General features: G+C 46.4%; 1 long non-coding RNA gene across 5 annotated transcripts; it reads right to left on the bottom strand.

Annotated features, from left to right (window-relative positions):
- Positions 1-35,436: 35,436 nt before the first annotated feature.
- LOC125758186 (uncharacterized) lies at positions 35,437-108,494 on the bottom strand. Of its 5 annotated transcripts, XR_007415947.1 has the most exons (5): positions 108,422-108,494; positions 107,450-107,571; positions 105,697-105,738; positions 37,849-37,945; positions 35,437-35,531 (listed from the first exon to the last, which is right to left on the bottom strand). It is a non-coding gene; the product is annotated as an uncharacterized LOC125758186 (long non-coding RNA). The 5 variants fall into 5 exon arrangements; XR_007415945.1 differs by lacking the exon at positions 37,849-37,945 and having other exon boundaries at positions 105,599-105,738; XR_007415944.1 differs by lacking the exon at positions 105,697-105,738 and having other exon boundaries at positions 37,849-37,988.
- Positions 108,495-144,179: the final 35,685 nt, after the last annotated feature.

Genomic DNA, 144,179 nt, shown 5'->3' with positions numbered 1-144,179 from the left:
ATCTTTCTTTCACCCTCTCGCTGCTTCTTTCCCTCTCTTTCTTTCTTTCTTTCTCTTTATTTCTTTCTGTGATACTATTTGTTTGTTTATATATTCTTCATGTGTGTTTCTTTCGGTCTCTCTCTCTCTCTCTTTGTACCTCTTTGTGTCTTTATTCCTTCATTTCTCTCCCTTTCTTCCTGTCTCTCTCCTTCTCGCTATCTCTTTCACTACCTCTCATTTTCTCTTTCTTTCTCTCTCTTTTCACTTTCTCTTTCTTTCTATCTCTCTTTCAAGTGTTTCACGTGCTCTACTTCGCCGAGCAGAGTTTTCGTTTAACGCTCGCACCTGTTTAATTATAATTGTTGGGGTTTAACATCCCGAAACCACGATATGATTATGAAAGACGCCGTAGTGCAGGGCTCTGGAAATTTCGACCACCTAGGGTTCTTTAACGTGAAGATAAATCTAATTTCACAATGGTGGTGAATCGGGCTAGTTGGTTGCTCATGATCGTAAAATAACAGCGCGAAAGACCACGGACGAAAACAGAGACAAACCAGCGCTCGTTCGTCTTTGTGCGTTCGTCCGGCGCCTTTAGCGCTGGTATTTTAGGACCTAAATCTAAGTACACAGGCCTAAAGCATTTTGGCCTCCATCGAGAATGCGCCCGCCGCGACCGGGATTCCATCCCGCTACCTGCGGTTCAACGGTCGAGCACCATAACCACTAGAGCACCATGGCGTATAGGCTCGCACCTGCTGTACTCGGCAGTGGGGCTTGTCCATTTCGTGTGGCGCATACCCACCTGTAGAGTTCAGCACGACGGAACACACGTTGCTTATGGCTTAAGCAGCTTCGCTGTTAACGTCTTTTTTGACAGCTGGGTGCTACTATGTCAGCAGGCCACTGCGTCCTGAATATAAAAATCACGCCATCTCCCGCTAAAGGGGAAACTGAGGGATGCGAAGCAGCGTTTCGGCATGTAGAGCCCGCGTTTCAGAGGGGGAGTGGACAGGGAGGGGAGGGAGGTAAAGGGAGAGGGGAAGTGGAGAAGGGAGGGGCAGTGGAGAGGGGGAAAGCATGAGGGGAAGGGGTAGTGTAGAGGGTGCGAGGAAAGTGGTAGCGGGGAGGGGAAAGGGGAGGTTGAGAGAGTGAGGTGAAAGAGGAAGTGGAGAGGTGCAGGAGGTGTGTGGAGAGGGCTTGCTCATGCGCAGTAAGGGTGGTCACGCCGCACACCACCACCACCACCACCGGCTTGAACTCCGCTATAAGATGATTCACATCTAATATCATATTACGCCAGAACCGCACGCGATCGAGGCCCACCATAGTGGGGGACCCCGAAAGTCTAGCAGCCTGGAGTTTTTTCACCTGCACATAACCCTAATAACAGCATTCGTGCAATCTGCCTGTTTATTTAGGGCGGCCGGTGTGGCCGGGAATCGAACCCGTACCTTCAAGTTAACCACTGCAATGCCTCACCTACTAAGCTACTGCAGCCCGCACGTCGCAGATAACCCGTGACTATATATAGACGATATATATACATATTACCCTAATTTGCTCGTCTTTCCTTACTCAGAACACGTTATAGATTTCAAAACAGGAGAAAGTGCCTCAGATCAGGCTGGCCGACGTTTCGATAGGGGACCTATCTTTGTCAAAGGCGCCTTGTCATCCCTGGCGTGTTAGTTTTATGGGGTTAGTGATGACGTCATGTCCAGCGGCGGCGTGTCTGTTGCTGTTGGTAATTGATGCCTGGAAAGAGAGAAACTCGAAAGCAGAGGAGTAAAGCCCTTGCCACATTTCAAGAGAGTTTGCAAACACGTTCGGGTCTGCCCTGTCAGAGTTCAAGGTAGCTGCAAAGAAAGAGAAAAGAAGAGAAAAAAAAGGGGGGGGGGGGGGGCGGGTACAACCAAGCGAGAGGACGAGTGCAGCCATCACAAAGAGCTGCAGAAGGTGGTGAGGAAGGGAACTACAGGCGGGGAGAAAAAAAAAAAAGAGAAACCGGGCGGTTTACGTTTAAATGTCTGCCAAGGAGCTGCAGAAGGTGGTGGGGAAGGCAGCTACAGACGACAAAAAGGTACTCGGGCGGCGTACGTTTAAAATGCCGCCTGCCTACTTTAAGTGATATTGAAAGGGTTGCCTGAAAAGCAAGCTCCTGCTTAATGGGTGAAGTAATTGGCTGGCATATGCATCCAGTGTCGTCGGTGGCTTCCAAAAATTGGGCGCCCGTCAACTAAGAGGGTGAAGTAATTGGCTGGCATATGCATCCAGTGTCGTCGGCGGCTTCCAAAAATTGGGCGCCCGTCAACTAAGAGGGAAAAAAAAAAAAAGTTGAAAGGAACGAGGGGCGGCCGGGGGGAACAATCGGAATAAGACTCGTAGAACTTCCTGAGAAAGCGAGGGCTGTGACAATGCTGGCCAGAAGCGGCCTTTGGAGCGCGGAAAGGGGGAAGGAAACCGTGGCTCGGATTCACTAGAAAATGAAAATATTTTAAGAGAATAATATCTACACGTATGTGCACATTTTTACATGCAAGGTTAAGAGATATTAAAAAAGAATATGATAGTGTATTATGGGAGCTGGTCGGGATTTTATTTTGCGAATAGGTTAAGGTTTTTGAAAGCTGAGCGTACTTCATGTCTCTTAATATTATAGGAATCATGCTATGGCTTTTAACGATTCCAAATTACCACGAGCTAGATTTATTCCTGATGGGTGTAGGGATTGAAATTTGTGTATCAAATACGATTCCATGTATTTCCTCTCACGTGGTGACCGAAGTTGTTTGTAGAATGTAAAGTTGGCTTGATCGAAATTGTGGTCTTGTTGATTGAAGTGGCTGGCTACTGCTTTTGGTAAGTTGTGCTTTGTGTCTGCGCGGTGGCCGTTCAGTCTTACATGAATTGGTTGTCCAGTTTCGCCTATGTACTGTTTTTTACAGGTGGCACACTCAATGCAGTAGATCAGGTTGTTTGAGGTGCACGTGAAGTTCGATGTTACCTTGTGAAGGTAATCGGATGCTGTGCTTTTTACGTTGGTGGCTGGCTGTATATGTTTGCACGTAGAACATCTTGGACGCCCACAGGGTCCAGACGTTGGTGTAGTTTTTGTTGCGAGTTTTGCATGTACGAGCATATCTTTAAAATTGGCGTTGCGTCTGTAGGCAACCTTAGGCGGTTCGGGGAAGATTTTTTTAAGTTTCTGGTTGGTTGTTAGAATCGGATAGTATTTTGCGAGGATGTTGTTTATGTTCGGAAGTGCGTTGGAAAATTTTGTAGTGAGAAGAGGCGTTGTTGTTGTTGTGGTTTTAGGGCGTGGTTTGAGTGTCTCAGTGCGATCTAGTTTTAGTGCGTCCGTGTAAGCCTTATGAAGGAACGCGTTTGGATGGCTTCTGTTTGCTAGTGTTTCTTTTAGGGTAGTAAGTCTGTTTACGTAATCCTGATCCTCTACGCATATGCGACGTAACCTTGTTGCTTGGCTCCTGAAAATGCCCTGTTTACAATGTTTTGGGTGATGGCTAGTATAATCCAGGTATTGTTGCTTGTCAAATGGTTTCTTATACAGCGTAGTCTTTAATATACCATTCTCAAGATATATGGTTGTGTCAAGAAAGTTGATGCTCTCAGCTGAGGTCTCGGACGTGAACTTTATCGTTGGATGAAAGGAGTTTAGGAATGATGTAAATTTAGCTAGATTGTCCCTGCCGTGACCCCATATTATAAGTATGTCATCAATGTACCGAAGGTATGTGTGGGGTTTGTCTGCGCAGCGAGCCAGGAAGTCTGTTTCCAGAATTCCCATGAATATGTTTGCATAAGTGGGTGCGAATGGGGGTGCCCATGCTTGTTCCTTGTATTTGAAGGTAGTAATTTCTTCAAATTCAAAATAGTTGTGTGATAGTACTAGTTCGAGTAATGATAAATATACTTCAGTAGAATGCTGTACATTATGTTGATTTAAAGTTTGCTTTATTGAGGTTAGGCCCTCTGGGATCGGATATTCGTGTATAAAGCGGTAACGTCTAGTGTGACGAGGATGGCGTTTTGTGGGAGTGTGCCTTTGCTATTAATCTCTTCTATTATTCGCAGTAGGTGTGGGGTGTCCTGTACAAATGACGGGAATGTCTTCGGAATGTCACCGAGAAAGTGGTTAAGGAATTCGGAGAGGCTCTCGGTTGGGGTGTTGTTATTTGATACTATTGGGCGCCCTGGAATATTGGCAGTGTATAATTCGGTGGATGGTACTTTGTGAATTTTGGGGAGGAGGTAAAACCGCCCTGCTGCTTTGTGGTTTGGTTTCAGAAACTTGAATTCTGATGGAGTTATTAATTCATCAGCAAGGAGGGATCTAAGTGTGTTAGTGATTGTGAGTGTGTATTGTTCTGTGGATCGCTGTCTAGTTTGCGGTAGTGTTCTGGGTTATTGAGTTGTCTGTAAGCCTCGTGCTTGTACTTCTGTGTTGGCCAAATGACTATGCTTCCTCCCTTATCGGCTTCCTTGATGATAATGTCTTCGCGCGACTTGAGGTTAGAGATGATGCGACTCTCCGAATAAGTCATGTTCCTAGGCTTTTTAGATGATTTCGATTGATTAATGATTTCTGTAGTGATAGCTTTAAGATATAAGTCGAGTTCTATTGCCTGTTCTGGTTCGGGAGTCCAAGTAGACTGAGCCCTGAGCGTTGTAGTACCTGTTCTGCTCCATCGTTATCTGCAAAAAAGTGTCTAATGCTGCATTCTTCGTGAAAATTCTGTGAGGTCTCTGTGGAGTTCGATTCATCTATTGTGTTGTTGGTTGGACAAAAGTTTAGGCCCTTGCTAAGGACCCTTGTTTCCTCCAAGCTTAATGTACTTGAAATGTCTACAAACATTGGACTGCTCTATTTGTGTGATGTTAGCTGTGCTTGGTATTTCTCTGTTTGTACTGTCAGTTGTTAGCGGGGCTAGGGTGGTTGTTCGGGAGGGTGTTCCTTGATTGGAAATCATTTTCTTATTCTGCTTTTGCCTCAATTTTTTATTCTGTTTTTCTTTATATTGTTCTAGGGTCCCTTTTTTTCTTCGGTTGTTAGAATTATGTTCTCGAGTTTTTGGGAAAATTCTTCAATTTGCTCCATGCAGTGGCTCTTGAGTATATTTAAGAGAGAAAATGAAGCGTTGTCTAGTGCTGCTTGCCAGTTATCTTGATATTGGGTGGAGAGAGTACCTAACGCGGGTGTCGCTTTCAGTTTAGTCCTTGGGAATTGTGTTGTTCTTTATGCAGTGCTTGTACGTGTTGAGGGTGGCAGGTGTAGTTGGTGAGTTTTTGGGTTAGTTTTCTAGCTTGTAAAAATTCAATGCGGCGTGTATGGGGAGTAGTGATTTCAAGGGTTTGTCACTATTTGTCTTAGTGCGGGTGGATCTGCGTGTGTCCGCGCGTTCCGGTTTGGGAGCTGTTTGAACTTCTGGTTCGTTAGATTCGACGACTGTTGCGGCCTGGGTGTCCGTGTGTGGAGGTATGAGAGTGGGCGTCTGCGTGACAACTTCGGTTGCGGATTTTGTTTCGTCGGTCTCGGTTGTGTCGGGTTCCTGGTGGTAGTGTGGAGGTGGGCATGTAATTTGTGTGGAAGGTTCGGCTGTGGGCCTCATGTTGGATGTTGTTTGTGTGTAGGCTTCGGCTGTGGACCTTGCGTTGGGTGTAGTTTGTGTGGAGGCTTCGGCTGTGGTGTATGTTGCCTCCGTTTGGCTCGCAGACGAGTGTGTTTTCGGTGGTGAGTTCGTCTTTTGTTCTGTTGTTTGCGTGTGGGATGTTGCTGAGTGGGCTAGTGTGGCTCTAGTGCGTGGCGCTGTGACGGAGACAGGGATGGTGGAAGGGCCTTGTGTGGGCTGGTAAGTGACGTTGTGTTGTCCTTTAATTAGATGTTTAATGCGCTGAGCGACTGCTGCAACGCCTCGGTGGTTTAGGTGGAGGCCATCCCAGGCCAAGTGTTCGTGTGGTGAATTGTGTATTTCTGTGTGGTGGATGGCGTCTACGTTCTTGTGAAATGTGGCAAGTTAAGTATCAGTGTGTTTAGTTTGTTTCTTTCCTCAGTGTGCCTCATCAGTGCGGTTGTTTGGTGAATCAGTGGGCGGTGTTTGTTTTGTAGTCGAGGAGCCACAGTTGTCACAGTTATGTGTGTGTTCGGGCGAGCTGTCTGGATTGAGAGTATTACGTCGTTTAGTGATTCGATTGTTTCTGCTGCATTTTGACTGTGGAGGTTGTTCGTTCCGGCATTGATAATGAAGTGTGTGGTATCTGTTGGGGCGTCACATACCAGTGTTAAGATGTCGGTTGTCTGTGCGCCGCTCAAATGTCTAATGTATGGTGCTTGTCGGCCTGACGGGAAGTGTTCGTGTAGGTATTTGAATTGGCTGTCGCCTAGAATAGCTACATGCGCCAAGGACAACAAGGGGCACTTACCCTGTTCCGTCATCGTCAGCAGGCATGGAGTCCAAGATCAAGAAGGGAGCCGACGGATGGATACACGTTATAGATTTCAAAACAGGAGAAAGTGCCTCAGATCAGGCTGGCCGACGTTTCGATAGGGGACCTATCTTTGTCAAAGGCGCCTTGTCATCCCTGGCGTGTTAGTTTTATGGGGTTAGTGATGACGTCATGTCCAGCGGCGGCGTGTCTGTTGCTGTTGGTAATTGATGCCTGGAAAGAGAGAAACTCGAAAGCAGAGGAGTAAAGCCCTTGCCACATTTCAAGAGAGTTTGCAAACACGTTCGGGTCTGCCATGTCAGAGTTCAAGGTAGCTGCAAAGAAAGAAGAGAAAAAAAAAGGGGGGGGGGGTACAACCAAGCGAGAGGACGAGTGCAGCCATCACAAAGAGCTGCAGAAGGTGGTGAGGAAGGGAACTACAGGCGGGGAGGGAAAAAAAAAAAAAAAGAGAAACCGGGCGGTTTACGTTTAAATGTCCGCCAAGGAGCTGCAGAAGGTGGTGGGGAAGGCAGCTACAGACGACAAAAAGGTACTCGGGCGGCGTACGTTTAAAATGCCGCCTGCCTACTTTAAGTGATATTGAAAGGGTTGCCTGAAAAGCAAGCTCCTGCTTAATGGGTGAAGTAATTGGCTGGCATATGCATCCAGTGTCGTCGGTGGCTTCCAAAAATTGGGCGCCCGTCAACTAAGAGGGTGAAGTAATTGGCTGGCATATGCATCCAGTGTCGTCGGCGGCTTCCAAAAATTGGGCGCCCGTCAACTAAGAGGGGAAAAAAAAAAGAAGTTGAAAGGAACGAGGGGCGGCCGGGGGGGAACAATCGGAATAAGACTCGTAGAACTTCCTGAGAAAGCGAGGGCTGTGACAATGCTGGCCAGAAGCGGCCTTTGGAGCGCGGAAAGGGGGAAGGAAACCGTGGCTCGGATTCACTAGAAAATGAAAATATTTTAAGAGAATAATATCTACACGTATGTGCACATTTTTACATGCAAGGTTAAGAGATATTAAAAAAGAATATTGATAGTGTATTATGGGAGCTGGTCGGGATTTTATTTTGCGAATAGGTTAAGGTTTTTGAAAGCTGAGCGTACTTCATGTCTCTTAATATTATAGGAATCATGCTATGGCTTTTAACGATTCCAAATTACCACGAGCTAGATTTATTCCTGATGGGTGTAGGGATTGAAATTTGTGTATCAAATACGATTCCATGTATTTCCTCTCACGTGGTGACCGGAAGTTTGTTTGTAGAATGTAAAGTTTGGCTTGATCGAAATTGTGGTCTTGTTGATTGAAGTGGCTGGCTACTGCTTTTGGTAAGTTGTGCTTTGTGTCTGCGCGGTGGCCGTTCAGTCTTACATGAATTGGTTGTCCAGTTTCGCCTATGTACTGTTTTTTACAGGTGGCACACTCAATGCAGTAGATCAGGTTGTTTGAGGTGCACGTGAAGTTCGATGTTACCTTGTGAAGGTAATCGGATGCTGTGCTTTTTACGTTGGTGGCTGGCTGTATATGTTTGCACGTAGAACATCTTGGACGCCCACAGGGTCCAGACGTTGGTGTAGTTTTTGTTGCGAGTTTTGCATGCACGAGCATATCTTTAAAATTGGCGTTGCGTCTGTAGGCAACCTTAGGCGGTTCGGGGAAGATTTTTTTAAGTTTCTGGTTGGTTGTTAGAATCGGATAGTATTTTGCGAGGATGTTGTATATGTTCGGAAGTGCGTTGGAAAATTTTGTAGTGAGAAGAGGCGTTGTTGTTGTTGTGGTTTTAGGGCGTGGTTTGAGTGTCTCAGTGCGATCCAGTTTTAGTGCGTCCGTGTCAGCCTTATGAAGGAACGCGTTTGGATGGCTTCTGTTTGCTAGTGTTTCTTTTAGGGTAGTAAGTCTGTTTACGTAATCCTGATCCTCTACGCATATGCGACGTAACCTTGTTGCTTGGCTCCTGAAAATGCCCTGTTTACAATGTTTTGGGTGATGGCTAGTATAATCTAGGTATTGTTGCTTGTCAAATGGTTTCTTATACAGCGTAGTCTTTAATATACCATTCTCAAGATATATGGTTGTGTCAAGAAAGTTGATGCTCTCAGCTGAGGTCTCGGACGTGAACTTTATCGTTGGATGAAAGGAGTTTAGGAATGATGTAAATTTAGCTAGATTGTCCCTGCCGTGACCCCATATTATAAGTATGTCATCAATGTACCGAAGGTATGTGTGGGGTTTGTCTGCGCAGCGAGCCAGAAAGTCTGTTTCCAGAATTCCCATGAATATGTTTGCATAAGTGGGTGCGAATGGGGTGCCCATGCTTGTTCCTTGTATTTGAAGGTAGTAATTTTCTTCAAATTCAAAATAGTTGTGTGATAGTACTAGTTCGAGTAAAGATAAATATACTTCAGTAGAATGCTGTACATTATGTTGATTTAAAGTTTGCTTTATTGAGGTTAGGCCCTCTGGGATCGGGATATTCGTGTATAAAGCGGTAACGTCTAGTGTGACGAGGATGGCGTTTTGTGGGAGTGTGCCTTTGCTATTAATCTCTTCTATTATTCGCAGTAGGTGTGGGGTGTCCTGTACAAATGACGGGAATGTCTTCGGAATGTCACCGAGAAAGTGGTTAAGGAATTCGGAGAGGCTCTCGGTTGGGGTGTTGTTATTTGATACTATTGGGCGCCCTGGAATATTGGCAGTGTATAATTCGGTGGATGGTACTTTGTGAATTTTGGGGAGGAGGTAAAACCGCCCTGCTGCTTTGTTGTTTGGTTTGTCTGCTTGTTGTTTGGTTGTCTGCTTTGTTGTTTGTTGTTTGGACTTACTCAGAACAGAAGTACAGCTATTGCAAATTCCAGGCTGTCGCTCTTGGGAGCTTGATAAGCAACCTATCGCCATAGGCGTGCGCAGGGTTCCCCATCAGGGGGGGGCGAAGGTTCATCGCAGCGCCCCCCCCACACTACTAAGTTAATCTATGGGGCAGATTTCGCGCCCCCCCCTTTTAAGGTGATTAGGGGGGGGGCGGCCGCCCATCTCTGCCCCCCTGTGCGCACGCCTATGCCTATTGCAATGGTTGCTGCCTTTTGCGATACTACTGCCATACTGCCTTTTACTGCCATACTGCCGTACAGTCTTTTTTTTTCTTGAAATCGTAATCGACAAGACCCAAAAACACTTCATCGTGATCGCGATGAGCACCCTGCTCTTGCTGATCAGCCTCACACTGTTCGGCATACTCTTCACGCTGCTGTCCGAGGACTGTAAGTAATAAAGTCGAACCCGCATATATCGATTTATATGCGGGTTCTTAGAGGCTTTATAGAACTTTATCAGCGACATAAAATACTGGCTTCACGGCGTCGCTTTACGATAATGCAGGGAATTCGGCATCGAGGGCATAGGCGGGGCATATTTTTGCAGTTTTTATTGCCCCGTGGTTTGAGGCGGGGTGAGGTTGGGGTGATACATGCAGCAGCGGGTTCATGGGAGAAAGCATCTGATGGCAAGCGGCAGTTTCTACTCGCTCCGTGCAGCGCCCTCCTAATCTGTCCACTGGTTCTCCCAAATGCGTGCGGGAAAGACCGCTTCCGTTATAAAAAGCGAATCTCTCGTGAGAGAAGGCCAACTTCTTGGGGCGTTTCACAGAGCCCGATGTTCGGTGTACCAACTGTTTCCTGTCCCGGTTGTTTTTGCTTGATGCAGCTGTATTCTTTCCTATGCTAGAGGTTAAAGCATCGTCGTGTTTCAAATTAGTTAAAGGACAATTCGATTTATACCAGTACCCTATAGTAGGGTTTCACTGTACATCCGTACTGCTCATTTCTGCGTGCGTTCTATGAGGTGTATGCAATATTTCACTGATCTTGCGGCTTGGGATGATAAGGCCATCGCCGGCTCTGCATCTCTGCGTCGTCGGCACGTAACTATAAAGGGTGGCTGCTATTCGGTTCAAGTTAGTTTAATGTGATCAAGGTTTCCTACTGCGCGCAGGAATATTTTGAAAACGTTACATAACTACACGTTCTATACTCTGTACACGTTATTGAAATCCTCCACCAGAAACCATCACCACAATAGTGGTACTCGTGTTGATTTACTATTTCATTAACTTCGACAATGTGAACGAAATTACAGGGTTTGTCCAAAAAGTAATGGCAGCGAATATATTGAAAAACGTGCATACCTCACAACACACTTGGACCGGCTGATATGGTGGAGGGTAAGGTTAGCTGACGCACGCGCTGTAGCACTGTCGTTTGCTCCTATCTGGAGAGTAAGCAGAGACTTGTCCGTGAACCTCGATTTCATTTTCCGTGCAAGCCACAATGCAGCTCTCGTTGGATCAAAGGATTGCCATCAAGTTTTGTGTGAAACTCGGCATGTCCGGAGTGTAAACATTTCCTATGAAAAAGACCTTTGGTGATCATTGGTAGTCATAACGTCAAGCGTACCGGTGGCATAAGGCCTTTTCAGAAGGTCGTAAACAGGTCGACGATGACCCTCGACCTGGACGGCCTTCAACGACCATCACCGACGACAACGCGCCAGTCAAACGACATCGTCATCGTCATGACCCGCTTTGTGCCAGGGGTTCCCCAGCTGCCCTACTGTCGTGACATAACTCCTCCAGACTTTTTTTTTTGATAACTACTATGCAATGACTTCATTTCGGGACAGTTCACGAAGTCACATGCTTGCCACCAGGGCCTTAAAAAATATTCCGGAGGAAGCCTACCGCAACGCCTTCGATGCCTGTAAATCTCACTCGAGGCAATGTGTCATCGCAGGAGGAGCCTATATTGAAAACTTTATTTGTGTTGTACTGATGGGATCAATACATCTTTTTTAATCAACTCACTGACACTACTTATCGGACAGACCCGGTAAATACGGTAAATGTGTGCTCGTAATTAAACTGATTCTGGCGGCAAAGCGGGTAATTTATGAAGTGGTCGATGTTCACAACTATGAGCGCATCTACGCTTACTCTGAAGCAGATGGCCAATTCTAGATTAGCTCAAATTATTGCTCTCGCCGTGCCACCAGAATTATGAAGCATATGTAGCTGAGGAGGCCCTTGCGAATAACGACGTGCTTATGACACAGACGAAATTTCTACTTGTGGTTAGATTTGTCTTTTGTTTGAACTACGATCTGTATGGTCTGTATGATGTAGGTTTGCTTAAAACTTCCAGATGTGTTGTTTGTCCTGATTTCACTGTGTAGTGCATGTGTCATCAACGAACTCTCAAATGTAATTCATTACTCCACCATGTATCGGCCTTCGGCTAACAGTATAAATAAATAAATAAATAAATAAATAAATAAATAAATAAATAAATAAATATTTGCTTGTTGGCACACGATCTTAGAGAAAGCGCAGGGCGAACAAGGCCACAGGCTTTGTTCTTGGGTACTCCACTTAAGAATGACATGTGGTGCCGCAAAGGCAACTTGAAGCATAAAAAAGGAAGAACGTGGAGAAGGAAAAAAAAGGAAGCCCTGCAAAGGCACTCAATACCCCAGAATTCTTCGCCTTAGCTTACCAGAGATAAGCGGCCTTATGCAGTTTTTTGGCTGCACCCATATGCAGCCGTGCAAGAATGCCACCGACTACCACGTATATCGCCCAGTGTTTGTGCTAATGCGCCTAACCGTTATATCTACGAAGTTTTACGCATTCGCCTATCGTACCTAGTTGACAAAGACAGCGCTGAATCTGCGTATTTAAATGTTTTATAGCCTGCTGTGTTCTCTCCTCACAGTCACGCCGTTCACAACGGTAATAAGTAAGCACATGCATGTTTTTGTCTTTGTCCATAATGTTCCATCGTGTAAGTTGTCTCATGCTCCTGCGTGAATTCTCATCTAACGTACAATGAATGCAACTACGGAGAGCGTGGTTTAGTAGCACGAACAGCCGCAAGGGTTCGCTACGAGCGCTTGCCGTGTTCTTGCCACTGCGTCTGCCGATGATGCTCGGCATACGCTTAGGAATCATGCCATTACGTATAGCTTATCTGCGCATTTCCCAGTATTCTGCATTGTCAGACATTATGTTTTTATGGCACTGTACTTAACCGACCACTCTTCCTTTCCCAGATAATATGCGGCCCACGCAGTGTTTCGCGGGAGACCGACCAAGGATTTTCACATGGCTACCGCATACGGATCCTTTGAAGACGCTGGCGAAGCTTGGCACACTTTCCCGACTCGTTCCGCTTCCTGAAGCCAGAATTACTAATGCGTTGAGTGGGCCGCATACTTCTTACGAGTTGTGTGTGCTCTTTTTTGCAGGGATCATCCGAGGTGTATAGCAGAGGACAGCGTCGGGCCGCGTTCGCAAAGGCTCCCAAATACAATGGACGTCTCGTCGTGCGCGTATTAGGAGCGCATTAAAAATCGATCAGTGGTTGAAGAAATTTCGTGTTCTGTGAATAATTATTCTTACACGAAAGAATAAAAGATATAATAAAACCCACCTGACGATGGCTGTTGACTTCGAGATTAGCTCTACAGAGATGTCGCGACACGACGTAAGGGTACCGCAGAACCACTTCATCTTTGATCTGTGTACGCATGAAAAGTTAGAAAAAAGCTAGTAATTGCAAGCAAATAGGTAGTAACAGCAGCTGCTACTACCCTTCTTGGACCATGACTAACTTCTTGCTGCCTGTTTACTACCTACCTTAGCAGATATTTAAACGTTGCAACGTTTACTACCTCTTGCATACCGGTACATTTTGTTTGCACCTGTTTACTACGAATGAAAATGTCATGACTACCTGGTGTGAAGTTCGTAACTGGAGTCATCTCGAAGTATCACTTTTTATTGCAATCGAACAAAGAAAACATCAACTGTATCAAGCGGAAAACCACAATTTCGTTTCTTACAACTAAGCGACCACAATGTGTAAGCATCTTTTCCGCTATTCTGAAAGTGGAGGAGCAAAAGGTATTGAAAGGAAGGGCAAGTGCTGTGCGTGTTTTCATACGCAAGGTAAATGCGAACAAACTTACAAAAAGGGCTATAATTGGATGTAATTTTAGGAATAAGATATTACAAGAGCGGGGCGGGGGGCGGGGGCAGGGGGGCAGGGAGCATATTTGTGCTGTCATAGTCCGCGTTCCCTCTGAATACTCATTTATGGAAATGAGCACTTGTAGCAGCGGTGTGTATTTGTTTTTCAGCACATTCTTGCACTTGCACTGGCCCAGTTGGAACTACGTTGGCTCGATGTAGGTGTTACTATTGACATGCCCGAACACCAACAGGAATCCTGCTGTGAGATTATTTTACAGCAGCGCTTCTCCAAAACAAAAGGCTGGTTGGTTTCCCCTAACGTTTGGGACCTCTGGGAGGGGGGGGGGGAGTTGATAGCTCTGATATAATGAAGAAATAATTATTTCAATCGAAAAGGTATACAGGACTGGCAGTATTTACAGAATAGATAATTAAGGAAGCTCGTGACAATGCAGGTCAGGGAGCAGACTATTACGTCGCAAAATGTAAGAAGTAAAAGACCCAAAAGGGTTCAACATTCTGCACATAATTGGTACCTTTCGGTAGCAATGTAGTACTTGGTGCCTTTAGCATATAGTAACTGCATTCAGTTTTTCTTCTTTGACATACTTTTACTGGGCCTCGTTGTGGCAGTATGACGCAACATAGACTTAACCTAATGTTAAACATGCTTAAATAACAGTCCTACGCTACGTCGCCTCGCACAACTAATCAGGTTGTACGCTATATAAATATAGATACAAAAGTTCAATTATTCATACTTAAGACTTGCTGCTCACCGGCGCCAGCTGCGTTCCCCAGGGGTAGGTCTATAAATACCCCTGGAACCGCTCACTAACTATACGTGTCTCGTAGCCTTGTCGTTATGTATGTGTGTTCATCTCATCCGTCACATTCTGTGCATAATTACGCGACGTTATATTGTGATGTTGTCGCTCGAGAATTAGACCGTTATAAAAAGATTGCGGTTGTAACGTCAAGAATAGTGACATTTACTACTCTTCTCGTTATTAACAGCTGTTGCTAACAGGATAGTAACACTTTAAGTGTGTGGGCGAACCTGTGTCCGAGAAGGAAATGTCTAAAACAATTCTCCAAACAGTTCCAGAGAACAGTCGTCTTTCTCCTCGAAATCCCCGCCTGCTGTTGTACTCTTGTCTTCCTTGTGTTCTGCATGGGTCACGCGCATGCGCTATGGCCTGAATTATGCAGGCACGAACTCTCCTGTGCTTATAACAAAACGCCAGGTCTGCGCAGAAAGCGCAGCACATTCACAGCGAAAGCTGGAAGAGTGGAATTTCTAGAGCGCGTTATAGACGCGCTTGAGGCTACTGATACAAGTACTCTAGACGTACCTACTAAGCCACAAATCATTGCTTTTGTGAAGTTGGGAAGCACCCACTACGCCATTATCCGTCATTCATCGGAGAAGTCAGGTACCATCTCTAAGGCGTTATGTGCACTTCGTTGATGCGACGGCTGATAACGATGAAGAACTACGGCTGAGTCCTTTGTAATAGGTTGGAAGCTTTCAACGATCCACTAGTTACGTTATTCGCAATGTGTGACGCCTGGTCGTTATTTCACTCTCCCACCACGCTATATGACATATGTTAACGTGAGAAAGAGATAGAGAGGGAAATAACTTTATTGAGATCCTGGGGAAATGGACCATGCTGGCTTTATGGGCTCCCTTGGCAACCAATACTAGTGCAATTGCGAGGAACGTACTACGCTATAAATCATCATAATTTTGTGTAAGCAGGGAAGCCGCCACTAGGCCATTTTTCGTCATTCTGCGGAGAACCACGATACCCGCTAAACACCTGAACGGCAATATGTGCACTTTCTTCATGTTCGGCCTGATGACGATAAAGAATTATGGCAGAGCCCTTTGTAATGGGTTGGAAGTGTTCAACAACCCACAAGTTGCGGAATTCAGATTGTGTGACGCCTGGGTACAGAATTCGCGTTGTGGGACGCCTGGTTGTTAATATGTTAATGTGGTTCTTTCCCGAGATGAAGTTCGCATAGTGTCTCTTTGCAAAGCCGTTTCAAGCACCGGTATGGCTTTGAGGTGGAATGGCATGGCTCTGACGCTCCCACGCAGAATGGCCAAGTTCGAACTCGTTCCACCCTGTATATTTTTTTATTTCATTTTTTTATTTCGCGCGATAGCGCTAACGCACACCGTGGATGGCAGCGGACAACTACAGCGCAAAAAGGCCATTGTTTTGATCTCATAACAGCTTTCGCTGTAAAATCGGGTGGTCGTCTTTCACAGCTGGCCAGAGACGTTTCGTTCCCTTGCCCTTGGTGCGAACAGCGCGGAGTCGTTTTCGATACCGACTTCTTCGTCTTTTCACTTAATACCCCTCACGTACGGGCAAAACGTACAGTACTTCACACTAGGCCCATTTCGTCGCTCTGAGGACCCTTTGCAGAAAAGATGCGCCGATAACACACGGCACCGCACTAAGTTCCCTAGGTGGTTCGTGGCCTCAGCAATTAGTTGCGGCTGCTCAGATGAGCGCCACAGAAAAAGACAGTGAAATAAACGAAAAAGAGAGGCACTGGTCGTTAACTCAGCACTGCCCGAATTCAACATGGCGGCGCTAGCAACCAGATGCGGGCATGCAATGGTTGACGTCACTGTGTCGGCAGTGTAGTTTTAAGTGGGTCACGGATATTTATAACATCACGGAGGGGATTAGGCGGCACCCACGGAGTCTTCGTTGAAAGGCTGCACTGTTGAGGTCTTGCATGCTGTGTACGAAAGCTCCATTTACGTTCAAAAAATAGGTGCAGGATCTGCTTTCCCGTGAACAAACATTGCCCGGAGAGAGATACTCGTTCGTCGTGTGTCGCCGTCCATCAACGCCTTCCCGGCGTTGATGAGACACGATGAGATAACCATGTGCCGCGCGGGCTGAGAACGAAGACATCGCTCTGTTCCATGAGAAAATCACAGGTGTAGGATGCATCCATCTCTTTCGACTTCAAAATGTTCCAAAAGGCGGGTGAGTGCACGATGGTAAAAGTTCTACACCGATTTAACAAAACAATTTATACCCAAATGACATAGACGTTTCGACACCTACGCACCCTGGAAACGAAGACATGCCTCCGTTTCCATGAAAATATCGCAGGTGCAGGATGCATACGGCACCTCTTTAGACGCAGAAATGTTCCAAATATATATATTTATATGAATGCTTCCCAATGGATGCAAAAATGAAGATCTTTGAAAGAACGTTAAACAACTTTGAGAAGCATGTCGTTCGTTCATCTTCATTTTTGCATTCATTGGGAAGCTTTTTCTTGAATTCAGTCAAAGGGGCGGGGGGTCAAGGGAGCGCTGCGCTAAAGCTTAACTCCCCCCCCTCCCCTAATGGAGAATCATGCGCACGCTGATGCCTGTTCACATACATGTTCGTTTAAATAATGCTGTTGTTTCCGGAGCTCGCAATTTGGGCAGTTTTTGCGTGAGGACAAAAGGACTTGTTTCTACCACTTAGCATTTCGATAAGAGAGCAACAAGGTTTTCCGCCACAACCTCTATCCATAGGATGTTGGGGTAACTTAGCCTGTCGCCATGTTTCTGATGCCCAATAGTAAAACTTCGTAACGCGAACGCTTAATCTCACTGTACATTATTCCTGTCAATTTTGACCGAAATCGACGCATTCGTTCGTAAATAACGTGACAGGAAATCCTGCATCATCGCCATTACACGTCTTTTCTGGTTTAGCAATGTTTCGCAAAGGAAAATATTTACTAATATGCAAGAGACGTTGGTCACAGACTCAGCATTCGCCATGGCAGCCAAAGTATGCGTGGTTTCCTGCCTATCTTCGTACCAGGCGTTGATCATATTTACATACTTGTATTGTGATTTGTGGCATTAGTTGTGCTGTGGACATTTCCGCACGATTACCATTTCCTTTGTGAGAATAACAGAACTCGTGTATATATAGGATGGAATTGGCAACTTATTTTCACTGTCCAAACCAACGGAAGAGTTCGTAAGTACCCGATCAACTCACTCTCTCCAGTAAGGTCATTCCTCTCTATTTTCTTTTAGCGCAGACGGCAAGTTTGCACGTAGTCGCTGCTCCTGGGAATTAAGACTAATTATGGTTGAATATTGTCGCTATCTTTGTTTAAGCCCTTATATTCTCCAGACATAAGGATGTTTCCAGTCAGTGAATAAAGAATATATTTGCAATCTTACACTGTGTTCCCCACAACGACGACAGAGAGGTTACAAGCTTCAGCTTCAGTGTCGTATATTGCAGCCCAATGATCGAAGTACTGCGCGGAGGAACGTATATATTCAATAACACATTTCTGTCAATATGTGACAAATGCAAGTAGGTTGTAAATCTCTAGATATTATTCCTAAAGACATGAAACAGAGTGATACGATGGCACTTTTCTAAATTATTGACGCGTTGCGTCATGGTTCCAGCTTTCTAAGTTATGGATGCATTGCGTCGTGGTTCCCGTAGCTGGCACAACGGCAGCTGTAGACCACTTAAGTAGTTTAAGCTGCTGTCCTGTATGTGTTGAGATTTCGCAATATTAGAAAGAACAATATGTTGCATCGGTTCCCTTTAGAGCTCGAGAACATTTAACGACTGTCTGTCCACTATAGCTCAATAAAATATATTGTGGTGCCACAGGGTAAAAGATCCATGGATGTGAGTACCCGCGGTGCCGAGAATTTGAAAGGCTCCGTCATACCTGTCAAATTGGCAAAATATCAGCCATAATCGAAAGCACGACTAGAACCATGCGATTGCGTATATCGGCCAATAGTTAGCGCACAATGATTAGTTATTTTCATCAGCACATTCTGATGTAGGGGCACTCACATTTGATTCGGAGATGGAATTTCGGTTGTCTCATCACGAAAAATAGGGTATCTTGTTCCAAAGCGTGTGAAAGAATCTACATAAGATTACTTTTATGCCTGATTCTGGTTTCTTTTCCAATAATAGAACAGGAACATCAGCGCACATTTTCATGGGTGCCATGGCAGGACGTGCGGCAGCATTTATTCTGGTCTCTCTTGTGTTCGCTTACGGTGAGTTCAAACAATTTATAGCCTACCACAGGTAGAATTGTTTACAATCAGAAAGCCATGAAGGACTTGCAAATATTTCAAGGATGAAGCCGATTTAACTCAACTAACTTTTACGAATAACTCTTAAACGTTGTTCTTTTGGATACAAGTAATGTTCAATAGCGAGACGCCATTCAAACATGGCGGAGAATGTTGCATGCGGCAAGGTAAATACTCTTATTCCGGCGGCTCCATCGTGACAACGCAATCGTGCCTTTCTTCTGAGATTGGAAATCCAAAACTGCGAAATCTTGTATGAAACGCCAGGGGGAGTACATTCCATCGTTTATTTTTAGGTGAGAAAAGAACTGTTAAAAACGCCCCAATATTATGCCGCAAGGTCATCGATGTGTGAACGCTTACGTTTTATAAAGAGAAGATATCCAACATGAAGCCTCACATTGTGACACTTACGGGGGCCTAATTATTTTTCGTTAGGAATCGATGCTATTTTTTTATAAATACTGAAAACGGTGCAACATAATCAATATATAAAAGTAGTTAATACCACGAACTTATTGACTGATTTTCCAAGATGAGACTACCCTTGATTTACCACTTAGACTTAACTTTGCTTGTATTTAAAGTATTTAGGCTTTTTTATTTACCTTGTTTCTTCACAGGAGTCATGGTTACTCAGGCTGCGGGACCTTTCGAACAAGGAAGATCAGTGCCTGCAAGTGCTGCCATTGAAGAAGCTAGAATCGATCCAACTATGATGGACACCTTAATTGGAGGAGGCATGGGCTGAACGCTAAGGCAATGCACGAAATCGAGCAACATGAGGAGTCTGTTGCGTCCAACCCGCTGCTTTGCTATTAGATTGCACGATTTTCTTCTGGCAAGGCTAATAAATGATGTGCATCACTATGTTTTAGGTAGTTTTGTCGTTATATTATACATGCGCTTATGATATTAGCTTTTCCAATGAGGTACCCTTGCGCATATCAGCGGAAAAATCCCACAAAGTACAGGCAGTTGTTGCCACGTGGTTGCACGATTGTTTGAAGGTAACAACAAAGACGAGGCTGAAATTCATGGTAAAATAAAACGGGCCTCTTTATTTATTGTAGGCTGAACACATTTTATGTTCAATATTGTGCATAGCTGAATGATTGACCACTTCAGCAAAGGCAGCAGGATATAATATCTTGAGTAAGAATTCCTTATTGTAAAAAAATATATACAAGCGTTTCCAGCTAAATGTTAGTATTCCAAGATGACTGTGGTATGTCCTGTCTATCTCTATTTCTCTGTTTGCGCAGCACGCTGGTAATTCGAGCGCGATAGATTGCCACTACATGCCAGAAGCGTAAGTTCACGCACGTTTTGAGAACTGCCTTATATTCGTAGCAGACATGCAGCGTATAAAACGGATACTTTAGTTTGCCTGATCTGATATATGAATCAAATTGTACGCGCGTCTTCTCAATAAATAAAACGAAACATTCGCTCTAATAATGTTTGGCCTTACGAAGCTGCAAGTGTCCTTCTGGATTGTGCTGTTCACGATGGTGTTGTTCCTTTCACCAGGTGGTTTTTCACCGAGATAAAACACAGCGTTCAAATTTGTGAAATCTACATTGGTTTATTTCATTAAAACATACGTAGTTATTTGTAGTTCACGAATGGGCGGGGCAATACAGTTTCTGCCCTGATCAGCATCAGGTTCCTCAAGTCTATAGTAGAAGTTAAATTGCTGGACATTCGGATCTTTGTTTGTAGAGTCCATGGTCGCATTTGCTTCCCACTGGAGCTTGAAAATGTTGCCGAGTGCGCCATGCCCCTTCCGCAGCAATGATAAAGGAGTCAATTAACCGCTACTGCTTTGCAAGGCAGAGCTGTGCTAACACCCAATGATCGCGACGAAGCTACGCTGTTGGCGCTAGCGAGCGAAAGCGGAAACGCGGAAATCGGCACAGGGCCGAGCGATCCCACAGAGCAGCACCACGAAACTTGAACAGACACAGGCTGCTGTGTTGCCGGCGGTTCTTGCGCGCATTGGGGAACTGGAGTCTGAAAGATAGAGCGTTGCGTAGGCGTACTACGGCCACGCCCGTAGCTTTAGACCTACGTTGGCGTTGGCAGTGGTGCGAACGTCAACCGGGTGAGCGGGCGACACAGGTGGCGTGTCGGGGGTGCCTGCAAAGGTGCAGGCGGCGGCACATTACCGGCTCCTCCACTTTATTACGGAGCTCACGCTTCTGGCTGTCTGGACGCCTGCAGTCGCCGGCGCTCCGCTTAGCCCCGTAATAAAGTGGCGAGACAACGGCACGACCACGTTGGCCGCCTTCACGTCGTCTCTATCGTCTCTCGCTACATGCTAAACGTGATTCACAGTCTACGTCAACCCTGGAATGCCGACGATAGACATTAGAAATCTTATACGACACTATATGGGAGTGGAGTGGAAGAAGAGGAAGGAGTGCTGCCTGTTACAGTTGGCGATTTTAATGTTGTAGGCAAGCGCTAACAAAGGCGCTGCAATTATCCCAAGTGGTGCAGAATATACACAAACATATTACATCAACCGCTCGCTAACATCAATTGTGGATAAGGGCTTCTCTAATGTCAATTGTGGTGGCACTGTTTCTACCCTCTTCATAGTAACGTACTAAACACTACATATATACTCTTATGATTCATCAAGCTGTAGTATTTCTTTTGCTAGTCCCTGCCCGAATGCGACAAGGAACGCTAGTTAGCCTTCGTTTCGATAAAATTTTCGTCTGTGTGTAACGTAAGTGCCGACTTTACGTCGAACTGTAAGGTAGTGCTTATACGCCAGTGTAGTCGACGTACCTGCTAATCCCACAATATGTATACTAATACTGAATTTACACAAAGACGTAGATACACCTCGCAAGACACCCTTAGGTCGACGAAGTCTTCAAATCCCAACGAAAAGCACCAATTTTTTTAAAAAATAAGGCTCATACGGAAAGGTCGGCCCAAGGACATGTACGGGGCCGCAAGGCATAATCCATGGTCTCAGAGAGCAGCAATCGGCCAGAGCGGTGGATGCGTCTACCCTTCACGGCAGAAGGAACGTCTCCCCCACGCAGCGCAGAGGTTGCCCCTGGAGGCTCCCGCTCAGCCATCGCTGAGCGGGTGTCTCCAACGTGGAAGGTTATATTGCAGCGACCCTTGTCGTATTATTCCGCCTATTCTACACGTGATACGTTGAGGTTCCTGTTCCAGGACGTCGGTCAACTCTGCTTCACGTCACCTGCAAACTTTGCCTAAGATTTTCGAGTAGAGTTCGCTGATGCAAATGTATCGTCTTATGGAAACTGCAATTGCTTGCCCAGGTTAAGTGGAGCAGAAATGAAGCTTGTTAGCAGTTCACTGTCGTTTAGTTAAGCTATTCTGCCAGTTTCAGATCCCAATTTTTGTGACGCTCAGTATGCGCGACAAGCATATATTTAAAGATTCCGTTTACCCTTTTGCTGATGTTAGCTTGTGGATGATACAGAGATGTGCGCTTTTCGCGGATTCCTAGGGCGTCATGGAAATCTGTGAAGACCTTGCTGGTGAAGTACGTCGCGCAATTCCTGATCAGCTGGGCAGGGAATCCGAACATCGTGAAGGTTCCGAAAAAACAGTCCCACACTTTCTGCGAAGTCAGCTTGTGTAAAGGAAACAGCTGGACCCATTTCGTGAAATGGTCAGTCACCACAACCAGATACTGGTTTCGCCGCGGGCTCATGGAGGAGGGACCTATTACGTCACATGCAACTATTTGCCACGGTGACGTACTCTGAACTAACTGCATTGTTCCTCGTGGTAAACCACCACTTCACTGCGCCTATTGATAAACTGAACAGGAACACGCGTAGCGTAATACATTCTGTTTTATACCGGCCATGTTACAGCGTAACACAGGTTCTCGTATGTCTTCTGCCCTAAAGAATGACCAGCTAAAGCACTGTCGTGGTAGTACTTTATATCAGGTCACATGGTTGTGACGTTTAAGAACGAGGCTACGAAAACTCAAGACTCAACCAAGCTACCAAAACTGTATTTTTTCGTGAACATTGCCCAGCAAGAGGAACACTCACACCATGTGCAAGGAACACTCGCACTGCAATGATGGCGGCGAGTACGGTCGTCGGTCATCGATAATATTCTAAGAATGAAACGCCTCGCATTTTATAAATTTAGCATCATATATTTTAGCGTTACCGCAAGTACACACCAGTCCCATAAGCTCAACTACTCGTGTCAAGCACGCAATCTTATCTTGTAAGAGTTCTAGCCATTGAAGCACGCTCACAATAAGAAAAAAAAGCAAGGAGAAGTAGGCGTGTCAATGCCCCTTCAATAAAATCATCGTCCTGATGATTCAAACAAAACGCGAAAGCCAGGAAAATACATCCACATAAGGAAAAAAAGCAAGGCAAGTGACAAAATAACATTCCAGAATTTCGCTGGCGCGCGCACGATGTCCTATGAAGCGACACATGGATGACCTCATGTAGTGCCCGGCGCCAAAACGAGTCGGTAATGCTGTAATTAATGACGTCGTAGTGAAGTGTGCCATGACGTCGTAGTATCGCAATGACCTGAAGTGACCTAAAGTATCATAGAAACAGTTTTTCACTTAGGCTTTTGACAATACATCTAACCTAATACAGAAAATCATTGTCCGATTCGTCACAACATCACCTGCGCTGAACAAACCGTTTGATTTTATTATATTTCACAAACCTATAATTGAATACATGGAGCTAGAACAGCATTCACCAGCGCCAAATCTGGTGTTGGCGCGAAGGTCCTGTTTTTCTAGCAGCCATCTTCGTATATTTGATATCGCTAGTGGCACACAAGAGGGCATAAACGAATTGGCAGCAAGTATTTGGTTGGTCAAGTCCCTGGTCCGTCACCCAATAACTGCAGCCTTCGCCTGAAACAGAATTCTACAGCAAGGTTGTTCACTCGTTTTGATAAGATTACTCGAATAAATGTCTTTGTTTTGGCATTTTCAAAGCAGGATAGTTATTACATGAGTAATGTGGTAGTACATAACATGGTAGTCTTGCTAATCCCAGTGCCTATTGTAGACACACTCAGAAGTTAAGTGAGGATGTCCTGTTTCGGTGTTCCTTCCACCTGTGTATTTTTTCAGCTATCGAATTAGACAACCTTCAGAGTCCTATTTATCCATGATGTACGATTGTACTAGTGTAATTTGTAGTCGCATAGACATTCTTCCCCTTTATAGTTTTCTACTCATTACCACTTTCGGGTGACTTCAGGAAGAAAAATGCATTTACACTTTGTGTGAAACCAATATAGAAGACTAAAACAGTTTTTTGTTGTCTCTTCAAAAACGGTTTTTATAAGTAGCGATGCAGAATAATAATGCAGTGTCTCCTCTCCATCTTCCTCTCTCAACATCTACCTAAATTAAATTTAGTTACGGAGATATACGACTACAGAGCCGCAGCCAATTAAACCTTGTTCGCTCTTCTTCATATGAAAATCAATTAACCACTCTTTGGTGACAACAAACAACCCTACGATTTACTTTGTGCCACACTATCCTGATGTCGCATGTGGCTCAGTGTGGGTAGCATAGTTGCACTTGTTACGGAATAATAAATTTCTTTGAGAGTGTCAGGTGTGTAATGTCAGCGTTAAAGTTAGGTGGAGTGCCATTATTGGAATACAGCGCCTGCTGAGGTAAATTGGACGGGAGCAAATTACGAGCGTGGGAAGCACTACTAAGATCCAGAGCAGGCGTCGGGAACCTTTTGAGGGGGGAGGGGGAGTGGCACGTAGCCGACATGGCGGGGGCCGCACGGGAAAATCAGGGGGACTGTGGCAAACAGAAAAATTCGGCGAATAGGGCTAATTCACAATCATGTGCAAACCTGGAATAGAAATCATGTTTATTCTGAGCACGCGTGTCACAAGGCTGCAATATACAATCAAAGGTTACAAGCCAATATAACAAACCTTCAATGAGACTTTTGGCGCTGAACATTTGAGCCAACTGGCAAATATCTACATCAAGGTTGCTCCCCGATAGACGCAGAAAGTCGTGGATAAACCCAACGGTTAGTGCGCAATGCGTTTAATTTGCTGTTTAGCTGTTATGGGCTAGTTCCCAAACAATTAGGTCCGCGAAAAAGCGGCGTGTCGAAAGAAACTCGAGCCAGTTCATCGTCACTCTCACTCGCGTATGACGATTAGAGTAGCCCACTGAGTTTGGGGTGGGGGGAGGGAGGAGGGGGAGGAGGAGTAATTCTTGAAATAAACTTGTAGATTTTGGGATGAAGGTCCTTCCCTGGCCTAGCATTTCCACAAAGTCTTTCTCTCCCTAATTTGGGCCTCTGCAAAAAATTTTCTCTAAAGGGAACCATGTGGGGAAGCGAAGGAGCGCATGGGTCGACTTAATGTTCCTTTCATCACGGGCACCTTGCCCAATTTTAACGAGTCCTAGCATGTGGAGCACACCATGAATTCACTGTAGTTGCTGTTACTGTAACTCGTCCCGAACTCTTGTTGGAGCACGCCACGCGGGTTCATCGCGCGTCTGCACAATCTCGTTCCTCGACGCCATCACATGATTGCTGAGAGAGTGTAAGGGGGAGAGGCCACAGCGTCTTACCACGCCGCTTACACAGGCCCGAACGCATCAGCGCGTGCCAGAGTGTTCTGACAGGGATACAACGCGTTCGTTCATCGCGCGTCTCCAGACTCTCGTTCGCCTTCGCGCGAACCTCACATGATTGCTGAGAGAGTGTAAGGCGGAGAGGCCACAGCGTCTTACCCAGGCCCTTAGAAAGGCCCGAACGCGCTAGCGCGTGCCAGCACGTGGTTTTGTCTGCGTTACGCCAAGCTAGTATCGCAGCCCGGGTCCCTAAAGAGCTCTGCACGTATCTTCATCAAAGCGGTCGAAGCACAAGGCAAAGATGACTTCTCCTTGGCGCGAGCGCGTGCTCAATATGTTACAGATGGCCATGGTAGGTTTTAGAATGCGGACGGTCACCAATGGAACTACGGACAAAGCCCAGCGCAAAAGCTGCTTCGCATCTAAAAAAGAAAGTGAAGATGTTATCTGGCTAGGTGCGATGATATGGGACAAGGCCAACTGGTAGTGATCTTTCTCTGTTCCGGTCTAACCCCATTTGAGCTCAAAACTGCGGTGACTGGCATTCAAGCGGGAAGTGAAATGGGGAGGGGGGAGGAGGAATTCGCGGGGAAACATGTACAAAAACGTCCATCCGCTAGAAAGTATGCGTAGAAAATTAAAAACAAAAACCAATAGGCAGAACTAGAAGGTTGAAGACTGCAGTACGTGAGCTAAAAACCACTCATTTGTCGTGATGTAGGAAGAATGGTTTACTGGGACGCCGTTTTTTTTAGTGTGATATCCCGAATACCGTGGCGCTACATTCCACGCTGCCTGCTGTTAACAGGTTTAGTACAGCAGATGAAATATTGAGCTCACTTGCCGTAGGCAATGCAGCTATGATGAAGCACTTTGAACTGCGTGCACTGTACAGATACAACGGTCAGGTTGAACGCATCATGGCGACCTGAAACGTGGACGGAGTTTCGACAATTCAGAATTATTAGTACCTTCTTGTTCGCTCCACGCCTAGGCGAGTCATACCGTATTTATTCGAATCTAAGCCGATGTTTCTTTTTTTAGAAAAAACGGTGTGAGAAAGAGGGGGTCGGCTTAGATTGGAGTATAGATTCGAGTACAATGACTAAGTTTTTTTTTCTTGCCTTGCGAATTTAGCGGGTCGTCTTAGAATCGGGGCCGGCCTAGATTCGAGTAAATACGGTAATATAAAGCGATGAAGAAATTAAATTCCCTGCCCTTACGCACTCTTAGAAATTCATGCTAACCCCAGGGCTTCAAATAGGAAACGGGTATGCTTTGCTTACTCTATGTGCAGATAGATTAAAGATTAGGAGAGGTTGCCTGAGACAGGCCAGCCGACGTGTTATGTGGTTTAGCTGTTGACGTTGCGACGCCAACAGCTAACCCACATGAAACGTCGGCAAATCGATTTCAGGCACCTTCTCCAGATCATTTACTCGTTCTGCACTTTGTGTGTTTCCATCCGCCGGCTCCCGCTTTGACACTGAATTTGCTTGGTCTAAGGATTTTACAAATTAATGCCGAATTTTACCAAGACCAAGGAAAACCGGGAAGCATGCATTTTTTAGAAGTGACAGAGCTACGCTAAATTACGGTGTTTTAAGTGTTAAAACCAAAACACTATTGCGAAGTGTACGGGGATTGAAAGAAACACGAACAGCGCGATGCGCAGTTTTGATCGCGCTCTGACCTTGCCGGCATTAAACAGATGCTAGAATGGTTCTTGATTATATAGCGGAGTGTGTTGAATGCATCGCCCTGTGCCGAAAGGTCGCGGTTACTGTAGAGACTGATGAATGTGTACTTTCTGTGTACCCGCACAATGTACACATTTATTTTTCACGTACCAAGTTTGTTCGCGGTTCTTTTATTCCCATTACCTCAACTGATTGGAACCACCTGCTCACCTCCATTGCCCAACTGACCAATGTCACTGCTTTTAAGGCTGCTGTTGGAGGCAGTGTATACTCTTAGCAGCGTTTTTTTTTCTTGTTGTTCTCTTCATTTTGTATATATTGTACCCACTCTCTTCTGTAACGCCGTCGGGCCCTGAAGGTACTCAAATAATTAAAAATAAATAACTGCAGATCAAGCTACGAAAATGCAAGTGTACGACGGGGCATCTCGTTTCTACTGTGTCTGCGGTGCAGAAAACATAGCGACGGTACAAAGGTTCGGGGAATGCCGGAGGACGGTAGAAGACGATGTAATCACATTAAGGAGTTTTAGATCGCCGAAACTGTAATATTTATTTCTTTGTAAACTACGCATCTGGGACGCACCTGTTTTAATGTAGCCGTGAGAAGTTTGCTTCCGCAGGCTATGAAGTTTTCGGGGCGCAGGAAAAACCACATTCACATCGGCGTTCGCCCCGATTCATTGAGGTGCTGTGCGTCATGATCCAACACGAGAAGTTGTTTGCGCTTTGTGTTAACCGAGTGGTGTATATTATTCCATTAACACACACACACACACACACACACACACACATATATATATATATATATATATATATATATATATATATATATATATATATATATATATGTATATATATATATATACATATATATACATATATGTATATAAATTGTCAAGACGTTTATTAACGGGCACTCAGCGACGGCGCACGGCAGCGACAGTCAAAGCGGGGCCGACTCTCTGCACGAGGGGCGTGCTCTCAGAGAAGAGAACGACCCACTGGAAGGCGCTCGACAGGACGACCCATTCCTGAGTATATAGGAATGCTTCGCTACAATTTCCCCGGCTACGAGAAGGGAGCCGCCTGGCGACCTAGCAACTTGTCACTATGAGCGGGTCATGGTAGAGCTTCAGGCGCGCCACGTTGACAATGTCGCGCCCTCGACGGCGCATGTCCAAAGATGGGTCGGTGGGTTCGATGAGGTAGTTCACCGGGGATGTGCGTTCGACGACACGGTAGGGGCCTTCGTATTTGGGCAGTAGTTTGGAAGAGAGGCCAGGTGCAGTGGTAGGGACCGAGAGCCATACGAGCGCTCCAGGAAGGAACGTGGACGCAGAACTGGTGGTGTCACCGCGAATACTTTTCTGCCGTTCTTGGCTATTCGTAGTAAAGGTCTTGGAGAGCTCGCGACACTCCTCAGCAAGTCTGGCTGTGGCAGAAATAGGCGCACATTCAGATCGATCCGGCTTGTAGGGAAGGATTGTGTCAATGGTGTGCGACGGGTGCCTGCCATACAAGAAGAAAAATGGTGAGAAACCAGTAGTGCTCTGAGGAGCGGTATTGTAGGCGTACGTGACGAAGGGCAGAATGACATCCCAATTCGTGTGGTCGGCGGCGACGTACATCGAGAGCATGTCGCCTAGCGTGCGGTTGAAGCGTTCGGTGAGGCCATTCGTCTGCGGGTGGTAAGCAGTAGTTTTGCGGTGAACAACGTTGCACTCTTTGAGAATGGCTTCGACGACTTCCGACAAGAAGACACGGCCTCGATCACTGAGCAGCTCCTGGGGTGGACCGTGACGCAGCATGAATCGGTGGAGCAGGAAGGAGTCCACATCGCTCGCTGTAGCCGCAGGGAGGGCAGCAGTTTCAGCGTATCGCGTGAGGTGGTCTACAGCGAAGATGGCCCAGCGGTTACCAGCGGACGTCAGGGGAAGTGGCCCATATAAATCGATGCCAACGCGCCCAAACGGTCGGTCAGGGCAAGGTAGAGGTTGCAGACCTGCTGGCGACAGGTGCGTTGAAGTTTTGCGGCGCTGGCAATCGATGCAGGAGCGAACGAACTTCTCCACGTAGCGGTACATCCCTCGCCAAAAGTAACGTTGGCGAATGCGGTGGTAGGTTTTCGATACCCCAGGGTGTGCACACTGCGGATCAGAGTGGAACGACTCGCATATGTCAAAACGCAGACTGCGGGGTATTACTAGTAGCCACTGGCGGCCGTCGCCGTTGTAATTGCGTCGGTGGAGCAGAAATAAAAGTGGACGAAAAGATAGCTCTTCACATTTACCTTACATTTACTAGTAAAAACATCCCCTATACTTTCCTTGGCATCATTGTCTGTTAGTGCTCATTAATATTGTGTATAACAAAGAAAACGAGCCCTTGAAAATAACACTTCTTTCCTTCATTCATAGCGAGGGTCTCGTTCTGGCAGACTTGATGCTTTCAGGTACACTGCAAAAAATCTGGCCCCTAAACACGGACAAAGCTGAAGGTATAGCGGTGCCGAGCACTTTTCCGCGATCCGAATTAAACGATTTCTCTAAAAAGGAGTCTTCTTACGAAGTGCTTTCGTTACCACAGATAAAACAAAGCACTCCGTCACTTTGTTTGAATGAGAACACTGTTCCGTGACCAGAATAAAACAATTTCCTTCAAAGAAGGTCTTCTTAAGTACCTCCTACGTTAAGATACTAAAGAATGGTCTGCCCGTACTGTCCAATATAATACGGCCCATTTGCCTTAATGCAAAATAATGGTTTTGTACCACAACTGCACCATAAAATCCCATAGAAGCTTTGCCACCTATGCAGGTGGCAGTCTCGGTATACGCTGGCAACAAGTGAGCGGAGGTCGACCAGTGCACTAGCCACATACGTCCACGTACACGTTCGGTACGGTCTGTGGTTGTTGTTTCAAGCAGATGCTTCATGACGCATGAACCATAATTCCAATAGTTTTCCTCCACCTTCGTTCCTGAGCCAGCATCGTCGCATTGTTAAGGTCGAAGCTATAACCTGTCGTCTAGCAGTATTCAACAAGATGTCTTAAAATGCGCTCCATGGGTGGCTTTAGCAACATTCCCACTTTGTGTTCTTTGAACGTCTTTGGCATTTTCCTGCCCAATTCGCCGATGTAAGTGGTGTTGTGAACCCCACAACGTACACTGTAGAGTACCCTGCTCTAATCATCCGCAAGTGTGCGGTCTTTGGGCTTTGTGAACACATGTCCTAAGGACAAGGTATACAGAAACACCGCCGAAGATTAGAGCGGGATCATCTACGAAGTACAATGTGGGGATTGCGACACAACTTGCATAGGCGAAATGGGTTGAAGAAGGTAATCGAAGGTTAAAGAACACAAAGAGGATGTTGCGAAAACCACCCATGCAACATGTTCTAAAACGGAGCTTGTTGAACGCTGCTGAATGACAAGGCATAACTTTGACCTAATCAATTCGACGATGCTACCTCGTGTACAAAGGTCGGAGGAAAAGAAAAATCTTGGAATCATGGTTCATTCATCACGGCGCATTGGCTTGCAACAACAACAGCGGCCCTCTACGAGATGTTTACAAGGAAATGTGCGACTAATAGACTGGTCAAACTCCGCTTATATTTGGCAGCGTATACTGAGAATGTCGCCTGCATAGGTGGCAAAACTTTCATGTCATTTTGTTAATAATTGTTGTGTTAAGTCAAAGTAAACATTTTACAATCAAGGGTGGATCTTTGGCCTTGTTGGTGCGACATATGCAATCAAGCTACACATCCCGAGCTGGTAGATGTGGGGGTAGCATGCCATGTGTAGATGCACTGTACTGTGTGAACTTGCTGATGACGGAAGCATACCTGCTGCTTCATGCCAAATAAACAGTGAAGTACACTACTACATGCTTCTTTAAATGCCACTTTGGCAGATGTATTTAGGAACATAATTGTCAAAGGCGCTGCAAGCCTGCTTATGAAATTGTGTGCACGGCCCATGGACAGCTCCACTTCGCTCCTTTCTGTACGTCTGAAAAGGAAGTGAAAGAAAAGACCTAGAGCAACAGCAATGTTCAGAATTTATACACATTTAAACATTGCCATGGTGCATGTGCACATGGCCTCCCTTAGCATCACTGTTTCAGAAATCAAAAAAGCAGAAACTGTATTTTGCAGATATTTCTGGACTCGTTCTGATCATATGAAGAACAAGCAGCATGATTTCACGAAGACTTATTGCTATAGTACACAAGAATTCAGGGTTAAACACACTACATTCTAACTGCCACAGTATTTATTTACGTGCATTACCAATTCTATTCAATTATTGTCATGATGTTGAAGCAAAAGTCTTAACAGTTACAATTTTTGTACTTAATGCTGCCGAGAAGGCTGAGAGTTATGTGGGTGAAGAAATGAAGAATTGCGCATGTGTAAAATGGAATCAGCTCGCACAAGGCGAGGCAAATTGTAGACCAATGCGAAGGGCTACTGCTGCAGTGCACATATAATAAGGCTCAAGATGACAAAGATTAAAGCGTAAACGTAAAGGATGAGAATTAAATTGAGAAGCAAGGCTTGCTGTCAATAGCTCTTGAATTCTATCAGCAAACAACATGACAGTTGTATATCCTGTACATATTAACGCGACAAAAGTTGAGCCGAACATGGCGGCTTGAATGAATGTTAAACCATTGAACAAATCGTGTTGTTGGAGCCAATGTTTCAACAAATTGATGTGTCTAAGTTGTTGCAGCAACCTTGATGCAATTCGTTGCCCCTCTAAAGAGGAGTCCTCTGGTTGAATCACTAGCTCCAACAACATTTGTTGTTCAACGATTATTTCATGAGCTGTACATCTCGTTACATTCATTACAAACCTCTACTGTACCAAATGCTACTATGGCAATGATAGTGGGTGCAATACTTATGCTGCAGTGTCATAAGCAGGTGACCGGCTATTCAACTCTTTAAATATACCAGATTCATAAAGACCGCAAACCATGAGGCAAGCCCAACACAAAGAACAAGCGTAAGGAAATCGAAAGAGGTTAACTTTAATAAACGAGGTATGGAATTAGTCATCCCCATTTGAAGTATAAAAGGTGGTTTTTTAACGAACTCCTTTGCTGTTGAAAAAGATGATGCTGCTAAAAAGATCATACCTGTAGTCAAGTGATAATTTCCAGGACGAAATTTCGTGATGCTGAGAGCATGCATTAAACTTTATGCACGATAAGCGTTAGGTGCAATGTCAGAGAGGTGGAGATGATTTAATGGATAGCAAATACTAAAAATGAAAAGCTCTGAGTAACTATCGCAAGAATAAGGACGAAGTAAGGAGGGAAGCATATGATAAGCTAGTGCAATGTCTGAAGCGAGTTAATCTTGTCTTAGAGTATGCAGTCATAAAGTGAGATCCAGTAAGTAGGCGTCACATGCTCTGGTTGTTAGAGAGACATGGAAATGACGGACCACCTTTTAAATAAATGTAAAAATGTCCACCCATGTGCGTGTTGGGAACTAGCTCTCATGAAGCCCTAGGCTTAGAGAAAGCTTGATAAAGATGAACACATCCACAAGAGAAATCAGTAAAAGACAGATGGAGGATTGGTAGTGGAAAAGCAGCGAGAACAGCCAAAAACAAACTTGCAGGGTCTTTATGTACAATGCCGAAAAATAAGCTACCTATTATAAGTTTTTTTAAGGAAAGAAATTTAATTCAGGTAGGAAAGGCATTAAGCCAATTCAAAAATTGAGCTTGGCCACTTGCATGTCAATGCTTCGCTTTAAAGGGAACACACATAGCATCCATCCATCTACAGATGTGAAACTGCGTCATGCAAGATAACTTATACAAAGTTATTGCTTTGAGCAATTAGAGCAAAATATTTCAGGAGAGCACCTAACTGGGCTGCTTAGTACATGATTACAACGGGAACAAACAGCGCTGGGCACGGGACGGAAAAAAAAGGTAGACGAAGGCGACAGCACCCTCGTCTATTGTTCTTTCTTCGTCCCGTGTCCAGCGCTGTTTGTTCCCGTTTTAATGCAGAATATTTTTCCTTAATCTGAAGATGACAGTGTTTCATGGCTAAAATAGTTTACTAATTTGCATTTCAAGTTACATTTTTTCAGCCATAAGGAAACACTGCAAAATGCTGAAGTTCTAATGTTAACATTTATGAAGAGAAAGACTAATTCTTTCGTATGGAATACCGAAGGTTGATTTCTAAAGTTCAATGCCTTTGTATTTTGTGCTGTTACCTTATCATTTTCCTTAAGACGGTTGTATAGATGTTCTTGGTTTATCTTGTGTTTTGTATATGATATGCTCCTGTTTTTGCTTAGCAAGATCATTTTATGTGTAACTTATCACTGTAGCCCACTTTGCAATACTGCTTACTGGTGTCAGCAGTATTGTCAAGTAATAAATAAATAAGTAAATGGATATCCACTTTGTCATAAAACTACTATGAAAACAAAATAATCAGAAACGTTCCACCCAAACTGTAACAGTCGGAAAAATAGCTTTTGACCCATATTGCAGCTTAGCTTTTGCTATGTAGCATTCCAAACAGAAATGTCGCCAAGACATTATTGTGTGGTATACTTTGCTGGCAATTTATATTCCATTAAAAAAATATATACTGCTTGGCTGTAAGCAAGGAAAAATTTACTGAAGTGAATAATCCCTAGCCTGCACAGAGTCTCGTTCCTTGACCTTCGCTGCACAGCACATTGGCACAAGATTCACGCGGGTGCCCCTGTGCTCATATAGTGCAAGTCTAAATGTTGCAGATTTAAGCAATACTTCTGTCTGAAATACCATGCAAGAACAATGATGTGCTGTGCAGTGAAGGCAAAGCTCCAAGAAACTTCCCACAGCCTTGTTATTTTTCATTTGAAAAAATTATTTTTCGCTTGAAGATAATATTACACCTTAAAAGCTTTGTCTAAATTATCGCACGAGGAAAGCACACTATGATGTGTAGGCCACATTTTAGCTGGGATTGCTACACAGTGAAAGAGAGCCCGCAATATGGGTTCAAACACTACTTCTTCCAAGTGCCAATTTTGAAGACATTTTTGCTTCTTTTTGCCAGCAGCATTTTCAACCCTTGGTATATGCACTGAACGCATACTTTGAACATATTTCACATGAAATATTCAGTCTTTTTTACAATATACTTAAAAATGGTGCATTTTGCAATGTTTCCTCATGACTGCAAATAGCATAAATTGAAATAAAAATAAATTCGACTATCAAAGTCATGAAAGATTGGTTACTATGTTAAAGAAACAAATGTTTTGTAGTAAGAGCTCGACGCAATAACCATGTGTCAATTAATTTGCCTGACACAGCTTCATTTCTGCATGCGAAGTTTGAAAGGTCTTTGCTGCGTCATGCAATTCTTTCCCCGAAAATAACACTTGAATGACTACTTCCCACACTGAAACATAACAGCACCAGTTTTACAAAATATTGGAAATGGTCAATAAACGACCTGGCACACTGGCGTGAAATGACCCAAATAGGTACTAAAATAAAACTGTGCACTGTCAGACACTAAAATGAAGCACTAATCTGCTTGTATTGCTAAATTACTTCAAAACCCTGCTCTTGATTGCGAAAAATTTACTTTAACCTCTGACATATTTTTATCTATCTCTAGTATAATGACTCCTAACCTTCGGCACACACACAAAGGCACAAAGCATTTCATATGGTTCAATGCCTTCGAACAGTACGGAAGGTCATATGTTAAGAAATAGCGTAAAATCTGGACTAATTTTAACCAGCTATGTTTTTATAACATGCAAACATCGAGAAATACACAATAATTTAGTAACTCGCCCCCTCTAAAAGTGTTGCTGCCACAGCTCCAAATTCCATTCACGAGCTATACTGGCTAAAATATTAAAACGCAGCTGAATTTCCATCTCAATGGTGGATGCACACAAGTCTACAATAATTTAGTAACTCGCCCCCTGTAAAATTGTTGCTGTCACAGCTCCAAATTCCATTCACGAGCTATACTGGCTAAAATATTAAAACACAGCTGCATTTCCATCTCAATGGTGGATGCACACAAGTCTACACGAACAGGCATGCACTTTAGATTGACTTCACAAGCCAGATATCCGGTAATCCTGCCGTTGGAGAACGTTACCAAGTGTATGAGCTGGACTACTACATAAGCTAAAATGGATGCTTGTGTGTGTTGGTATGACAGAGCGTAAACAAAGCAGTGCAGAAGACTGAGCACACGAGCACAGCACTGTTTGTGTCTTCCTTTTTCTTGTGCTCCGTCTATTGCGTTTTTTTACACTAATGCATTAATTGTGGGAACAACTGGCTGCCGCAATTTGGTCATCTAGGTCGAACTTTTTGGGCCTTGTACCAGACTAAAGAGCTCTGTTGTGAAAGCAAAGGTGTAACAATATTGCACTACAAATCAGGGAATACAAAGCACCGTTAAGAATGTTCAGCCAAAATAAAAGGCTTCAGCAAATTGTTTAAGACACATACTCACAGGTCAATGCTCATTCACAGCTTCTACGGCAGCCCTATGATTTCTGTGCGTCCATCTGTGCGTGCCTTCCTTCCGCCTTTGGGCAAGTTCGTGTAGAATGTCTGCCAGGAAAACAAAAACATCAGAAACAAGTCGACTTTTTTTAGCATGCCTCACATAACCCAAATTAACTTTTCTCTCCCCATAAGGTAGCTGTTTAGAAAGCATCCAAACAGCCGCTGCTTTGTCTATGTATAGCTCATAACCAATTAGTAGCATCCAACACGACACCTGGTCATTGTCAAAGCATACGAGACAAGAAACTGAAACAATTATAAGCAAAGAGCAAGCGGCTATATTTCGCCATTATATCGTTTCCTAATCCAGCCCGATGCATTCATCGCTTAAATTTATTTTCACTGCTATATTGGTGTTCGCCCTAAACTTACTTTCCAAATAACTCACTAGATAACCTATTTCTATTACGCACTATATGAATACATGTTAAAAAGATGGGGCATGCAAACATGGACACAAGAGAGTCAAGACACGTAAAACGCTGAGTTCACTAACTGGAGGCTCATCACCTAATCTACCTTTACATTGTCGAGAGCGTAAATGCACGCCAAAATTCGATGAATGCAGTTTTGTACAAGCACATGAATGAAGAAATGCGTCCAATTGTCGAGGCCAGGCATATCGATAATGGCAGTGCACAAGAGAGCCAACCGTCGATTAACTAGCATAAAGAAGAAATCAAATGCTTGAGCAGTTATCTCTCACGTAGACTATCGCGCGTGCCAGATTGATAGGTATCGCCTCATGCCTGGGCATGCACAGATAAGTTTCTGTGTCTACTTTATTTTGTGCCACTGTCCACCTTTCCAGTTGGCGTTAGTGGTGTCTTGGTTTCTCTCTTGTGTCCATGTTTGCATGCCCTGCCTTTTTAACATGAATACCTACCAACCAGCTCAGCTGTCTGTTTACTAAATATGTATACAATCTAGAATTACCACTCTGTCCACTTGCTGATGTAATAATAACAATGGGGTTCTGTATGTAAACGTGAAATTAAAAGCACAGGAACCTCTAGGATTTGCACCTCCACCGAAAGTGCAACCACTCCATCAAGGATCGAACCCGCACAGTTCAGATCAGCAGCTGACCATTATAACCACTGTATTGCAGCGGGGGATGTTCACTTGGTAATGTAGGTTAATGTTAAGGATTATGCAAAGAGCTGTAGGTTGAAGAAAGACATGCAATTAAGCAAGGAGCTGCAGACATTATGCAGTTTAGATATTTCTGTAATCCAAAGGGCTGGTGCTCAGGGCATGCACCTAAGGAACTCCTGTTCATCATCTCTTTTCGAACCAAGGCTTAGCAGAATTGATGTTCCTGTCTAGATATGCCCCTGAAAACAACAGTTAAATAGCTGCAAAGTAAACACTAGAAGACAGAAAAAAATCCATCACTTGTATGATATTAAACACATCAAGATGCAAATACACCAAACACCCTGGACTGTGAAATGCATTGATTGAAAAGATGTCAGTTAAACAAAGCAGCATAGCAATGAACTTCCATGTAGCTGCCACACGGCAAAAAGCAGGTGGCTCTGGTGCCATGAAAAATCTATAATAACACTTGTTGAATATAGCAGGATGTTTTGTATGATAAATGTATAAATTACCACTCACAGAAGCTGACAAGCTATTTTAAAAATCAGCATTGCAAAAAATAAAGCAAGAACACCACATCACGTGTGAATTTACCATTCATAATTTAAGGCTAAAGGGCCCCTAAACAACCCCGGAGTCGAAAATTTGTGACAACTGCACGCTTGTACAACGTGAACATGTTGTCACATGAATTTTTTGATTAAGTGGTGTAATAATAAGAACAAACATTCCAGCTGGTTTCAGTTTCTCGCTCAGCCTGACCATCCTGAAGAGGGGCTTCCTCGGTGTGCCACTGTGCCAGAGCGATGCGGTGAGGAAGCACAGTCAAAGCACTGGCGAGATAAACCAATTCGCAACACTTGTGACAACCACAGATACTGCATCATCACAAAGACAAAATGCCGTTTCGTATTGCAGAGGACTATTCAACAGTCAGCGTTACTTAATGTTGCTCATAGGCAACATTACACCACTTTGCTAGCAAAGAGGACTGGTCAAGCGCTGAAGAGGAGGTGCGGTAATTGTATTTAGAAGTGGAGTGTCTGACATTCGCACAATGTGATTCCTGCGGCCCTCTGTACGAATTAGCGAGCTTGTTTGGAAGGTGTAAAAACAAGAAGTCGGAGCCTGCTGACTGGCCCTTTAAGAGAATGTAAATATACACTAGAAGGAAGTACACTTGTAGACATATTACTATAAGCTATAAAAAACAGGCAATTAACATGCTCAATCGATGCAGCATAGGGATGTCTCACACCTTTGCAAGAACTTTACTATGGTGGCTGCATGTTTGTGTAGGCCAGAAGCAGCAGGCACGTGGCTTCCATGAATTTGACCCGTTCGTTGAAGGGAAACTGCTGCTCACATCCTTGTAGCACTGCTTTTTGAAGATGCTTCCTGCGATAACAAAATGACCACAACACAATTATGGTCTGCAAATATCGACAGATGACCTACATTGCTGCCCTTTCTCATTAAATTCAGCTCTAGACTAAACACTGCAATAGCGGCATCCTCCTACATTACAGGGCATCATACTCCTTTCCTTGACCTGGTTTTTAGTTCAATAATTGTTTTCACCCATAACAGAATGTAGCACTAGTAAAGATTCGGTTGGGGAGGGTGCAGTCGTAAAGTGTGTATGCAAAGTAAGAATATGAAAAAAAAACAATCGCATATTTCACATGAGATATAACAATTATCATAATTCATGTAATGTCAGACACCAAGAAGTGTTTAATTGAGCAAGTTTTGACCTTAAGCTATCGCAAAACAATGAATGCCCTTTATGGAAAGTGGGATTTGAAGAGTGAACTCTGATGATGAAATTGGCTGCCTTAGCTGGCTCTGTAGCTGCAAGTGCATTGCTAAAGCCGCTTGAATGCACTTAACAAGCCTGTGCAATGGTATTGACAAATGTACAGAGAAGACAAACTCATTCGTTCTCACTTAGCTGCCATCACAGCAATACGTTGCTTCGTGTCAGGTTTCCTGGTATGCAGAATGCACGAACTTGGTGGCCGTGCCATACCACAGTAAACATGATCGACATCTGCTCCAACTGCGTAAGTAGCTGGAAAGTGCTAAATTACACAATCAGCTGTACCATGCACACATAATGTAAATTATAGAAGTGGCAACATTTCGCACCTCATAATAGCCTATGGGCATTGTACTCGTTGATGCTGCCAGCTGCATTCCCTGTTTTCATTTACAGCATGCATAGCACATGCACACAAAGCACCCAATAACTGTGGGAAGCAGAATAGATCGTCCGAGGTAATCAATAAAATTGATTGACAAGAATTCCACACATCACTCAAGCCTGTTGTTTAGCATAAGTGATGAGAATGTGCAGCCAAATGTACACAGCAAATTCAGTATTGGCCTTGAAGAATTGCAAGATAGGTTGAAGCTTTCCAGAAACAAAACGTATACAGTAAAGTCTGTCCCAGATACTGAAATCATGAAGTTATAAATTTTAAAGTGGGCCGCTATATTCTTCAGGCACCATGCATTGCATTTATGAAAACGCTAACATCCCTGTACAACAATGCATGCTGCAAGAAGTCATAAACCTTAATATTTTTGGCACAATGCCATTTCCCAGTACCACGTTTTACAGAAAGGCAACATTTTCCTTTGCAAAACTAAGCCATGTTCCCAGGCAAAATGCACTTTCCATGGTCACAAACATGGAGTACGCTCTTCTATACAGCTTAGCTGGTTTACTGGAACTAAAAGCTACGGTAACGCTGTCTTAATTGAACTGGCTAGCAAGAGCCTTCTCGCTGCTGTTTATGTGAAGTAATTTCACCTTGGTGGAACGTCACAAGACTAAGTGGCACATAATAATGAGTGCGAGAACACAGTAACAGGATGTGCAACGGCTACCAGGTATGCCCATTCGTGGAAACTGTGGGCTCTTCCCCCAAATGAACCAGTTGGAAATAACCCTTTTGCATGAATAAACTTAAGTTGGTTGCTGGCATACATAACATTGTTACTCTGCATTTTCATCTCAATTATCTAGCGCTCATTGTTTCCCTTCGACATGACTAGCTCAAAACAAGATTCTTCTTCATTAAATGGAACTTTCTACATTACCTTTACGTTGGCTACAGATGCTTCTGCCTGAATAAGCACCTCCTATAGCATACTTGCCTCAGCCACCTTCTGGACTGCATGGTCAGCACTCCACTGTTTGTTGTGGCACTGCTGTTTGCTACCTGCAGTACGTTGCAAAAAACTTCAGCATTAAAAAAAAGGTTAAGAAAAGCCGAACCAGGTGTGCCAGCAGCACCTTGCCCTTTGAGGACGGAGGAAGAGCTCTGATAAATGGCTAGTTCAAGACAAGCGTTGTTCTTCACAAGCTATTATTATGCGATGAGAGGTGGGACTTCAATACACGGACGCACATATAGTGCTAAAAGCAATTGAAAATTCAGCTGAAAGTACGGCTTGTCAAATTAGGTCAACGTGCATAAAGGATAAAAATGGGGCAAACCAACTGAACAAGATACAATGTCATGCTGCAGAAATTGCATTTTTAGCAAATCTATGTTATCTATTGCTTGAAAGATGATAAGCAATGTCCAAGAATGCTAACCTAAACGCTTTTGAGTGTCACGTTACTTAATGACAAATAAAATGCACGCCTAAAGAAAACATCCCTAAATACACTTTATTTCTCCCACTGTACCGATTCACGATTCACACGGTGGCTGATGATTATTCCTTCAGAGCTCGTGCGAACGAAATGGATGTTGAAGCTTCGGTTTCACGGCGTTACTCCAAGTAATTTGTCAAGAGACATGCATAAAACGCATGACAATGGTGAGCCTGACAAAAATGTTGTCTCCTTTCAGCAAATATTAGCGTAGAGGAGTGCGTGCAAGTGAGCTAATTACCAAAACTTTATAACCCTACCAACTACGTTCTTGACAAATGTCATGCGCGAGCACAATCCTCACAACTACAACCGCATACACTACCAACACGTTATGCGATTTTCTTCGGCGACAAGGCGTACCACAATAACAATAACTCACAATGTACGAAGCGCAACGTTCACTTACCTCTGGCAATAAAAAATACGCTGGCAGCGTACACTGCTGGATGACCGCCGGTTTTCAATGGTGCGCCAAGCGAAGAATCGCCGAGCTACCGGCCGTCTCCGAGCGTCAAGGCATTTTCCAGGGCCACAGAAGGCGTCGTCGACAAAGGATTGCGGCAAGGTGTTCCTTCTTCAAGGTGTTCCTTGAAAAAGGAACACCTTCTTCAAGGAACACCTCGAAGAAGGTGTTCTTCAAAACTATGAATCGCGTCCGTCGGTCACACCGAACAAAGCAGTCCCAGAGATTGAAGTCGCACGGTCGGCATCTGGTGACTATTTGCCTGGTACCGCGTGTAGTTGCGCTTACGTCAGTAACCACAACATACAATGCGAGGCAGCGCGTTAAAAGTCGACCGCACAAACAGAACTCGGCACGACGATCACACGAACGTAGAACTATACGGGCTAGGAAGGTCTCCTTAGTGTCGTGAGCGCGCCTGCCGGGTGGAAAGATTGCGCGATCCAGCGTGCAGACGGCGCTGCCGCTCGCTGGCGTGCTTTCTGGCGTGTGAGCCTACGCTCTGTGGAGTTTCCCGTTGAAACCAAGCTTTGTAGTTGCGGTATAAGCTCGTTGTGTAGGCCACACATGGCGCTGATAAATTGTAAAACGAAGAAAAGAAAACTCTGGCGACTATGCGGGCAGGTTAGCTTCTTCTGAACGGCACATGCTGGCGTAGAGAACAAACATGTAGGAGATTCGGGGTTTCCGTTCTAGTTGATTAACTTTCTTTTTCACGCAGTAATGTTTGAGTACAATGATTGAAATATTCATTGACAATTATAGCGGTTACATCAAGAACAAAAATAAAATGAACAGTGAATGAGACGCAAAGACAGATATTTTCGCGCAGAATGTGAGTAAACAGTGAAAGGAAAAGATAGGTGCATATAAAAAAGAAAAATAATTAATTAAAAGTAAGAATCAGCGAACAGTCAAATGAAATTTATGTACACATGAGGGACCTCTCTTGATGTTTCACGCCCACTCTTGCAGGCATACTGGATCCGTAGAAGTTCTGAATGAGCATCGACGCCTTTTCATTGCACGAGTTCTTTGGCATAACGTCATGGAACAGGTTGTCTTTTTCTTTTTAGGCATGTTGCGTTGGAGAGGCTAGAAAGATTTGCAGTCGCACGCGAGCATGCACGAACCTCTCAAGACGCAGCTCGGAATGAAATTGCAACAACCACGAAAATATCCAGGGTCGGATCTTAGAGGAACAGGGTACCGGTGCCCTTACCCCCGCCCCCCTTTAATTTTCGACGACCGTAGCGGCGGACGCTACGGGTCGTTGCGAGCGCCTGCACCCTAAAGCTTTACTGCACCCTAGAGTTACTGTAAATGTTACTCTTATGTGGCGGAGTTGCTCATCTGTTTTCGAAACGCCGCTAGCAATCGTGCACTGCAGAGAAGCTGATTCGCAGGCCGCCGCCGCTACAGCGAACCGGTTTGTACTCCCGTGCCACAGTCCCGAAAGGAGGCTTTCATAAAGGGACGCTTTTCACCAATACGAAGCAGCGCCGCATGTTCCTTGTGTGATAAGGTTTATTGGTGTAATCAAGTCGCGACGAAAGGGGATCGTACGCTGACACACAGTGCAAGGCTGGCAAACGGCGGCACAGGCTCTCGCGCAATCAGAACGCGGGTAGTTTCTCGTCCTCCTTCACAGGCGCATACTCGGTCGTGCATCTGCTCCACTACACTTGTGTCCTTGTCTATTAGGCACCGTGGAACGCCACACAGAAGCCTTCGCGGCAGGGATGTCCGAAAAGCAAATTTTAGGTTCGAAGCGAACAGTGATTACGTCGAATAATTTTGAATCGAATAGTTCGAATAGTATGTATCACACATTATATAAAAAAAAATTAGCATAAATATTGTAGAGGCCCAACTAACCTGCACAGCGTTTTTTTTTTTAATTGGAACGAGGCATGTGCGACTGTCATTCTTTTTGCTGCAAGTAAACGCTACTAAACTAAGCGCTACGCTACTAAATGCTACGTTTAGTAGCGTTTAGTAGCATCAAATAGCAGCAGAATTTCAATTTCAGTAAGATGCAAGTTATAACTGATAAAATACGTCACACTTCAAAAATTACTATACATATAACATATTATAACATATAAGCCCGTATAAGAAGCTTTTAAACTTAAAAAATGTCAGGGGCGTAGCCAAGAGGAGGGTTGGGGGTTTCAACCCCCCCCCCTCGAAATTTTTCCATTTTGCTTGCGCATATATTCACGCACACATACAAACACACGCACGAACATACATAAAGTATGGTTGAGCCCCCCCCGCGAAAAAGATTTCTGGTTACGCCCCTGAAAATGATTAATCTATGTCGGAGTAATATGTTAATTTAACCTTGAAGTGGGGCTTCGCGGCTTTGCGCAATTTTGTTGGTTAGGTGCTTTCACGGCATTGCACTTTTAGGCTGCAGTGAAACCACCTTCACAGGTGTGTTACATGCCGTCCAATATACGCCTATTCGTTCATTATGAATACTTTGAAATTTCGGAACTTTAAATTCGTGTCGAAGCGAATTCGAATACTATAATATTCCTTCGAACATTCCTAGTGCTCGAATATTCGCACATGCCTACTTCGCGGCAAACAGACGCAGACAGTCTGCCAGTATGTCAGGACGGCAACAAAATATTGCCTACCCTCGTTGCTCGCGAGGGTAACACGCACAAAACAACGAATTTAATCATTCTCGGTTGACCTGAAAAAAAGGTTAACGATTTAAACCGCTCACATAGAGAACAGTGGTAGTTGCACGCTCCCCAGGCCTTCTGTAAACGCATCGTGTCTGAAGAAAAAAAGATCACAGTTTCACCGCAAGCGCGATGCAATGAATGCGAAGGCAACAAATTGTAATGTTATACGAAGGAACGCTGGCAGCTAACTCTTTTGGATCCGATCTCACGTAACTATACAAAACGTTGGTGTAAGAGAATACGGCCGCTCCAGGCAGAGGTGCGCTTTTCGCAGTCTCTTCGCGTTGAGAGCGCGCGTAAAAGAGTATACGAGCCGTTTGCTGATGCCTTCGAGATAGCGAGCGCGCAAGTGATCGTGAACGCGCTTTTAGGATCAAAGTTCGCAGTTGCTGCTCAAGCACCCCCCCCCCCCTCGCATCCCTCCATGCTCATTCAAGACGGGCGGGGCGTTTCGTTTCTGCTTGAGCAGCATCGACGGCAGGTCTAACACGCGGGGGGATGTTATCGCATGCGCCCTCCGAGTGACGCAGATAGGCCAGCTCGTTTGATCTCTGCATCAGCCGCTATCGTCGCCGCTGCTCGCGAGCTTTGCTCACGGGTAGAACCTACGATACGCGGTGGGATGTTATCAATTTGGACTTTATACTGAACATGACGGCGACGACAAAAACCCGTCGAGAGTGCCGATATAATTGCTATCGCAAGAAAAGTATCCACGTGACGGTCTTTGGTTGGAAAATAACTTCACAGCGCAGTCAACTTTAAGACTTTTCGACTATAGGAATTTTAGGACTTTCTTTTTCTTTAGGACTCTAGAACACTCTCTCCCTAAATAAAAATAAAGCAATATGTCCGTTGGCAGTTACGAACATGTACTCCCTATTTCCATATAATGTGAGCCATCTGTAAGTTCTACGTAGATCTTGTTCGTGGATCTGAAGGAATCTCAAGGACAGTTTTTGCAGTGTAGTATGCGAGGGAATATTGGTCAGCTGCCAGGTCGTAATAAGTTCACGTGCTACGTGACGCCAACAGGCAAAAAAAGGGTGTTCCACACTCGCCGTCATGGCTACTGGCGGCGCTGACTGACGCTCCCACGTTTAAATGTACATATATACCCTATAAAGTGGACGGGGGGGGGTGGCCGCCGCGGTAGCTCAGTTGGTAGAGCATCAGACGCGTTATTCAAAGGTCGCAGGTTCGGTCCCTACCCGCGGCAAGCTATCTTTTCGGCCACTTTTCTTTCTTCACATTTACCTTACATTTACTAGTAAAAATATCCCCTATACTTTCCTTGGCATTATTGTCTGTTAGTGCTCATTATATTGTGTATAACAAAGAAAACGAGCCCTTGAAAATAACACTTCTTTCCTTCATTCATAGCGAGGGTCTCGTTCTGGCAGACTTGATGCTTTCAGGTAGTATGCGAGGGATTATTGGTCAGCTTCCAGCTCGTAATAAGTTCACGTGCTACGTGACGCCAACAGGCAAAAAAAGGTGGTTCCACACTCGCCGTCATGGCTACTGGCGGCGCTGACTGACGCTCCCACGTTTAAATGTACATATATACCCTATAAAGTGGACGGGGGGGTGGCCGCCGCGGTAGCTCAGTTGGTAGAGCATCAGACGCGTTATTCGAAGGTCGCAGGTTCGGTCCCTACCCGCGGCAAGCTATCTTTTCGTCCACTTTTCTTTCTTCACATTTACCTTACATTTACTAGTAAAAATATCCCCTATACTTTCCTTGGCATTATTGTCTGTTAGTGCTCATTAATATTGTGTATAACAAAGAAAACGAGCCCTTGAAAATAGCACTCCTTTCCTTCATTCATAGCGAGGGTCTCGTTCTGGCAGACTTGATGCTTTCAGGTACTATGCGAGGGATTATTGGTCAGCTGCTAGTTCGTAATAATTTCACGTGCTACGTGACGCCAACAGGCAAAAAAGGGTGTTCCACACTCGCCGTCATGGACTACTGGCGGCGCTGACTGACGCTCCCACGTTTAAATGTACATATTATAAAGTGGACGGGGGGATGGCCGCCGCGGTAGCTCAGTTGTTAGAGCATCGGACGCGTTATTCGAAGGTCGCAGGTTCGGTCCCTGCCCGCGGCAAGCTATCTTTTCGTCCAATTTTTTTTCTTCACATTTACCTCACATTTACTAGGAAAAACATCCCCTATGCTTTCCTTGGCATTATTGTCTGTTAGTGCTCATTATATTGTGTATAACAAAGAAAACGAGCCCTTGAAAATAACACTTCTTTCCTTCATTCATAGCGAGGGTCTCGTTCTGGCAGACTTGATGCTTTCAGGTAGTATGCGAGGGATTATTGGTCAGCTTCCAGCTCGTAATAAGTTCACGTGCTACGTGACGCCAACTGGCAAAAAAAGGTGGTTCCACACTCGCCGTCATGGCTACTGGCGGCGCTGACTGACGCTCCCACGTTTAAATGTACATATATACCCTATAAAGTGGACGGGGGGATGGCCGCCGCGGTAGCTCAGTTGGTAGAGCATCGGACGCGTTATTCGAAGGTCGCAGGTTCGGTCCCTGCCCGCGGCAAGCTATCTTTTCGTCCCATTTTCTTTCTTCACATTTACCTTACATTTACTAGTAAAAACATCCCCTATACTTTCCTTGGCAGTATTTTCTGTTAGTGCTCATATATATATATATATATATATATATATATATATATATACACTTTGACAAGCGCGTCATTGCATCCATTGGGAAGCCTGTTCTGTTTGTTGGACTCGATCAAGGATAAGAGGGAAAAAGGGGGCGTTGCGCTGAACGTTAACCTCCCTTGCCTAGGCGTTCCCCGCTCGCACGCGTTTTTCTAGCTCCTCAGTTTTTCATTTTCTCCTTTTACTTTTTGTTTAATTTTTCATCCACAGTTATGATCTCCTTACCCCCTCCTCTATCATTTTATTTACTTATCTATTCTGCTCTCCCGGGTCCAGCCCTCATAGGGGATTAAGTAGGGCGATGTAGGTCCGCCTAACTTTTTTTTTGATGGGCCTTTTTTTATATCATGATTTTTTATTACGCCCCACCAGCCGATTCCCTCCCTGTCCCTCGACACTCCTTGTGATGGACGACAACTTTCCGCCAAGCTCCCTGTCGGAAATCACCATGAGCTGTAGCTCTAGGCGCTCTCGAGCGTTTGAACTTCTTCTTCGGGAGGCAAACAACCTCCTCCGGCAAGATGACGCCAAAAAATCGCTGTCACCTCGCCGCCGTCCTCGCAAGGTTCGCAAGAGTCTTGCTCAGCCACGCAGGTACAAACGACCCGCCACTGTTGTGGCCAGGTTCCACAAACCAGGCGCCCGAACTGCCATCCAGCCCCGGCCCCTTCAACTCCACGGGCGCCATTCCCTCCACAGTCGAGAAAGACGCTGCTGCCATCTTGGCTCGTCCTCCTCCAGTCGGCCATTTTAACGCCGAGGCAGATTCCAGCGAGCAAGTCACGGTGGATCAGGAGGGTAACGACCGCATTGGCATTCCAGAGGGGAACCAGGAGGGACAATGCCCCTTGTCAAACAAGAACCCTCCCCCTCCCATCGCAGGGGGGAGCGAAGATATCACTGCCTCATCAGCTTCGTTGAATGAAGCCACACGAGCGCCCACCAGGCCCCTTTCCCCCTTTGCTGACGTCACGGAGGAAGCACAGCTGTCTCCAGGGAACCCAGCTCCCGCTCACACGTGCACAGCAAGGTCAGGCGAGCCATTGCCCAGTCTTGAGGGAAAGGAGCCCCTGAATGGCGTGCCCTCCTCCCCACTCCCTCGCGCCAGCCGCGTGCTGGGACAGCTGACGGCTGAAGAGTTTCCCGCCCTCTCCCCCACTGGGGCCCCGAGCGCTACAGAGCTTTGCGCACCAAGTGTTCCCATCAACACCGGGTGTCGGTCTCAGCGTGCTGAGAAGCCCGCTGCCAGCGACCCACGCCCACGGCCCCCACGGCACACAAGCCCCGGCACCCAGCTGGAGACTGTACTTTACAGACCGGCTGTGAGGAGAGAAACTTTCCGAAGAGCCACACAGGAAGCCATCTCCTCCTGTTTGGCTCCTTTGGAGGGCGTCAGTCGCGTCCGCGTAAATTTCGGTCGCAACGTCGTCGCGGTCGACGTCACCGCCGGAACTCCACTCGACCCCCTGCTCGCTGTGGCTGACATCTGCGGCATTGCTGTGCGCGCGAAGCAGGCGTCGACGAACACCTGCAGCGGCGTCATCTATAACGTCGACCCCGCGCTAGACGAGGATTCGATCCGCGCCAACATCACGTCACGGTTGCCTGTCCTTCAGTGCGCTCGCTCTGGTCGCCACGTTATTGTGCGCTTCGCCGGCAACAAGGCTCCCCCTGATGTGGAATTTTTCAAACAGCGCCGGCCCGTGCGTGCTCGCCGTCCACGACCAACCCAGTGTGAGCTCTGCGGACGCTATGGGCACACGGACGTAACGTGCACGTCTGAGCGGCGATGTGTGCGTTGTGGCGGACCGCACTCCCTCGGTGAGTGCACCGCGAAGAAGGCGAGGTGCTTCTATTGTGGCGCAGCTCACCCTGCTACCGAGCCCCGCTGCCCTCGTTGGCAGGAGGAGCGGCGCTTGTTGGAAGTGCGCGCCGAATCGTCGCTCCCAATCTCGCGCCGTGAGGCGCTCGCTATCGCGCGTAGACAGAATACAGGAGACCCAGCAACACCCGGCTCTACCACCATGTCCCGTGCCCACCCCTGGTTTGCGAGAACTTTTCGTACGCGGCGGCCGCTGGTCTTCCGTCTGCAAAGAACTCGCAAACCGCCACAGACAAGAGAAACTCTGTGATCGCTGTGCTCTCGGCAGCGCTGACAGCCGCTATGGATTTTCTCCCTCTCGGCTGCCCCGTTCGCCCGCTCTGTGCTGCAGCGCTGGCCACCCACCTTCGTTGACAAATGATGGCGAGTGATCGACACGCGTCTAGGCCACGCATACTGCAGTGGAACTGCCGTTCACTGCGTCGCCGACAAGCAGAGCTCGCAGCGATCCTTCCCCTGCGCGACTACGACGTCCTCGCTTTGCAGGAGACGTATGTTCGCGTGGAGGATGATTCGCTGCCCGGCTACATCGGCTACATTAGTTCCACGCAGTGTGCGCTGGCTGAGTGCAATAATGCGCCGTGCTGTGACACCGCCCACCCGCCCGGGAAGCCGCGCGCAGGTTTGTACATTCGTGACACACTCGCTCATGCGCTTGTCCCCACAGAACATTTACGCTGTGCGACGAGTGAGTGCGTTGCTGCCACGGTCCGTGTGGACGGCGTGGACACTTCTGTCGCGAGTGTTTATGTGCGCCCAGTCGTCGCGGCCAGCTGCGCGTTTGTGCCGCGCCTTGTCGCAGTGCTCCCGCGTGACCATGTACTGTGTGGAGACTTCAACGCGCACCACGTCAGCTGGGGTTGCCGTACCACGGATGCGCGTGGTAGGGACCTATGCGACGCGATCAGTTCGGTGGGACTCCTCGTACTAAACTCCGGGGAACCCACCTTCATCCGTCGCAGTGCGGCCTCGACAGTGATTGACCTGGCGCTGGTGTCAGAACGCTGCTCCTACGAGTGGAAACGCCACGCTGACACTGCTGGTTCTGATCACTACCCGATCACACTCCTCCCGTGCCACCCCAGCCGTGGTGCTGTTCGTGAATACAGTGTTGTACGGTGGCCACTTTTCCGTGACCTGTGCGCGAGCGTGCAGAGCAGTGATGATTTCTTTTCGCGCATCGCGGACTGTGCTGATCGTGCCACAACGCGTTGTGTTGTTCCCGCCGGCACGCCCTGCCCTGACATCAAGCTGCTCAACCTCCGCGCAGTGCGCCAACGAGCACAGCGGCGGGCGCTGCGCTCCTCGGTCCCCGGCGCATGGACAGAGTACAACCGACTCGACGCTTTGTGCCGGCGGCACGCCCAGCGGCTACGCGACCGCAGCTGGACGGGCGTCTGTTCCTCTCTGAGTGATCCACGAGGACGTCGCCGCGGCTGGCACATCATTCGCGTCCTGATAAACCCGAAAGTGTCGCGCTACCCAGTGCTCGCCATAGCCGTTGCGCAGGGCATCACTGAAAGGGAGCTTGCTGAACTGCTTGCCGCCTCTTTCGCACCTCCTTCCCCTCCTAGAGCGGGGAGCGCTGGCGGTGTTACGACAAACGCCGCACCCCCGCTCCCTCCCGTGGATCCCATCACCTCAGCTGACATTCGCTCTCTCTGCAAGGAAGACTTCTCCCTCTACGAACTGGAACGGGTTCTCCTCAGAAAGCGCAAGCGCAGCGCCCCTGGAGCGGCCGAATTCACTCATCAGCTGTTGAGAAACCTGGATGCCTCCCAGCGCCCACTCTTGGTGGAAGCATTCAACAGAGTTTTCTCCAGCGCTGTCCTCCCGGAAGAATGGCGTTCCGCGACTGTGATCCCTGTCCTCAAACAAGGCAAACCGCCGAGATCGGTGACGTCATACAGGCCCATCTCTCTCACTTCTGTGGCGGGCAAAACTATGGAGGAGATGGCTCTTTACCGGCTACAGTGGATCGCGGAGGTGCGCAACGCTTTCCCACCAGAGCAGTGTGGATTCCGGCCACATCGCGCGACCATCGACTGCATTGCTGCAGTCGTGAGCACCCTCGAGCAGGCCCTTCACGACGGAGAAATGGCCATCCTACTCCTCCTTGACATAAAGTCGGCGTTCGACTCGCTCCCCCACTCGTCTATCCTCAGTGCTGTGCGCGCGCTAGGTGTTGAGGGCAAACTCTTGAACTACGTTCAGGCCTTGCTCACTGACCGAACGTTTACTGTGCGCGTGGGCGGGGCGACAAGTGCGCCGCGATCTGCCAGCTGTGGCGTCCCACAGGGCAGCGTCCTCAGCCCGTTTTGTTTAATCTGGTACTCGCGCCGCTCGTCAAGTGCCTACCAGAAACGGCTGTGTTCCCTGTTCGCGCAGTGGTGTACGCTGATGACGTCGCATTGTATGTGCGTGGTCCGACCCGAAAGTGCTCGGTGGTGCGCGCTTGCATGCAGGAGGCCCTCCAATGTGTGGCCGCCTTCGTGAGAAACATCGGACTCGCGATCTCGGCGCCGAAAACTGAGGCCCTCGTCGTCCACCCTCGTGCTGAAGCCCGACGACGTCTTCCGTGCCTTCAGCTGGATGGTGCACCAATAGTTTGGAGTAGCAACGTCCGCTACCTCGGCCTGACGATAGACAATCGCCTCCGATGGTTCCCGGCGGTGCGACGTGTACGACAGACGACGCGTCGCGTGGAATCGGCCGTGCGCCAACTACTCGCAGGCGGCAACGGCTGCCCCGCTGCCTTCGCCTGCACCATCTACGAGGCGATGGCTCTGTCTGCCATCCACTATGCACTGCCGATCTGCAAACTCCAGGCGCCACAGTGGCGACTGATCGACCAGGACCACCGCCGAGTCATCCGCATGCGTCACGGAATGCCTCGTGGCTCTCGTGTGGCCGAGACCCTCGCGGAGGCTCGTGCGTGGCCTGCGTCGCTCACGCCGGACTTGCGCGCATTGTGCCATTTGCAGCGTCTCCACCGAGCGCCTGATGCAGGTCCCCTCCTCTCGCGGTTACGTGCTGTGCCAAACTGACGTGTCGGCCAACTTATCGACGTGTACGACGGTGTTGTGGCTGACGACCCCGCACGCCTTTCGCGCTGGCCACCCCCTCACCGTCGAGTGCCCCTTCGAGTGAACTTGCACCTGCCGGGCATTCGATCCAAACGCCACACCCCCATCAGTGCCATTGTTCAGGAGGCCGCGGCGCGGATGTATGAGGACCTGGCCGGGAGGACGGAGGTGTTCACCGATGGGTCCGTCCTGCAGGATCGCTCAGCCGCGGCCGCCTGCATAGCCCCTCAGCTCAGCTCGGAACGACAGTGCCGCTTGCGATACTGTGCATCCTCAACAACAGCTGAGCTAGTCGGGCTCCAGCTGGCTGCAGACCTCCTGCGCAATTCGCCGGCCGTCACGAGCGCAGCAATCTTCTGCGACTCGAAACCTGCCCTCCGCCAGCTCGCGAGGGAGGAACGAGGCCCCCTTCTTGCTCAGCGTGCCGCTCTCAGCCTGCTGGCCCTCCAGGAACGAGGCTGTGATGTGGTCCTTCAGTGGCTCCCTTCACACGTCGGCATCGCGGGCAACGAGGCTGCAGACGAACTCGCAAAACGAGCACACTCCTCCGAGACTTCGCTGACGGATTACGCCAGCTCGTTCGACTCGGCACGCAACAACCTTCGCCGGGAGCTGGTGCGCGAGCATCCTGACGCACGGGTCGCCTCCGGACACCCCCCTCCTCCCATCCCAGCCACTGGTTTCACTCGCCGCGAGCGCGCGCTTCTTCTTGCCCTGAGGACCGGTTCTGTGTGGCCTGCAGAACGCAGGCATCGTCTTCGCGGCGGCCGCTGCACCGAACTGCACCGATTGCGGCGCGATCGAATCCCTGTGCCACCTATTGTTTGACTGTCCTTCTCTCAACACTGCGCGGAAGCGGCTCGCCATGAAATACCGCCTCGTCGGACTGCCGTGTGCGACCCTACAGGACTTGTTCCATCCCACCGGCCACGTGCACCGTCGCCGATCTGCCCTTGCGGCCCTACTCGCTTTTCTCGAGGATGCCGGCCTAGTCGAACGAATTTCTAGCCGCTCACCACGGTGACTCGGACGCCCGTTCTCCTGCCCCCCCCCCTCACTGTTTTTTCACTCATACCTTTCTTTTTTCCTTTACCATACTCTTTTCACTCTCACTGTTCCTTTAATCCCCAATCCCCCGTGAGTGTATCGGTTGAGGTGTCCTCACTTGAGAGACAGTTATCGTGAACTCCACACCCAATTTCTATTTTCATTTCCTTCTTCCTTTTAAGAATCACCCCCCCCCCCTATGTCTGTTCACATAACAGTTCCCTTAAACTTACGGTGTTTTTTGCCGGAGCTTGCCTTGAAACATGAAAAGACTCCTTTAGCTGTTGCGTGGAGACCAAAGCACTTGTTCCTTTTTTACTAAGACCACTTACACTTGGATAAGAGCATAACAATGTTTTCTGTGGAAATGTCTCTCCATAGGATGTCATGGTAAATTAGCCTGTTGACATGTTTCTGGTGCCGAGTTGGAAACTTAATAACGTAAGACCATGTCATTCTAGATTATTCCTGTCAACGTTGACCCAAATCGAAGCATTGGTTCGCAAATAACCTGACAGGAAATCCTTCACTATCGTCATTATACGTCGTTTTTCTCGTAGTAATGCTTCGCAGAAAAAAAATGCCAGGCCTGCGCGGAAAGCGCAGCACAATCACAGCGAAAGCTGGAAGAGCGGCATTTCTAGAGCCCGTTGTAAACTCTCTTGGGGCTACTAATACAAGTGCACTAGCAAGGTACCCACTACGCCATAAATCACAATATTTGTGAAATTGGGAAGCACCTACAACACTATTATTCGTCATTGTGCGCAGAAGCGAGGTTCCAGCTAGACATATGTAAGGCATTATGTGCACTTTGTTTACGTGACGAGTGATGATGATGAAGAATTATGGCTCAGCCCTTTGTAATGAGTTGGAAGCTTTAAACGGCTCACCAGTTACGTAATTCGCATTGTGTGACGCCCGGTCGCTATTTAACTCTCCACCATGTAATATAACATACATGGACGTGAGAAAGAGAGACAGAGAGAAGGGAGAAGAACTTTATTGAGACCCTGAGGCAATGGATGATGGGCTCATGGGCTTCATTGGCTACCAACGCAAGTGCACTTGCGAGGAACCCACTCTGCTATAAATCATAATTTCTGTGAAGTAGGGAAGCAGCCACAATGCCATTTTTCGTCATTCAACGGAGAGCCGTGGTACGCGCTAAAATCATGTAAGGCATTATGCGCACTTTGTTGGTGTTGTGCCTGATGACGATGAAGAATTATTGCAGAGCCCCTTGTAGTGGGTTGGAAGCATCCAACAGCCCACTCGTTGCGCAATTCGCATTGTGTGACGCCTGGTTACAGAATTCGCGTTGTGCGGTGCGTGGTTGTTATTTCACTCTTCTACCACACTAAATTACATGTGTTAATGTGGTTCCTTCTGGACATGAAGACTGTATAGCGTCGTTTTGCAAGGCAGTTCCAAGCACTCTGAGGTAAAACACAGGGCTCCCACGCAGAGGGCCCAGGTTCGAACCCCGTTCCATCCTGGAAATTTTTTCTTATTTCGTTTTTTTTTTCTTATTTCGAGTGATAGTGGTTACGGACACCGGCGGCGGCGGCGGCGGCGGACAACAACGCCACCAAAAACCGCCGTTGAAATGATCTCATAACAGCTTTCGCTGCAAAATAGTTGCTAACATGCAAGGGATGTCGCTGGCAGACTCGGAATTTGCCATGACAGCTAAACCATGCCTGGTTTCCTGTCTATCTTCATACCAAGCGTGGATCACATTCACATACATCCATTGCAATTTGTCGAAATGGTAATTGTGCTGTGGACATTTCCGCGCAGTTACCATTTTCTTTGTGAGAATAATAGAAATCGTATATAAATAGCTTGGAAGCGGCAACTTATTTCGACTGTCCAAACCAACGGCAGAGTTCGTAAGTACCCGTCCAACTCACTCTCTTCAGCAAGGCCCTCGTGCACGCAGTTGTGCACGCAGTCGTTGCTTCTGGGAATTAAAACTAATTACATTTGAATGTCGCGGCTGTCTTTTTTCAAGCCCTTGCATTATCCGGTATGGTCCTTGGTTATGACTGACTCCAGTCAGTAAATAAGGAATACATTTGCAATCTCGCACTGGAATCCACACAACGACGATAGAGAGGTTACAAGCATCAGGTTCACTATCCATTACTGCAGTTCAATGAAGGGCTACACGAAGGAACATATATATGAACTAACACAATTGCTCCTATACGTGACAAATGTCTGTAGCTTCTAAAGCTCAGCTATTATTCCAAAGAAGTAAAATTACAGTCATACCACGGCACTTTTCTAAAGTACGGATGTCTTGCGTCATAGTTCCCGCAGCTGGCACAACGGCAGTTGTATATTTATTAGGTTGCTTCAGCTGTTGTCCTATATATGCTCAGATTTCGGTACATTAGAAAGAGCAATATGTTGCGATCAGTTCCCTTTAGAGCTCGAGAGCATTTAACGACTTTCTGTCCGCTATAGCGCAATAAAACATTGGTGCCACAGGGATATGAGAACCCGCGCTGCCGGGAATCATGAAAGACTACGTCATAGATATCGCACTGGAAAAATCTCGTAACTGTAACCGAAAGCAGAAATAGAACCACAGCATTGCGTATATCGGCTAATAGTCTGCGCACAGTGGTTAGTATCAGCGCTCAATTGTTATTTATTTTCATCAGCACATGCTGGCGGAGGGGCATCAGAATTGATTCGAACTCAGTATGATCAACAAAAAGGGGTCTTGTTGAAAAGCGTCTCACTGAATCTAGATAATATTACTTTTACGCGTGACTATGGTTTACTTTGCAATAACAAAACAGAAACATCAGCGCATATTTTCATGGGTGCCATGGCAGGACGTGCGGCAGCATTTATTCTGGTCTCTCTTGTGGTCGCTCACCGGGAGTTCAAACAATTGGTAGCCTACCACAAATAGAATAGTTTACAATCAGCAAACCATGAAGGACTTCCAAATATTTAAAACATGAAGTCGATTTATCCCAACTAACTTTTACGAATAACTCTTAAACGTTGCTCTTTTGGATACAAGTAATGTTCAATAGCGAGGCGCCATTCAAACATGGCGGAGAATGTTGCATGCGGCAAGGTAAATAATCTTATTTCAGCGGCTCTGCCATGAGAACGCAATCCTGTCATTCTTCAGGAGATTGGTAATCCAAAACTCTAAAGCGATGTCTCAAATGTCAGTTGGAATACATTCCATCGTTTATTTTTACGTCAGAAAAGAACTGTTCAAAACGACCCAATATTATGCCGCAACGTCATCGCTGTGTAAACGCTTACGTTTTATAAACGGATGACATCCAACATGAATCTTCACGTTTGAGAAACTTGCCGGGGTCTAGTTAGTTCTTGTTAGCAGGAATCGATGCTGTTTTTATTTAAAAATACTGTAAAGGTTGAAATAGAGTTAATATATAAAAGTTAGTTAATTCCACAAATTTCATTATTGATTTGACAAGATGCGACTACGCTTGAATTACCAGTTAGACCTTATTTGTTGTTGGGTATGCTTATGCTTGTATTGTACTCTTTGGTATGCTTATATTCAGGGTATTCAGGCTATTTCTGATCCACCTTGTTTCTTCACAGGAGTCATGGTTACTCAGGCTGCGGGCCCTTTCGAGCAAGGAAGATCAGTACCTGCAAGCGCTGCCATTGAATAAGCTAGAATCGATCCAACTGTAATTGGCCCCTTAACTGGAGGAGGTATGGGCTGTACGCTAAGGCAATGCACGAAAGCGACCAACAAAAGCAGGCTCTTGCGTTACTCCTTTGCTTATAGAGTGCACGATTGTCTTTTGGCAAGTTGAATAAATAAAGTGCATCACTGCGTTTTAAGTAGTTTTGTCGTTACAGGACACACAGGAACGGAACCCACACAGCGCTGACTGTGTGTGCTGACTCTACACGTTAAGTTGGTGAAGCGTATACGAATGCGCAGTTAGGTGAAAACTGTGTCAGCGCCCCGTCAATCGTATTATTCCCAAAGAAATGGAGTATCTACGGAGGCGTTTGTCGTAATATGTCTCGGTTGTGGTGTTAGTGGCCTATCTGCGATATGTCCAGTGACGCAGTATTACGCGAGCGGTTGTCATGTGTATTTATAGGCGATGCATTTGATTTTTCACAATACATTTGTTGAGAGTTCAGCGCTGCCCCGCCACGGTGGTCTAGTGGTTATGGCACTCGACTGCTGACCCGAAGGTCGCGGGATCGAATCCCGGCCGCGGCGGCTGCATTTTCGATGGAGACGAAAATGTTTGAGGCCCGTGTACTTAGATTTAGGTGCACGTTAAAGAACCCCAGGTGGTCGAAATTTCCGGAGCCCTCTACTACGGCGTCTCTCATAATCATATCGTGGTTTTGGGACGTTAAACCCCATATATTATTATTGAGAGTTCAGGGCTAGCAGCGTCCGTTCCCTTCTGTGTGTCCTGTGGTTTTCGCGCTGTTTTGTTCCGATAGCAGTTATATGGACAGTCTCGACATGTTTTTTGCCGTTGCCGTCCCGGTCATGTCCTTCCGGTATGAAGCCCAAATTGATAAGATCTTCCCGCGCCTTTTATGTTCAGCGCGGGTAAAGGTGCGAGAGCGGGGGCGACGAGCGCAGCCGAAGCAGAGATCAAACGAGCCGGCCCATTTCCGTCGCTCGGAGGGTGCATGCGATGACATCACCCCGCTCCGGAGGCCTGCTGTCGAAGCAGACAGGAAACGCGCCGCCCGTCTTTAACGACAATAAAAAGACACGAGGTTGGGGGCGGGGGAAGCGGTTGTCGTGCGAGCAGCCACTTTGAACTTTGAATCTAAGCGCGCTTGCGATTGCTCGCGCGCGCGCTGACTGGAAAGCCACCACAGCGGGAGCCTCGTATACTCTTCTGTGTGCTGCGCTCTGAACGCGAAGGGACTATGCGGAAAGCATATTTCCGTGGAGCGGCCGTATTCTCTTACACCAGCGTTTTGTAGTTACGCGAGATCGGATGCAAGACAGCTAGCTGCCAGTCTCACTTCGTGTAACACTACAATTTGTTGCTATCGCATTCATAGCTTCGCCCTTGCCTTGTAACTGTGACTTTCTTCTAGTAACGTACAACCAAAGAGGACAGCTATCCGCACTTTTGGAACTCTTTATTTATTCTTGCGATCTGAACGCCATTTTGTGTCGAAGCCCAATAATAATATGCATAGCTGAGCCTAGATGTGCATAGCTGCACTCTCAGGCAGAATCACACGAAAGAAGAGTAACGGAGCCCAGTAGGCGCGCGCGATGAACGGATAGACCGTCGAGGAGCGAGCGCAGAGTGATGAGTGCCGTATGCAAACCAGCTAGTCTGCAAAGGGATGAACCGCGCGGGTGATGAAGGCCGTGTGCAGAGTACGTTCCGTGTGCAAACCGCTGTCGAGAGAAGTAACCGTCCTCCTCGCTCGGGTCATTCTTCCCACCTATGTTTGTACCGGGGTGTTGGCGGTTGTGTCGCGCTCGGATAGATTGCCGATCTAGGAACTACGCCTCGGTGCCTTTTATATACACGTATGCGTGGATGAGCGTGTCGCGCTGCTTTTACGTTTCACCGCACCCATGGAGTCTGGTGCTGGTCTCGACACGTCGCAACGCTGCGCTGTTTTGGCAATGCCCTTAGACTGTCACGCCACCAAGCGGATGTCAGGAGGAAGGTTAGCAGACGACGAACCGGCGGCCGCTCCCTAGTTAGGCTGTGCTAGCCCGATTGTCAACGCCCTGGTTGGTAAGAAAGGCTACGACTTTGCATGTTTCGTGAATCCGTGAACAAACCTCGCCACCCGTGACAACATAAATTCGATTCTTGCTTTCGAGACGCGAAGTTGTCGTGAAAATACGTGTTGAAGCACGCTGGGCAAGTCGTGCTGCCAAAGATGGCACACAGCGTGCACATTTCAGATCCGCGAAGTTTTCTATGTTCATGCAGGTTAGTGAAATGTTAGTATTTGTCTTTTTGTGTTGAAACTCGCGCTATTTCGCTTGTATATATTATCCGTCGGTGTTCTTGTGGTGTACGAAACCCTAAAATATATACGCGGCGTGTTGCGTGAGCTCACGATGTCCTCTTCCAAAACTGAATAATATCAGGCCCTTCGTAATAAACGGGTGATACACCAAACTAAAACGCCTTACATTTGTCATAAAAGAGCTATGTGAATCTTGCGAGCGACCACTCAGCGATTCGGCGCTGCGCTCGCTCCACGGCTATCGTGAACTACCACCAAGTACCAGCCGCCTTGCTGGCTCAATGCTGTGCTCAGCTGACGCATTCCGACGGAGATTAAACGTGATTGATTGATTGATGGAATATGTGCATATCCACGTTAGTGGACCCCAGCTGGCGAAATTCGATCGGCAGCCTCGCTCTCAACGTCGACCTTCACCCGTGTATTGTTTTCATAGTGCTTCACTGCAAGTTTTTTACTTTGTTGATAGGTGGCAGCACACTGCCCGCAAAGTGTCTCTGAGCCCAGAACGCGGAGAAGGCGAGGCAGCTCTCGGGGGAGGAATTTCTTTAGATTGATTTTGACATCGACGTTGAAAGAGACCGTACACATTGACGAAGAGAGTTTTTTTACTGGACATTGAAGGCTCTGAAAGCTCGCATAGCGACCGCGTCGATGAAGATGCTGCAGCCAACGTTTATAGAACCAGGTAAGTTGCAAAACTTCCCGCGTCAGCCAACCCGTTCCGCGGCGCCGGGACACCTTCCGGTTTGGTGGCGCTGGCGGCGCAACAAGCTTCCGCTAGCAGACGAAAACGTTTAATCTGCGTGGCGAACGCCGAGGCAGCCGTTCAGAAAGGGCTCGGTTGTTTACTCGCCGACTGTATATTATCGTGATTTTTCGTTGCGCTGCCGCTGCAATGTAAAACTGAGTAATATTTAGCAGCAGTAAGGCAAAGTCAGTAAAGCTATGGCTTTCAGGGACTGTCCACGATAACTGACGCTTGATAGCATAGCATACGAGTCTGTCCATTACTCTATAAGAAATTAACTATATGGCGCATTCTCGTAGCGTAATTATTTAGCTAAAGCGGATGCTTGGGCTTGTTGGTACTTATATCGTTTCGTTTTGGACTGTACAAGTATTGCGTGGTGTTAACGAATAAATCTTTGTTGTAAGTCAGCGCTGTTTGTGTACTCCTTTTTCTGGTGCTCCGTAGTTTTTCGCGCGATTTTCTTTTTCGATAATTCATCACTTTCACTTTTTTGATGTGAGGAGTTTTCACTCTGTACCGCGGCTGTCGGTACTTGTAATTAATGAGTGGTAAAATCGCCGTGTGTGTACTGCACGCCACAATTTCAGTCCTGCTACAGAAAGAAAAATTGTATTTATTTTTCGCACGCAATGCAGAGAAACAATTTTTGAGATATTGCATGTATGGTGTGATGCACACAAACGGCACAACTTATTTACAGTCTCAGGCATTAAATCTTACCAAGACAGCTCTAATTATCTGTAAAAAAATATTTACAGCACAATTTTTAGAATCACTCAAATCAAGGCAAGTTCGGGAATATCTTTGGGACGCAATCTTCGACGAGGCTCCTTTCCGCTGGCATTTTCAACCTTAATTCTTATCCTTGACCCTGTGAGTGAAAGTCTTCAGAATGTCTTCCTCATGAATGTGCATATCACATACAAGTGATATGTCGGACGGTTTCTTGTCCATACGAGGAATGGCGCGATCCCACGTCGCTCGCTGGTCAAGTTCACGCGGGGCACAAATAGGTTACCAAGCGTCTCGTATTTCGCGGGACTGTCCCGACTTTTTATAGAGCGTTGCCGGATTTATTCCGTACCGTCCAGTTAGAACCTTTTATGTGATCCAACGCACGCCCGAAAACGCGCGTCACGCTACAGAACACAAAGTTCTCACGAATAGCACGCACGAAGAAATGTTGCGGTGGCTAGCGGTGGCTGCGAAGGGCTTCAGTTACTTTGTCTGAACTTCTGCGCGAAACGCGACAACTTTTACGGATACATTCTCCAGCAAGAGGAAGTGTTGCGAGCAGCACGTAGGCAGCAGCAGAGGCCGATACAATGGGCCACCCCCCCCCCACCCGTACCGACTCCCTTCAATGAAGAGTCGGTAACCCTAGGCACAAAAGAAATGTTGGGGTGTCTCGGAACAGAACATGTCGGCATGGTGAAGACACGCAGCATATCCGAAGCACAATAGAAACCGCCAAGCTGTTCGCGCAGAAAGCAGCCTCCACGGATGCTGACGCGACGCGCCGCAACGCCGGCTGAAGACAGCGGAGTGAGTGAATCCTGCTGCGACAGCAGAGCCACATCTGTCGCTGATGGCGGCGGCGCCGCGCAACATCGCTCAGTTCTGCCACTGACCTGGTTCTATAAACGTTGGCTGCAGCAGCAATTCTCTTTAACGTGCTTTCGTGGTTAACTATCTGTACGGCAAGCTTTTCATAATCGTAAGTTACTTTGACTGTACTTGATGTACAATAGTGTTGTGATGAAAATAAAATCATGATTTTTCTGATGCGATCCATGTAGCGCAACTTTTGTGGCCGGACGCTCCCACTAGCTCGACGTGCGGAAACAAAACGTGCAATCGCGTACACAAGCCGCGTCGCCGAGTTGCCAAATGAACTTGATCATTGCAGTGCGAACGGCTTCGTTGTTCAAAAAAAATCACAGCATATTCAGGAAGTGAATGATGACGAGTCGGCGAAGCTCCGGGGGTCATTAACAGTGAATCCCCCCGTACATTGCCCACTAGATCATGCAAAGACGTGACAACACGGGTATTCAATATATACAAAGTTGTTTATTAATCACAAGGCGTATATGGTGTTGAGATGTAGGCGGCTTTTTCCTTTCATTATGACCGCCTTATGATCGGTGAAATATAAAGCCATAGGTTCGTACATGGGATCAAACCTAAAATTTGAGAAGACGAGGTCAATGAAAGTCCATCTGATCGCTGTCAGTTGTTTATGATCATACGATATGCCTCTTAGAGCATATCGTGGTGACATATGTTGTATGAGCCAGTCATCCTCAATGACATTTACATTGAAATCACTGGTGCAAACTGCCTTCTTTTGCACGCAGCGCCCGTCATGCGATCTAAGGTTGACGTAGCTGCTCGAGGTTCAATGGGGATCTTCGTAGAGTCCACATCGTGGCCACTTTGCATCGCCTCGTTTGTCATTCGTCTGGAACGAAGGCGAGGAACCTTTTCTGTTGCGGGCACGTCAAACTTTAACCGCAGCCGTTTTGGGAACTCGTCGTGTACTCCTCGCTTGCACAATGTATAAGAGTCCCCACTGCCCCGTGAACCAATCTGTCTATGACATCGATATTTGCAGTGATAATGTACGGCTTGTTGAGTACAAGAAGAATCCCTCTGTGACGGTTCGGAAATTTGTATGGGACATCCGCACCACCATGTCTCTCGCCTTCTGCAGAGCATCTTGATTTCTGCAGACGGAGCAACATGAAAGAGTTCGACGAAAGCTCGTCTGGTCGGGAACAATCATGGTCAAAAGTAAGCGGACGCCGACCAAAGACACTTAAAAATAACAAAGACGTTTCGGCTCTAGTACGGGGGCCTTGTTCATAAATGAAGCACTGAAAGAACCGGGGTTGACTATGTACGCCCAAATAGATGGCGCAAACAGCGTGCGTATACAAAAGGAAGGATGCAGTCGTTGCGATTTAGAGTGGTATCAGTGATTTGGACTAGTAATGACTCGCGATGAAGTCGCGAGCTTAGATACCTTTCAGTGGCTAGCACATTCGCACTGGCCCAGTCACAGGATGCTCGGCGAGTGCAATTGAAGACGCGTTTTTTTCTTTTTTAACGTCGTAACAGTGTTCCTTCAGGCGCATTTGAAAGCCGCCTGTCTCGCCGATGTACACAAGGTCAGAGTCTGCACAGGGAATATTGTACTCGACGCCAGGGAACTTGTCTTTAAGAAGCTTGTCCTTCACGTTTGTCAGCACACTTTTCAGCTTTTTCAGTGGCACAAGCGACACGTGTATATCATAGTGTCACGTGGTCGTGACGTTGACGAAGGCAGCAGTCAGCACGTCCGAGACGAGAAACTCTTTATTAGGCCGAACTTGTGGCCGGGAAACTGAAAGGCAAGATACAGCAATAAACTGATAGCGGCGAACAGAGCGTCGACGGTCGATCAACTGAACATGGCTGGGACGCGCCGTCTTTTATACATCACGCATCGAACTTTCCAGTCTTATCACTGGTGGTAGCTCAAGCTCCGGAATAATCTAATAATCTAAACTATTCGCGTCCTGCGCGCAATCTTAACAAAACGATCTACTACAATCGCGAAGCTTCTCGAACACTGCGGCGCGGACAGCGTTGAGCGTTGATAACCGTCCTTGCTGGTCAAACCCGAATACATCAAAATAAAACAAGTCGGCGTGGCATTGCCCCCCGCTGAAGAGGCATCGTCCCGATGCTTGTCAAAGAACATAGAAGAGAAAAAAACAAGTGCATACACAAATAAATTACAAGAACAAAGGAAAAACTAGGGTCCCCAGGTTCGCTAACGCACAAAAACGGCTTAAGGCGCACGACATGGACGACTTCAGGTCGTGCGCGGCGTCACTGGCAGTTCGTAATGCCGTCCGGGATGACCTCATAGTCAAGAGCGCCGAGACGTCGAAGAACCTTGTATGGCCCAAAGTATCGCCGAAGGAGTTTTCCGCGAAGCCCACGTCGGCGTATCGGCGTCCAGACCGAAACACGGTCGCCGGGCTGGTATTCTACGAAGCGGCGTCGAAGATTGTACCGGCGGCTGTCGGTCGTCGGCTGATTCTTGATGTGTGTGGCTGATTCTTGATGTATGTCAGAATCGCCTGAGTTAGGTCTGCAGTAAATATGGTACCCCTGTCCGTGATGAGGACCTCTGGGGCGCCATGAGGTAAGACGATGTTCTCAACGAAGAACTTCGCTACCTCGGCGGCACTGCCTTTGGGCAGGGCAACCACCCTTTATAAAGAAGGATGCACTGGATGCGTTCTCGTCACACCTAAACTCAATTGTTCTGGGGAAAAAGGAGTGACCTAAACAGCTAGTATTTCCTGTTTGAATTGTGACTTTTAAGCGATGGTTGATACGGTGCGATAAGTAATGAGCGGCTGTGAAATGTCATCTTGAAGAGATGATGATAGAAATTGTGAAACAAAGTTAGGCGGGCTATTTTCCTGCGAGATGCTAGTTATGGAAGCAATAAGTTAGCTTTAATTGAAGTTATGCTGGAAGTATGGTTACAATTAGAATAAATCAATGGAACCCAATTATTTTGAACGAGCTCGAGAGAAAAGATGGGTTTTTTTTGTGTGGGTCCCACAATGCTGCAGCATATTCCTGACCTCTGCTTGTACTCTTTAGTATGCTTTTGTCATTTCTTTTTGTATATCTTCGCTGTTGTTCGTAACAACCCTGCAAAATATCACTAGAATTTTGTAGCAAATCTTGCCTTTAAATTATGTGTACCTTCCACCCTGTAACGGCCCACTTTACGGCTAACAGTATCAATAAATGAATGAATGAATTTTCTATTTTGCGGCGCACATTGACTGGGCATTCGAAAAGTTGTGACGTAAGTAGCCAAGCGTGCTGTTAGCTTTACTGAATATGTACTCAATGTGAAAATAGCAGGATAGATTTGAAGCTATATGATCGCCCAAGTATTTGTATGAGTTCACATGATCTAAGTGGATATTATTCAAATGGTAGAATGCAAGGGTTGTGTAATTTCTATCAATACGCGAAATTTTACATTCCATTCCTTACATTTTAGTTCCATTCCGTGCCCTAGAAAATTAGTTCCATTCCCCAGACATTACACCAATCACGTATGTAGTTCAAATCTGATTGAAGAGCATTAGAATCGACAGTACTGGTTATTTCACGATAAATTACGAAATCGTCAGCAAACATCTGAACATCAGAAGCGAATGAGGAAGGTAGATCGTTATTATCAATTAGTAAACGAGGGGGTCTTAGTACTGATCTCTGAGGCACACCGGAACGAACCTCGTTAATGTCGAGTCGTCATTATTAGCAGTAACAAACTGAGAGCGGTTATAACGAAAACACTCAATCCATTTCAGTATGTTACTGTCGAAGTTTAAAAGACTTAGCTTGAAAAGAAGTAATTGATGGCAAACCTTCTCAAACGCATTACTAAAAAACTACAAGAAGCACAGTCTAAAATATAAAAAAGCCCAGTTCGTCTTCTTATGGACCTGCTTATTTCTTTCTTTTGTTTTTTCTTTTGTACACAGCACGCCAGTTTGGTTAATTTCTCTGCTGAACGCAGCTATCCGGGACTAGCGCGCTAAAAACTGAAAAAGAAAAGCAAAGAAAGACTGGGAACCGTGCCACAACTTCATTCTATATGCAAATTTACTTTTTACAGCGGTATATTAAGAATTACAAAACAAACGATAACATTCCGAAGGATATCAATATATTAAAAATTACGAAACGAACGATAAGGTTCGAAAGGATATCAGTGATTTTAATCATGCCCTGCGTTTTCCAGTGTTACGCATACCCATTGATTTTTTACTTAGTGCGAAATTTATTCAGGCAAACATTCCATGCACATTTCTGCGGTTGCGGCAGGCGCCGCCGTTGCGCTGCTAGGGACGGTTTCATTACATAGCGCGACTCGTGCTCGGATGTTTATGAAAACCTTCTTAACCGGCATAGTGCGTTAGTTTTAGACAAACTCCCACATGAACACAACGCTGATGCTAGAGGGCTGGCAACATAATTCATAAATTAATAAATCCAGGAAGCGCGGTTCAGACGGCGAGCCCTGTTTAATTTTCACCGTGCAGGTTCCTTTTCCCACACATCATATTAGCGCATGAGAGGTTTTAATCTTTCGCGCTGTCTAGATACAGCCGCCGTGACCATGGATCGAACCACTGCAGAGGAGCCGCTTAGGTAACATGGCGGGTGCCACAAACGCTCGAATTGGTAGCACCCACCATATCATAAAGTTGTGCCAAGAAACGTATTATTTTTCTACGTAGCGTGGCTCTAGTGCTGAGAGCATGTTTTTCGGCACCTCACCAGGCACACATTTGTCAAGGATTTTCATGCTAACCCTTTCGGAGTTATTTTTTTGATAATAGGGCATAACGCCTGTCACATGCATGTTAAAGTAGAAGCGTGGTAACATTGGCTATGCCATACATAGCGGTCAGTTATACTGAGCGCCATTCATCATGCTGGAACTTTATGTTCATGATTACGAAACATTTGCCACGCAGGAGCCCATTACCGCGCGCATAACGGGCCGCGAAGATAGAACCAGTGTAACACCTAAAAAAAAAATTTCCCACTGACTTTCACTTCGGTAACATTCGCTGGTACACGAAGAGCGCCTACAATTACTTATATTTAGATCATCGCGCAGGCCTATGACTTATAATGTGCCCAGAAATTAAACACCTTTGTGTGTCAGGATTGTTCGAGGAGGGGCATAAAGGAAACACAAAATTGCCCTATAAAAAACGAATTGCTCGAGGAAAAGGTAGGCTACACAAGAGCGGTGATATAAATTTTTTTCTGTCCTTATCTGTGATGACGATTGCGCGTTGTAACGAATCTAACTGAAATATATGCTCTAGGCGAATGTACCAGGTAATGATTTGTCTGGTACCCTCATTATATCATTAAATATCACTCTTTTATCCAGGAGGAACGTCGCTGGCGTTACGCTATAGACGACGTGAGTATGGCATGGTCATTACTGTGAGCACATAATTTTTCGCATTAAATATGGCAGTGGCAGCCGACTTCACGTTAAGAATGTGTAGACAACGTGCAGGAAGCAACCAGTAAAAATCACGCGGCGCGAAATAATTGCAGTGGCGTTCTGATCTAGCGCCGGCGCATAGAATGATCTAGCACTCTCTCGATCCCATAATGCGCCGACTATCTGACTAGGTTCTGCGAGACAGCAGTACTACCCGCAGCCAGTGCAGGCGAAGTGTCCCAGTTCAAGCTTTATTCCATAATGCTTCTTTATGGTCCCCGCCAAAGAAACACACCAATAACGAGAACGCTGTAAAACAATAAAGGTTTTCCTAGTTACTTTTGGTTACTATCTGCTTGACACATGTTGCAACCGTAGTAGTAACTGTAGTTACCAACGTTAGCCTAACTAAGTTACTAACTATACATAGTAGCAACTCTTAGCAAGAGCGCGCCCGTGCCGGCGCCTATATATCCTTATCATGTGACTTCATTAGCGGATTAAAAATAAATAAAAAAAGCTCGAGCATATCTTAGCCGCTGGGTTACACTTCATAGGCATCCATTTAAAATAACGTCCTGCAAAAAGCACAAGTATTTCCTTTTCATTGCGTTTTATTACCTTTCATTGCATTATATAGTTCTGCATATTCGCCGTACAAAGAGAATCAAGAGGCGAGAAAATGTTTATACACTATAGACAGAAATATAATGAAGAACATATCGCACAACCCAATGACTGGCTCAGTCAGCGAAGTATACTTATCTTTCTCATGCACTAATGTAGCAAGGATTTCAGGCATGACAGTTTGTGCCGGTGTGCAAGTGTGTATTTTCAAAAATGTATCCGAGTACATACACAAACATACATGCATACGCAAAGAGGGCACGCATAAGTGTTAGACATACTGAGAGAAGAATACAGTTGCGCAGGTACCGCCACCATCAATATTGACATCAAAACCTCACGACTAATTCGCAATAATCTTGCTGAAAATTTACGCTCTGCGTATTTCAGGGTTCCTTAGTCATGCACATGTCAGGCGCTATTCGACCCTCCACTGGAGGGTACTGACAACTTGGGTATTTTTCACGTTCGCGTGAACTATGTCAATTGAACTATTTTGCTGTAAGTATTGATTTATTTAATAATTATTAGGTATTTATTATTCTATCCATTCGACTGTGTTCACCAAATCATGCCGAAAACATCGATGCATCTTGCTGTCGGTCGTTCATGAAATAAACTGGTTCTCATGAACGTTGGATATGCGGCGAAATCTGTTAATGCGCGACGTTAACACTGACGCTTGGAGTGTATTGTCACACGTGAGACAGTGCTTAAGATATTTGCTGAGACAACAGCCGTATGCTCTAACGCATGGCTCCTTAAGTGTGGCTGGGGCGGTCGTGCGTTCTCTTGGCAGTTTTAACGCATCGGCGTAGAAAGCCCGGCTACTCGTTGCGATGTATGCATCGCAACGAAAAAGTGATTATTTCGGGTCGATCACCGTAATCACATGTCCGCCTTAGCAAATCCTTAATGGCCTCTTTTCAGGTATATGTAGGTATATATTCCACACGCTGCGCGTTACTCATAAAAAAATCATTAATAGCTAGGAATCGGAAGATTATCGAAGTGCCAGCAGTTTGCTCGGTTTTGAAAAAGTGCTGAATGAATGACCTTAGTGAACGTAAGATGATATAGCAAAACATTATGGCAGTTTCACGCAAGTGGTACCAAGCCTGAAGGACAAGCGGAGCTGGATGACCTTGCTTCTTTATTTTTCCTATCTTCTCTCTCTTTCTCTTTCTATTTAGCTCTTTCTGTGTTTTTTCTGTGTCCATCTCTCTATTTATCGCTTCATCTTTCTTTCACCCTCTCGCTGCTTCTTTCCCTCTCTTTCTTTCTTTCTTTCTCTTTATTTCTTTCTGTGATACTATTTGTTTGTTTATATATTCTTCATGTGTGTTTCTTTCGGTCTCTCTCTCTCTCTCTTTGTACCTCTTTGTGTCTTTATTCCTTCATTTCTCTCCCTTTCTTCCTGTCTCTCTCCTTCTCGCTATCTCTTTCACTACCTCTCATTTTCTCTTTCTTTCTCTCTCTTTTCACTTTCTCTTTCTTTCTATCTCTCTTTCAGTGTTTCACGTGCTCTACTTCGCCGAGCAGAGTTTTCGTTTAACGCTCGCACCTGTTTAATTATAATTGTTGGGGTTAACATCCCGAAACCACGATATGATATGAAAGACGCCGTAGTGCAGGGCTCTGGAAATTTCGACCACCTAGGGTTCTTTAACGTGAAGATAAATCTAATTTCACAATGGTGGTGAATCGGGCTAGTTGGTTGCTCATGATCGTAAATAACAGCGCGAAAGACCACGGACGAAAACAGAGACAAACCAGCGCTCGTTCGTCTTTGTGCGTTCGTCCGGCGCCTTTAGCGCTGGTATTTTAGGACCTAAATCTAAGTACACAGGCCTAAAGCATTTTGGCCTCCATCGAGAATGCGCCCGCCGCGACCGGGATTCCATCCCGCTACCTGCGGTTCAACGGTCGAGCACCATAACCACTAGAGCACCATGGCGTATAGGCTCGCACCTGCTGTACTCGGCAGTGGGGCTTGTCCATTTCGTGTGGCGCATACCACCTGTAGAGTTCAGCACGACGGAACACACGTTGCTTATGCTTAAGCAGCTTCGCTGTTAAACGTCTTTTTGACAGCTGGGTGCTACTATGTCAGCAGGCCACTGCGTCCTGAATATAAAAATCACGCCATCTCCCGCTAAAGGGGAACATGAGGCGATGCGAAGCAGCGTTTCGGCATGTAGAGCCCGCGTTTCAGAGGGGGAGTGGACAGGGGAGGGGAGGGAGGTAAAGGGAAGAGGGGGAAGTGGAGAAGGGGAGGGGCAGTGGAGAGGGGAAAGATGAGGGGAAGGGGTAGTGGAGAGGGTGCGAGGAAAGGGGAGAGGGGAGGGGAAAGGGGAGGTTGAGAGAGTGAGGTGGAAAGAGGAAGTGGAGAGGTGCAGGAGGTGTGTGGAGAGGGCTTGCGCATGCGCAGTAAGGGTGGTCACGCCGCACACCACCACCACCACCACCGGCTTGAACTCCGCTATAAGATGATTCACATCTAATAATCATTATTACGCCAGAACCTCGACGCGATCGAGGCCCACCATAGTGGGGGACCCCGAAATCTAGCAGCCTGGAGTTTTTTCACCTGCACATAACCCTAAGTAACAGCATTCGTGCAATCTGCCTGTTATTTAGGGCGGCCGGTGTGGCCGGGAATCGAACCCGTACCTTCAAGTTAACCACTGCAATGCCTCACCTACTAAGCTACTGCAGCCCGCACGTCGCAGATAACCCGTGACTATATATAGACGATATATATACATATTACCCTAATTTGCTCGTCTTTCCTTACTCAGAACACGTTATAGATTTCAAAACAGGAGAAAGTGCCTCAGATCAGGCTGGCCGACGTTTCGATAGGGGACCTATCTTTGTCAAAGGCGCCTTGTCATCCCTGGCGTGTTAGTTTTATGGGGTTAGTGATGACGTCATGTCCAGCGGCGGCGTGTCTGTTGCTGTTGGTAATTGATGCCTGGAAAGAGAGAAACTCGAAGCAGAGGAGTAAAGCCCTTGCCACCATTTCAAGAGAGTTTGCAAACACGTTTTCGGTCTGCCATGTCAGAGTTCAAGGTACTGCAAGAAAGGAAGAAAAAGAAGAGAAAAAAAAGGGGGGGGGGGGGGCTGTACACCAAGCGAGAGGACGAGTGCAGCCATCACAAGAGCTGCAGAAGGTGGTGAGGAAGGGAACTACAGGCGGGAGGAAAAAAAAAAAAAAAAAGAGAAACCGGGCGGTTTACGTTTAAAATGTCTGCCAAGGAGCTGCAGAGGTGTGGGGAAGGCAGCTACAGACACAAAAAGGTACTCGGGCGGCGTACGTTTAAAAATGCCGCCCTGCTACTTTAAGTGATATTGAAAGGGTTGCCTGAAAAGCAGCTCCTGCGTAATGGGTGAAGTAATTGGCTGGCATATGCATCCAGTGTCGTCGTGGCTTCCAAAAATTTGGGCGCCCGTCAACTAAGAGGGTGAAGTAATTGGCTGGCATATGCATCCAGTGTCCGTCGGCGGCTTCCAAAAATTGGGCGCCCGTCAACTAAGAGGAAAAAAAAAAAGAAGTTGAAAGGAACGAGGGGCGGCCGGGGGGGAACAATCGGAATAAGACTCGTAGAACTTCCTGAGAAAGCGAGGGCTGTGACAATGCTGGCCAGAAAGCGGCCTTTGGAGCGCGGAAGGGGGAAGGAAACCGTGGCTCGGATTCACTAGAAAATGAAAATATTTTAAGAGAATAATATCTACACGTATGTGCACATTTTTACATGCAAGATTAAGAGATATTAAAAAGAATATTGATAGTGTATTATGGGAGCTGGTCGGGATTTTATTTGCGAATAGGTTAAGGTTTTTGAAAGCTGAGCGTACTTCATGTCTCTTAATATTATAGGAATCATGCTATGGCTTTTAACGATTCCAATTACCACGAGCTAGATTTATTCCTGATGGGTGTAGGGATTGAAATTTGTGTATCAAATACGATTCCATGTATTTCCTCTCACGTGGTGACCGAAGTTTGTTTGTAGAATGTAAAGTTTGGCTTGATCGAAATTGTGGTCTTGTTGATTTGAAGTGGCTGGCTACTGCTTTTGGTAAGTTGTGCTTTGTGTCTGCCGCGGTGGCCGTTCAGTCTTACATGAATTGGGTTGTCCAGTTTCGCCTATGTACTGGTTTTTACAGGTGGCACACTCAATGCAGTAGATCAGGTGTTTGAGGTGCACGTGAAGTTCGATGTTACCTTGTGAAGGTAATCGGATGCTGTGCTTTTACGTGGTGCTGGCTGTATATGTTTGCACGTAGAACATCTTGGACGCCCCAGGGTCCAGGACGTTGGTGTAGTTTTGTTGCGAGTTTTGCATGTACGAGCATATCTTTAAATTGGCGTTGCGTTTTGTAGGCAACCTTAGGCGGTTCGGGGAAGATTTTTTAAGTTTCTGGTTGGTTGTTAGATAGCGATAGTATTTGCGAGGATGTTGTTTATGTTCGGAAGTGCGTTGGAAATTTGTAGTGAGAAGAGGCGTGTTGTTGTTGTGGTTTTAGGGCGTGGTGTGAGTGTCTCAGTGCGATCTAGTTTTAGTGCGTCCGTGTAAGCCTTATGAAGGAACGCGTTTGGATGGCTTCTGTTTGCTAGTGTTTCTTTTAGGGTAGTAAGTCTGTTTACGTAATCCTGATCCTCTACGCGATATGCGACGTAACCTTGTTGCTTGGCTCCTGAAATGCCCTGTTTACAATGTTTTTGGGTGATGGCTAGTATATCCAGGTATTGTTGCTTGTCAAATGGTTCTTATACAGCGTAGTCTTTTAATATACCATTCTCAAGATATATGGGTGTTGTCAAGAAAGTTGATTGCTCTCAGCTGAGGTCTCGGACGTGAACTTTATCGTTGGATGAAAGGAGTTTAGGAATGATTGTAAATTTAGCTAGATTGTCCCTGCCGTGACCCCATATTATAAGTATGTCATCAATGTACCGAAGGTTTGTGTGGGGTTTGTCCTGCGCAGCGAGCCAGGAAGTCTGTTTCCAGAATTCCCATGAATATGTTTGCATAAGTGGGTGCGAATGGGGTGCCCATGCTTGTTCCTTGTATTTGAAGGTAGTAATTTTCTTCAAATTCAAAATAGTTGTGTGATAGTACTAGTTCGAGTAATGATAAATATACTTCAGTAGAATGCTGTACATTATGTTGATTTAAAGTTTGCTTTATTGAGGTTAGGCCCTCTGGGATCGGGATATTCGTGTATAAAGCGGTAACGTCTAGTGTGACGAGGATGGCGTTTTGTGGGAGTGTGCCTTTGCTATTAATCTCTTCTATTATTCGCAGTAGGTGTGGGGTGTCCTGTACAAATGACGGAATGTCTTCGGAATGTCACCGAGAAAGTGGTTAAGGAATTCGGAGAGGCTCTCGGTTGGGGTGTTGTTATTTGATACTATTGGGCGCCCTGGAATATTGGCAGTGTATAATTCGGTGGATGGTACTTTGTGAATTTTGGGGAGGAGGTAAAACCGCCCTGCTGCTTTGTGTTTGGTTTCAGAAACTTGAATTCTGATGGAGTTATTAATTCATCAGCAAGGAGGGATCTAAGTGTGTTAGTGATTGGAGTGTGTATTGTTCTGTTGGATCGCTGTCTAGTTTGCGGTAGTGTTCTGGGTTATTGAGTTGTCTGTAAGCCTCGTGCTTGTACTTCTGTGTTGGCCAAATGACTATGCTTCCTCCCTTATCGGCTTCCTTGATGATAATGTCTTCGCGCGACTTGAGGTTAGAGATGATGCGACTCTCCGAATAAGTCATGTTCCTAGGCTTTTTAGATGATTTCGATTGATTAATGATTTCTGTAGTGATAGCTTTAAGATATAAGTCGAGTTCTATTGCCTGTTCTGGTTCGGGAGTCCAAGTAGACTGAGCCCTGAGCGTTGTAGTACCTGTTTCTGCTCCATCGTTATCTGCAAAAAAGTGTCTAATGCGCATTCTTCGTGAAAATTCTGTGAGGTCTCTGTGGAGTTCGAATTCATCTATTGTGTTGTTGGTTGGACAAAAGTTTAGGCCCTTGCTAAGGACCCTTGTTTCCTCCAAGCTTAATGTACTTGAAATGTCTACAACATTGGACTGCTCTATTTGTGTGATGTTAGCTGTGCTTGGTATTTCTCTGTTTGTACTGTCAGTTGTTAGCGGGGCTAGGGTGGTTGTTCGGGAGGGTGTTCCTTGATTGGAAATCATTTTCTTATTCTGCTTTTGCCTCAATTTTTTATTCTGTTTTTCTTTATATTGTTCTAGGTCCCTTTTTTTCTTCGGTTGTTAGAATTATGTTCTCGAGTTTTTGGGAAAATTCTTCAATTTGCTCCATGCAGTGGCTCTTGAGTATATTTAAGAGAGAAAATGAAGCGTTGTCTAGTGCTGCTTGCCAGTTATCTTGATATTGGGTGGAGAGAGTACCTAACGCGGGTCGCTTTCAGTTTTAGTCCTTTGGGAATTGTGTTGTTCTTTATGCAGTGCTTGTACGTGTTGAGGTGGCAGGTGTAGTTGGTGAGTTTTTGGGTTAGTTTTCTAGCTTGTAAAAATTCAATGCGGCGTGTATGGGGAGTAGTGATTTCAAGGGTTTGTCACTTATTTGTCTTAGTGCGGGTGGATCTGCGTGTGTCCGCGCGTTCCGGTTTGGGAGCTGTTTGAACTTCTGGTTCGTTAGATTCGACGACTGTTGCGGCCTGGGTGTCCGTGTGTGGAGGTATGAGAGTGGGCGTCTGCGTGACAACTTCGGTTGCGGATTTTGTTTCGTCGGTCTCGGTTGTGTCGGGTTCCTGGTGGTAGTGTGGAGGTGGGCATGTAATTTGTGTGGAAGGTTCGGCTGTGGGCCTCATGTTGGATGTTGTTTGTGTGTAGGCTTCGGCTGTGGACCTTGCGTTGGGTGTAGTTTGTGTGGAGGCTTCGGCTGTGGTGTATGTTGCCTCCGTTTGGCTCGCAGACGAGTGTGTTTTCGGTGGTGAGTTCGTCTTTTGTTCTGTTGTTTGCGTGTGGGATGTTGCTGAGTGGGCTAGTGTGGCTCTAGTGCGTGGCGCTGTGACGGAGACAGGGATGGTGGAAGGGCCTTGTGTGGGCTGGTAAGTGACGTTGTGTTGTCCTTTAATTAGATGTTTAATGCGCTGAGCGACTGCTGCAACGCCTCGGTGGTTTAGGTGGAGGCCATCCCAGGCCAAGTGTTCGTGTGGTGAATTGTGTATTTCTGTGTGGTGGATGGCGTCTACGTTCTTGTGAAAATGTGGCAAGTTAAGTATCAGTGTGTTTAGTTTGTTTCTTTCCTCAGTGTGCCTCATCAGTGCGGTTGTTTGGTGAATCAGTGGGCGGTGTTTGTTTTGTAGTCGAGGAGCCACAGTTGTCACAGTTATGTGTGTGTTCGGGCGAGCTGTCTGGATTGAGAGTATTACGTCGTTTAGTGATTCGATTGTTTCTGCTGCATTTTGACTGTGGAGGTTGTTCGTTCCGGCATTGATAATGAAGTGTGTGGTATCTGTTGGGGCGTCACATACCAGTGTTAAGATGTCGGTTGTCTGTGCGCCGCTCAAATGTCTAATGTATGGTGCTTGTGGGCCTGACGGGAAGTGTTCGTGTAGGTATTTGAATTGGCTGTCGCCTAGAATAGCTACATGCGCCAAGGACAACAAGGGGCACTTACCCTGTTCCGTCATCGTCAGCAGGCATGGAGTCCAAGATCAAGAAGGGAGCCGACGGATGGATACACGTTATAGATTTCAAAACAGGAGAAAGTGCCTCAGATCAGGCTGGCCGACGTTTCGATAGGGGACCTATCTTTGTCAAAGGCGCCTTGTCATCCCTGGCGTGTTAGTTTTATGGGGTTAGTGATGACGTCATGTCCAGCGGCGGCGTGTCTGTTGCTGTTGGTAATTGATGCCTGGAAAGAGAGAAACTCGAAAGCAGAGGAGTAAAGCCCTTGCCACATTTCAAGAGAGTTTGCAAACACGTTCGGGTCTGCCATGTCAGAGTTCAAGGTAGCTGCAAAGAAAGAGAGAAAAAAAAGGGGGGGGGGGTACAACCAAGCGAGAGGACGAGTGCAGCCATCACAAGAGCTGCAGAAGGTGGTGAGGAAGGGAACTACAGGCGGGAGGAAAAAAAAAAAAAGAGAAACCGGGCGGTTTACGTTTAAATGTCCGCCAAGGAGCTGCAGAAGGTGGTGGGGAAGGCAGCTACAGACGACAAAAAGGTACTCGGCGGCGTACGTTTAAAATGCCGCCTGCCTACTTAAGTGATATTGAAAGGGTTGCCTGAAAAGCAAGCTCCTGCTTAATGGGTGAAGTAATTGGCTGGCATATGCATCCAGTGTCGTCGGTGGCTTCCAAAAATTGGGCGCCCGTCAACTAAGAGGGTGAAGTAATTGGCTGGCATATGCATCCAGTGTCGTCGGCGGCTTCCAAAAATTGGGCGCCCGTCAACTAAGAGGGGAAAAAAAAAAGTTGAAAGGAACGAGGGGCGGCCGGGGGGGAACAATCGGAATAAGACTCGTAGAACTTCCTGAGAAAGCGAGGGCTGTGACAATGCTGGCCAGAAGCGGCCTTTGGAGCGCGGAAAGGGGAAGGAAACCGTGGCTCGGATTCACTAGAAAATGAAAATATTTTAAGAGAATAATATCTACACGTATGTGCACATTTTTACATGCAAGGTTAAGAGATATTAAAAAAGAATATTGATAGTGTATTATGGAGCTGGTCGGGATTTTATTTTGCGAATAGGTTAAGGTTTTTGAAAGCTGAGCGTACTTCATGTCTCTTAATATTATAGGAATCATGCTATGGCTTTTAACGATTCCAAATTACCACGAGCTAGATTTATTCCTGATGGGTGTAGGGATTGAAATTTGTGTATCAAATACGATTCCATGTATTTCCTCTCACGTGGTGACCGAAGTTTGTTTGTAGAATGTAAGTTTGGCTTGATCAGAAATTGTGGTCTTGTTGATTGAAGTGGCTGGCTACGCTTTTGGTAGTTGTGCTTTGTGTCTGCGCGGTGGCCGTTCAGTCTTACATGAAATTGGTTGTCAGTTTTCGCCTATGTACTGTTTTTTACAGGTGCCACTCAATGCAGTAGATCAGGTTGTTGAGGTGCACGTGAAGTTCGATTGTTACCTTGTGAAGGTAATTCGGATGCTGTGCTTTTTACGTTGGTGGCTGGCTGTATATGTTTGCACGTAGAACATCTTGGACGCCACAGGGTCCAGACGTTGGTGTAGTTTTTGTTGCGAGTTTTGCATGCACGAGCATATCTTTAAAATTGGCGTTGCGTCTTGTAGGCAACCTTAGCGGTTCGGGGAAGATTTTTTTAAGTTTCTGGTTGGTTGTTAGAATCGGATAGTATTTTGCGAGGATGTTGTTATGTTCGGAAGTGCGTTGGAAAATTTTGTAGTGAGAAGAGGCGTTGTTGTTGTTGTGGTTTTAGGGCGTGGTTTGAGTGTCTCAGTGCGATCTAGTTTTAGTGCGTCCGTGTAAGCCTTATGAAGGAACGCGTTTGGATGGCTTCTGTTTGCTAGTGTTTCTTTTAGGGTAGTAAGTCTGTTTACGTAATCCTGATCCTCTACGCATATGCGACGTAACCTTGTTGCTTGGCTCCTGAAAATGCCCTGTTTACAATTTTGGGTGATGGCTAGTATAATCTAGGTATTGTTGCTTGTCAAATGGTTTCTTATACAGCGTAGTCTTTAATATACCATTCTCAAGATATATGGTTGTGTCAAGAAAGTTGATGCTCTCAGCTGAGGTCTCGGACGTGAACTTTATCGTTGGATGAAAGGAGTTTAGGAATGATGTAAATTTAGCTAGATTGTCCCTGCCGTGACCCCATATTATAAGTATGTCATCAATGTACCGAAGGTATGTGTGGGGTTTGTCTGCGCAGCGAGCCAGAAGTCTGTTTCCAGAATTCCCATGAATATGTTTGCATAAGTGGGTGCGAATGGGGTGCCCATGCTTGTTCCTTGTATTTGAAGGTAGTAATTTTCTTCAAATTCAAAATAGTTGTGTGATAGTACTAGTTCGAGTAATGATAAATATACTTCAGTAGAATGCTGTACATTATGTTGATTTAAAGTTTGCTTTATTGAGGTTAGGCCCTCTGGGATCGGGATATTCGTGTATAAAGCGGTAACGTCTAGTGTGACGAGGATGGCGTTTTGTGGGAGTGTGCCTTTGCTATTAATCTCTTCTATTATTCGCAGTAGGTGTGGGGTGTCCTGTACAAATGACGGGAATGTCTTCGGAATGTCCCCGAGAAAGTGGTTAAGGAATTCGGAGAGGCTCTCGGTTGGGGTGTGTTATTTGATACTATTGGGCGCCCTGGAATATTGGCAGTGTATAATTCGGTGGATGGTACTTTGTGAATTTTGGGGAGGAGGTAAAACCGCCCTGCTGCTTTGTTGTTTGTTGTCTGCTTGTTGTTGGTTGTCTGCTTTGTTGTTTGTTGTTTGGACTTACTCAGAACAGAAGTACAGCTATTGCAAATTCCAGGCTGTCGCTCTTGGGAGCTTGATAAGCAACCTATCGCCATAGGCGTGCGCAGGGTTCCCCATCAGGGGGGGGCGAAGGTTCATCGCAGCCCCCCCCCACACTACTAAGTTAATCTATGGGGCAGATTTCGCGCCCCCCCTTTTAAGGTGATTAGGGGGGGGGCGGCCGCCCATCTCTGCCCCCCTGTGCGCACGCCTATGCCTATTGCAATGGTTGCTGCCTTTTGCGATACTACTGCCATACTGCCTTTTACTGCCATACTGCCGTACAGTCTTTTTTTTTCTTGAAATCGTAATCGACAAGACCCAAAAACACTTCATCGTGATCGCGATGAGCACCCTGCTCTTGCTGATCAGCCTCACACTGTTCGGCATACTCTTCACGCTGCTGTCCGAGGACTGTAAGTATAAAGTCGAACCCGCATATATCGATTTATATGCGGGTTCTTAGAGGCTTTATAGAACTTTATCAGCGACATAAAATACTGGCTTCACGGCGTCGCTTTACGATAATGCAGGGAATTCGGCATCGAGGGCATAGGCGGGGCATATTTTTGCAGTTTTTATTGCCCCGTGGTTTGAGGCGGGGTGAGGTTGGGGTGATACATGCAGCAGCGGGTTCATGGAGAAAGCATCTGATGGCAAGCGGCAGTTTCTACTCGCTCCGTGCAGCGCCCTCCTAATCTGTCCACTGGTTCTCCCAAATGCGTGCGGGAAAGACCGCTTCCGTTATAAAAAGCGAATCTCTCGTGAGAGAAGGCCAACTTCTTGGGGCGTTTCACAGAGCCCGATGTTCGGTGTACCAACTGTTTCCTGTCCCGGTTGTTTTTGCTTGATGCAGCTGTATTCTTTCCTATGCTAGAGGTTAAAGCATCGTCGTGTTTCCAAATTAGTTAAAGGACAATTCGATTTATACCAGTACCCTATAGTAGGGTTTCACTGTACATCCGTACTGCTCATTTCTGCGTGCGTTCTATGAGGTGTATGCAATATTTCACTGATCTTGCGGCTTGGATGATAAGGCCATCGCCGGCTCTGCATCTCTGCGTCGTCGGCACGTAACTATAAAGGGTGGCTGCTATTCGTTTCAAGTTAGTTAATGTGATCAGGTTTCCTACTGCGCGCAGGAATATTTTGAAAAACGTTACATAACTACAACGTTCTATACTCTGTACACGTTATTGAAATCCTCCCACCAGAAACCATCACCACAATAGTGGTTACTCGTGTTGATTTACTATTTCATTAACTTCGACAATGTGAACGAAAATTACAGGGTTTGTCCAAAAAGTAATGGCAGCGAATATATTGAAAAACGTGCATACCTCACAACACACTTGGACCGGCTGATATGGTGGAGGGTAAGGTTAGCTGACGCACGCGCTGTAGCACTGTCGTTTGCTCCTATCTGGAGAGTAAGCAGAGACTTGTCCGTGAACCTCGATTTCATTTCCGTGCAAGCCACAATGCAGCTCTCGTTGGATCAAAGGATTGCCATCAAGTTTGTGTGAAACTCGGCATGTCCCGGAGTGTAAACATTTCCTATGAAAAAGACCTTGTGATCATTGGTAGTCATAACGTCAAGCGTACCGGTGGCATAAGGCCTTTTCAGAAGGTCGTAAACAGGTCGACGATGACCCTCGACCTGGACGGCCTTCAACGACCATCACCGACGACAACGCGCCAGTCAAACGACATCGTCATCGTCATGACCCGCTTTGTGCCAGGGGTTCCCCAGCTGCCCTACTGTCGTGACATAACTCCTCCAGACTTTTTTTTTTGATAACTACTATGCAATGACTTCATTTCGGGACAGTTCACGAAGTCACATGCTTGCCACCAGGGCCTTAAAAATATTCCGGAGGAAGCCTACCGCAACGCCTTCGATGCCTGTAAATCTCACTCGAGGCAATGTGTCATCGCAGGAGGAAGCCTATATTGAAAACTTTATTTGTGTGTACTGAGGGATCAATACATCTTTTTTAATCAACTCACTGACACTACTTATCGGACAGACCCGGTAAATACGGTAAATGTGTGCTCGTAATTAAACTGATTCTGGCGGCAAAGCGGGTAATTTATGAAGTGTTCGATGTTCACAACTATGAGCGCATCTACGCTTACTCTGAAGCAGATGGCCAATTCTAGATTAGCTCAAATTATTGCTCTCGCCGTGCCACCAGAATTATGAAGCATATGCTAGCTGAGGAGGCCCTTGCGAATAACGACGTGCTTATGACACAGACGAAATTTCTACTTGTGGTTAGATTTGTCTTTGTTTGAACTACGATCTGTATGGTCTGTATGATGTAGGTTTGCTTAAAACTTCCAGATGTGTTGTTTGTCCTGATTTCACTGTGTAGTGCATGTGTCATCAACGAACTCTCAAATGTAATTCATTACTCCACCATGTATCGGCCTTCGGCTAACAGTATAAATAAATAAATAAATAATAATAAATAAATAAATAAATAAATAAATATTTGCTTGTTGGCACACGATCTTAGAGAAAGCGCAGGGGCGAACAAGGCCACAGGCTTTGGTTCTTGGGTACTCCACTTAAGAATGACATGTGGTGCCGCAAAGGCAACTTGAAGCATAAAAAAGGAAGAACGTGGAGAAGGAAAAAAAGGAAGCCCTGCAAAGGCACTCAATACCCCAGAATTCTTCGCCTTAGCTTACCAGAGATAAGCGGCCTTATGCAGTTTTTTGGCTGCACCCATATGCAGCCGTGCAAGAATGCCACCGACTACCACGTATATCGCCCAGTGTTTGTGCTAATGCGCCTAACCGTTATATCTACGAAGTTTACGCATTCGCCTATCGTACCTAGTTGACAAAGACAGCGCTGAATCTGCGTATTTAAATGTTTTATAGCCTGCTGTGTTCTCTCCTCACAGTCACGCCGTTCACAACGGTAATCAAGTAAGCACATGCATGTTTTTGTCTTTGTCCATAATGTTCCATCGTGTAAGTTGTCTCATGCTCCTGCGTGATTCTCATCTAACGTACAATGAATGCAACTACGGAGAGCGTGGTTTAGTAGCAACGAACAGCCGCAAGGGTTTCGCTACGAGCGCTTGCCGTGTTCTTGCCACTGCGTCTGCCGATGATGCTCGGCATACGCTTAGGAATCATGCCATACGTATAGCTTATCTGCGCATTTCCCAGTATTCTGCATTGTCAGACATTATGTTTTATGGCACTGTACTTAACCGACCACTCTTCCTTTCCCAGATAATATGCGGCCCACGCAGTGTTTCGCGGAGACCGACCAAGGATTTTCACATGGCTACCGCATACGGATCCTTTGAAGACGCTGGCGAAGCTTGGCACACTTTCCCGACTCGTTCCGCTTCCTGAAGCCAGAATTACTAATGCGTTGAGTGGGCCGCATACTTCTTACGAGTTGTGTGTGCTCTTTTTGCAGGGATCATCCGAGGTGTATAGCAGAGGACAGCGTCGGGCCGCGTTCGCAAAGGCTCCCAATACAATGGACGTCTCGTCGTGCGCGTATTAGGAGCGCATTAAAAATCGATCAGTGGTTGAAGAAATTTCGTGTTCTGTGAATAATTATTCTTACACGAAAGAATAAAAGATATAATAAAACCCACCTGACGATGGCTGTTGACTTCGAGATTAGCTCTACAGAGATGTCGCGACACGACGTAAGGGTACCGCAGAACCACTTCATCTTTGATCTGTGTACGCATGAAAAGTTAGAAAAAAGCTAGTATTGCAAGCAAATAGGTAGTAACAGCAGCTGCTACTACCCTTCTTGGACCATGACTAACTTCTTGCTGCCTGTTTACTACCTACCTTAGCAGATATTTAAACGTTGCAACGTTTACTACCTCTTGCATACCGGTACATTTTGTTTGCACCTGTTTACTACGAATGAAAATGTCATGACTACCTGGTGTGAAGTTCGTAACTGGAGTCATCTCGAAGTATCACTTTTTATTGCAATCGAACAAAGAAAACAGCAACTGTATCAAGCGGAAAACCACAATTTCGTTTCTTACAACTAAGCGACCACAATGTGTAAGCATCTTTTCCGCTATTCTGAAAGTGGAGGAGCAAAAGGTATTGAAAGGAAGGGCAAGTGCTGTGCGTGTTTTCATACGCAAGGTAAATGCGAACAAACTTACAAAAAGGGCTATAATTGGATGTAATTTTAGGAATAAGATATTACAAGAGCGGGGCGGGGGGCGGGGGCAGGGGGGCAGGGAGCATATTTGTGCGGTCATAGTCCGCGTTCCCTCTGAATACTCATTTATGGAAATGAGCATTTGTAGCAGCGGTGTGTATTTGTTTTTCAGCACATTCTTGCACTTGCACTGGCCCAGTTGGAACTACGTTGGCTCGATGTAGGTGTTACTATTGACATGCCCGAACACCAACAGGAATCCTGCTGTGAGATTATTTTACAGCAGCGCTTCTCCAAAACAAAAGGCTGGTTGGTTTCCCCTACCGTTTGGGACCTCTGGGAGGGGGGGGGGGGAGTTGATAGCTCTGATATAATGAAGAAATAATTATTTCAATCGAAAAGGTATACAGGACTGGCAGTATTTACAGAATAGATAATTAAGGAAGCTCGTGACAATGCAGGTCAGGGAGCAGACTATTACGTCGCAAAATGTAAGAAGTAACAAGACCCAAAAGGGTTCAACATTCTGCACATAATTGGTACCTTTCGGTAGCAATGTAGTACTTGGTGCCTTTAGCATATAGTAACTGCATTCAGTTTTTCTTCTTTGACATACTTTTACTGGGCCTCGTTGTGCAGTATGACGCAACATAGACTTAACCTAATGTTAAACATGCTTAATAACAGTCCTACGCTACGTCGCCTCGCACAACTAATCAGGTTGTACGCTATATAAATATAGATACAAAAGTTCAATTATTCATACTTAAGACTTGCTGCTCACCGGCGCCAGCTGCGTTCCCCAGGGGTAGGTCTATAAATACCCCTGGAACCGCTCACTAACTATACGTGTCTCGTAGCCTTGTCGTTATGTATGTGTGTTCATCTCATCCGTCACATTCTGTGCATAATTACGCGACGTTATATTGTGATGTTGTCGCTCGAGAATTAGACCGTTATAAAAAGATTGCGGTTGTAACGTCAAGAATAGTGACATTTACTACTCTTCTCGTTATTAACAGCTGTTGCTAACAGGATAGTAACACTTTAAGTGTGTGGGCGAACCTGTGTCCGAGAAGGAAAATGTCTAAAACAATTCTCCAAACAGTTCCAGAGAACAGTCGTCTTTCTCCTCGAAATCCCCGCCTGCTGTTGTACTCTTGTCTTCCTTGTGTTCTGCATGGGTCACGCGCATGCGCTATGGCCTGAATTATGCAGGCACGAACTCTCCTGTGCTTATAACAAAACGCCAGGTCTGCGCAGAAAGCGCAGCACATTCACAGCGAAAGCTGGAAGAGTGGCATTTCTAGAGCGCGTTATAGACGCGCTTGAGGCTACTGATACAAGTACTCTAGCAACATACCTACTAAGCCACAAATCATTGCTTTTGTGAAGTTGGGAAGCACCCACTACGCCATTATCCGTCATTCATCGGAGAAGTCAGGTACCATCTCTAAGGCGTTATGTGCACTTCGTTGATGCGACGGCTGATGACGATGAAGAACTACGGCTGAGTCCTTTGTAATAGGTTGGAAGCTTTCAACGATCCACTAGTTACGTTATTCGCAATGTGTGACGCCCTGGTCGTTATTTCACTCTCCCACCACGCTATATGACATATGTTAACGTGAGAAAGAGATAGAGAGGGAAATAACTTTATTGAGATCCTGGGGAAATGGACCATGCTGGCTTTATGGGCTCCCTTGGCAACCAATACTAGTGCAATTGCGAGGAACGTACTACGCTATAAATCATCATAATTTTGTGTAAGCAGGGAAGCCGCCACTAGGCCATTTTTCGTCATTCTGCGGAGAACCACGATACCCGCTAAACACCTGAATGGCAGTATGTGCACTTTCTTCATGTTCGGCCTGATGACGATAAAGAATTATGGCAGAGCCCTTTGTAATGGGTTGGAAGCGTTCAACAACCCACAAGTTGCGGAATTCAGATTGTGTGACGCCTGGGTACAGAATTCGCGTTGTGGGACGCCTGGTTGTTAATATGTTAATGTGGTTCTTTCCCGAGATGAAGTTCGCATAGTGTCTCTTTGCAAAGCCGTTTCAAGCACCGGTATGGCTTTGAGGTGAAATGGCATGGCTCTGACGCTCCCACGCAGAATGGCCAAGTTCGAACCCGTTCCACCCTGTATATTTTTTATTTCATTTTTTTTTATTTCGCGCGATAGCGCTAACGCACACCGTGGATGGCAGCGGACAACTACAGCGCAAAAAGGCCATTGTTTTGATCTCATAACAGCTTTCGCTGTAAAATCGGGTGGTCGTCTTTCACAGCTGGCCAGAGACGTTTCGTTCCCTTGCCCTTGGTGCGAACAGCGCGGAGTCGTTTTCGATACCGACTTCTTCGTCTTTTCACTTAATACCCCTCACGTACGGGCAAAACGTACAGTACTTCACACTAGGCCCATTTCGTCGCTCTGAGGACCCTTTGCAGAAAAGATGCGCCGATAACACACGGCACCGCACTAAGTTCCCTAGGTGGTTCGTGGCCTCAGCAATTAGTTGCGGCTGCTCAGATGAGCGCCACAGAAAAAGACAGTGAAATAAACGAAAAAGAGAGGCACTGGTCGTTAACTCAGCACTGCCCGAATTCAACATGGCGGCGCTAGCAACCAGATGCGGGCATGCAATGGTTGACGTCACTGTGTCGGCAGTGTAGTTTTAAGTGGGTCACGGATATTTATAACATCACGGAGGGGATTAGGCGGCACCCACGGAGTCTTCGTTGAAAGGCTGCACTGTTGAGGTCTTGCATGCTGTGTACGAAAGCTCCATTTACGTTCAAAAAATAGGTGCAGGATCTGCTTTCCCGTGAAACAAACATTGCCCGGAGAGAGATACTCGTTCGTCGTGTGTCGCCGTCCATCAACGCCTTCCCGGCGTTGATGAGACACGATGAGATAACCATGTGCCGCGCGGGCTGAGAACGAAGACATCGCTCTGTTCCATGAGAAAATCACAGGTGTAGGATGCATCCATCTCTTTCGACTTCAAAATGTTCCAAAAGGCGGGTGAGTGCACGATGGTAAAAGTTCTACACCGATTTAACAAAACAATTTATACCCAAATGACATAGACGTTTCGACACCTACGCACCCTGGAAACGAAGACATGCCTCCGTTTCCATGAAAATATCGCAGGTGCAGGATGCATACGGCACCTCTTTAGACGCAGAAATGTTCCAAATATATATATTTATATGAATGCTTCCCAATGGATGCAAAAATGAAGATCTTTGAAAGAACGTTAAACAACTTTGAGAAGCATGTCGTTCGTTCATCTTCATTTTTGCATTCATTGGGAAGCTTTTCTTGAATTCAGTCAAAGGGGCGGGGGTCAAGGGAGCGCTGCGCTAAAGCTTAACTCCCCCCCTCCCCTAATGGAGAATCATGCGCACGCTGATGCCTGTTCACATACATGTTCGTTTAAATAATGCTGTTGTTTCCGGAGCTCGCAATTTGGGCAGTTTTTGCGTGAGGACAAAAGGACTTGTTTCTACCACTTAGCATTTCGATAAGAGAGCAACAAGGTTTTCCGCCACAACCTCTATCCATAGGATGTTGGGGTAACTTAGCCTGTCGCCATGTTTCTGATGCCCAATAGTAAAACTTCGTAACGCGAACGCTTAATCTCACTGTACATTATTCCTGTCAATTTTGACCGAAATCGACGCATTCGTTCGTAAATAACGTGACAGGAAATCCTGCATCATCGCCATTACACGTCTTTTCTGGTTTAGCAATGTTTCGCAAAGGAAAATATTTACTAATATGCAAGAGACGTTGGTCACAGACTCAGCATTCGCCATGGCAGCCAAAGTATGCGTGGTTTCCTGCCTATCTTCGTACCAGGCGTTGATCATATTTACATACTTGTATTGTGATTTGTGGCATTAGTTGTGCTGTGGACATTTCCGCACGATTACCATTTCCTTTGTGAGAATAACAGAACTCGTGTATATATAGGATGGAATTGGCAACTTATTTTCACTGTCCAAACCAACGGAAGAGTTCGTAAGTACCCGATCAACTCACTCTCTCCAGTAAGGTCATTCCTCTCTATTTTCTTTTAGCGCAGACGGCAAGTTTGCACGTAGTCGCTGCTCCTGGGAATTAAGACTAATTATGGTTGAATATTGTCGCTATCTTTGTTTAAGCCCTTATATTCTCCAGACATAAGGATGTTTCCAGTCAGTGAATAAAGAATATATTTGCAATCTTACACTGTGTTCCCCACAACGACGACAGAGAGGTTACAAGCTTCAGCTTCAGTGTCGTATATTGCAGCCCAATGATCGAAGTACTGCGCGGAGGAACGTATATATTCAATAACACATTTCTGTCAATATGTGACAAATGCAAGTAGGTTGTAAATCTCTAGATATTATTCCTAAAGACATGAAACAGAGTGATACGATGGCACTTTTCTAAATTATTGACGCGTTGCGTCATGGTTCCAGCTTTCTAAGTTATGGATGCATTGCGTCGTGGTTCCCGTAGCTGGCACAACGGCAGCTGTAGACCACTTAAGTAGTTTAAGCTGCTGTCCTGTATGTGTTGAGATTTCGCAATATTAGAAAGAACAATATGTTGCATCGGTTCCCTTTAGAGCTCGAGAACATTTAACGACTGTCTGTCCACTATAGCTCAATAAAATATATTGTGGTGCCACAGGGTAAAAGATCCATGGATGTGAGTACCCGCGGTGCCGAGAATTTTGAAAGGCTCCGTCATACCTGTCAAATTGGCAAAATATCAGCCATAATCGAAAGCACGACTAGAACCATGCGATTGCGTATATCGGCCAATAGTTAGCGCACAATGATTAGTTATTTTCATCAGCACATTCTGATGTAGGGGCACTCACATTTGATTCGGAGATGGAATTTCGGTTGTCTCATCACGAAAAATAGGGTATCTTGTTCCAAAGCGTGTGAAAGAATCTACATAAGATTACTTTTATGCCTGATTCTGGTTTCTTTTCCAATAATAGAACAGGAACATCAGCGCACATTTTCATGGGTGCCATGGCAGGACGTGCGGCAGCATTTATTCTGGTCTCTCTTGTGTTCGCTTACGGTGAGTTCAAACAATTTATAGCCTACCACAGGTAGAATTGTTTACAATCAGAAAGCCATGAAGGACTTGCAAATATTTCAAGGATGAAGCCGATTTAACTCAACTAACTTTTACGAATAACTCTTAAACGTTGTTCTTTTGGATACAAGTAATGTTCAATAGCGAGACGCCATTCAAACATGGCGGAGAATGTTGCATGCGGCAAGGTAAATACTCTTATTCCGGCGGCTCCATCGTGACAACGCAATCGTGCCTTTCTTCTGAGATTGGAAATCCAAAACTGCGAAATCTTGTATGAAACGCCAGGGGGAGTACATTCCATCGTTTATTTTTAGGTGAGAAAAGAACTGTTAAAAACGCCCCAATATTATGCCGCAAGGTCATCGATGTGTGAACGCTTACGTTTTATAAAGAGAAGATATCCAACATGAAGCCTCACATTGTGACACTTACGGGGGCCTAATTATTTTTCGTTAGGAATCGATGCTATTTTTTTATAAATACTGAAAACGGTGCAACATAATCAATATATAAAAGTAGTTAATACCACGAACTTATTGACTGATTTTCCAAGATGAGACTACCCTTGATTTACCACTTAGACTTAACTTTGCTTGTATTTAAAGTATTTAGGCTTTTTATTTACCTTGTTTCTTCACAGGAGTCATGGTTACTCAGGCTGCGGGACCTTTCGAACAAGGAAGATCAGTGCCTGCAAGTGCTGCCATTGAAGAAGCTAGAATCGATCCAACTATGATGGACACCTTAATTGGAGGAGGCATGGGCTGAACGCTAAGGCAATGCACGAAATCGAGCAACATGAGGAGTCTGTTGCGTCCAACCCGCTGCTTTGCTATTAGATTGCACGATTTTCTTCTGGCAAGGCTAATAAATGATGTGCATCACTATGTTTTAGGTAGTTTTGTCGTTATATTATACATGCGCTTATGATATTAGCTTTTCCAATGAGGTACCCTTGCGCATATCAGCGGAAAAATCCCACAAAGTACAGGCAGTTGTTGCCACGTGGTTGCACGATTGTTTGAAGGTAACAAAGACGAGGCTGAAATTCACGGTAAAATAAAACGGGCCTCTTTATTTATTGTAGGCTGAACACATTTTATGTTCAATATTGTGCATAGCTGAATGATTGACCACTTCAGCAAAGGCAGCAGGATATAATATCTTGAGTAAGAATCCTTATTGTAAAAAAATATATACAAGCGTTTCCAGCTAAATGTTAGTATTCCAAGATGACTGTGGTATGTCCTGTCTATCTCTATTTCTCTGTTTGCGCAGCACGCTGGTAATTCGAGCGCGATAGATTGCCACTACATGCCAGAAGCGTAAGTTCACGCACGTTTTGAGAACTGCCTTATATTCGTAGCAGACATGCAGCGTATAAAACGGATACTTTAGTTTGCCTGATCTGATATATGAATCAAATTGTACGCGCGTCTTCTCAATAAATAAAACGAAACATTCGCTCTAATAATGTTTGGCCTTACGAAGCTGCAAGTGTCCTTCTGGATTGTGCTGTTCACGATGGTGTTGTTCCTTTCACCAGGTGGTTTTTCACCGAGATAAAACACAGCGTTCAAATTTGTGAAATCTACATTGGTTTATTTCATTAAAACATACGTAGTTATTTGTAGTTCACGAATGGGCGGGGCAATACAGTTTCTGCCCTGATCAGCATCAGGTTCCTCAAGTCTATAGTAGAAGTTAAATTGCTGGACATTCGGATCTTTGTTTGTAGAGTCCATGGTCGCATTTGCTTCCCACTGGAGCTTGAAAATGTTGCCGAGTGCGCCATGCCCCTTCCGCAGCAATGATAAAGGAGTCAATTAACCGCTACTGCTTTGCAAGGCAGAGCTGTGCTAACACCCAATGATCGCGACGAAGCTACGCTGTTGGCGCTAGCGAGCGAAAGCGGAAACGCGGAAATCGGCACAGGGCCGAGCGATCCCACAGAGCAGCACCACGAAACTTGAACAGACACAGGCTGCTGTGTTGCCGGCGGTTCTTGCGCGCATTGGGGAACTGGAGTCTGAAAGATAGAGCGTTGCGTAGGCGTACTACGGCCACGCCCGTAGCTTTAGACCTACGTTGGCGTTGGCAGTGGTGCGAACGTCAACCGGGTGAGCGGGCGACACAGGTGGCGTGTCGGGGGTGCCTGCAAAGGTGCAGGCGGCGGCACATTACCGGCTCCTCCACTTTATTACGGAGCTCACGCTTCTGGCTGTCTGGACGCCTGCAGTCGCCGGCGCTCCGCTTAGCCCCGTAATAAAGTGGCGAGACAACGGCACGACCACGTTGGCCGCCTTCACGTCGTCTCTATCGTCTCTCGCTACATGCTAAACGTGATTCACAGTCTACGTCAACCCTGGAATGCCGACGATAGACATTAGAAATCTTATACGACACTATATGGGAGTGGAGTGGAAGAAGAGGAAGGAGTGCTGCCTGTTACAGTTGGCGATTTTAATGTTGTAGGCAAGCGCTAACAAAGGCGCTGCAATTATCCCAAGTGGTGCAGAATATACACAAACATATTACATCAACCGCTCGCTAACATCAATTGTGGGATAAGGGCTTCTCTAATGTCAATTGTGGTGGCACTGTTTCTACCCTCTTCATAGTAACGTACTAAACACTACATATATACTCTTATGATTCATCAAGCTGTAGTATTTCTTTTGCTAGTCCCTGCCCGAATGCGACAAGGAACGCTAGTTAGCCTTCGTTTCGATAAAATTTTCGTCTGTAGTGTAACGTAAGTGCCGACTTTACGTCGAACTGTAAGGTAGTGCTTATACACCAGTGTAGTCGACGTACCTGCTAATCCCACAATATGTATACTAATACTGAATTTACACAAAGACGTAGATACACCTCGCAAGACACCCTTAGGTCGACGAAGTCTTCAAATCCCAACGAAAAGCACCAATTTTTTAAAAAAATAAGGCTCATACGGAAAGGTCGGCCCAAGGACATGTACGGGGCCGCAAGGCATAATCCATGGTCTCAGAGAGCAGCAATCGGCCAGCGGGGTGGATGCGTCTACCCTTCACGGCAGAAGGAACGTCTCCCCCACGCAGCGCAGAGGTTGCCCCTGGAGGCTCCCGCTCAGCCATCGCTGAGCGGGTGTCTCCAACGTGGAAGGTTATATTGCAGCGACCCTTGTCGTATTATTCCGCCTATTCTACACGTGATACGTTGAGGTTCCTGTTCTAGGACGTCGGTCAACTCTGCTTCACGTCACCTGCAAACTTTGCGTAAGATTTTCGAGTAGCGTTCGCTGATGCAAATGTATCTCTTATGGAAACTGCAATTGCTTGCCCAGGTTAAGTGGAGCAGAAATGAAGCTTGTTAAGCAGTTCACTGTCGTTTTAGTTCTGCCAGTTTCAGATCCCAATTTTTGTGACGCTCAGTATGCGCGACAAGCATATATTTAAAGATTCCGTTTACCGTTTCGCTGATGTTAGCTTGTGGATGATACAGAGATGTGCGCTTTTCGCGGATTCCTAGGGCGTCATGGAAATCTGTGAAGACCTTGCTGGTGAAGTACGTCGCGCAATTCCTGATCAGCTGGGCAGGGAATCCGAACATCGTGAAGGTTCCGAAAAAACAGTCCCACACTTTCTGCGAAGTCAGCTTGTGTAAAGGAAACAGCTGGACCCATTTCGTGAAATGGTCAGTCACCACAACCAGATACTGGTTTCGCCGCGGGCTCATGGAGGAGGGACCTATTACGTCACATGCAACTATTTGCCACGGTGACGTACTCTGAACTAACTGCATTGTTCCTCGTGGTAAACCACCACTTCACTGCGCCTATTGATAAACTGAACAGGAACACGCGTAGCGTAATACATTCTGTTTTATACCGGCCATGTTACAGCGTAACACAGGTTCTCGTATGTCTTCTGCCCTAAAGAATGACCAGCTAAAGCACTGTCGTGGTAGTACTTTATATCAGGTCACATGGTTGTGACGTTTAAGAACGAGGCTACGAAAACTCAAGACTCAACCAAGCTACCAAAACTGTATTTTTTCGTGAACATTGCCCAGCAAGAGGAACACTCACACCATGTGCAAGGAACACTCGCACTGCAATGATGGCGGCGAGTACGGTCGTCGGTCATCGATAATATTCTAAGAATGAAACGCCTCGCATTTTATAAATTTAGCATCATATATTTTAGCGTTACCGCAAGTACACACCAGTCCCATAAGCTCAACTACTCGTGTCAAGCACGCAATCTTATCTTGTAAGAGTTCTAGCCATTGAAGCACGCTCACAATAAGAAAAAAAAAGCAAGGGAAGTAGGCGTGTCAATGCCCCTTCAATAAAATCATCGTCCTGATGATTCAAACAAAACGCGAAAGCCAGGAAAATACATCCACATAAGGAAAAAAAGCAAGGCAAGTGACAAAATAACATTCCAGAATTTCGCTGGCGCGCGCACGATGTCCTATGAAGCGACACATGGATGACCTCATGTAGTGCCCGGCGCCAAAACGAGTCGGTAATGCTGTAATTAATGACGTCGTAGTGAAGTGTGCCATGACGTCGTAGTATCGCAATGACCTGAAGTGACCTAAAGTATCATAGAAACAGTTTTTTCACTTAGGCTTTTGACAATACATCTAACCTAATACAGAAAATCATTGTCCGATTCGTCACAACATCACCTGCGCTGAACAAACCGTTTGATTTATTATATTTCACAAACCTATAATTGAATACATGGAGCTAGAACAGCATTCACCAGCGCCAAATCTGGTGTTGGCGCGAAGGTCCTGTTTTTCTAGCAGCCATCTTCGTATATTTGATATCGCTAGTGGCACACAAGAGGGCATAAACGAATTGGCAGCAAGTATTTGGTTGGTCAAGTCCCTGGTCCGTCACCAATAACTGCAGCCTTCGCCTGAAACAGAATTCTACAGCAAGGTTGTTCACTCGTTTTGATAAGATTACTCGAATAAATGTCTTTGTTTTGGCATTTTCAAAGCAGGATAGTTATTACATGAGTAATGTGGTAGTACATAACATGGTAGTCTTGCTAATCCCAGTGCCTATTGTAGACACACTCAGAAGTTAAGTGAGGATGTCCTGTTTCGGTGTTCCTTCCACCTGTGTATTTTTTCAGCTATCGAATTAGACAACCTTCAGAGTCCTATTTATCCATGATGTACGATTGTACTAGTGTAATTTGTAGTCGCATAGACATTCTTCCCCTTTATAGTTTTCTACTCATTACCACTTTCGGGTGACTTCAGGAAGAAAAATGCATTTACACTTTGTGTGAAACCAATATAGAAGACTAAAACAGTTTTTTGTTGTCTCTTCAAAAACGGTTTTTATAAGTAGCGATGCAGAATAATAATGCAGTGTCTCCTCTCCATCTTCCTCTCTCAACATCTACCTAAATTAAATTTAGTTACGAGATATACGACTACAGAGCCGCAGCCAATTAAACCTTGTTCGCTCTTCTTCATATGAAAATCAATTAACCACTCTTTGGTGACAACAAACAACCCTACGATTTACTTTGTGCCACACTATCCTGATGTCGCATGTGGCTCAGTGTGGGTAGCATAGTTGCACTTGTTACGGAATAATAAATTTCTTTGAGAGTGTCAGGTGTGTAATGTCAGCGTTAAAGTTAGGTGGAGTGCCATTATTGGAATACAGCGCCTGCTGAGGTAAATTGGACGGGAGCAAATTACGAGCGTGGGAAGCACTACTAAGATCCAGAGCAGGCGTCGGGAACCTTTTGAGGGGGGAGGGGGAGTGACACGTAGCCGACATGGCGGGGGCCGCACGGGAAAATCAGGGGGACTGTGGCAAACAGAAAAATTCGGCGAATAGGGCTAATTCACAATCATGTGCAAACCTGGAATAGAAATCATGTTTATTCTGAGCACGCGTGTCACAAGCTGCAATATACAATCAAAGGTTACAAGCCAATATAACAAACCTTCAATGAGACTTTTGGCGCTGAACATTTTGAGCCAACTGGCAAATATCTACATCAAGGTTGCTCCCCGATAGACGCAGAAAGTCGTGGATAAACCCAACGGTTAGTGCGCAATGCGTTTAATTTGCTGTTTAGCTGTTATGGGCTAGTTCCCAAACAATTAGGTCCGCGAAAAAAGCGGCGTGTCGAAAGAAACTCGAGCCAGTTCATCGTCACTCTCACTCGCGTATGACGATTAGAGTAGCCCACTGAGTTTGGGGTGGGGGAGGGAGGAGGGGGGAGGAGGAGTAATTCTTGAAATAAACTTGTAGATTTTGGGATGAAGGTCCTTCCCTGGCCTAGCATTTCCACAAAGTCTTTCTCTCCCTAATTTGGGCCTCTGCAAAAAATTTTCTCTAAAGGGAACCATGTGGGGAAGCGAAGGAGCGCATGGGTCGACTTAATGTTCCTTTCATCACGGGCACCTTGCCCAATTTTAACGAGTCCTAGCATGTGGAGCACACCATGAATTCACTGTAGTTGCTGTTACTGTAACTCGTCCCGAACTCTTGTTGGAGCACGCCACGCGGGTTCATCGCGCGTCTGCACAATCTCGTTCCTCGACGCCATCACATGATTGCTGAGAGAGTGTAAGGGGGAGAGGCCACAGCGTCTTACCACGCCGCTTACACAGGCCCGAACGCATCAGCGCGTGCCAGAGTGTTCTGACAGGGATACAACGCGTTCGTTCATCGCGCGTCTCCAGACTCTCGTTCGCCTTCGCGCGAACCTCACATGATTGCTGAGAGAGTGTAAGGCGGAGAGGCCACAGCGTCTTACCCAGGCCCTTAGAAAGGCCCGAACGCGCTAGCGCGTGCCAGCACGTGGTTTTGTCTGCGTTACGCCAAGCTAGTATCGCAGCCCGGGTCCCTAAAGAGCTCTGCACGTATCTTCATCAAAGCGGTCGAAGCACAAGGCAAAGATGACTTCTCCTTGGCGCGAGCGCGTGCTCAATATGTTACAGATGGCCATGGTAGGTTTTAGAATGCGGACGGTCACCAATGGAACTACGGACAAAGCCCAGCGCAAAAGCTGCTTCGCATCTAAAAAAGAAAGTGAAGATGTTATCTGGCTAGGTGCGATGATATGGGACAAGGCCAACTGGTAGTGATCTTTCTCTGTTCCGGTCTAACCCCATTTGAGCTCAAAACTGCGGTGACTGGCATTCAAGCGGGAAGTGAAATGGGGAGGGGGGAGGAGGAATTCGCGGGGAAACATGTACAAAAACGTCCATCCGCTAGAAAGTATGCGTAGAAAATTAAAAACAAAAACCAATAGGCAGAACTAGAAGGTTGAAGACTGCAGTACGTGAGCTAAAAACCACTCATTTGTCGTGATGTAGGAAGAATGGTTTACTGGGACGCCGTTTTTTTTAGTGTGATATCCCGAATACCGTGGCGCTACATTCCACGCTGCCTGCTGTTAACAGGTTTAGTACAGCAGATGAAATATTGAGCTCACTTGCCGTAGGCAATGCAGCTATGATGAAGCACTTTGAACTGCGTGCACTGTACAGATACAACGGTCAGGTTGAACGCATCATGGCGACCTGAAACGTGGACGGAGTTTCGACAATTCAGAATTATTAGTACCTTCTTGTTCGCTCCACGCCTAGGCGAGTCATACCGTATTTATTCGAATCTAAGCCGATGTTCTTTTTTTAGAAAAAAACGGTGTGAGAAAGAGGGGTCGGCTTAGATTGGAGTATAGATTCGAGTACAATGACTAAGTTTTTTTTTCTTGCCTTGCGAATTTAGCGGGTCGTCTTAGAATCGGGGCCGGCCTAGATTCGAGTAAATACGGTAATATAAAGCGATGAAGAAATTAAATTCCCTGCCCTTACGCACTCTTAGAAATTCATGCTAACCCCAGGGCTTCAAATAGGAAACGGGTATGCTTTGCTTACTCTATGTGCAGATAGATTAAAGATTAGGAGAGGTTGCCTGAGACAGGCCAGCCGACGTGTTATGTGGTTTAGCTGTTGACGTTGCGACGCCAACAGCTAACCCACATGAAACGTCGGCAAATCGATTTCAGGCACCTTCTCCAGATCATTTACTCGTTCTGCACTTTGTGTGTTTCCATCCGCCGGCTCCCGCTTTGACACTGAATTTGCTTGGTCTAAGGATTTTACAAATTAATGCCGAATTTTACCAAGACCAAGGAAAACCGGGAAGCATGCATTTTTTAGAAGTGACAGAGCTACGCTAAATTACGGTGTTTTAAGTGTTAAAACCAAAACACTATTGCGAAGTGTACGGGGATTGAAAGAAACACGAACAGCGCGATGCGCAGTTTTGATCGCGCTCTGACCTTGCCGGCATTAAACAGATGCTAGAATGGTTCTTGATTATATAGCGGAGTGTGTTGAATGCATCGCCCTGTGCCGAAAGGTCGCGGTTACTGTAGAGACTGATGAATGTGTACTTTCTGTGTACCCGCACAATGTACACATTTATTTTCACGTACCAAGTTTGTTCGCGGTTCTTTTATTCCCATTACCTCAACTGATTGGAACCACCTGCTCACCTCCATTGCCCAACTGACCAATGTCACTGCTTTTAAGGCTGCTGTTGGAGGCAGTGTATACTCTTAGCAGCGTTTTTTTTTCTTGTTGTTCTCTTCATTTTGTATATATTGTACCCACTCTCTTCTGTAACGCCGTCGGGCCCTGAAGGTACTCAAATAATTAAAAATAAATAACTGCAGATCAAGCTACGAAAATGCAAGTGTACGACGGGGCATCTCGTTTCTACTGTGTCTGCGGTGCAGAAAACATAGCGACGGTACAAAGGTTCGGGGAATGCCGGAGGACGGTAGAAGACGATGTAATCACATTAAGGAGTTTTAGATCGCCGAAACTGTAATATTTATTTCTTTGTAAACTACGCATCTGGGACGCACCTGTTTAATGTAGCCGTGAGAAGTTTGCTTCCGCAGGCTATGAAGTTTTCGGGGCGCAGGAAAAACCACATTCACATCGGCGTTCGCCCCGATTCATTGAGGTGCTGTGCGTCATGATCCAACACGAGAAGTTGTTTGCGCTTTGTGTTAACCGAGTGGTGTATATTATTCCATTAACACACACACACACACACACACACACACACATATATATATATATATATATATATATATATATATATATATATATATATATATATATGTATATATATATATATACATATATATACATATATGTATATAAATTGTCAAGACGTTATTAACGGGCACTCAGCGACGGCGCACGGCAGCGACAGTCAAAGCGGGGCCGACTCTCTGCACGAGGGGCGTGCTCTCAGAGAAGAGAACGATCCACTGGAAGGCGCTCGACAGGACGACCCATTCCTGAGTATATAGGAATGCTTCGCTACAATTTCCCCGGCTACGAGAAGGGAGCCGCCTGGCGACCTAGCAACTTGTCACTATGAGCGGGTCATGGTAGAGCTTCAGGCGCGCCACGTTGACAATGTCGCGCCCTCGACGGCGCATGTCCAAAGATGGGTCGGTGGGTTCGATGAGGTAGTTCACCGGGGATGTGCGTTCGACGACACGGTAGGGGCCTTCGTATTTGGGCAGTAGTTTGGAAGAGAGGCCAGGTGCAGTGGTAGGGACCGAGAGCCATACGAGCGCTCCAGGAAGGAACGTGGACGCAGAACTGGTGGTGTCACCGCGAATACTTTTCTGCCGTTCTTGGCTATTCGTAGTAAAGGTCTTGGAGAGCTCGCGACACTCCTCAGCAAGTCTGGCTGTGGCAGAAATAGGCGCACATTCAGATCGATCCGGCTTGTAGGGAAGGATTGTGTCAATGGTGTGCGACGGGTGCCTGCCATACAAGAAGAAAAATGGTGAGAAACCAGTAGTGCTCTGAGGAGCGGTATTGTAGGCGTACGTGACGAAGGGCAGAATGACATCCCAATTCGTGTGGTCGGCGGCGACGTACATCGAGAGCATGTCGCCTAGCGTGCGGTTGAAGCGTTCGGTGAGGCCATTCGTCTGCGGGTGGTAAGCAGTAGTTTTGCGGTGAACAACGTTGCACTCTTTGAGAATGGCTTCGACGACTTCCGACAAGAAGACACGGCCTCGATCACTGAGCAGCTCCTGGGGTGGACCGTGACGCAGCATGAATCGGTGGAGCAGGAAGGAGTCCACATCGCTCGCTGTAGCCGCAGGGAGGGCAGCAGTTTCAGCGTATCGCGTGAGGTGGTCTACAGCGAAGATGGCCCAGCGGTTACCAGCGGACGTCAGGGGAAGTGGCCCATATAAATCGATGCCAACGCGCCCAAACGGTCGGTCAGGGCAAGGTAGAGGTTGCAGACCTGCTGGCGACAGGTGCGTTGAAGTTTGCGGCGCTGGCAATCGATGCAGGAGCGAACGAACTTCTCCACGTAGCGGTACATCCCTCGCCAAAAGTAACGTTGGCGAATGCGGGTGGTAGGTTTTCGATACCCCAGGGTGTGCACACTGCGGATCAGAGTGGAACGACTCGCATATGTCAAAACGCAGACTGCGGGGTATTACTAGTAGCCACTGGCGGCCGTCGCCGTTGTAATTGCGTCGGTGGAGCAGAAATAAAAGTGGACGAAAAGATAGCTCTTCACATTTACCTTACATTTACTAGTAAAACATCCCCTATACTTTCCTTGGCATCATTGTCTGTTAGTGCTCATTAATATTGTGTATAACAAAGAAAACGAGCCCTTGAAAATAACACTTCTTTCCTTCATTCATAGCGAGGGTCTCGTTCTGGCAGACTTGATGCTTTCAGGTACACTGCAAAAAATCTGGCCCCTAAACACGGACAAAGCTGAAGGTATAGCGGTGCCGAGCACTTTTCCGCGATCCGAATTAAACGATTTCTCTAAAAAGGAGTCTTCTTACGAAGTGCTTTCGTTACCACAGATAAAACAAAGCACTCCGTCACTTTGTTTGAATGAGAACACTGTTCCGTGACCAGAATAAAACAATTTCCTTCAAAGAAGGTCTTCTTAAGTACCTCCTACGTTAAGATACTAAAGAATGGTCTGCCCGTACTGTCCAATATAATACGGCCCATTTGCCTTAATGCAAAATAATGGTTTTGTACCACAACTGCACCATAAAATCCCATAGAAGCTTTGCCACCTATGCAGGTGGCAGTCTCGGTATACGCTGGCAACAAGTGAGCGGAGGTCGACCAGTGCACTAGCCACATACGTCCACGTACACGTTCGGTACGGTCTGTGGTTGTTGTTTCAAGCAGATGCTTCATGACGCATGAACCATAATTCCAATAGTTTTCCTCCACCTTCGTTCCTGAGCCAGCATCGTCGCATTGTTAAGGTCGAAGCTATAACCTGTCGTCTAGCAGTATTCAACAAGATGTCTTAAAATGCGCTCCATGGTGGCTTAGCAACATTCCCACTTTGTGTTCTTTGAACGTCTTTGGCATTTTCCTGCCCAATTCGCCGATGTAAGTGGTGTTGTGAACCCCACAACGTACACTGTAGAGTACCCTGCTCTAATCATCCGCAAGTGTGCGGTCTTTGGGCTTTGTGAACACATGTCCTAAGGACAAGGTATACAGAAACACCGCCGAAGATTAGAGCGGGATCATCTACGAAGTACAATGTGGGGATTGCGACACAACTTGCATAGGCGAAATGGGTTGAAGAAGGTAATCGAAGGTTAAAGAACACAAAGAGGATGTTGCGAAAACCACCCATGCAACATGTTCTAAAACGGAGCTTGTTGAACGCTGCTGAATGACAAGGCATAACTTTGACCTAATCAATTCGACGATGCTACCTCGTGTACAAAGGTCGGAGGGAAAAGAAAAATCTTGGAATCATGGTTCATTCATCACGGCGCATTGGCTTGCAACAACAACAGCGGCCCTCTACGAGATGTTTACAAGGAAATGTGCGACTAATAGACTGGTCAAACTCCGCTTATATTTGGCAGCGTATACTGAGAATGTCGCCTGCATAGGTGGCAAAACTTTCATGTCATTTTGTTAATAATTGTTGTGTTAAGTCAAAGTAAACATTTTACAATCAAGGGTGGATCTTTGGCCTTGTTGGTGCGACATATGCAATCAAGCTACACATCCCGAGCTGGTAGATGTGGGGGTAGCATGCCATGTGTAGATGCACTGTACTGTGTGAACTTGCTGATGACGGAAGCATACCTGCTGCTTCATGCCAAATAAACAGTGAAGTACACTACTACATGCTTCTTTAAATGCCACTTTGGCAGATGTATTTAGGAACATAATTGTCAAAGGCGCTGCAAGCCTGCTTATGAAATTGTGTGCACGGCCCATGGACAGCTCCACTTCGCTCCTTTCTGTACGTCTGAAAAGGAAGTGAAAGAAAAGACCTAGAGCAACAGCAATGTTCAGAATTTATACACATTTAAACATTGCCATGGTGCATGTGCACATGGCCTCCCTTAGCATCACTGTTTCAGAAATCAAAAAAGCAGAAACTGTATTTTGCAGATATTTCTGGACTCGTTCTGATCATATGAAGAACAAGCAGCATGATTTCACGAAGACTTATTGCTATAGTACACAAGAATTCAGGGTTAAACACACTACATTCTAACTGCCACAGTATTTATTTACGTGCATTACCATTCTATTCAATTATTGTCATGATGTTGAAGCAAAAGTCTTAACAGTTACAATTTTTGTACTTAATGCTGCCGAGAAGGCTGAGAGTTATGTGGGTGAAGAAATGAAGAATTGCGCATGTGTAAAATGGAATCAGCTCGCACAAGGCGAGGCAAATTGTAGACCAATGCGAAGGGCTACTGCTGCAGTGCACATATAATAAGGCTCAAGATGACAAAGATTAAAGCGTAAACGTAAAGGATGAGAATTAAATTGAGAAGCAAGGCTTGCTGTCAATAGCTCTTGAATTCTATCAGCAAACAACATGACAGTTGTATATCCTGTACATATTAACGCGACAAAAGTTGAGCCGAACATGGCGGCTTGAATGAATGTTAAACCATTGAACAAATCGTGTTGTTGGAGCCAATGTTTCAACAAATTGATGTGTCTAAGTTGTTGCAGCAACCTTGATGCAATTCGTTGCCCCTCTAAAGAGGAGTCCTCTGGTTGAATCACTAGCTCCAACAACATTTGTTGTTCAACGATTATTTCATGAGCTGTACATCTCGTTACATTCATTACAAACCTCTACTGTACCAAATGCTACTATGGCAATGATAGTGGGTGCAATACTTATGCTGCAGTGTCATAAGCAGGTGACCGGCTATTCAACTCTTTAAATATACCAGATTCATAAAGACCGCAAACCATGAGGCAAGCCCAACACAAAGAACAAGCGTAAGGAAATCGAAAGAGGTTAACTTTAATAAACGAGGTATGGAATTAGTCATCCCCATTTGAAGTATAAAAGGTGGTTTTTTAACGAACTCCTTTGCTGTTGAAAAAGATGATGCTGCTAAAAAGATCATACCTGTAGTCAAGTGATAATTTCCAGGACGAAATTTCGTGATGCTGAGAGCATGCATTAAACTTTATGCACGATAAGCGTTAGGTGCAATGTCAGAGAGGTGGAGATGATTTAATGGATAGCAAATACTAAAAATGAAAAGCTCTGAGTAACTATCGCAAGAATAAGGACGAAGTAAGGAGGGAAGCATATGATAAGCTAGTGCAATGTCTGAAGCGAGTTAATCTTGTCTTAGAGTATGCAGTCATAAAGTGAGATCCAGTAAGTAGGCGTCACATGCTCTGGTTGTTAGAGAGACATGGAAATGACGGACCACCTTTTAAATAAATGTAAAAATGTCCACCCATGTGCGTGTTGGGAACTAGCTCTCATGAAGCCCTAGGCTTAGAGAAAGCTTGATAAAGATGAACACATCCACAAGAGAAATCAGTAAAAGACAGATGGAGGATTGGTAGTGGAAAAGCAGCGAGAACAGCCAAAAACAAACTTGCAGGGTCTTTATGTACAATGCCGAAAAATAAGCTACCTATTATAAGTTTTTTTAAGGAAAGAAATTTAATTCAGGTAGGAAAGGCATTAAGCCAATTCAAAAATTGAGCTTGGCCACTTGCATGTCAATGCTTCGCTTTAAAGGGAACACACATAGCATCCATCCATCTACAGATGTGAAACTGCGTCATGCAAGATAACTTATACAAAGTTATTGCTTTGAGCAATTAGAGCAAAATATTTCAGGAGAGCACCTAACTGGGCTGCTTAGTACATGATTACAACGGGAACAAACAGCGCTGGGCACGGGACGGAAAAAAAAGGTAGACGAAGGCGACAGCACCCTCGTCTATTGTTCTTTCTTCGTCCCGTGTCCAGCGCTGTTTGTTCCCGTTTAATGCAGAATATTTTTCCTTAATCTGAAGATGACAGTGTTTCATGGCTAAAATAGTTTACTAATTTGCATTTCAAGTTACATTTTTTCAGCCATAAGGAAACACTGCAAAATGCTGAAGTTCTAATGTTAACATTTATGAAGAGAAAGACTAATTCTTTCGTATGGATACCGAAGGTTGATTTCTAAAGTTCAATGCCTTTGTATTTTGTGCTGTTACCTTATCATTTTCCTTAAGACGGTTGTATAGATGTTCTTGGTTTATCTTGTGTTTTGTATATGATATGCTCCTGTTTTTGCTTAGCAAGATCATTTTATGGTGTAACTTATCACTGTAGCCCACTTTGCAATACTGCTTACTGGTGTCAGCAGTATTGTCAAGTAATAAATAAATAAGTAAATGGATATCCACTTTGTCATAAAACTACTATGAAAACACAAATAATCAGAACGTTCACCCAAACTGTAACAGTCGGAAAAATAGCTTTTGACCCATATTGCAGCTTAGCTTTTGCTATGTAGCATTCCAAACAGAAATGTCGCCAAGACATTATTGTGTGGTATACTTTGCTGGCAATTTATATTCCATTAAAAAAATATATACTGCTTGGCTGTAAGCAAGGAAAAATTTACTGAAGTGAATAATCCCTAGCCTGCACAGAGTCTCGTTCCTTGACCTTCGCTGCACAGCACATTGGCACAAGATTCACGCGGGTGCCCCTGTGCTCATATAGTGCAAGTCTAAATGTTGCAGATTTAAGCAATACTTCTGTCTGAAATACCATGCAAGAACAATGATGTGCTGTGCAGTGAAGGCAAAGCTCCAAGAAACTTCCCACAGCCTTGTTATTTTTCATTTGAAAAAAATTATTTTTCGCTTGAAGATAATATTACACCTTAAAAAGCTTTGTCTAAATTATCGCACGAGGAAAGCACACTATGATGTGTAGGCCACATTTTAGCTGGGATTGCTACACAGTGAAAGAGAGCCCGCAATATGGGTTCAAACACTACTTCTTCCAGTGCCAATTTTGAAGACATTTTTGCTTCTTTTGCCAGCAGCATTTTCAACCCTTGGTATATGCACTGAACGCATACTTTGAACATATTTCACATGAAATATTCAGTCTTTTTTACAATATACTTAAAAATGGTGCATTTTGCAATGTTTCCCTCATGACTGCAAATAGCATAAATTGAAATAAAAATAAATTCGACTTCAAGTCATGAAAGATTGGTTACCTATGTTAAAGAAACAAATGTTTGTAGTAAGAGCTCGACGCAATACCATAGTGTCAATTAATTTGCCTGACACAGCTTCATTCTGCATGCGAAGTTTGGAAGGTCTTTGCTGCGTCATGCAATTCTTTCTCCCTAAAATAACACTTGAATGACTACTTCCCACACTGAAACATAACAGCACCAGTTTTTACAAATATTGGAAATGGTCAATAAACGACCTGGCACACTGGCGTGAAATGACCCAAATAGGTACTAAAATAAACTGTGCACTGTCAGACACTAAAATGAAGCACTAATCTGCTTGTATTGCTAAATTACTTCAAAACCCTGCTCTTGATTGCGAAAATTTACTTTAACCTCTGACATATTTTTATCTATCTCTAGTATAATGACTCCTAACCTTCGGCACACACACAAAGGCACAAAGCATTTCATATGGTTCAATGCCTTCGAACAGTACGGAAGGTCATATGTTAAGAAATAGCGTAAAATCTGGACTAATTTTAACCAGCTATGTTTTTATAACATGCAAACATCGAGAAATACACAATAATTTAGTAACTCGCCCCCTCTAAAAGTGTTGCTGCCACAGCTCCAAATCCATTCACGAGCTATACTGGCTAAAATATTAAAACGCAGCTGAATTTCCATCTCAATGGTGGATGCACACAAGTCTACATAATTTAGTAACTCGCCCCTGTAAAATTGTTGCTGTCACAGCTCCAAATTCCATTCACGAGCTATACTGGCTAAAATATTAAAACACAGCTGCATTTCCATCTCAATGGTGGATGCACACAAGTCTACACGAACAGGCATGCACTTTAGATTGACTTCACAAGCCAGATATCGGTAATCCTGCCGTTGGGAGAACGTTACCAAGTGTATGAGCTGGACTACTACATAAGCTAAAATGGATGCTTGTGTGTGTTGGTATGACAGAGCGTAAACAAAGCAGTGCAGAAGACTGAGCACACGAGCACAGCACTGTTTGTGTCTTCCTTTTTCTTGTGCTCCGTCTATTGCGTTTTTTTACACTAATGCATTAATTGTGGGAACAACTGGCTGCCGCAATTTGGTCATCTAGGTCGAACTTTTTGGGCCTTGTACCAGACTAAAGAGCTCTGTTTGTGAAAGCAAAGGTGTAACAATATTGCACTACAAATCAGGGAATACAAAGCACCGTTAAGAATGTTCAGCCAAAATAAAAGGCTTCAGCAATTGTTTAAGACACATACTCACAGGTCAATGCTCATTCACAGCTTCTACGGCAGCCCTATGATTTCTGTGCGTCCATCTGTGCGTGCCTTCCTTCCGCCTTTGGGCAAGTTCGTGTAGAATGTCTGCCAGGAAAACAAAAACATCAGAAACAAGTCGACTTTTTTTAGCATGCCTCACATAACCCAAATTAACTTTTCTCTCCCCATAAGGTAGCTGTTTAGAAAGCATCCAAACAGCCGCTGCTTTGTCTATGTATAGCTCATAACCAATTAGTAGCATCCAACACGACACCTGGTCATTGTCAAAGCATACGAGACAAGAAACTGAAACAATTATAAGCAAAGAGCAAGCGGCTATATTTCGCCATTATATCGTTTCCTAATCCAGCCCGATGCATTCATCGCTTAAATTTATTTTCACTGCTATATTGGTGTTCGCCCTAAACTTACTTTCCAAATAACTCACTAGATAACCTATTCTATTACGCACTATATGAATACATGTTAAAAAGATGGGGCATGCAAACATGGACACAAGAGAGTCAAGACACGTAAAACGCTGAGTTCACTAACTGGAGGCTCATCACCTAATCTACCTTTACATTGTCGAGAGCGTAAATGCACGCCAAAATTCGATGAATGCAGTTTTGTACAAGCACATGAATGAAGAAATGCGTCCAATTGTCGAGGCCAGGCATATCGATAATGGCAGTGCACAAGAGAGCCAACCGTCGATTAACTAGCATAAAGAAGAAATCAAATGCTTGAGCAGTTATCTCTCACGTAGACTATCGCGCGTGCCAGATTGATAGGTATCGCCTCATGCCTGGGCATGCACAGATAAGTTTCTGTGTCTACTTTATTTTGTGCCACTGTCCACCTTTCCAGTTGGCGTTAGTGGTGTCTTGGTTTCTCTCTTGTGTCCATGTTTGCATGCCCTGCCTTTTTAACATGAATACCTACCAACCAGCTCAGCTGTCTGTTTACTAAATATGTATACAATCTAGAATTACCACTCTGTCCACTTGCTGATGTAATAATAACAATGGGGTTCTGTATGTAAACGTGAAATTAAAAGCACAGGAACCTCTAGGATTTGCACCTCCACCGAAAGTGCAAACCACTCCATCAAGGATCGAACCCGCACAGTTCAGATCAGCAGCTGACCATTATAACCACTGTATTGCAGCGGGGGATGTTCACTTGGTAATGTAGGTTAATGTTAAGGATTATGCAAAGAGCTGTAGGTTGAAGAAAGACATGCAATTAAGCAAGGAGCTGCAGACATTATGCAGTTTAGATATTTCTGTAATCCAAAGGGCTGGTGCTCAGGGCATGCACCTAAGGAACTCCTGTTCATCATCTCTTTTCGAACCAAGGCTTAGCAGAATTGATGTTCCTGTCTAGATATGCCCCTGAAAAACAACAGTTAAATAGCTGCAAAGTAAACACTAGAAGGACAGAAAAAAAATCCATCACTTGTATGATATTAAACACATCAAGATGCAAATACACCAAACACCCTGGACTGTGAAATGCATTGATTGAAAAGATGTCAGTTAAACAAAGCAGCATAGCAATGAACTTCCATGTAGCTGCCACACGGCAAAAAGCAGGTGGCTCTGGTGCCATGAAAAATCTATAATAACACTTGTTGAATATAGCAGGATGTTTTGTATGATAAATGTATAAATTACCACTCACAGAAGCTGACAAGCTATTTTAAAAATCAGCATTGCAAAAAATAAAGCAAGAACACCACATCACGTGTGAATTTACCATTCATAATTTAAGGCTAAAGGGCCCCTAAACAACCCCGGAGTCGAAAATTTGTGACAACTGCACGCTTGTACAACGTGAACATGTTGTCACATGAATTTTTTGATTAAGTGGTGGTAATAATAAGAACAAACATTCCAGCTGGTTTCAGTTTCTCGCTCAGCCTGACCATCCTGAAGAGGGGCTTCCTCGGTGTGCCACTGTGCCAGAGCGATGCGGTGAGGAAGCACAGTCAAAGCACTGGCGAGAATAAACCAATTCGCAACACTTGTGACAACCACAGATACTGCATCATCACAAGACAAAATGCCGTTTCGTATTGCAGAGGACTATTCAACAGTCAGCGTTACCTATTGTTGCTCATAGGCAACATTACACCACTTTGCTAGCAAAGAGGACTGGTCAAGCGCTGAAGAGGAGGTGCGGTATTGTATTTAGAAGTGGAGTGTCTGACATTCGCACAATGTGATTCCTGCGGCCCTCTGTACGAATTAGCGAGCTTGTTTGGAAGGTGTAAAAACAAGAAGTCGGAGCCTGCTGACTGGCCCTTTAAGAGAATGTAAATATACACTAGAAGGAAGTACACTTGTAGACATATTACTATAAGCTATAAAAAACAGGCAATTAACATGCTCAATCGATGCAGCATAGGGATGTCTCACACCTTTGCAAGAACTTTACTATGGTGGCTGCATGTTTGTGTAGGCCAGAAGCAGCAGGCACGTGGCTTCCATGAATTTGACCCGTTCGTTGAAGGGAAACTGCTGCTCACATCCTTGTAGCACTGCTTTTTGAAGATGCTTCCTGCGATAACAAAATGACCACAACACAATTATGGTCTGCAAATATCGACAGATGACCTACATTGCTGCCCTTTCTCATTAAATTCAGCTCTAGACTAAACACTGCAATAGCGGCATCCTCCTACATTACAGGGCATCATACTCCTTTCCTTGACCTGGTTTTTAGTTCAATAATTGTTTTCACCCATAACAGAATGTAGCACTAGTAAAGATTCGGTTGGGGAGGGTGCAGTCGTAAAGTGTGTATGCAAAGTAAGAATATGAAAAAAAAAAACAATCGCATATTTCACATGAGATATAACAATTATCATAATTCATGTAATGTCAGACACCAAGAAGTGTTTAATTGAGCAAGTTTTGACCTTAAGCTATCGCAAAACAATGAATGCCCTTTATGGAAAGTGGGATTTGAAGAGTGAACTCTGATGATGAAATTGGCTGCCTTAGCTGGCTCTGTAGCTGCAAGTGCATTGCTAAAGCCGCTTGAATGCACTTAACAAGCCTGTGCAATGGTATTGACAAATGTACAGAGAAGACAAACTCATTCGTTCTCACTTAGCTGCCATCACAGCAATACGTTGCTTCGTGTCAGGTTTCCTGGTATGCCGAATGCACGAACTTGGTGGCCGTGCCATACCACAGTAAACATGATCGACATCTGCTCCAACTGCGTAAGTAGCTGGAAAGTGCTAAATTACACAATCAGCTGTACCATGCACACATAATGTAAATTATAGAAGTGGCAACATTCGCACCTCATAATAGCCTATGGGCATTGTACTCGTTGATGCTGCCAGCTGCATTCCCTGTTTTCATTTACAGCATGCATAGCACATGCACACAAAGCACCCAATAACTGTGGGAAGCAGAATAGATCGTCCGAGGTAATCAATAAAATTGATTGACAAGAATTCCACACATCACTCAAGCCTGTTGTTTAGCATAAGTGATGAGAATGTGCAGCCAAATGTACACAGCAAATTCAGTATTGGCCTTGAAGAATTGCAAGATAGGTTGAAGCTTTCCAGAAACAAAACGTATACAGTAAAGTCTGTCCCAGATACTGAAATCATGAAGTTATAAATTTTAAAGTGGGCCGCTATATTCTTCAGGCACCATGCATTGCATTTATGAAAACGCTAACATCCCTGTACAACAATGCATGCTGCAAGAAGTCATAAACCTTAATATTTTTGGCACAATGCCATTTCCCAGTACCACGTTTTACAGAAAGGCAACATTTTCCTTTGCAAAACTAAGCCATGTTCCCAGGCAAAATGCACTTTCCATGGTCACAAACATGGAGTACGCTCTTCTATACAGCTTAGCTGGTTTACTGGAACTAAAAGCTACGGTAACGCTGTCCTAATTGAACTGGCTAGCAAGAGCCTTCTCGCTGCTGTTTATGTGAAGTAATTTCACCTTGGTGGAACGTCACAAGACTAAGTGGCACATAATAATGAGTGCGAGAACACAGTAACAGGATGTGCAACGCCTACCAGGTATGCCCATTCGTGGAAACTGTGCGCTCTTCCCCCAAATGAACCAGTTGGAAATAACCCTTTTGCATGAATAAACTTAAGTTGGTTGCTGGCATACATAACATTGTTACTCTGCATTTTCATCTCAATTATCTAGCGCTCATTGTTTCCCTTCGACATGACTAGCTCAAAACAAGATTCTTCTTCATTAAATGGAACTTTCTACATTACCTTTACGTTGGCTACAGATGCTTCTGCCTGAATAAGCACCTCCTATAGCATACTTGCCTCAGCCACCTTCTGGACTGCATGGTCAGCACTCCACTGTTTGTTGTGGCACTGCTGTTTGCTACCTGCAGTACGTTGCAAAAAACTTCAGCATTAAAAAAAAAGGTTAAGAAAAGCCGAACCAGGTGTGCCAGCAGCACCTTGCCCTTTGAGGACGGAGGAAGAGCTCTGATAAATGGCTAGTTCAAGACAAGCGTTGTTCTTCACAAGCTATTATTATGCGATGAGAGGTGGGACTTCAATACACGGACGCACATATAGTGCTAAAAGCAATTGAAAATTCAGCTGAAAGTACGGCTTGTCAAATTAGGTCAACGTGCATAAAGGATAAAAATGGGGCAAACCAACTGAACAAGATACAATGTCATGCTGCAGAAATTGCATTTTTAGCAAATCTATGTTATCTATTGCTTGAAAGATGATAAGCAATGTCCAAGAATGCTAACCTAAACGCTTTTGAGTGTCACGTTACTTAATGACAAATAAAATGCACGCCTAAAGAAAACATCCCTAAATACACTTTATTTCTCCCACTGTACCGATTCACGATTCACACGGTGGCTGATGATTATTCCTTCAGAGCTCGTGCGAACGAAATGGATGTTGAAGCTTCGGTTTCACGGCGTTACTCCAAGTAATTTGTCAAGAGACATGCATAAAACGCATGACAATGGTGAGCCTGACAAAAATGTTGTCTCCTTTCAGCAAATATTAGCGTAGAGGAGTGCGTGCAAGTGAGCTAATTACCAAAACTTTATAACCCTACCAACTACGTTCTTGACAAATGTCATGCGCGAGCACAATCCTCACAACTACAACCGCATACACTACCAACACGTTATGCGATTTTCTTCGGCGACAAGGCGTACCACAATAACAATAACTCACAATGTACGAAGCGCAACGTTCACTTACCTCTGGCAATAAAAAATACGCTGGCAGCGTACACTGCTGGATGACCGCCGGTTTTCAATGGTGCGCCAAGCGAAGAATCGCCGAGCTACCGGCCGTCTCCGAGCGTCAAGGCATTTTCCAGGGCCACAGAACGCGTCGTCGACAAAGGATTGCGGCAAGGTGTTCCTTCTTCAAGGTGTTCCTTGAAGAAGGAACACCTTCTTCAAGGAACACCTCGAAGAAGGTGTTCTTCAAAACTATGAATCGCGTCCGTCGGTCACACCGAACAAAGCAGTCCCAGAGATTGAAGTCGCACGGTTGGCATCTGGTGACTATTTGCCTGGTACCGCGTGTAGTTGCGCTTACGTCAGTAACCACAACATACAATGCGAGGCAGCGCGTTAAAAGTCGACCGCACAAACAGAACTCGGCACGACGATCACACGAACGTAGAACTATACGGGCTAGGAAGGTCTCCTTAGTGTCGTGAGCGCGCCTGCCAGGTGGAAAGATTGCGCGATCCAGCGTGCAGACGGCGCTGCCGCTCGCTGGCGTGCTTTCTGGCGTGTGAGCCTACGCTCTGTGGAGTTTCCCGTTGAAACCAAGCTTTGTAGTTGCGGTATAAGCTCGTTGTGTAGGCCACACATGGCGCTGATAAATTGTAAAACGAAGAAAAGAAAACTCTGGCGACTATGCGGGCAGGTTAGCTTCTTCTGAACGGCACATGCTGGCGTAGAGAACAAACATGTAGGAGATTCGGGGTTTCCGTTCTAGTTGATTAACTTTCTTTTTCACGCAGTAATGTTTGAGTACAATGATTGAAATATTCATTGACAATTATAGCGGTTACATCAAGAACAAAAATAAAATGAACAGTGAATGAGACGCAAAGACAGATATTTTCGCGCAGAATGTGAGTAAACAGTGAAAGGAAAAGATAGGTGCATATAAAAAAGAAAAATAATTAATTAAAAGTAAGAATCAGCGAACAGTCAAATGAAATTTATGTACACATGAGGGACCTCTCTTGATGTTTCACGCCCACTCTTGCAGGCATACTGGATCCGTAGAAGTTCTGAATGAGCATCGACGCCTTTTCATTGCACGAGTTCTTTGGCATAACGTCATGGAACAGGTTGTCTTTTTCTTTTTAGGCATGTTGCGTTGGAGAGGCTAGAAAGATTTGCAGTCGCACGCGAGCATGCACGAACCTCTCAAGACGCAGCTCGGAATGAAATTGCAACAACCACGAAAATTCCAGGGTCGGATCTTAGAGGAACAGGGTACCGGTGCCCTTACCCCCGCCCCCCTTTAATTTTAATAATAATAATATCTGGGGTTTAACGTCCCAAAACCACGATATGATTATGAGAGACGCCGTAGTGGAGGGCTCCGGAAATTTTGACCACCTGGGGTTCTTTAACGTGCACCTAAATCTAAGTACACGGGCCTCAGACATTTTCGCCTCCATCGAAAATGCAGCCGCCGCGGCCGGGATTCGATCCCGCGACCTTCGGGTCAGCAGTTGAGCGCCATAACCACTAGACCACCGTGGCGGGGCCCCCCCTTTAATTTTCGACGACCGTAGCGGCGGACGCTACGGGTCGCTGCGAGCGCCTGCACCCTAAAGCTTTACTGCACCCTAGAGTTACTGTAAATGTTACTCTTATGTGGCGGAGTTGCTCATCTGTTTTCGAAACGCCGCTAGCAATCGTGCACTGCAGAGAAGCTGATTCGCAGGCCGCCGCCGCTACAGCGAACCGGTTTGTACTCCCGTGCCACAGTCCCGAAAGGAGGCTTTCATAAAGGGACGCTTTTCACCAATACGAAGCAGCGCCGCATGTTCCTTGTGTGATAAGGTTTATTGGTGTAATGAAGTCGCGACGAAAGGGGATCGTACGCTGACACACAGTGCAAGGCTGGCAAACGGCGGCACAGGCTCTCGCGCAATCAGAACGCGGGTAGTTTCTCGTCCTCCTTCACAGGCGCATACTCGGTCGTGCATCTGCTCCACTACACTTGTGTCCTTGTCTATTAGGCACCGTGGAACGCCGCACAGAAGCCTTCGCGGTAGGGATGTCCGAAAAGCAAATTTTAGGTTCGAAGCGAACAGTGATTACGTCGAATAATTTTGAATCGAATAGTTCGAATAGTATGTATCACACATTATATAAAAAAAAATTAGCATAAATATTGTAGAGGCCCAACTAACCTGCACAGCGTTTTTTTTTTTTAATTGGAACGAGGCATGTGCGACTGTCATTCTTTTTGCTGCAAGTAAACGCTACTAAACTAAGCGCTACGCTACTAAATGCTACGTTTAGTAGCGTTTAGTAGCATCAAATAGCAGCAGAATTTCAATTTCAGTAAGATGCAAGTTATAACTGATAAAATACGTCACACTTCAAAAATTACTATACATATAACATATTATAACATATAAGCCCGTATAAGAAGCTTTTAAACTTAAAAAATGTCAGGGGCGTAGCCAAGAGGAGGGTTGGGGGTTTCAACCCCCCCCCCTCGAAATTTTTCCATTTTGCTTGCGCATATATTCACGCACACATACAAACACACGCACGAACATACATAAAGTATGGTTGAGCCCCCCCCCCCCGCGAAAAAGATTTCTGGTTACGCCCCTGAAAATGATTAATCTATGTCGGAGTAATATGTTAATTTAACCTTGAAGTGGGGCTTCGCGGCTTTGCGCAATTTTGTTGGTTAGGTGCTTTCACGGCATTGCACTTTTAGGCTGCAGTGAAACCACCTTCACAGGTGTGTTACATGCCGTCCGATATACGCCTATTCGTTCATTATGAATACTTTGAAATTTCGGAACTTTAAATTCGTGTCGAAGCGAATTCGAATACTATAATATTCCTTCGAACATTCCTAGTGCTCGAATATTCGCACATGCCTACTTCGCGGCAAACAGACGCAGACAGTCTGCCAGTATGTCAGGACGGCAACAAAATATTGCCTACCCTCGTTGCTCGCGAGGGTAACACGCACAAAACAACGAATTTAATCATTCTCGGTTTACCTGAAAAAAAGGTTAAAGATTTAAACCGCTCACATAGAGAACAGTGGTAGTTGCACGCTCCCCAGGCCTTCTGTAAACGCATCGTGTCTGAAGAAAAAAAGATCACAGTTTCACCGCAAGCGCGATGCAATGAATGCGAAGGCAACAAATTGTAATGTTATACGAAGGAACGCTGGCAGCTAACTCTTTTGGATCCGATCTCACGTAACTATACAAAACGTTGGTGTAAGAGAATACGGCCGCTCCAGGCAGAGGTGCGCTTTTCGCAGTCTCTTCGCGTTGAGAGCGCGCGTAAAAGAGTATACGAGCCGTTTGCTGATGCCTTCGAGATAGCGAGCGCGCAAGTGATCGTGAACGCGCTTTTAGGATCAAAGTTCGCAGTTGCTGCTCAAGCACCCCCCCCCCTCGCATCCCTCCATGCTCATTCAAGACGGGCGGGGCGTTTCGTTTCTGCTTGAGCAGCATCGACGGCAGGTCTAACACGCGGGGGGATGTTATCGCATGCGCCCTCCGAGTTACGCAGATAGGCCAGCTCGTTTGATCTCTGCATCAGCCGCTATCGTCGCCGCTGCTCGCGAGCTTTTGCTCACGGGTAGAACCTACGATACGCGGTGGGATGTTATCAATTTGGACTTTATACTGAACATGACGGCGACGACAAAAACCCGTCGAGAGTGCCGATATAATTGCTATCGCAAGAAAAGTATCCACGTGACGGTCTTTGGTTGGAAAATAACTTCACAGCGCAGTCAACTTTAAGACTTTTCGACTTTAGGAATTTTAGGACTTTCTTTTTCTTTAGGACTCTAGAACACTCTCTCCCTAAATAAAAATAAAGCAATATGTCCGTTGGCAGTTACGAACATGTACTCCCTATTTCCATATAATGTGAGCCATCTATAAGTTCTACGTAGATCTTGTTCGTGGATCTGAAGGAATCTCAACGACAGTTTTTGCAGTGTAGTATGCGAGGGAATATTGGTCAGCTGCCAGGTCGTAATAAGTTCACGTGCTACGTGACGCCAACAGGCAAAAAAAGGGTGTTCCACACTCGCCGTCATGGCTACTGGCGGCGCTGACTGACGCTCCCACGTTTAAATGTACATATACCCTATAAAGTGGACGGGGGGGGGGGGGTGGCCGCCGCGGTAGCTCAGTTGGTAGAGCATCAGACGCGTTATTCGAAGGTCGCAGGTTCGGTCCCTACCCGCGGCAAGCTATCTTTTCGTCCACTTTTCTTTCTTCACATTTACCTTACATTTACTAGTAAAAATATCCCCTATACTTTCCTTGGCATTATTGTCTGTTAGTGCTCATTAATATTGTGTATAACAAAGAAAACGAGCCCTTAAAAATAGCACTCCTTTCCTTCATTCATAGCGAGGGTCTCGTTCTGGCAGACTTGATGCTTTCAGGTAGTATGCGAGGGATTATTGGTCAGCTGCTAGTTCGTAATAATTTCACGTGCTACGTGACGCCAACAGGCAAAAAAGGGTGTTCCACACTCGCCGTCATGGACTACTGGCGGCGCTGACTGACGCTCCCACGTTTAAATGTACATATATACTCTATAAAGTGGACGGGGGGATGGCCGCCGCGGTAGCTCAGTTGGTAGAGCATCGGACGCGTTATTCGAAGGTCGCAGGTTCGGTCCCTGCCCGCGGCAAGCTATCTTTTCGTCCAATTTTTTTTCTTCACATTTACCTCACATTTACTAGTAAAAACATCCCCTATACTTTCCTTGGCATTATTGTCTGTTAGTGCTCATTATATTGTGTATAACAAAGAAAACGAGCCCTTGAAAATAACACTTCTTTCCTTCATTCATAGCGAGGGTCTCGTTCTGGCAGACTTGATGCTTTCAGGTAGTATGCGAGGGATTATTGGTCAGCTTCCAGCTCGTAATAAGTTCACGTGCTACGTGACGCCAACAGGCAAAAAAAGGTGGTTCCACACTCGCCGTCATGGCTACTGGCGGCGCTGACTGACGCTCCCACGTTTAAATGTACATATATACCCTATAAAGTGGACGGGGGGATGGCCGCCGCGGTAGCTCAGTTGGTAGAGCATCGGACGCGTTATTCGAAGGTCGCAGGTTCGGTCCCTGCCCGCGGCAAGCTATCTTTTGGTCCCATTTTCTTTCTTAACATTTACCTTACATTTACGAGTAAAAACATCCCCTATACTTTCCTTGGCAGTATTGTCTGTTAGTGCTCATATATATATATATATATATATATATTATATATATATATATATATATATATATATATATATATATACACTTTGACAAGCGCGTCATTGCATCCATTGGGAAGCCTGTTCTGTTTGTTGGACTCGATCAAAGATAAGAGGGAAAAAGGGGGCGTTGCGCTGAACGTTAACCTCCCTTGCCTAGGCGTTCCCCGCTCGCACGCGTTTTTCTAGCTCCTCAGTTTTTCATTTTCTCCTTTTACTTTTTGTTTAATTTTTCATCCACAGTTATGATCTCCTTACCCCCTCCTCTATCATTTTATTTACTTATCTATTCTGCTCTCCCGGGTCCAGCCCTCATAGGGGATTAAGTAGGGCGGTGTAGGTCCGCCTAACTTTTTTTTTTGATGGGCCTTTTTTTATATCATGTTTTTTTATTACGCCCCACCAGCCGATTCTCTCCCAGTCCCTCGACACTCCTTGTGATGGACGACAACTTTCCGCCAAGCTCCCTGTCGGAAATCACCATGAGCTGTAGCTCTAGGCGCTCTCGAGCGTTTGAACTTCTTCTTCGGGAGGCAAACAACCTCCTCCGGCAAGATGACGCCAAAAAATCGCTGTCACCTCGCCGCCGTCCTCGCAAGGTTCGCAAGAGTCTTGCTCAGCCACGCAGGTACAAACGACCCGCCACTGTTGTGCCAGGTTCCACAAACCAGGCGCCCGAACTGCCATCCAGCCCCGGCCCCTTCAACTCCACGGGCGCCATTCCCTCCACAGTCGAGAAAGACGCTGCTGCCATCTTGGCTCGTCCTCCCTCCCAAGTCGGCCATTTTAACGCCGAGGCAGATTCCAGCGAGCAAGTCACGGTGGATCAGGAGGGTAACGACCGCATTGGCATTCCAGAGGGGAACCAGGAGGGACAATGCCCCTTGTCAAACAAGAACCCTCCCCCTCCCATCGCAGGGGGGAGCGAAGATATCACTGCCTCATCAGCTTCGTTGAATGAAGCCACACGAGCGCCCACCAGGCCCCTTTCCCCCTTTGCTGACGTCACGGAGGAAGCACAGCTGTCTCCAGGGAACCCAGCTCCCGCTCACACGTGCACAGCAAGGTCAGGCGAGCCATTGCCCATTCTTGAGGGAAAGGAGCCCCTGAATGGCGTGCCCTCCTCCCCACTCCCTCGCGCCAGCCACGTGCTGGGACAGCTGACGGCTGAAGAGTTTCCCGCCCTCTCCCCCACTGGGGCCCCGAGCGCTACAGAGCTTTGCGCACCAAGTGTTCCCATCAACACCGGGAGTCGGTCTCAGCGTGCTGAGAAGCCCGCTGCCAGCGACCCACGCCCCCGGCCCCCACGGAACACAAGCCCCAGCACCCAGCTGGAGACTGTACTTTACAGACCGGCTGTGAGGAGAGAAACTTTCCGAAGAGCCACAAAGGAAGCCATCTCCTCCTGTTTGGCTCCTCTGGAGGGCGTCAGTCGCGTCCGCGTAAATTTCGGTCGCAACGTCGTCGCGGTCGACGTCACCGCCGGAACTCCACTCGACCCCCTGCTCGCTGTGGCTGACATCTGCGGCATTGCTGTGCGCGCGAAGCAGGCGTCGACGAACACCTGCAGCGGCGTCATCTATAACGTCGACCCCGCGCTAGACGAGGATTCGATCCGCGCCAACATCACGTCACGGTTGCCTGTCCTTCAGTGCTCTCGCTCTGGTCGCCACGTTATTGTGCGCTTCGCCGGCAACAAGGCTCCCCCTGATGTGGAACTTTTCAAACAGCGCCGGCCCGTGCGTGCTCGCCGTCCACGACCAACCCAGTGTGAGCTCTGCGGACGCTATGGGCACACTGACGTAACGTGCACGTCTGAGCGGCGATGTGTGCGTTGTGGCGGACCGCACTCCCTCGGTGAGTGCACCGCGAAGAAGGCGAGGTGCTTCTATTGTGGCGCAGCTCACCCTGCTACCGAGCCCCGCTGCCCTCGTTGGCAGGAGGAGCGGCGCTTGTTGGAAGTGCGCGCCGAATCGTCGCTCCCAATCTCGCGCCGTGAGGCGCTCGCTATCGCGCGTAGACAGAATACAGGAGACCCAGCAACACCCGGCTCTACCACCATGTCCCGTGCCCACCCCCTGGTTTGCGAGAACTTTTCGTACGCGGCGGCCGCTGGTCTTCCGTCTGCAAAGAACTCGCAAACCGCCACAGACAAGAGAAACTCTGTGATCGCTGTGCTCTCGGCAGCGCTGACAGCCGCTATGGATTTTCTCCCTCTCGGCTGCCCCGTTCGCCCGCTCTGTGCTGCAGCGCTGGCCACCCACCTTCGTTGACAAATGATGGCGAGTGATCGACACGCGTCTAGGCCACGCATACTGCAGTGGAAGTGCCGTTCACTGCGTCGCCGACAAGCAGAGCTCGCAGCAATCCTTCCCCTGCGCGACTACGACGTCCTTGCTTTGCAGGAGACGTATGTTCGCGTGGAGGATGATTCGCTGCCCGGCTACATCGGCTACATTAGTTCCACGCAGTGTGCGCTGGCTGAGTGCAATAATGCGCCGTGCTGTGACACCGCCCACCCGCCCGGGAAGCCGCGCGCAGGTTTGTACATTCGTGACACACTCGCTCATGTGCTTGTCCCCACAGAACATTTACGCTGTGCGACGAGTGAGTGCGCTGCTGCCACGGTCCGTGTGGACGGCGTGGACACTTCTGTCGCGAGTGTTTATGTGCGCCCAGTCGTCGCGGCCAGCTGCGCGTTTGTGCCGCGCCTTGTCGCAGTGCTCCCGCGTGACCACGTACTGTGTGGAGACTTCAACGCGCACCACGTCAGCTGGGGTTGCCGTACCACGGATGCGCGTGGTAGGGACCTATGCGACGCGATCAGTTCGGTGGGACTCCTCGTACTAAACTCTGGGGAACCCACCTTCATCCGTCGCAGTGGGGCCTCGACAGTGATTGACCTGGCGCTGGTGTCAGAACGCTGCTCCTACGAGTGGAAACGCCACGCTGACACTGCTGGTTCTGATCACTACCCGATCACACTCCTCCCGTGCCACCCCAGCCGTGGTGCTGTTCGTGAATACAGTGTTGTACGGTGGCCACTTTTCCGTGACCTGTGCGCGAGCGTGCAGAGCAGTGATGATTTCTTTTCGCGCATCGCGGACTGTGCTGAGCGTGCCACAACGCGTTGTGTTGTTCCCGCCGGCACGCCCTGCCCTGACATCAAGCTGCTCAACCTCCGCGCAGTGCGCCAACGAGCACAGCGGCGGGCGCTGCGCTCCTCGGTCCCCGGCGCATGGACAGAGTACAACCGACTCGACGCTGTGTGCCGGCGGCACGCCCAGCGGCTACGCGACCGCAGCTGGACGGGCGTCTGTTCCTCTCTGAGTGATCCACGAGGACGTCGCCGCGGCTGGCACATCATGCGCATCCTGATAAACCCGAAAGTGTCGCGCTACCCAGTGCTCGCCATAGCCGTTGCGCAGGGCATCACTGAAAGGGAGCTTGCTGAACTGCTTGCCGCCTCTTTCGCACCTCCTTCCCCTCCTAGAGCGGGGAGCGCTGGCGGTGTTACGACAAACGCCGCACCCCCGCTCCCTCCCGTGGATCCCATCACCTCAGCTGACATTCGCTCTCTCTGCAAGGAAGACTTCTCCCTCTACGAACTGGAAGGGGTTCTCCTCAGAAAGCGCAAGCGCAGCGCCCCTGGAGCGGCCGAATTCACTCATCAGCTGTTGAGAAACCTGGATGCCTCCCAGCGCCCACTCTTGGTGGAAGCATTCAACAGAGTTTTCTCCAGCGCTGTCCTCCCGGAAGAATGGCGTTCCGCGACTGTGATCTCCGTCCTCAAACAAGGCAAACCGCCGAGATCGGTGACGTCATACAGGCCCATCTCTCTCACTTCTGTGGCGGGCAAAACTATGGAGGAGATGGCTCTTTACCGGCTACAGTGGATCGCGGAGGTGCGCAACGCTTTCCCACCAGAGCAGTGTGGATTCCGGCCACATCGCGCGACCATCGACTGCATTGCTGCAGTCGTGAGCACCCTCGAGCAGGCCCTTCACGACGGAGAAATGGCCATCCTACTCCTCCTTGACATAAAGTCGGCGTTCGACTCGCTCCCCCACTCGTCTATCCTCAGTGCTGTGCGCGCGCTAGGTGTTGAGGGCAAACTCTTGAACTACGTTCAGGCCTTGCTCACTGACCGAACGTTTACTGTGCGCGTGGGCGGGGCGACAAGTGCGCCGCGATCTGCCAGCTGTGGCGTCCCACAGGGCAGCGTCCTCAGCCCGTTTTTGTTTAATCTGGTACTCGCGCCGCTCGTCAAGTGCCTACTAGAAACGGCTGTGTTCCCTGTTCGCGCAGTGGTGTACGCTGATGACGTCGCATTGTATGTGCGTGGTCCGACCCGAAAGTGCTCGGTGGTGCGCGCTTGCATGCAGGAGGCCCTCCAATGTGTGGCCGCCTTCGTGAGAAACATCGGACTCGCGATCTCGGCGCCGAAAACTGAGGCCCTCGTCGTCCACCCTCGTGCTGAAGCCCGACGACGTCTTCCGTGCCTTCAGCTGGATCGTGGACCAATAGTTTGGAGTAGCAACGTCCGCTACCTCGGCCTGACGATAGACAATCGCCTCCGATGGTTCCCGGCGGTGCGACGTGTACAACAGACGACGCGTCGCGTGGAATCGGCCGTGCGCCAACTACTCGCAGGCGGCAACGGCTGCCCCGCTGCCTTCGCCTGCACCATCACGAGGCGATGGCTCTGTCTGCCATCCACTATGCACTGCCGATCTGCAAACTCCAGGCGCCACAGTGGCGACTGATCGACCAGGACCACCGCCGAGTCATCCGCATGCGTCACGGAATGCCTCGTGGCTCTCGTGTGGCCGAGACCCTCGCGGAGGCTCGTGCGTGGCCTGCGTCGCTCACGCCGGACTTGCGCGCATTGTGCCATTTGCAGCGTCTCCACCGAGCGCCTGATGCAGGTCCCCTCCTCTCGCGGTTACGTGCTGTGCCAAACTGACGTGTCGGCCAACTTATCGACGTGTACGACGGTGTTGTGGCTGACGACCCCGCACGCCTTTCGCGCTGGCCACCCCCTCACCGTCGAGTGCCCCTTCGAGTGAACTTGCACCTGCCGGGCATTCGATCCAAACGCCACACCCCCATCAGTGCCATTGTTCAGGAGGCCGCGGCGCGGATGTATGAGGACCTGGCCGGGAGGACGGAGGTGTTCACCGATGGGTCCGTCCTGCAGGATCGCTCAGCCGCGGCCGCCTGCATAGCCCCTCAGCTCAGCTCGGAACGACAGTGCCGCTTGCGATACTGTGCATCCTCAACAACAGCTGAGCTAGTCGGGCTCCAGCTGGCTGCAGACCTCCTGCGCAATTCGCCGGCCGTCACGAGCGCAGCAATCTTCTGCGACTCGAAACCTGCCCTCCGCCAGCTCGCGAGGGAGGAACGAGGCCCCCTTCTTGCTCAGCGTGCCGCTCTCAGCCTGCTGGCCCTCCAGGAACGAGGCTGTGATGTGGTCCTTCAGTGGCTCCCTTCACACGTCGGCATCGAGGGCAACGAGGCTGCAGACGAACTCGCAAAACGAGCACACTCCTCCGAGACTTCGCTGACGGATTACGCCAGCTCGTTCGACTCGGCACGCAACAACCTTCGCCGGGAGCTGGTGCGCGAGCATCCTGACGCACGGGTCGCCTCCGGACACCCCCCTCCTCCCATCCCAGCCACTGGTTTCACTCGCCGCGAGCGCGCGCTTCTTCTTGCCCTGAGGACCGGTTCTGTGTGGCCTGCAGAACGCAGGCATCGTCTTCGCGGCGCCGCTGCACCGAACTGCACCGATTGCGGCGCGATCGAATCCCTGTGCCACCTATTGTTTGACTGTCCTTCTCTCAACACTGCGCGGAAGCGGCTCGCCATGAAGTACCGCCTCGTCGGACTGCCGTGTGCGACCCTACAGGACTTCCTCCATCCCACCGGCCACGTGCACCGTCGCCGATCTGCCCTTGCGGCCCTACTCGCTTTTCTCGAGGATGCCGGCCTAGTCGAACGAATTTTCTAGCCGCTCACCACGGTGACTCGGACGCCAGTTCTCCTGCCCCCCCCCCTCACTGTTTTTTCCACTCATACCTTTCTTTTTTCCTTTACCATACTCTTTTCACTCTCACTGTTCCTTTAATCCCCAATCCCCCGTGAGTGTATCGGTTGAGGTGTCCTCACTTGAGAGACAGTTATCGTGAACTCCACACCCAATTTCTATTTTCATTTCCTTCTTCCTTTTAAGAATCACCCCCCCCTATGTTTGTTCACGTAACAGTTCCCTTAAAATTGCGGTGTTTGTTGCCGGTGCTTGCACTTGAAACATGAAAAGACTTCTTTAGCTGTTGCGTGAAGACCAAAGCACTTCTTCCTTTTTTACTAAGACCACTTACACTTGGATAAGAGCATAACAATGTTTTCTGTGGAAATGTCTCTCCATAGGATGTCATGGTAAATTAGGCTGTTGACATCTTTCTGGTGCCGAGTTGGAAACTTAATAACGTAAGACCATGTCATTCTAGATTATTCCTCTCAACGTTGACCCAAATCGAAGCATTGGTTCGCAAATAACCTGACAGGAAATCCTTCACTATCGTCATTATACGTCGTTTCTGTCGTAGTAATGCTTCGCAGAAAAAAATGTCAGGCCTGCGCGGAAAGCGCAGCACAGTCACAGCGAAAGCTGGAAGAGCGGCATTTCCAGAGCCCGTTGTAAACTCTCTTGGGGCTACTAATACAGGTGCACTAGCAAGGTACGCACTACGCCATAAATCACAATATTTGTGAAATTGGGAAGCACCTACAACACTATTATTCGTCATTGTGCGCAGAAGCGAGGTTCCAGCTAGACATATGTAAGGCATTATGTGCACTTTGTTTACGTGACGACTGATGACGATGAAGAATTATGGCTCAGCCCTTTGTAATGAGTTGGAAGCTTTAAATGGCTCACCAGTTACGTAATTCGCATTGTGTGACGCCCGGTCGCTTCTTTAACTCTCCACCATGCAATATAACATACATGGACGTGAGAAAGAGAGACAGGGAGAAGGGAGAAGAACTTTATTGAGACCCTGAAGCAATGGATGATGGGCTCATGGGCTTCATTGGCAACCAACGCAAGTGCACTTGCGAGGAACCCACTCTGCTATAAATCATAATTTCTGTGAAGTAGGGAAGCAGCCACTATGCCGTTTTTCGTCATTCAACGGAGAGCCGTGGTACGCGCTAAAATCATGTAAGGCATTATGCGCACTTTGTTGGTGTTGTGCCTGATGACGATGAAGAATTATTGCAGAGCCCCTTGTAGTGGGTTGGAAGCATCCAACAGCCCACTCGTTGCGCAATTCGCATTGTGTGACGCCTGGTTACAGAATTCGCGTTGTGCGGTGCGTGGTTGTTATTTCACTCTTCTACCACACTAAATTACATGTGTTAATGTGGTTCCTTCTGGACATGAAGACTGTATAGCGTCGTTTTGCAAGGAGTTCCAAGCACCGGCATGGCTCTGAGGTAAAACACTGGGCTCCCACGCAGAGGGCCCAGGTTCGAACCCCCGTTCCATCCTGGAAATTTTTTCTTATTTCGTTTTTTTCCTTATTTCGAGCGATAGTGGTTACGGACACCGGCGGCGGCGGCGGACAACAACGCCACCAAAAACGGCCGTTGAAATGATCTCATAACAGCTTTCGCTGCAAAATAGTTGCTAACATGCAAGGGACGTCGCTGGCAGACTCGGAATTTGCCATGACAGCTAAACCATGCCTGGTTTCCTGTCTATCTTCATACCAAGCGTGGATCACATTCACATACATCCATTGCAATTTTTTCGAAATGGTAATTGTGCTGTGGACATTTCCGCGCAGTTACCATTTTCTTTGTGAGAATAACAGAAATCGTATATAAATAGCTTGGAAGCGGCAACTTATTTCGACTGTCCAAACCAACGGCAGAGATCGTAAGTAGCCGTCCAACTCACTCTCTTCAAGCAAGGCCCTCGTGCACGCAGTTGTGCACGCAGTCGTTGCTTCTGGGAATTAAAACTAATTACAGTTGAATGTCGCGGCTGTCTTTTTTCAAGCCCTTGCATTATCCGGTATGGTCCTTGCTTATGACTGTCTCCAGTCAGTAAATAAGGAATACATTTGCAATCTCGCACTGGAATCCACACAACGACGATAGAGAGGTTACAAGCATCAGGTTCACTGTCCATTAGTGCAGTTCAATGAAGGGCTACACGAAGGAACATATATATGAAATAACACAATTGCGCCTATACGTGACAAATATCTGTAGCTTCTAAAGCTTAGCTATTATTCCAAAGAAGTAAAATTACAGTCATACCACGGCAGTTTTCTAAAGTACTGATGTCTTGCGTCATAGTTCCCGCAGCTGGCACAACGGCAGTTGTATATTTATTAGGTAGATTCAGCTGTTGTCCTATATATGCTCAGATTTCGGTACATTAGAAAGAGCAATATGTTGCGATCAGTTCCCTTTAGAGCTCGAGAGCATTTAACGACTTTCTGTCCGCTATAGCGCAATAAAACATTGGTGCCACAGGGATATGAGATCCCGCGCTGCCGGGAATCATGAAAGACTACGTCATAGATATCGCACTGGAAAAATCTCATAACTGTAACCGAAAGCAGAAATAGAACCACAGCAATGCGTATATCGGCTAATAGTCTGCGCACAGTGGTTAGTATCAGCGCTCAATTGTTATTTATTTTCATCAGCACATGCTGGCGGAGGGGCATCAGAATTGATTCGGACTCAGTATGATCAACAAAAAGGTGTCTTGTTGAAAAGCGTCTCACTGAATCTAGATAATATTTCTTTTACGCGTGACTATGGTTTCCTTTGCAATAACAAAACAGAAACATCAGCGCATATTTTCATGGGTGCCGTGGCAGGACGTGCGGCAGCATTTATTCTGGTCTCTCTTGTGGTCGCTCACCGGGAGTTCAAACAATTTGTAGCCTACCACAAATAGAATAGTTTACAATCAGAAAACCATGAAGGACTTCCAAATATTTAAAACATGAAGTCGATTTATCCCAACTAACTTTTACGAATAACTCTTAAACGTTGCTCTTTTGGATACAAGTAATGTTCAATAGCGAGGCGCCATTCAAACATGGCGGAGAATGTTGCATGCGGCAAGGTAAATAATCTTATTTCAGCGGCTCTGCCATGAGAACGCAATCCTGTCATTCTTCAGGAGATTGGTAATCCAAAACTCTAAAGCGATGTCTCAAATGTCAGTTGGAATACATTCCATCGTTTATTTTAGGTCAGAAAAGAACTGTTCAAAACGACCCAATATTATGCCGCAACGTCATCGCTGTGTAAACGCTTACGTTTTATAAACGGAAGACATCCAACATGAATCTTCACGTTTGAGAAACTTGCAGGGGTCTAGTTAGTTCTTGTTAGCAGGAATCGATGCTGCTTTTAATTTATAAATACTGTAAAGCTTGAAATTGAGGCAATATATAAAAGTTAGTTAATTCCACAAATTTCATCATTGATTTGACAAGATGCGACTACGCTTGAATTACCAGTTAGACCTTATTTGTTGTTGGGTATGCTTATGCTTGTATTGTACTCTTTGGTATGCTTATATTCAGGGTATTCAGGCTATTTCTGATTCACCTTGTTTCTTCACAGGAGTCATGGTTACTCAGGCTGCGGGCCCTTTCGAGCAAGGAAGATCAGTGCCTGCAAGCGCTGCCATTGAATAAGCTAGAATCGATCCAAGTGTAATTGGCCCCTTAACTGGAGGAGGTATGGGCTGTACGCTAAGGCTATGCACGAAAGCGACCAACAAAAGCAGGCTCTTGCGTCTAAGTTACTCCTTTGCTTATAGAGTGCACGATTGTCTTTTGGCAAGTTGAATAAATAAAGTGCATCACTGCGTTTTAAGTAGTTTTGTCGTTACAGGACACACAGGAACGGAACCCACACAGCGCTGACTGTGTGTGCTGACTCTACACGTTAAGTTGGTGAAGCGTATACGAATGCGCAGTTAGGTGAAAACTGTGTCAGCACCCCGTCAATCGTATTATTCCCAAAGAAATGGAGTATCTACGGAGGCGTTTCTCGTAATATATCTCGGTTGTGGTGTTAGTGGCCTATCTGCGATATGTCCAGTGACGCAGTATTACGCGAGCGGTTGTCATGTGTATTTATAGGCGATGCATTTGATTTTTCACAATACATTTGTTGAGAGTTCAGCGCTAGCTGCGTCCGTTCCCTTCTGTGTGTCCTGTGGTTTTCGCGCTGTTTTGTTCCGATAGCAATTATATGGACAGTCTCGACATGATTTTGCCGTTGCCGTCCCGGTCATGTCCTTCCGGTATGAAGCCCAAATTGATAAGATCTTCCCGCGCATTTTATGTTCAGCGCGGGTAAAGGTGCGAGAGCAGGGGCGACGAGCGCAGCCGAAGTAGAGATCAAACGAGCCGGCCCATTTCCGTCGCTCGGAGGGTGCATGCGATGACATCACCCCGCTCCGGAGGCCTGCCGTCGAAGCAGACAGAAAACGCGCCGCCCGTCTTTAACGACACTAAAAAGACACGAGGTTGGGGGCGGGGGAAGCGGTTGTCGCGCGAGCAGCCACTTTGAACTTTGAATCTAAGCGCGCTTGCGATTGCTCGCGCGCGCGCTGACTCGAAAGCCACCACAGCGGGAGCCTCGTATACTCTTCTGTGTGCTGCGCTCTGAACGCGAAGGGACTATGCGGAAAGCATATTTCCGTGGAGCGGCCGTATTCTCTTACACCAGCGTTTTGTAGTTACGCGAGATCGGATGCAAGACAGCTAGCTGCCAGTCTCACTTCGTGTAACACTACAATTTGTTGCTATCGCATTCATTGCTTCGCCCTTGCCTTGGAACTGTGACTTTCTTCTAATAACGTACAACCAAAGAGCACAGCTCTCCGCACTTTTGGAACTCTTTATTTATTCTTGCGATCTGAACGCCATTTTGTGTCGAAGCCCAATAATAATATGCATAGCTGAGCCTAGATGTGCATAGCTGCACTCTCAGGCAGAATCACACGAAAGAAGAGTAACGGAGCCCAGTAGGCGCGCGCGATGAACGGATAGACCGTCGAGGAGCGAGCGCAGAGTGATGAGTGCCGTATGCAAACCAGCTAGTCTGCAAAGGGATGAACCGCGCGGGAGATGAAGGCCGAGTGCAGAGTACGTTCCGTGTGCAAACCGCTGTCGAGAGAAGTAACCGTCCTCCTCGCTCGGGTCATTCTTCCCACCTATGTTTGTACCGGGGTGTTGGCGGTTGTGTCGCGCTCTGATAGATTGCCGATCTAGGAACTACGCCTCGGTGCCTTTTATATACACGTATGCGTGGATGAGCGTGTCGTGCTGCTTTTACGTTTCACCGCACCCATGGAGTCTGGTGCTGGTCTCGACACGTCGCAACGCTGCGCTGTTTTGGCAATGCCCTTAGACTGTCACGCCACCACGTATGCGTGGATGAGCGTGTCGTGCTGCTTTTACGTTTCACCGCACCCATGGAGTCTGGTGCTGGTCTCGACACGTCGCAACGCTGCGCTGTTTTGGCAATGCCCTTAGACTGTCACGCCACCAAGCGGATGTCAGGAGGAAGGTTAGCAGACGACGAACCGGCGGCCGCTCCCTAGTTAGGCTGTGCTAGCCCGATTGTCAACGCCCTGGTTGGTAAGAAAGGCTACGACTTTGCATGTTTCGTGAATCCGTGAACAAACCTGGCCGCCCGTGACAACATAAATTCGATTCTTGCTTTCGAGACGCGAAGTTTTCGTGAAAATACCTGTTGAAGCACGCTGGGCAAGTCGTGCTGCCAAAGATGGCACACAGCGTGCACATTTCAGATCCGCGAAGTTTTCTATGTTCATGCAGGTTAGTGAAATGTTAGTATCTGTCTTTTTGTGTTGAAACTCGCGCTATTTCGATTGTATATATTATCCGTCGGTGTTCTTGTTGTGTACGAAACCCTAAAATATATGCGCGGCGCGTTGCGTGAGCTCACGATGTCCTCTTCCAAAACTGAATAATATCAGGCCCTTCGTAATAAATGGGTGATACACCAAACTAAAACGCCTTACATTTGTCATAAAAGAGCTATGTGAATCTTGCGAGCGACCACTCAGCGATTCGGCGCTGCGCTCGCTCCACGGCTATCGTGAACTACCACCAAGTACCAGCCGCCTTGCTGGCTCAATGCTGTGCTCAGCTGACGCATTCCGACGGAGATTAAACGTGATTGATTGATTGATGGAATATGTGTATATCCACGTTAGTGGACCCCAGCTGGCGAAATTCGATCGGCAGCCTCGCTCTCAACGTCGACCTTCATCCGTGTATTGTTTTCGTAGTGCTTCACTGCAAGTTTTTTACTTTGTTGATAGGTGGCAGCACACTGCCCGCAAAGTGTCTCTGAGCCCAGAACGCGGAGAAGGCGAGGCAGCTCTCGGGGGAGCAATTTCTTTAGATTGATTTTGACATCGACGTTGAAAGAGACCGCACACATTGACGAAGAGAGTTTTTTTACTGGACATTGAAGGCTCTGAAAGCTCGCATAGCGACCGCGTCGATGAAGATACTGCAGCCAACGTTTATAGAACCAGGTAAGTTGCAAAACTCCCCGCGTCAGCCAACCCGTTCCGCGGCGCCGGGACACCTTCCGGTTTGGTGGCGCTGGCGGCGCAACAAGCTTCCGCTAGCAGACGAAAACGTGTAATCTGCGTGGCGAACGCCGAGGCAGCCGTTCAGAAAGGGCTCGGTTGTTTACTCGCCGACTGTATATTATCGTGATTTTTCGTTGCGCTGCCGCTGCAATGTAAAACTGAGAAATATTTAGCAGCGGTAAGACAAAGTCAGTAAAGCTATGGCTTTCAGGACTGTCCACGATAACTGACGCTTGATAGCATAGCATACGAGTCTGTCCATTACTCTATAAGAAATTAACTATATGGCGCATTCTCGTAGCGTAATTATTTAGCTAAAGCGGATGCTTGGGCTTGTTGGTACTTATATCGTTTCGTTTTGGACTGTACAAGTATTGCGTGGTGTTAACGAATAAATCTTTGTTGTAAGTCAGCGCTGTTTGTGTACTCCTTTTTCTGGTGCTCCGTAGTTTTTCGCGCGATTTTCTTTTTCGATAATTCATCACTTTCACTTTTTTGATGTGAGGAGTTTTCACTCTGTACCGCGGCTGTCGGTACTTGTAATTAATGAGTGGTAAAATCGCCGTGTGTGTACTGCACGCCAGAATTTCAGTCCTGCTACAGAAAGAAAAATTGTATTTATTTTTCGCACGCAATGCAGAGAAACAATTTTTGAGATATTGCATGTATGGTGTGATGCACACAAACGGCACAACTTATTTACAGTCTCAGGCATTAAACCTTATCAAGACAGCTCTAATTATCTGTAAAAAAATATTTACAGCACAATTTTTAGAATCACTCAAATCAAGGCAAGTTCGGGAATATCTTTGGGACGCAATCTTCGACGAGGCTCCTTTCCGCTGGCATTTTCAACCTTAATTCTTATCGTTGACCGTGTGAGTGAAAGTCTTCAGAATGTCTTCCTCATGAATGTGCATATCACATACAAGTGATATGTCGGACAGTTTCTTGTCCATACGAGGAATGGCGCGATCCCACGTCGCTCGCTGGTCAAGGTCACGCGGGGCACAAATAGGTTACCAAGCGTCTCGTATTTCGCGGGACTGTCCCGACTTTTTATACAGCGTTGCCGGATTTATTCCGTACCGTCCAGTTAGAACCTTTTATGTGATCCAACGCACGCCCGAAAACGCGCGTCACGCTACAGAACACAAAGTTCTCACGAATAGCACGCACGAAGAAATGTTGCGGTGGCTAGCGGTGGCTGCGAAGGGCTTCAGTTACTTTGTCTGAACTTCTGCGCGAAACGCGACAACTTTTACGGATAAATTCTCCAGCAAGAGGAAGTGTTGCGAGCAGCACGTAGCCAGCAGCAGAGGCCGATACAATGGGCCACCCCCCACCCCCCACCCGTACCGACTCCCTTCAATGAAGAGTCGGTAACCCTAGGCACAAAAGAAATGTTGGGGTGTCTCGGAACAGAACATGTCGGCATGGTGAAGACACGCAGCATATCCGAAGCACAACAGAAACCGCCAAGCTGTTCGCGCAGAAAGCAGCCTCCACGGATGCTGACGCGACGCGCCGCAACGCCGGCTGAAGACAGCGGAGTGAGTGAATCCTGCTGCGACAGCAGAGCCACATCTGTCGCTGATGGCGGCGGCGCCGCGCAACATCGCTCAGTTCTGCCACTGACCTGGTTCTATAAACGTTGGCTGCAGCAGCAATTCTCTTTAACGTGCTTTCGTGGTTAACTATCTGTACGGCAAGCTTTTCATAATCGTAAGTTACTTTGACTGTACTTGATGTACAATAGTGTTGTGATGAAAATAAAATCATGATTTTTCTGATGCGATCCATGTAGCGCAACTTTTGTGGCCGGACGCTGCCACTAGCTCGACGTGCGGAAACAAAACGTGCAATCGCGTACACAAGCCGCGTCGCCGAGTTGCCAAATGAACTTGATCATTGCAGTGCGAACGGCTTCGTTGTTCAAAAACAAGTCACATCATATTCCCGAAGTGAATGATGACGAGTCGGCGAAGCTCCGATGGGTCATTCACCGTGATTCCCCCCGTAAATTGGCCACTAGATCATGCAAAGACGTGACAACACGGGTATTCAATATATACAAAATTGTTTATTAATCACAAGGCGTATATGGTGTTGAGATGTAGGCGGCTTTTTCCTTTCATTATGACCGCCTTATGATCGGTGAAATATAGAGCCATAGGTTCGTGCATGGGATCAAACCTAAAATTTGAGAAGACGAGGTCAATGAAAGTCCATCTGATCGCTGTCAGTTGTTTATGATCATACGATATGCCTCTTAGAGCATATCGTGGTGACATATGTTGTATGAGCCAGTCATCCTCAATGACATTTACATTGAAATCACTGGTGCAAACTGCCTTCTTTTGCACGCAGCGCCCGTCATGCGATCTAAGGTTGACGTAGCTGCTCGAGGTTCAATGGGGATCTTCGTAGAGTCCACATCGTGGCCACTTTGCATCGCCTCGTTTGTCATTCGTCTGGAACGAAGGCGAGCAACCTTTTCTGTTGCGGGCACGTCAAACTTTAACCGCAGCCGTTTTGGGAACTCGTCGTGTACTCCTCGCTCGCACAATGTATAAGAGTCCCCACTGCCCCGTGAACCAATCTGTCTATGACATCGATATTTGCAGTGATAATGTACGGCTTGTTGAGTACAAGAAGAATCCCTCTGTGACGGTTCGGAAATTTTGTATGGGACATCCGCACCACCATGTCTCTCGCCTTCTGCAGAGCATCTTGATTTCTGCAGACGGAGCAACATGAAAGAGTTCGACGAAAGCTCGTCTGGTCGGGAACAATCATGGTCAAAAGTAAGCGGACGCCGACCAAAGACACTTAAAAATAACAAAGACGTTTCGGCTCTAGTACGGGGGCCTTGTTCATAAATGAAGCACTGAAAGAACCGGGGTTGACTATGTACGCGCAAATAGATGGCGCAAACAGCGTGCGTATACAAAAGGAAGGATGCAGTCGTTGCGATTTAGAGTGGTATCAGTGGTTTGGACTAGTAATGACTCGCGATGAAGTCGCGAGCTTAGATACCTTTCAGTGGCTAGCACATTCGCACTGGCCCAGTCACAGGATGCTCGGCGAGTGCAATTGAAGACGCGTTTTTAAATGCGAAGCATTTCTTAGCGAACCTCTGGCACTTTGAGCGTTTCTATCTACGTATCTATCTATCTATCTATCTATCTATCTAGCCGCCTACGTCTGGGTGCTCTCATGATCGCCTCCTTAACTTAGTGTACACCAAAATTTGCATGGGAGGGTAAGAGGATTTGACGAATATGACTGTCGGGTCTTGACATGAATAACGCTAAAATCCTGTTGCGTACGTCGTCAAACCCTTTCCACTAGACACGTGTGGCACATACCCGTTTACCACGGGCCGCGGGGTACGGGTATGCGCCACAGGTGATTGACAGTTTATATTTACCCAGGAAGGTTCGCGAACCGACATTGGCAACTTAAATGCGAGAGCGGTAAGGAAAACCAACATCGGCAGCGTTGACTCAACGAATGGAAAGAATGAAAATTAGGTCCCAGCAGGAATCGAACGCAAGCATTCTGCGTGGCAATCAGGTATTCTACCACTGAGCCACGCCAGGTCTATAAAGTGGTTTGGAAAAACAGCCTAGGCAGGCGTAATATCGGTGCAACGTCAATTGTGGTTGTGGCGCTGGCTATCTAATTTTAGAAGAAAGCGATAAACACTACATGACACTCCTAAGATGTGTACTCCTACGATACAGGCGTCATATCAGATTAACGTCTGTAGTTCCAGTGTTGGCTCCGCTTTTATAGCAGTCTAATAAACGTTACGTTTGTTTCCCTATGATTCAGCAAGCTATATTGAAGCATTGCTCGACGCCGGAGGAATTCATTAACGAAAGTTACATATGATACCCACATCACCGCACCACAAAGTGCAGCTCGTCCACCAGAACGACGCAGTATCATTTTCATTTCTTACGAGGCTGGGCGATGGCCTCATGCTGACCGAGGATGATGCCAGATTGATTGACAGCCGCTTTGTAGACTAGGCTACGTAGGCCACATACGCCCATGTAGTCTACGAACACGACAAACACCATCCACTGATGTTGATCTACGTAGCACTATCGAGGCCTGCCAGCCTCCACGGCCTATGCCTCACCAACGCGAAGGGTGGCTTCAGGTTCCGACATGTCGCCGGCTCTGTCGACAGACAATTTGTCGACTAAATGACTGAGGCATCCACGGCTTCCAACAGCTGCACTATACCTCATACTTCACTACACATGGACCCCTCGTCACCGCGATCACGACCGTATCCTATAACAAGTCATGACCAGCCGCTGGTACTCACTGATCGCGGTGATGATGCCCTTGTTCAAGAACTGTCAAGAACTTTTTGCACACATGCACACGGGTTCGTGATACGAGCGTGCGTTCTCGGGACACGTATAAGCACGACATATCAGCTTACCGCTTCTGCTGTTGGTAATACCCAGGTTGCGATTGGCAGCGTTACCCACCCGTAAGCAACTGGTTGTATAACACATATGCGGCTCTTCAACATACATGTGTGCATATAAAATTTATACAAATCTTTAGCGTCATTTTGGAACGTGTCGTTCAGTAAAAGAAGTTACGCCACAGTCACCTTCCCGCCGCATGCTTCGCATAACAGCGACTCCCACGGTACGTGGCATCTGCCGAATTTTGTTCTTTTTTAACCTCGTAACAGTGTTCCTTCAGGCGCATTTGAAAGCCGCCTGTCTCGCCGATGTACACAAGGTCAGAGTCTGCACAGGGAATATTGTACTCGACGCCAGGGAACTTGTCTTTAAGAAGCTTGTCCTTCACGTTTGTCAGCACACTTTTCAGCTTTTTCAGCGGCACAAGCGACACTTGTATATCATAGTGTCACGTGGTCGTGACGTTGACGAAGGCAGCAGTCAGCACGTCCGAGACGAGAAACACTTTATTAGGCCGAACTTGTGGCCGGGAAACTGAAAGGCAAGATACAGCAATAAACTGATAGCGGCGAACAGAGCGTCGACGGTCGATCAACTGAACATGGCTGGGACGCGCCGTCTTTTATACATCACGCATCGAACTTTCCAGTCTTATCACTGGTGGTAGCTCAAGCTCCGGAATAATCTAATAATCTAAACTATTCGCGTCCTGCGCGCAATCTTAACAAAACGATCTACTACAATCGCGAAGCTTCTCGAACACTGCGGCGCGGACAGCGTCGAGCGTTGATAACCGTCCTTGCTGGTCAAACCCGAATACATCAAAATAAAACAAGTCGGCGTGGCATTGCCCCCCGCTGAAGAGGCATCGTCCCGATGCTTGTCAAAGAACATAGAAGAGAAAAAAACAAGTGCATACACAAAGTGCATTACAAGAAGAAAGGAAAAACTAGGGTCCCCAGGTTCGCTAACGCACAAAAACGGCTTAAGGCGCACGACATGGACGACTTCAGGTCGTGCGCGGCGTCGCTGGGAGTTCGTAATGCCGTCCGGGATGACCTCATAGTCAAGAGCGCCGAGACGTCGAAGAACCTTGTATGGCCCAAAGTATCGCCGAAGGAGTTTTTCGCGAAGCCCACGTCGGCGTATCGGCGTCCAGACCGAAACACGGTCGCCGGGCTGGTATTCTACGAAGCGGCGTCGAAGATTGTACCGGCGGCTGTCGGTCGTCGGCTGATTCTTGATGTGTGTGGCTGATTCTTGATGTATGTCAGAATCGCCTGAGTTAGGTCTGCAGTAAAGACTGGTACCCCTGTCCGTGATGAGGACCTCTGGGGCGCCATGAGGTAAGACGATGTTCTCAACGAAGAACTTCGCTACCTCGGCGGCACTGCCTTTGGGCAGGGCAACCACCCTTTATAAAGAAGGATGCACTGGATGCGTTCTCGTCACACCTAAACTCAATTGTTCTGGGGAAAAAGGAGTGACCTAAACAGCTAGTATTTCCTGTTTGAATTGTGACTTTTAAGCGATGGTTGATACGGTGCGATAAGTAATGAGCGGCTGTGAAATGTCATCCTGAAGAGATGATGATAGAAATTGTGAAACAAAGTTAGGCGGGCTATTTTCCTGCGAGATGCTAGTTATGGAAGCAATAAGTTAGCTTTAATTGAAGTTATGCTGGAAGTATGGTTATATTTAGAATAAATCAATGGAACCGAATTATTTTGAACGAGCTCGAGAGAAAAGATGGGTTCTTTTTTGTGTGGGTCCCACAATGCTGCAGCATATTCCTGATCTCTGCTTGTACTCTTTAGTATGCTTTTGTAATTTCTTTTGTATATTTTGGCTGTTGTTCGTAACAACCCTGCAAAATATCACTAGAATTTTGTAGCAAATTTTGCCTGTAAACTATGTGTACCTTCCACCCTTGTAACGGCCCTCTTTAGGGCTAACAGTATCGATAAATGAATGAATGAATGATATTCTATTTCGCGGCGCACATTGAATGGGCATTCGAAAAGTTGTGACGAAAGTAGCCAAGCGTGCTGTTAGCTTTACTGAATTATGTACTCAATGTGAAAATAGCAGGTTAGATTTGGAGCTATATGATCCCCAAGTATTTGTATGAGTTTACATGATCTAAGTGGATATTATTCAAATGGTAGAATGCAAGGGCTGTGTAATTTCTATGAATACGCGAAAGTTCACATTCCATTCCTCACATTTTAGTTCCATTCCGTCCCCAGAAAATTAGTTCCATTCCCCAGACATTACACCAATCGCGTATGTAGTTCAAATCTGATTGAAGAGCATTAGAATCGTCAGTACTGGTTATTTCACGATAAATTACGAAATCGTCAGCAAACATCTGAACGTCAGAAGCGAATGAGGAAGGTAGATCGTTATTATCAATTAGTAAACGAGGGGTCTTAGTACTGATCCCTGAGGCACACCGGAACGAACCTCGTTAATGGCGAGTCGTCATTATTAGCAGTAACAAACTGATAGCGGTTATAACGAAAACACGCAATCCATTTCAGTATGTTACTGTCGAAGTTTAAAAGACTTAGCTTGAAAAGAAGTAATTGATGGCAAACCTTCTCAAACGCATTACTAAAAAAACTACAAGAAGCACAGTCTAAAATATAAAAAAGCCCAGTTCGTCTTCTTATGGACCTGCTTATTTCTTTCTTTTGTTTTTTCTTTTGTACACAGCACGCCAGTTTGGTTAATTTCTCTGCTGAACGCAGCTATCCGGACTAGCGCGCTAAAACTGAAAAAGAAAAGCAAAGAAAGACTGGGAACCGTGCCACAACTTCATTCTATATGCAAATTTACTTTTACAGCGGTATATTAAGAATTACAAAACAAACGATAACATTCCGAAGGATTCAATATATTAAAATTACGAAACGAACGATAAGGTTCGAAAGGATATCAGTGATTTAATCATGCCTGCGTTTTCCAGTGTTACGCATACCATTGATTTTTTACTTAGTGCGAAATTTATTCAGGCAAACATTCCATGCACATTTCTGCGGTTGCGGCAGGCGCCGCCGTTGCGCTGCTAGGGACGGTTTCATTACATAGCGCGACTCGTGCTTGGATGTTTATGAAAACCTTCTTAACCTGGCATAGTGCGTTAGTTTTAGACAAACTCCCACATGAACACAACGCTGATGCTAGAGGGCTGGTAACATAATTCTTAAATTAACAAATCCAAGAAGCGCGGTTCAGACGGCGAGCCCTGCTTAATTTTCACCGTGCAGGTTCCTTTTCCCACACATCATATTAGCGCATGAGAGGTTTTAATCTTTGGCGCTGTCTAGATGCAGTCCGCCGTGACCATGATCGAACCACTGCAGAGGAGCCGCTTAGGTAACATGGCGGGTGCCACAAGCGCTCGAATTTGTAGCACCCACCATGTCATAAAGTTGTACCAAGAAACGTATTATTTTTCTACGTAGCGTGGCTCTAGTGCTGAGAGCATGTTTTTCGGCACCTCATCAGGCACACATTTGTCAAAGATTTTCGTACTAACCCTTTCGGAGTTATTTTTTAGATAATAGGGCATAACGCCTGTCACAGGCATGTTAAAGTAGAAGCGTGGTAACATTGGCTATGCCATACATAGCGGTCAGATATACTGAGCGCCATTCATCATGCTGGAACTTTATGTTCATGATTACGAAACGTTTGCTACGCAGGAGCCCATTACCGCGCGCATAACTGGCTGCGAAGATAGAACCAGTGTAACACCTAAAAAAAATTTCCCACTGACTTTCACTTCGGTAACATTCGCTGGTACACGAAGAGCGCCTACAATTACTTATATTTAGATCATCGCGCAGGCCTATGACTTATAATGTGCCCAGAAATTAAACACGATTCTGTGTCAGGTTTGTTCGAGGAGCGGCATAGAGGAAACACAAAATTGCGCTATAAAAAAAACGAATTCCTCGAGGAAAAGGTAGGCTACACAAGAGCAGTGATATAAATTTTTTTCAGTCCCTATCTGTGATGATGATTGCGCGTTGTAACGAATCTAACTAAAATATATGCTCTAGTCGAATGTACCAGGTAATGATTTGTCTGGTACCCTCATTATATCATTAAATATCACTCTTTTATCCAGGAGGAACGTCGCTGGCGTTACGCTATAGACGACGTGAGTATGGCATGGTCATTACTGTGAGCACATAATTTTTCGCATTAAATATGGCAGTGGCAGCCGACTTCACGTTAAGAATGTGTAGACAACGTGCAGGAAGCAACCAGTAAACATCACGCGGCGCGAAATAATTGCAGTGGCGTTCTGATCTAGCGCCGGCGCATAGAATGATCTAGCACTCTCTCGATCCCATAATGCGCCGACTATCTGACTAGGTTCTGCGAGACAGCAGTACTACCCGCAGCCAGTGCAGGCGAAGTGTCCCAGTTCATGCTTTATTCCATAATGCTTCTTTGTGGTCCCCGCCAAAGAAACACACCAATAACGAGAACGCTGTAAAACAATAAAGGTTTTCCTAGTTACTTTTGGTTACTATCTGCTTGACACATGTTGCAACCGTAGTAGTAACTGTAGTTACCAACGTTAGCCTAACTAAGTTACTAACTATACATAGTAGCAACTCTTAGCCAAGAGCGCGCCCGTGCCGGCGCCTATATATCCTTATCATGTGACTTCATTAGCGGATTAAAAATAAATAAAAAAAGCTCGAGCATATCTTAGCCGCTGGGCTTACACTTCATAGGCATCCATTTAAAATAACGTGCTGCAAAAAGCACAAGTATTTCCTTTTCATTGCGTTTTATTACCTTTCATTGCATTATATAGTTCTGCATATTCGCCGTACAAAGAGAATCAAGAGGCGAGAAAATGTTTATGCACTATAGACAGAAATATAATGAAGAACATATCGCACAACCCAATGACTGGCTCAGTCAGCGAAGTATACTTATCTTTCTCATGCACTAATGTAGCATGGATTTCAGGCATGACATTTTGTGCCGGTGTGCAAGTGTGTATTTTCAAAAATGTATCCGAGTACATACACAAACATACATGCATACGCAAAGAGGGCACGCATACTGTGTTAGACATACTGAGAGGAAGAATACAGTTGCGCAGGTACAGCCACCATCAATATTGACATCAAAAGCTCACGACTAATTCGCAATAATCACGCTTAAAATTCACGCTCTGCGTATTTCAGGGTTCCTTAGTCATGCACATGTCAGGCGCGATTCGACCCTCACTGGAGGGCACTGACAACTTGGGTATTTTTCACGTTCGCGTGAACTATGTCAATTGAACTATTTTGCTGTAAGTACTGATTTATTTAATAATTATTAGGTATTTGTTATTCTATCCATTCGACTGTGTTCACCAAATCATGCCGAAAACATCGATGCATCTTGCTGTCGGTCGTTCATGAAATAAACTGGTTCTCATAAACGTTGGATATGCGGCGAAATCTGTTAATGCGCGACGTTAACACTGACGCTTGGAGTGTATTGTCACACGTGAGACAGTGCTTAAGATATTTGCTGAGACAACAGCCGTATGCTCTAACGCATGGCTCCTTAAGTGTGGCTGGGGCGGTCGTGCGTTCTCTTGGCAGTTTTAACGCATCGGCGTAGAAAGCCCGGCTACTCGTTGCGATGTATGCATCGCAACGAAAAAGTGATTATTTCGGGTCGATCACCGTAATCACATGTCCGCCTTAGCAAATCCTTAATGGCCTCTTTTCAGGTATATGTAGGTATATATTCCACACGCTGCGCGTTACTCATAAAAAAATCATTAATAGGTAGGAATCGGAAGATTATCGAAGTGCCAGCAGCTTGCTCGGTTTTGAAAAAGTGCTGTATGAATGACCTTAGTGAACGTAAGATGATATATGACAAAACATTATGGCAGTTTCACGCATGTGGTACCAAGCCTGAAGGAGAAGCGGAGCTGGATGACCTTGCTTCCCTATTTTTCCTATCTTCTCTCTCTTTCTCTTTCTATTTATCACTTTCTGTGTTTTTTCTGTGTCTATCTCTCTATTTATCGCTTCATCATTCTTTCACCCTCTCGCTGCTTCTTTCCCTCTCTTTCTTTCTTTCTTTCTCTTTATTTCTTTCTGTGATACTCTCTGTTTGTTTATATATTCTTCATGTGTGTTTCTTTCGGTCTCTCTCTTTGTGTCTTTATTCCTTCATTTCTCTCCCTTTCTTCCTGTCTCTCTCCTTCTCGCTATCTCTTTCACTACCTCTCATTTTCTCTTTCTTTCTCTCTCTTTTCACTTTCTCTTTCTTTCTATCTCTCTTTCAAGTGTTTCACGTGCTCTACTTCGCCGAGCAGAGTTTTCGTTTAACGCTCGCACCTGTTTAATTATAATTGTTGGGGTTTAACATCCCGAAACCACGATATTATTATGAAAGACGCCGTAGTGGAGGGCTCCGGAAATTTCGACCACCTAGGGTTCTTTAACGTGCAGATAAATCTAATTTCACAATGGTGGTGAATCGGGCTAGTTGGTTGCTCATGATCGTAAAATAGCGCGAAAGACCACGGACGAACACAGAGACAAACCAGCGCTCGTTCGTCTTTGTGCGTTCGTCCGGCGCCTTTAGCGCTGGTATTTTAGGACCTAAATCTAAGTACACAGGCCTAAAGCATTTTGGCCTCCATCGAGAATGCGGCCGCCGCGACCGGGATTCCATCCCGCGACCTGCGGGTCAACAGTCGAGCACCATAACCACTAGAGCACCATGGCGGTATAGGTTCGTACCTGCTGTACTCGGCAGTGGGCCTTGTCCATTTCGTGTGGCGCATACCCACCTGTAGAGTTCAGCACGACGGAACACACGTTGCCGTTGGCTTAAGCAGCTTCGCTGTTAAACGTCTTTTTTGACAACTGGGTGCTACTATGTCAGCAGGCCACTGCGTCCTGAATATAAAAATCACAACATCTCCCGCTAAAGGGGAACATGAGGCGATGCGAAGCAGCGTTTCGGCATGTAGAGCCCGCGTTTCAGAGGGGGAGGGGACAAGGGAGGGGATAGAGGTAAAGGGGGTAGGGGAAGTGGAGAAGGGGAGGAGAAAGGGGGAGGGGAAGTGGAGAGGGAGAGGAAGAGGGGAAGGGGAAGTGGAAAGGTGAGAGAAAAGGGGAGCGGGGAGGTGGAGAGGGTGAGAGGGAAAGTGGAAGTGGAGAGGGGAAGGAGGTGTGTGGAGAGGGCTTGCGCATGCGCAGTAAGGGTGGTCACGCCGCACACCACCACCACCACCACCACCACCACCACCGGATTGAACTCCGCTATATGATGCTTCACATCTAATAATCATGTCTGCGCCAGAACCTCGATGCGATCGAGGCCCACCCTTGTGGGGGACCCCGAAGTCTAGCAGCCTGGAGTTTTTTAACCTGCACATAACCCTAAGTAACAGCATTCGTGCAATCTGCCTGTTATTAAGTGCGGCCGGTGTGGCCGGGAATCGAACCCGCACCTTCAAGTTAACCACTGCAATGCCTCACCTACTAAGCTACTGCAGCCAGCACGTCGCAGATAACCCGTGACTATATATAGGCAATATATATACATATTACCCTAATTTGCTCGTCCTTCCTAACTCACAACAGAAGTACAGCTATTGCAAATTCCAGGCTGTCGCTCTTGGGAGCTTCATAAGCAACCTATCGCCATAGGCGTGCGCAGGGTTCCCCATCAGGGGGGGGGCGAAGGTTCACCGCAGCGCCCCCCCACACTACTAAGTCAATCTATGGGGCAGCTTTTGCGCCCCCCCCCTTTTTAGGTGATTAGGGGGGGGGGCGGGCGCCCATCTCAGGCCCCCCTGTGCGCACGCCTATGCCTATTGCAATGGTTGCTGCCTTTTGCGATACTGCTGCCATACTGCCTTTTACTGCCATACTGCCATACACTCTTTTTTTTTCTTGAAATCGTAATCGACAAGACCCGGGAACACTTCATCGTGATCGCGATGAGCACCCTGCTCTTGCTGATCAGCCTCACACTGTTCGGCATACTTTCGCGCTGCTCTCCGAGAACTGTAAGTAATACAGTCGAACCCGCATATATCGATTTATATGCGTATTCTTAGAGGCTTCATAGAACTTTATCAGCGACATAAGATACTGGCTTCACGGCGTCGCTTTACGATAATGCAGGGAATTCGGCATCGAGGGTATAGGCAGGGCATATTTTTGTAGTTTTTATTGCCCCGTGGTTTGAGGCGGGTGAGGGTGGGGTGATACATGCAGCGGCGAGTTCATGGGAGAAAGCATCTGATGGCAAGCGGCAGTTTCTACTCGCTCCGTGCAGCGCCCTCCTAATCTGTCCACTGGTTCTCCCAAATGCGTGCGGGAAAGACCGCTTCCGTTATAAAAAGCGAATCTCTCGTGAGAGAAGGCCAACTTCTTGGGGCGTTTCACAGAGCCCGATGTTCGGTGTACCAACTGTTTCCTGTCCCGGTTGTTTTTGTTTGATGCAACTGTATTCTTTCCTATACTAGAGGTTAAAGCATCGTAGTGTTCCAAATTATTTAGAGGACAATTCGATTTATACCAGTACCATATAGCCGGGTTTGACTGTACATCAGTACTGCTCATTTCTGCGTGCGTTCTATTAGGGCTATGCAATATTCCACTGATCTTGCGGCTTGGGATGATAAGGCCATCGCCGGCTCTGCATCTCTGCGTCGTCGGCACGTAACTATAAAGGGTGGCTGCTATTCGGTTCAAGTTAGTTTAATGTGATCAAGGTTTCCTACTGAAAAGAAAGATGGACGCTGCGGCAGCTTCGCATGCGCAGGAATATTTTGAAAGCGTTACATAACTACACGTTCTATACTCTGTACACGTTATTGAAATCCTCCACCAGAAACCATCACCACAACAGTGATACTCGTGTTGATTTACTATTTCATTAACTTCGACAAGGTGAACGAAATTACCGGGTTTGTCCAAAAAGTAATGGCAGCGAATATATTGAAAAACGTGCATACCTCACAACACACTTGGACCGGCTGATATGGTGGAGGGTGAAGTTAGCTGACGCACGCGCTGTAGCACTGTCGTTTCCTCCTATCTGGAGAGTAAGCAGAGACTTGTCCGTGAACCTCGATTTCATTTTCCGTGCAAGCCACAATGCAGCTCTCGTTGGATCAAAGGATTGCCATCAAGTTTTGTGTGAAACTCGGCAAGTCCGGAGTGTAAACATTTCCTATGAAAAAGACCTTTGGTGGTAATTGGTAGTCATAACGTCAAGCGTACCGGTGGCATAAGGCCTTTTCAGAAGGTCGTAAAGAGGTCGACGATGACGCTCGACCTGGACGGCCTTCAACGGCCATCACCGACGACAACGCGCCAGTCGATCGACATCGTCATCGTCATGACCCGCTTTGTGCCAAGGGTTCCCCAGCTGCCCTACTGTCGTGACATGACTAATCCAGACTTTTTTCTTTATAACTACTATGCAATGACTTCATTTCGGGACAGTTCACGAAGTCAGAGGCTTGCACCAGGGCCTTAAAAAATATTCCGGAGGAAGCCTACCGTGACGCCTTCGATGCCTGTAAATCTCACTCGAAGCAATGTGTCATAGCAGGAGGAGCCTATATTGAGAATTTTATTTGTGTTGTACTGATGGGGTCAATACATCTTTTTTAATCAACTCACTGACACTACTTATCGGACAGACCCAGTAAATACGGTAAATGTGTGCTCGTAATTAAATTGATTCTGGCGGCAAAGCGGGTAATTTATGAAGTGGTCGATGTTCACAACTATGAGCGCATCTACGCTTACTCTGAAGCAGATGGCCAATTCTAGATTCGCTCAAATTATTGCTCTCGCCGTGCCACCAGAATTATGAAGCATATCTAGCTGAGGAGGCCCTTGCGAATAACGACGTGCTTATGACACAGACGAAATTTCTACTTGTGGTTAGATTTGTGTTTTGTTTGAACTACGATCTGTATGGTCTGTATGATGTAGGTTTGCTTAAAACTTCCAGATGTGTTGTTTGTCCTGATTTCACTGTGTAGTGCATGTGTCATCAACGAACTCTCAAATGTAATTCATTACTCCACCATGTATCGGCCTTCGGCTAACAGTATAAATAAATAAATAAATAAATAAATAAATATTTGCTTCTTGGCACACGATCGTAGAGAAAGCGCAGGGCGAACAAGGACACAAGCTTTGTTCTTGGGTACTCCACTTAAGAATGACATGTGGCGCCGCAAAGGCATCTTGAAGCATAAAAAAAGGAAGAACGTGGCGAAGGAAAAAAGGAAGCCCTGCAAAGGCACTCAATACCCCAGAATTCTTCGCCTTGGCTTACCAGAGATAAGCGGCCTTATGCAGTTTTTTGGCTGCACCCAGATGCAGCCGTGGACGAATGCCACCGACTACCACATATATCGCCCAGTGTTTGTGCTAATGCGCCTAACCGTTATATCTACGAAGTTTTACGCATTCGCCTATCGTACCTAGTTGACAAAGACAGCGCTGAATCTCCGTAATTAAATGTTTTATGGCCTGCTGTGTTCTCTCCTCACAGTCACGCCGTTCACAACGGTAACAAGTAAGCACATGCATGTTTTTGTCTTTGTCCATAATGTTCCATCGTGTAAGGTGTCTCATGCTCCTGCGTGAATTCTCATCTAACGTACAATGAAGGCAACTACGGAGAGCGTCGTTTAGTAGCACGAACAGCCGCAAGGGTTCGCTACGAGCGCTTGCCGTGTTCTTGCCACTGCGTCTGCCGATGATGCTCGGCATACGCTTAGGAATCATGCCATTACGTATAGCTTATCTGCGCATTTCCCAGTATTCTGCATTGTCAGATCTTATATTTTTATGGCACTGTACTTAACCGACCACTCTTCCTTTCCCAGACAATATGCGGCCCACGCAGTGTTTCGCGAGAGCCCGACCAAGGATTTTCACATGGCTACCGCATACGGATCCTTTGAAGACGCTGGCGAAGCTTGGCACACTTTCCCGACTCGTACCGCTTCCTGAAGCCAGAATTACTAATGCGTTGAGTGGGCCGCATACTTCTTACGAGTTGTGTGTGCTCTTTTTTGCAGAGATCATCCGAGGTGTATTGCAGAGGACAGCGTTGGGCCGCGTTCGCAAAGGCTCCCAAATACAATGGACGTCTCGTCGTACGCTTATTAGGAGAGCATTAAGAATCGATCAGTGGTTGAAGAAATTTCGTGTTCTGTGAATAATTATTCTTGCACGAAAGAATAAAAGATATCATAAAACCCACCTGACGATGGCTGTTGACTTCGAGATTAGCTCTACAGAGATGTCGCGACACGACGTAAGGGTACCGCAGAACAACTTCATCTTTGATCTGTGTACGCATAAAAAGTTAGAAAAAAGCTAGTAATTGCAAGCAAATAGGTAGTAACAGCAGCTGCTGCTACCCTTAGACCATAACTAACTTCTTGCTGCCTGTTTACTACCTACCTTAGCAGATGTTTAAACGTTGCAGCGCTTACTACCTCTTGCATACCGGTGCATTTTGTTTGCACCTGTTTACTACGAATGAAAATGTCATCACTACCTGGTGTAAAGTTCGTAAGTGGAGTCATCTCGAAGTATCACTTTTTATCGCAACCGAACAAAGAAAATGTCAACTGTATCAAGCGAAAAACCACAATTTCTTTTCTTACAACTAAGCGACCACAATGTGTAAGCATCTTGTCCGCTATTCGGAAAGTGGAGGAGCAAAAGATAATGAAATGAAGGGCAAGTGCTGTGCGCGTTTTCATACGCAAGGTAAATGCGAACAAACTGACAAAAAGGGCTCTAATTGGATGTCATTTTAGGAATAAGATATTACATGAGGGGGGGGGGGATGGGCAGGGAGCGTGTTTTTGTTGTCAGAGTCCGCGTTCCCTCTGAATACTCATTTATGGAAATAAGCAGTTGTAGCGGCGGTGTGTATTTGGTTTTCAGCACATTTTTGCACTTGCACTAGCCCTGGTGAAACTAAGTTGGCTCGATGTAGGTGTTATTATTGATATGCCCGAGAGCCAACAGGAATCCTACTGTGAAATTATTTTACAGCAGTGTTTGTCCAAAAGGGAAAGGCTGGTTGGTTTCCCTAACGTTCGCGACCTCCGGGAGGAGGGGGGGTTGATAGCTCTAATATAATGAAGAGATAATTATGTCAATCGAAAAGTGATACAGGACGGGCAGTAAGTATTTACATATTAGAAAAGTAAGGAAGCTCTTGACAATGCAGGTCAGGGAGCAGACTATTACGTCGCAAAATGTAAGAAGTAACAGAACCAAAAGGGTGCAGCATTCTGCACATAATTGGTACCTTTCGGCAGCAAAGTTGTACTTGCTGCCTTTAGCGTATAGTAACTGCATCCAGTTTTTTTTCTTTGATATACATTTACTGGGCCTCGTTGTGGCAGTATGATGCAAAATAGACGTAACCTAATGTTAAACATGCCTTATTAACAGTCCTACGCAGCGTCGCCTCGCACAACTAATCAGATTGTACGCTAATAAATATAGGTGCAAAAGTTCAATTATTCATACTTAAGACTTGCTGCTCACCGGTGCCAGCTGCGTTCCCCAGGGGTAGGTCTATAAATACTCCTGGAACCGCTCACTAACTATAAGAGTCTCGTAGCCTTATCGTTATGTATGTGTGTTCATCTCATTCGTCACATTCTGTGCATAATTACCCGACGTTATATTGTGATGTTGACGCTCGAGAATTAAACCGTTATAAAAAGATTGAGGTTGTAACGTCAAGAATAGTGACATTTACTACTCTTCTCGTTATTAACAGCTGTTGCTAACAGGATAGTAACACTTTAAGTGTGTGGGCGAACCTGTGTCCGAGAAGGAAATGGCTAAAACAATTCTCCGAGGAGTTCCAGAGAACAGTCGTCTTTCTCCTCGAAATCCCCGCCTGCTGTTGTACTCTTGTCTTCCTTGTGTTCTGCATGGGTCACGCGCATGTGCTATGGCCTAAATTATGCAGGCACGAACTCTCCTTTGGTCATAACAAAACGCCAGGTCTGCGCGGAAAGCGCAGCACGTTCACAGCGAAAGCTGGAAGAGTGGCATTTCTAGAGCCCGTTATAGACGCGCTTGAGGCTACTGATACAAGTACGCTGGCAACGTACCTACTAAGCCACAAATCATTACTTTTGTGAAGTTGGGAAGCACCCACTACGCCATTATCCGTCATTCTTCGGAGAAGTGAGGTACCATCTCTAAGTCGTTATGGGCACTTCGTTGATGCGACGGCTGATGACGATGAAGAACTACGGCTGAGTCCTTTGTAATAGGTTGGAAGCTTTCA

This window comes from Rhipicephalus sanguineus, chromosome 4 (assembly GCF_013339695.2).
Source record: "Rhipicephalus sanguineus isolate Rsan-2018 chromosome 4, BIME_Rsan_1.4, whole genome shotgun sequence".
NCBI classification, from domain to species: Eukaryota; Metazoa; Arthropoda; class Arachnida; order Ixodida; family Ixodidae; genus Rhipicephalus; species Rhipicephalus sanguineus.
The sequence above is the reverse complement of the archived record's forward strand: the minus strand, read 5'-3'. Positions and strand labels throughout refer to the sequence as shown.